The 144,179-nt window shown below is 47.0% G+C and overlaps 2 protein-coding genes across 7 annotated transcripts; one reads left to right on the forward strand and one right to left on the reverse strand.

Annotated features, from left to right (window-relative positions):
• Positions 1-39,141: 39,141 nt before the first annotated feature.
• Positions 39,142-70,252, reverse strand: LOC144095000 (uncharacterized). Of its 6 annotated transcripts, none has more exons than XM_077628837.1 (5): positions 70,189-70,211; positions 65,254-65,319; positions 62,811-62,949; positions 47,588-47,878; positions 39,142-39,260 (listed from the first exon to the last, which is right to left on the reverse strand). In XM_077628837.1, the coding sequence occupies exons 2-5, from the start codon at positions 65,286-65,288 to the stop codon at positions 39,216-39,218; spliced, it is 510 nt and encodes a 169-aa protein (XP_077484963.1). In that variant the 5' UTR covers positions 65,289-65,319; positions 70,189-70,211; the 3' UTR covers positions 39,142-39,215. The 6 variants fall into 6 exon arrangements, 4 of the variants coding, with proteins under 4 accessions (XP_077484963.1, XP_077484965.1, XP_077484964.1 ...); XR_013306651.1 differs by lacking the exon at positions 39,142-39,260 and adding an exon at positions 58,628-58,736; XM_077628839.1 differs by lacking the exon at positions 65,254-65,319 and having other exon boundaries at positions 70,189-70,252.
• Positions 70,253-87,548: 17,296 nt separating this feature from the next.
• Positions 87,549-100,140, forward strand: LOC144095001 (uncharacterized). The gene is made up of 5 exons (XM_077628842.1): positions 87,549-87,820; positions 88,520-88,599; positions 92,783-92,991; positions 97,296-97,521; positions 99,846-100,140. Exons 1-3 carry the CDS (start codon positions 87,631-87,633, stop codon positions 92,816-92,818), a joined length of 306 nt encoding a protein of 101 aa, XP_077484968.1. The 5' UTR covers positions 87,549-87,630; the 3' UTR covers positions 92,819-92,991; positions 97,296-97,521; positions 99,846-100,140.
• The last annotated feature ends 44,039 nt before the right edge of the window (positions 100,141-144,179 follow it).

The following is a 144,179-nucleotide window of genomic DNA, read 5'->3' on the forward strand; positions in this document are numbered from 1 at the left end:
GTTCACCTATCTGACGAGGAACCTTGTACGGGCCGAAATAACGGCGCAAAAGGTTTTCACTCAATCCACGGCGGCGAATGGGCGTCCACACCCAGACTTGGTCTCCTGGCTTGTATTCCGCGTTGCGTCCTCGTGTATTGCAGCGTCTGGCATCGGACCGCTGCTGATTTTTTATCCGTAGAGTCAATTTTTGGGCTAGTTGGTATTAGAGACTTTTGGTATAGCGTGTGAGCGCTTGCGTACGCTATACGCAAGCATTAAGCGGGAGGTAACAGAGGAGGTCGCACGACCACTTTTAGTTTATCGTACGCCAACCTGAACGCAACGATAGCGTAGGTTGCAGTGGCGCCATCTGGAGGTAAATTGTGAAAATATGTTGTGACAGTTTTTTCTATTTAGCCAAGGCATGGCCAAGGTTATCCAAGTCGCATCACGCCGGTTGCATGGCCAAATGGTTCGTGCTCTGCACAGTGGAGGTAGGGCCCCACTTTTTTTAGGTAAACGAACAGAGCGATGTTCCTAATAACGTCATGGTGCGTACTAGCATCCTTTCGGACCGCTACTGCCTAGCGTTTTTAAGCTGGGACGACATCGAAGCCGTGATGATCCGCGAGCGTGAACAGCAATGCAGACTCTGTGCGCTGTAAACACGGTGGCTGCCATCTGAGAAGTACGACCACGATGTCAACGCACACACGTGCTACGAGCACTGCGACGCAGCGCTGCTGCGACGGGCCTAGTGGCTAGCCTAGACGGACCAGCTAACCGCCGAAACGGTTACTTTTGGCAAGGCTGTGACTACATTTCCTTAAGAGTCCAAAGCAAGGCAATCCACAGTCGGTTCTGTCTTGTTAGGGTTAAGAGCTGCGGAATCGTTACACAGAACCGAAAATTGGGCAAGTTTATCCCTCTTTCTTTATGCTGTTGGCGAGGCAAGGCAAAGCGAATATCACTTGTGCCAATTAAAGCACAGAATATACCTAAAAACCCAACAACATTGACGAATTCTCTCCGAAGCGGGGGACGTGGGCGCCGCCATCTTGACAACGCTATTTTTCCTAGCGTACGCAAGAGCACGCACGCTAAATTCGAGAAATAGCGTACTTAACGCGCACGTACGCTAAACCTCGGCTTGGAAAAGCGTTTAGCGCATGCGCAGTACGAAGCACGCTATTTTATAGCGTACGCTATGCCTTTGCGTATGTCTGCGTACGCTATACTAAAAGTCTCTATTCTTGATTCACGTTCATAGTATTCCAGCGCAACGGCACATAGCCAAAGAAAAGAAGAAGTTTTTTTGTTCGTCCTTCTTCTTTCCCGTCTTCTTGTGATCCGTAATCGAGCAAGCCTTCGAGCTTTTTCTGCCTGTTGAAGGTGGGCGGAAACGTCGACGTCCTCTTCTGTAACGTTGAGCAGCATGGCGTATAGCGTGGTCGTGGTCTCCCTGCCATGGACGAGCCTAAAAGGCGTAATCTGGGTGGTCTCCTGCACTGCGGTGTTACAGGCGAAGACAACGTAAGGCAGGATGACATCCCAGGTTTTGCGTTCGGCATCGACATACATGGCGAACATATCGGTGATGGTTTTGTTCAGGCGCTTGGTCAGTCCGTTGGTCTGCGGATGTTGGTCTGCAGTTGTCTTCCGGTGGCTGGTTTGGCTGTAACGCAGGATGGCTTGCGTTAGTTCCGCCGTGAATGCTGCTCCTCTGTCCGTGATTATCACCTCGGGGGCGCCGTGTCGAAGAAGAATGCGCTCCACGAAAAATTTGGCGACTTCTGCTGCTGTTCCGTTCGGTAGCCTTTTCGCCTCGGCATAGCGGGTCAGGTAGTCGGTCGCTATGATGATCCACTTATTCCCAGATGTTGACGTTGGAAAAGGGCCAAGCAAGTCCATGCCGATCTGCTAAAAGCGCCTTGAGGGAGGTTCAATGGGGTTCAGAAATCCTGCTGGTAGTGTGGGAGGAGTCTTTCGTCGATGACAATCTCGGCAGGTTTTCACATAGTGTGAGACATCGGCAGACAGTCGGGGCCAGTAATACTTGTCTTGAATGCGGAGGAGGGTGTGGGTAATCCCGAGATGTCCAGCTGTCGGCTCGTCGTGTGAAGCCTGTAGAACTTCTTCGCGGAGACAAGCAGGTACAACAAGGAGGTAGGCTGTTTTGCTCGCTGCAAAGTTATTTTTCACGAGGATCTCATTCTGAACACAAAAGGAAGACAGTCCTGGCTTGAATGAAGCGAGGAGTGGAGAAACCTTGCCTTCCAGGTACTCGATGAGGCGTTTTATGTCGGGGTCCGAGCGTTGCTGCTGGGCAAAACAGCTGGGGCTGATGGGTCCCAGGAAGGCGTCCTCATCGTTGTCTGGCGGCGGTGTATCTACAGGGGCTCGTTAGAGGCAATCGGCGTCAGAGTGTTTGCGCCCGGACTTGTAAACGACGGTGACGTCAAACTTCTGGAGACGCACACTCCATCGAGCGAGTCGCCCAGAGGGGCCCTTGAAATTTGCAAGCCAGCACAGCGCATGGTGATCGCTGACCACCTTGAACGGTCGTCCGTACAGGTAGGGGCGGAATTTCAACGTAGCCCAGATGATGGCAAGGCACTCATTCTCAGTCGTCGAATAGTTAGCCTCGGCCTTGAAAAGGGAACGGCTACCGTATGCGATGACTTTAAATGGGAAGCGCCGCAAGCAGAAGCAATCAAGGAACTACAGCGTCATTTAGTCCCCACCGATCCTAGCGCATTTTGATGAAAACGCAGATACTAAAGTTCATACCGACGCAAGCAGCCTGGGCCTAGGCGCCGTCCTCGTTCAAAAAAGCGACAGGCAGGAGAGTCTGCCTTCGTCAGTTGGGTCAGGGGCTCGGCGATGCGCGAAAATTTTTTCACAAATCGTCGGTAATATGCGCACAGTCCGAGAAATCTGCGCGCTGCTTTCTTATCGCCCCGCAGTGGAAGCTGTTCAATAGCAGCTGTTTTCTGCAGGTTGGGCATACTCCCTCCTTGCTAACGATGTGGCCTAGAAACAGCAGCTCTTCGTAGGCAAAGTGGCATTTCTCTGGTTTCAACGTTAGGACTTGATAACATCTAGTACTGTTCGAAATCTTTTGAGGTGCTCTTCAAAGTTCAACGCGAAGACAACGACGTCGCCTAAATATACCAGACAAATTTGCCACTTCAGGCATGCCAGCACTGTATCCATTACTCGTTGCAACGTCGCTGGTGTCGAACAGAGACGAAATGGCATCAGTTTGAACTCAAACAGCCCATCCGGAGTGATGAATGCTGTCTTCTCGCGAACTTTTTTGTCGACCTCAATTTGCCAGTAGCCGCTCTTGAGGTCCATCGATGAGAAATATTTGGCGTTGCAGAGGCGGTCCAGTGTGTCGTCGATGCGAGGGAGGGAGTAGTCGTCCTTCTATGTTATGTTGTTCAAGCGGCGGTAATCCACGCAGAATCGAAGTGCGCCGTCTTTCTCACTAGAACAACCGGTGCCGCCCATGGGCTGTTTGAAGGCTGGATAACGTCGTCGCGAAGCACTTCGTCTTGTCCCGGATGGCTTGTCGTTCTCGCGGTGACACATGTTAGGGGCTTTGACGGAGAGGTCGGACGTGTTGGTCCGTTAAAATGCGATGCTTGGCAATTGGCGTTTGTCGCACCATCAGCGATGTCGAAAAACACTCACTGTAGCTTTGAAGCAGGTTGGGGATATGGTCTTGTCTGTTCCGGTGCTGGACTGGGTGGATGCCCAAAATGGGCGAGTTCTCTTGGTCAGGCGAATCTTCTGCGGAGGGGACGGAGAGGGCGAAGGACTCTCGTAAGTCAGATATTTCGTCTAAGAAAGCAATCGTCGTTCCTCTGTTAATGTGCCGGTATTAGGTCGCTGAAATTTGTCAGCAGTACTTCGGCCTGGCCATTGCGATGCCTCTTGCGATGCTGATTCCTCGGTCTAGAAGCAACTGCATTTTGCCCTCGATGATGGCTTGAGCGTCATTGGCTTCCGTGGTGTCTACGGTCACGATAACGCTTTAACGGGGTGGGACGCTCACTTCTTCCTCCAGGACACTCAGGACAACGTGAGGTTCCCGAGTTTTCATAGAAGAGATGGCTTCGTGCGTCGAAAGCGTGATCAGCTTGGATCGCAGGTCGATGATCGACTGGTGCTCATTAAGAAAATACAACCCGGGATCAGTTCTCAGGAGCATTGCGGTAGCATAAAGGCCACAGGATAGGTACGTCCTTTGACATGAAAATCACTCGCGCTGTGCATCGTCCTGAAGGCGTAATGAGGTGGTCCTTCGCGTTGCGAATTTGTGGGCTGTCCCTAGACGTTGTCCTTTTCTCAGCTGCACAGCAAATGTTCCATTCACCACCGAGTAATTGGCTCTTGTGTCGACTAGAGCGGTAACTTTCCGGCCGTCGATAATCACTTCTAACTCGGAGGTCTTGGCTCTTGCATTGCATGCCGCTCTCGGCGTCGGGCCACGGCTTCGTCGCGTATGCGAGTCGCGGGTGGGGCGTGTGGTCGAAGCTCTTCTGGCTGGCGGCGTCCTTTTGAAGGCAGTTTGCGTCGTGGTCGGGTTGTCATTTGTGCGGCGTCGGTTCAGCGAGTGTAGGTTCTTCAGGCGGCGTCGCGGGTGCAGCGTCTTCATGGTGCGTGGTCGGTGGTGGACACTCGGCGTTTCGCTCGTGAGCAACCTCACCTCCAGAGGTTGCTGCCTTTAGTTTTCCCTACTTGGGCTGGGAGACCTTCCTCGTACCGCGGGTGCGTAGCTGCGGCGTGGCGACGCAAAGGGCGAGGTTGACGGCAATGGTGAGCGCGAAAAGCGGTTGGGCGTGTACTCCTCTCGACGCAGGTACTCGTCGATTTCCTGCGGACGTTGTCCGAAGCGTGGTCGTGGGGCGTTAACAGTAAATCCTCGAAGATCGATACGTCGGTACAGGCAGTGACGAAGAATATGACCGGCCTCACCGCAATGGAAGCACAACGGCCGGTTGTCGAAAGTCCTCCAGGTGTCACATTTCCTGGGGCTTGAGCGTCGGTCATAGTCTGGGTGGGCGGGGGCTGGAATGCGGCGTTGTGGAACAAGTGCCTCATCTCGGGGAGGACGTGGGGGTGGTCGTTGGGGCTGAGCAGTCCTTACTGCAGCGGCGTAGGTCATGGCCTGGTGTTCTGTGGCCGTCGGGGTGCCAAGTGCTTGTTGCACTTCTTCCCGTACCACATACATCACAGTCGATGCTTGTGGCTGTGAGGAGGATGGCAGTAATCGGCGTAGCTCCTCTCGGAAGATTTCGCGAATAACTTCCCGCAAGCTGTCGCTGGTGGTGGCCGTCTTGTCCGAACGGATTGCACAGGCAGAGGAAAAGCGATTGTACTGCCGAGCTCTGATGTCGAGGGTCTTCTCAATCGTGCAGGCTTCTTGCATGAATTCCTCGTCTGTTTTGGGGGGCTGGCGGACGAAGCTACCAAAGAGTTGTTCTTTTATGCCGCGCATTGAAAACTGAACTTTCTTTTCCTCGGTCATCTCGGGGTCGGCCCGGCGAAATAGGCGCTTCATCTCATCGAAGTAACCACGGACGGGCTCATTCGGAAGCTGGATCCTGGACTCGTGAAGTCGTTCGGCTCTTTCCTCACGACACTGGTGAATACCTTCAATAGTTCTCTCTTGAATAGCTCCCATGTCGTAAGGGACGACTCGTAGTTTTCGTACCACGTGCGTGCGGATCTATCCAATAAGAAAAACACGTGTCCAATTTTTGCCGCATCATCCCACTTGTTGATTGACGCCACGCTCTCAAATTAGACCGAACATTCTTCAGGGCCTTCGCCTAGGGATCCATTGAAAGTTGGCGGCATCCGCGGCTGCTGCAGTATGATCGGTGTCGACATCTTCAGCGAGGTAGTGGTGCTTGTAGCAGCGTCTTTTCGCTGTCTGGTGCGGTCCGGCCGTTTCCCGAACTCAGGGTCCTCTTCCTGGAGCCGCCGGCTGGCTCGCTGAGCTCCTGGGTCCTCCTCGGGTGCGAAGCGCTGAGGGCTGGCTTCGCGACTTGAAGGGGCCGTCTGGAACATGGAAGGCTACCCAGCACCACCACCAGATGTCACGTAGGGGTGACGGCAGTCGAAGCAGTGATGAAGTCGGACAAAAGGGTCTTCTAAACGAAAACTGTTTATTGGGCTAACTTGCACCGAAAAAGGACTGAATCACTCGGCGGCAGCGAAGCGACAAGCATTCTCGGCGGTCATCGAACAGAATGCCCGCCGCTGTCGACCGTGCTCATTTTAAAGCTGAAAGCGAATTTTCTAGATAAAGCGTGCAAAGTTACTAGAACATTCCGGAACAACGTAGAATCAGCTCTGCCTGGCTGCGATCATTCGAGACAAATCTAGTCGCGTCTTCCGTCGCAATAAAAGCGATAAAGTGGGGTGACGGCAGATTTGAAAAACGAACACTGCAAATTTTTGTGGCAATATCATCCGCCTGTCTGGCTACCTCCTTTTTATGGAGCTCCGGTATGCGATACGCATAGCACTTTTTCAGGCTGTAGCCCTCCCTATTATCATATTGTCACGTGCTGCGCATGGGCTCTGAGGAATAAAGAAGACGTGCGGCGGCTGGAAGTAGAAGAGAAAGTCAAGTATCCTGCCGCCGGCGCACCAGGCTCCTCTCGACCTGCCTTGTAAATATCATTTGTAAATAGAAACTGTAACAGTGTGGTGGAGGTGCTGGGTCGATCACCACGGACCCCTCTCGCAACCGCTGCAGCCGAAGAATCGCCGGATTGCCACCGTTGCCCGTGCAAATGCCCAAGGAAGCCGACGCACGTCCGACCGGCGCCGCAACGCCCGCTTGGCAGCACTACCGTGAGCCGCGGACGTTTTCCGGGAAGGCTGGCGAAGACGTGGATGATTGGCTCACCAATTACAAGCGGGTGAGCAAATACAACGGCTGGGATGCCACTCTTCAGCTGGCCAATGTCGTCTTCTTTCTCGATGGCACCGCGCTAACTTGGTTCGAAAACCATGAGGCATCAATAACACGTTGGGACCGCTTCATGGAAGAGCTCCGCAGCTGCTTCGGGGATACTGTTGCCAAACGAAAATGCGCTGAGCAGTCTTTGCTTCAGAGAGCGCAAGTGCCTGGAGAGACCTGCACGACTTACATAGAAGAGGTCTTGAAGCTGTGCAAAGTCGTTAATCCCAGTATGTCCGACGAAGATCGCGTTGGTCATCTCCTCAAGGGCATCGCAGAGGACGTCTACAGCTTTCTGATTAGTAAAGAAAATTTAGACTCGCCCACGGATATCATCAAGCACTGCCGCACCTTTGAAGCTCTAAAACTGCGTCGAATTACTCCCAAGTTCGGTCGCCTGCCTAACGTCACCACCGTCGCCAGCGTGGATTTCCACGAGCCTGTGAATGCGGCGACTCTCCCTGACGTCATTCGTCAAATCGTGCGTGACGAACTCTCCCGGCATCAAGATCTTGCGCGCCGCAGTGAGGTTCCGTATGGGAGATGTTCTCTGCAGGCGGCTCCCGCCTACCGCTCCTCCCCTTGGAGTTTGTCTGCCCAGGCCCCTACCAGTGCTACTCGCATTGATTACAGCGACGCTCCCCGGATCACCCGCCCCGGCCCCAGGGCGCCAGCTCATCCGCAACGCCACCTGCGGCAGCCGGACTACGATGGTCGTTTCGACACTGGCTACGAGGAGTGTTATCCCGAGTGCCCCCCCGACCCACCCTTTGTTACCGCTGTGGTATGATCGGTCACATCTCTAGATTCTGCCGTCGCCGGGGCCAGTTTTCCCGCTCCCAGCGCCAATGGTCGAACCCTCGCCTGAGTTTCAATGCGCCTGTTCATGACCGTGCCTTCACATCGTCTCAGCGCCCATCCAGTTACGCGCCACCACGGAACGACTCCCCTGCCTCTGACCGAAGTCTGACTCCACCTCCGCACCGCTCTCGCCGCTCGCCTTCCCCCCAACGTCGTTCCCCACCGTCCCCGGGAAAATAGCGTGTGCGGCCGATGGAGGTGCGGTCGCCGGATCATCGATAGTGCCAATTCCTCTGCCCATTGTTATGTTAAGGAACCGCCTTAAAGTTTTAGTGGACGGTATTTGCGTCATGGTCTTAGTGGACACTGGTGCCACGGTGTCAGTGATGAGTTCAACTTTCAAGAACCGTCTGGGTCGTAAAATAATGTTCGCTTTGGATCGTGCTGTTATATTCCGGGGTGTAGGGGAAGAATCATTGGTTCCGAATGGTATTTGTTTTGTGAATGTAGTGATCGCTGGCCACATGTTCCGAACTGAATTCACGGTGCTCCCTCGTTCTACGCATGACATCATCCTCAGTATTGACTTTTTGCACCAGTGCGGCGCTACTCTCGACTTCCGCAGTGGTGGCATATCGTTAAGTCCTGGCCTTCGGTCAGCTCTCATAGAAGACTCGCCAGTGGTTGCCCAAGTGTTTTCTGTCTCTGAAGATACCGTCGTTCCAGCAATGTCTGCCATATTCGTTCCCGTTGTTTTCTCGAGCACGATTTCTGATGCCTTCGATGCTGTGGTGGAACCTTGTTCCCTTAACTGTGCAAAGAAAAGTGTGCTAGTACCCCGCAGCGTCGTCCATGTGACCAAGGGCCATGCCACTCTTTGGACTGTCAATCATTCCAACGAACCTGCAGTATTGCCATGTGGATTAAAACTTGCTGGCTTTGAAGAACGTTTTTCTGTACCAGTTGCCGCGATCACTGACAACGTGTCTCGTCCAACTAGACGCCGCGATCTGAGCGACTCTCAATTCCTAGCCATGGTCAACAAATCCCTACCCACTAGCGACCGCCAGGTACTAGTGGCCGTTATTATGAAGCATGCGGACGTGTTTGACTTTGGTCGCGACCAACCACCGCCGATTCCAGCTTCCCGTACCCATCACATGATCAATACTGGATCTGCACAGCCGATTCGCCAGAAGCCATACCGCGTCTCGCCTGCCGAACGTCAGATAATCGATGAACAAGTCCGTGACATGTTGCACCGCGGCATCATTCAGGAATCTTCAAGCCCGTGGGCTGCTCCAGTGATCCTTGTCAAAAAGAAAGATGGCACTTGGCGATTTTGTGTCGGCTACCGGCGGCTTAACACTGTCACAAAGAAGGATGTTTACCCGCTCCCGCGCGTTGATGATGCCATTGACTGCCTCCACTCAGCCTCCTACTTTTCCTCGGTGGATCTACGGTCCGGGTACTGGCAGATCCCGATGCACCCGCAAGACAAAGAGAAGACAGCATTCGTGACACCTGACGGGTTGTATGAATTTAATGTTATGCCTTTCGGCCTTTGCAACGCTCCTGCCACTTTTGAACGATTTATGGATACGCTTTTACGTGGCCTGAAGTGGCAAGTTTGCATGTGTTATCTGGACGATGTTGTTATTTTTGGTAGGACCTTCGCCGAACATAACAGCCGCTTAGCCATTGTCCTAGACTGCATAGAGAGAGCGGGCCTCGTGCTGAACTCGAAGAAGTGTCGCTTCGGTGAACGCCAAATTACTGTGCTTGGTCATCTCGTTGACAAGGATGGCCTCAGACCCGACCCGCAGAAGGTTGAAGCTGTAAGCAGTGTCAAAGAACCCAAATCAGTGAAAGAGCTCAGGAGTTTCCTAGGACTTTGCTCATATTTTCGGCGTTTCGTTCCGAAGTTTTCTGATTTAGCCTACCCGCTTACAAGTCTCCTGCAGAAAGACACCCCTTTCCACTGGACTCCCGAATGCGACTCCGCGTTTCGGCAGCTCAAGTTGCTCCTCACCTCGCGGCCGATACTGCGTCATTTCTGCCCGACAGCACCGACTGAACTCCACACTGACGCCAGCGGCATCGGCGTGGGTGCTGTGCTTATCCAACGCCATGAGGGCAATCAACACGTTGTCGCTTATGCAAGTCGCACCCTCAGCAAGTCGGAACGCAATTACACTGTAACAGAGCAAGAGTGTCTCGCCGTTGTTTTCGGCGTACAACGGTTTCGTTCGTACCTTTATGGACGTGCTTTTACAGTCGTCACAGACCATCACTCTCTGTGCTGGCTGGTCAATCTACGCGACCCCTGCGGTCGGTTGGCCCGCTGGGCGTTACGCCTCCAAGAGTTTAACTTCAAAGTGTCTTACAAAAGTGGCCGCCAACACGCCGAAGCAGATTGCCTCTCGCGGCTGCCGCTCACGGTTACTACTTCCGATGAGGAAAACTTCGATGATTATCTCGCTGCCGTTTCCCAAGAGTTTCCAGATCTTGGCACTTTCCAGATGGAACAACGCAAGGATCAGCACTTGGCGCCGCTTTTTGCCGAAGGCCGTGACCCGACATCCGCAAGCCCTTTCTGCGTTCGCGACGGTTTACTCTTCAGAACGAATTACTCGCATGGAGGTGCGCGCTTTCTCCTCGTCGTTCCGGCTACTCTGTACTCCTCTGTTCTGCAGGCAATGCACGATGACGTCATGGTTGGGCACTTGGGGTTTGCCAGGACCCTTAACCGCATCAAAGAACGTTTTTACTGGCCAAAAATGCGTCACATGGTTCAGCGCTACGTGGCCACCTGCGTGCAGTGTCGGCGGTTCAAGCTTCCCACGACTTCTCCGCCTGGACGCTTGCATCCTTTGCCACCTCCAAGCACGCCATATGAACAAGTTGGACTCGATCTGCTCGGCCCGTTTCCCCGCTCGTCCAACGGTAACCGCTGGATTATAGTGTGCGTTGATCACCACACCCGTTACTGTGAGACCGCCGCCCTACCTTGCGCCACCGCTGCTGAGGTCTCGCTCTTCCTTCTTCGTGCTGTCATCCTCCGGCATGGACCTCCTCGAGTTGTTATCAGTGACCGCGGTCGCCAGTTTACGGCAGACGTTGTGGAAGAGCTTCTGCGTCTTAGTTCATGCCATTTTCGCCACTCGACGCCGTACCACCCCCAGACTAATGGACTGGTTGAACGTACCAATCGGACACTCACGACCATGCTGGCCATGTATGTCGATTCCCGCCATAAGAACTGGGACGACGTGCTTCCCTTCATTACATACGCCTATAACACGTCGAGGCATTAAATAACTGGTTACAGCCCATTCTTCCTTCTTTATGCCCGTCCGCCTCGAAGCTCCCTCGACAGCATCTTACCTTTCTCTCTCGACACCGAGCCTTCTATTGCCAACACTCTATGTCGCGCTGAAGAAGCCCGTCGGATTGCCCGGATACGCACCTTGGCATCACAGCATCGCTCTAAGCAGCGTTATGACCGCCGGCGCAAGGATGTCTCCTACCTGCCCTGTGACGTTGTATGGTTGTGGACGCCCCTACGCAAGCGTGGCTTATCGGAAAAGCTGCTATCCCACTACACAGGCCCGTTCATCGTTGTTGCTCGCCTCAATGACCTCAACTATGTCATCTCTCCACAATCAACGCAAGGACGCCGCTCAAGGACAGCCCAGGTCGTGCATGTCGCACGGCTGAAGCCATTCCACTCTCGGGACCCCAATTGATTGACTGGCCCAGAGGGCTTCGTCTGCGAACGGGGAAATGTCACGTGCTGCGCATGCGCTCTGAGGAATAAAGAAGACGTGCGGCGGCTGGAAGTAGAAGAGAAAATCAAGTATCCTGCCGCCGGCGCACAAGGCTCCACTCGACCTGCCTTGTAAATATTATTTGTAAATAGAACCTGTAACAATATGTTATCCGATGCGGGCCCTTCGTGGCAGCCTCAGAAACACATCTCTGTATGATACAACCAGCTCGCGTATCTGCAGATCTGGTTGCAGTCAAATGCTGTGTCGCGCTGACCGGCAGACCGCTGCTGAGCTGCTCTTCAGGCCGTGGAGCACACTCAACTTCTCTGAACTCAGTATCCTCACCAAAATAACTCTTGTGTGCCTACTCTTGCATGATAGGGGCGAAGATGGTTGGTATGCACAACATTCCGTTTGCCGCCTTCCATTCTTATTTAGTAGAAATTTTGGCGGGGTTTCGAACTGACCTTATAGGGGCCGCACCATCTCGCGTCGAGCTTTCCATGGCTCTCCGTGCGAAACCTCATCGCCGATGTTGAATGTTATTTGCGCATGGCGGTTGTAGTGCGTGGAATATGCTCCCTGCTTCTTGGTGGCGGTCAGACCCGCTACTTCAGCCGCAGGTTGCAATTGGCCCCTCAGTTTCTCCAAGTACCGGGCTGCCGGTTCTCTAAACGTGTTGGGGTTATCTATCTCCCCAGCCCATGTTTTCGGTAGTATAGACAGGGGTGCGGTCGGGCGTCTACCGCATAGCATTTGGAATGGAGAAACTACCATCGTGTCATGCGGCACATCCCGGTATGCCCAGAGCAGGAAAGGTACGCATTTGTCCCATTTACGCCTGCCCTTGTCGATTACATGACACAGCATGTTTTTGAAAACGCGGTTCCATCTTCCTGTGGAACCGTTGCTCTCAGCATGCTCCACCGTAGAGAACCGCGGCGAGCTGCCGACTTTCTCACAGAACAATTGCGTCATCTGCGCTGCAAAATTATTGCCCTGATCACTGCATATCGTCTCTGCTACGCCAGTGCGTGAGAAAATCTCGAGGAGCGCGTCACACGTTTTGCTTGTTGTAAGCGATCTTCGGCACAGGACCTCTGGCAATCGTGTGTGCAGGTCAGTGACGCAAATGGCATATTTGTGTCCCCTTGCTGATGGGGGACGCAGCAGTCCGACCACATCGACGTTTACCACCTGAATGGGGTAACTAGGCCGCGTGAGCGATGTGATAGGGACTCGGTCTGTTGTTCGGCAGTCGGACCTCATTTGACATTCATGACAGGTCCGACAATGCTCGTTGATATCCGCATTGAGTCCTGACCAGTGGAAGCTCATTTTAATTCTGTTTTCCTCTTCCCGAGGTGCCCTCCCCACGAGTACTGATGCGCCAGAATCATTTCTCCTTTCCCTCGGCAGCTGCTCGTAGAGTATGCCGGCAATTTTGTACGTGTGGTAGAGCAGCCCATCCCGCACGAACATTCCGTGACTGCCCAGATGCCAGGCTTCCGCCAGGCTCTCGTCCTACTGCTCCGCATCATGGAATACCTCATTCTCTTGTTTCCTCGGGGAGCATCTCGCTCGCGGCCACGAGTACCTCCTCCGTTCTATCATCTGTCTCGGCGTTTGCCGAAGACAGGTTCTTCCTGCCCTCAGCTATCTGCGTCACGTGTGTCGACCACCCCTATGCTCTGGTCGGGGAACTCATAAGCGTTGCTTCGCGCCTATTCTAGCATGTGCCAATCCTTGGCGGAGAGCAAGCAGTCGGCTTCTTTGGACGCCTGCTCCTGCATCACGGCGCACAGCAGTGAGGCGCTTTAACATGCCGATCCCGACCTGCAGCTAAGCTGAGTGGCACCCGAGCTCGTCTCGCTACCACTTTAGCACAAAATGCGGCAACAAGCGTGACGTTTCCTACCTCCTCCATCAGGCTGCTAGGTATAGCGCCCTCTATAATCACCGTTATTTCAGCGCCGGTGTCAGCGCCCTCAGAACCACCTAGCCGCACCTCAAGTCGGCGTACTCTAGAAAGGCCAGTCATTCCGTCTTCGGAGGCTATGCACCGGACTGACTCTTCACGGTAGCCCTCTGCCCGGCCGTATCTATACCTACATGTCGCCGTAGCTGTCAGCGGCGTCATGTTTTCCTTGAGCTACCTGTTTACGCTCTTCCTCTGCGTGTTGCCATTTCCCTGGTTTTTAGGGTATGACCGCGTCAAATAGGGGCCATTGCAAATAAAGCATTCCGAGGGCTTCGAAATATGCAGCCTTTCCCGAGAAGCTGGAGCGGCCGTTTGCGAAGGTGCCGGTTGGTGGGCCGCGAAGGGGCTTTTGGCCAAGAAAATTTGCTTTTTTCCCGAGCCTCTTCCCTCACAATCCTCGAACGCCTCCACAAGCTTCGCTATATAGTGAGGCTTTACCGAGAGGTCTCCTTGCTCTCGCTTGACATATTTGTATAACTCGGTGCTCAACGGCTGCTTCATTTGATCTGCCACGTTCAGGGCAACCAGGTCGTCGAGCGTCTTAATTCTCCGCGCCGACGCGCAAAAAGCATGGTAGCTCTGAACTCGCGGCGCGAAGTGTTGCCAGGTCTCGTTTCGCGCTGGCAGGGCACTACGTAACTGCCTGAGGTAGTTACCTGGGGAAAGTCGGAGCTCGGACAGAATGGCCTGTTTGACACCATCGTAGCTGTCGAGCTCTTCGGTAGAGAGCTTCAAGAAAAGGTGGGAAATTCTTCCGCTTATCAGAGGCAAAAGTAAATGGCTTTTAACATTTTCCAGCACCTTATAGCAGTGAAACATGCCCTCGATTCCCTCAAGCTATACCGGCACTTCCGGAGCTGTCGGAATGAGAGTAAGCAAACTCATTAGACGTTTACAGAAATGCGCCAGCGTCTCTTCGCGCGTTTGCCGCCCACCCGCCTGCGAGCCGTGCGGTGAACCGGTTTGCAGTTCCAACTGCCGGGTTCTTTCACACTTGATAAGCAGTGTGGTCTTCCTCAACTCTAACTCCATCTGCAGCCGCCGCATGGCCGCATTGGAATCGGCGGCGTGACCTGCCCCGTTCGCTGCTCCCGTCGCGCTTTCTGTTCCCGTCACTCAATCCACACTCGAATCTGTGCTGTGATTCGCAGTATCGTCTGTAAACATCTTTGCCAAAACTGCCCCGCTACGCAGTATCATGCAAAATACCCGTAACTCAACTTAACGCCTTAGCTCCACGTCAATGGGTTCCGAGGACCAGCAGAACCACTCACCTTGCTACAGGTGTAGCATGCCCTGTCGTCCCCGACACCCGCGTCTGATGCGCTTGGGTCTCGCCCTCAGGCCGATTTAAGGCACTGTCCCCGTCCTTTGCTTTCCGTCGCCGCCACTTGATGTGAGGCTCGGCAAACGCGAAAGCACACCGCTAGTACGTCAGCGGCCGATGTGCCGCTTGTGTCAACTCTGCTCGATCTGTTGAGCTGGAACTCTGCGGCTGCTCTCACGCTAGTGCGTCAGCGCTGACCAGTCGTTCCCTTGGCACACTAACAACCGGTTGTTCCGTCCGTCGACCGCTGCGTTAGGAGTCGACGGCTGCTGCGACGACGGTTGCTCAGCACTGATCTGCCTTTCCGTTGACGCGTTCAGCACTGCTGGCTCGGTCCGTTGGCCGCAATGCTGGTGGACTTATGCTGCTGTCCTCTTCCGGCGGAGACGTTACTCAGGCATGGTCCATCGTCCCGGTCGTCTTCGTTCAGGAAAGGGTTGAAGGTCGCCGAAGTCTGACAGGGAACAGTGGTCCTGTCGCCGGCTGCGCCAGTAAAATTTTTATTGCTCTTCTTCTTCTTCTTCGTCGTCCTCTTAAGGCATTGCTCTTCTTCGCTTTTTTCTCTCTTCTCCTTATTCACTTGTTCTTTCTGATTCTTCTTTCTTCTTCGTAGGCTCTGTTTCCCTGACTCGCCACATAAACCTCAGGAATTTTCCGGAGTAACTGAGAAAACTGATTTAGTTACACACTTCATTGCAACAATAAAAAGTGCAGTGCAGTTAAAATGATGACAGCAGCATAGATACAGATGAACTGAGCTGGGCCGCCCTTGGACTAAGCACAGTCCGTCGTCCTAAGCGAGCATACCGGAAGAAGTTCGTCGCCTACCGAGCTCCGACCTCAACTGCCATCCCGCCCAGAGCTCGCGGCCGTCGCAGGGTTTCTTCCAAAGAAGTAATTATTCTTTCAGCACTCCCACATTCCCAAAGTCACTGTCCCACGATTTCGGGGAATGCATGTATAGCCGACGGGACTGGGATGCCGACGCGTCTGGGCCCCCTGTCCGGCATGCCAGGAAATTCATTCCCGCGGAGAAGCGCATATTTACGACCAGTGGCTCCGAGGTTCGGCAAATAAAAACGCAAACCAGGCCACCTTACCGACGCGCACGGTGTGGTTTGTCGAAGGCGTCCGGAGCCCCGTGCGCTAAATAATGCGCGAATTATGCGCCGTCTATAGAGACAGATGGTGACTCCCATGTCAGTGCGAGAAGACTCGGCACAATCACTAGTACACTCATGCTTACTCCACGCGAAGTCGGAGTTCACCCGCGGAAACAAACACATCAAAAGCCGGGTGATGAACGCGCGGACCGTGCCGCCTAAGGCGTCCGGACATCGCTCCCACCGACAAAAAAAGACAAACTAAAGTACCCCCCACGGAGGCGCGCGCCGTCCCGGCCACGCGGCACGGGGGTGCAACTGTACAGAACGCCACTGCGAACCACAAACAAAAGACAAACAAAAGTTTCCTCCAAAGACGCCTGGTTTCCCGGCGACGCGTCCTCAGAGGCGTAAATGCAAAAAAAGATACAAGCAAAAGAGACCAGAGCAGGGTGCAGCACATGACGACCTTACAAGTGTAAATACGTTTCTGTCATCACAGAGTGCTCGAAAAATTTTGAGCTGCATTACGAGAAGTAGTGGAATATATGTGTATTACCACCATATATTGTGAAGAGGTCGTCAACTTATTCCAAAGTGTGCTCCAAGGGTGAAACAAGTAGAAATTTGCATTAGAGATCAATGCGAGAAAATGTTTGACGAAACGAAATTTCGTCACATGTCGTCACACGTGGTGGCAGAAGTAGAGCCTCAAAAACAAAGCTTCTCAGAATGTAGCGATATTCAAGACTTCAAAATTTTAATCCAAGGGACATTGCGGGACAGACTGTGTGGTTTTTACAACCATGTGACAAGCTTGAGGCACCGAAGGACTTTAGCGCACAAACTTTCGATATCTGAAACAGCTCCCACTCCACAGCCATCACTCGGAGCAGGCATGTTGGCATTATGAAGCGTTATTGCGACATTTACAGGCTCCCCTCAGAAATTTCTTCCCCATGCTAGAAGAAACTAGGAGGATGGTTCGATTCGCAACTGCAGTTAATGGGAAGGTACAAGACGGCGGGAGCTGCTCATGACTTTTCATGGCGAGACGAAAAGGTTCAGTCCTCAAAATCATTTTCCGAATTCAAGGAGATCGCGGTCGTGTACTTCGATACTGAACCCCATCCCATGCGTTTGCAGAAGTTCCGCAAGACCGGACAGCTGGTAGGAGAGGATTTGCGAGCGTTTGCGTCGCGACTTCAGCGCCCAGCATGCGAAACGCTAAGAAACAAAGGAAGGGGACCCGCTAAGAAAGAAATTCGCGGAGGAGCTTTTGAAACAGGAAAGGCCGCCCTATCTCTGAACGCGTTCCGAGACCCTGTTTGTCGGTGCGTGCTGCCGCGCAGGCCAAGCGATGGGGAGCAATATGAGGAGCTAAATTTGAGCACATAGAGAGTATGCGTCGTCCAAGCAACAGAGCAGCAGAATGCCAAGTTTGCTCTCTTGATAGAGTGGCCAGACCAATTATAAGGGGTGCTAGCGCATCAAGTGGAACGCGGGGATTAAACGGGGACTCAACAGTGCCCGTTCTTTCGGAACGGCAGACCGCCACAAAGATTCATCCGCGGCATGAGTCATTTTGAGGAGATCGTTTGCTTCGCTTGCCGGTGTCGAGGACACATTGGGAGGTTCTGCCCAAATGCGCGCTTGAGGCGAGCCTCAAAATGAAGGGCTTGAGACTTGTCCTAGGCAAGACTGTACAGAGGATGCACGTACTGTGTCAGAAAACTATTAAACACAACAGGGGATAATGAAGCGCTGGTGGTTTGTGTTACCGATGAGGCTTCCCATGTTGTGCGCTACAGAATAAATGGTTGCTGCCTAGAATGGCTGATAGACACAGACTGAAAGGTGATCTTGCTTAGCGAAATCAATTTTGACACGGTTCAAAGGGAGTACCTTGCGTGTGTTTGGGCAGTGTACTTCAGGTGCTACACTTACGGCCGGCAGTTCAAGTTAATCACAGCCTGCAATCCTCTGAAATGGGTGATGAGTGTCATAAACTCGCGGCTGAATAGATGAAATCTACAGCTGCGAGAATATTCCTTTGAGGTGAAACATATGTCAGGCACAGCACACATGAACGCTGAAGCGCTGAGCCGGCAAGCCATCGTCGCAGCTGTACGCAATTTTGTCACTGTAATTGACACTGCCGAGTTATGCGATGAGCAGCGGAAATATTCCGACACCAAGCAAATCATCGCAAGCATAGAGGAAAAATCGTCTAACCCTGAGCAATTAGGCTGCTTCATGGGTAAAGACGGAACGCTGTACCGGTGGACGCGGCCAACGAGGAAAGGAAGACCAGAGACAACCACTTGGGAAAGGGTCGTCATACCTAGGTTGTGGACAGAAAGGGTTCTTTGTGTGTTTCACGACGCGCCTTGCGCCGGCTGTTTTGGCGTAGTGAAGGCTCGCGACCGAGTGGAACGGTTCTACTTCTGGAGTGGCTTGCGATGTGACGTTTGGGAATACTGCGCAAAGTGTGATTTCCGTCTAAAGAGAAAAACACCCAAGGGCAGCAGGACAGCATCAATTCAGATGTTCCCTGAGGTTTCGGCTTCCTTGGAGCGGACTAGTATGTACATAGTCGACCAGTTGCTCACAACCACTTCTGGAAACAGGTCATACTAGTATTTGTAGATCACCTTTCAAAATACAGGTAACGGGTGGCAATCCGAGATCAAAAAGCAGACACGGTTTCTCGAACTTTTGTCGCACAGATCGTGCTCTGACATGTACCCCTAGGCAGCGCTTAACAGACCAAGGAACCAACTTCGTGTCGCAACTAATGAGGAGGGTATGAGAGTTGCTTAATAAAAATAAGAAGCAGACAACACCATACCATCCTGCTTGCAACAACACGGTGGAGGGACTAAACGAAACTATTACCGGGTTTCTATCGCGTTTTGTCTCGCGTTACCAGCATGACTTGGACTTGTAGCTTACCTGTGCGATGTTTGCATATAATTCCATAGCGCACGAACGCACGGGTGAAACGTCATTCTTCCTCCTATACGGCAGAGACCCAGATCAGCGCAGTGAATTTCCAGATTCTCACTCTCGCGTCCCATACGCTTAACTGGCCGACTGTAAGGTGTGACTCGAATCGCAATTGCAGGCTGCAAAAAAAATTGCAAGGAAGACATTATTGAAAGCGGCGAAGAGAAGGCAGAGATACACGATGGCGGTGCCAGAGCTGTGCCGTTCCAAGTGGGAGGCACCTTGTACATCAAAAATTGCCAAGTGCAGACAGGGTTAGCTAGAAAGCTCCAGACGAAGTGCAGAGGACCATGTCAGGTTATCGAGAAGCTTTCTCCAGTAACCTTCAAAATCAGAGACGTGAACCAACGCCTGATCACAATGCATGCAAACCACCTGAAGTTGGCACCAGGTTTGTCTTCAACAAATAAGCGAAGTGAAATCTAAGATTTAGACGGGTTGGGCAATCAGACAGAGCGTGCAGATAGTCCGCAGAAAACGTCCTCTCCTGCATTTGTCCGGCAAGCGCCAGCGGTTACGGCAGGAACGCCACGTGATCTATTTCATACATTATTGGAAGATGAAGCGCGCAATGCTTCCGCGCAGGCAACACCTGGGGAAGCCCCTGCCACGAGCACCGCCGAGTTCCAGAAGTCACTAAATAGCACAGACCTAGCCGGTAGAACACGGTTATGCCGATAGCAGCTAAGAAAGCTGAATCAGAGTAATCGCATCTACCAGGCGAAGTTAACAAATGTTTAACTCTGCATTATATTGAAACTAATAACATCCTCATAGTCCTGAGCTACGACACTTGAATTGCCACTTAGGAGGACTTGGTTGTAGAACAGTTGGTAGAACATCGTGAAGAGCAAAACCGCAAAACAGGGTTGGATTGAGGCAGGCGACAACACAGGGCGGTACTGACAACCGAACATTTATTGAAAAAACAACAGAGCTTATATGGATCAGGCGTGCGTGTAATCTGGCAAACAATCGTAAAATGAGGATGAAACATGAGAAAACAGTACAACGCCAACCATGACAAAAACGATCGGTACGTCGAAGGGAAGGGAACCGAGCAAGGATGACACAACTAACCTGCACAAAACAAAACAAAAATAACTTAGTTAAACACTCGCACCAACGCTGATTCTTTATGAAAAATACGCAGAAGACATGCTGACACACTTATCGGGCTCCGATCTAAGGATGGCAATAGACTCGGCAATTTCCCTTTCCAAGTGTACCTTCCTTCTTCCTATGATCTCGGTGCAATTTAGCTTAGGAGTTTTTACAACTGCGACAGCAAACGCGCAGATCATGTCCTCTGGGCCTACTCAAGGAACGCGCATGCTCTTGCATGCTCTCTGGTATTTTATATCCCCCAAACTGGCAGATGTTTAAACATTCGTTTGCAAGAACATGCGCGTTCCTTGAGCAGGCCGGGAGGATCTGCCCTGCCCGTTCGGTGTCGCAGTTGCAAAGATTGCTATAATAAGCTGAATTACACAGAGATCATATGAAGAAGAAGGGGGTGGATGGAATGGCAAATTGTCGAGGCTGTCGCCATCCTGCGATCAGTGCCAGATAAGAGTGTCAGCTCGCTTCCTGTGTCTATTTTTCAGAAATAATTAAAGTTTCTGTAAGTGTTTGACTACGTTGTTTTGTTTGGTTTTCCGCAGGTTAGTTGTGTCAATCCTGCTCGGATTCCTCCCCTTCGACGTACCGATTGTTTTCGTCATGTTTGCCATTGAACTGCTTCCTCATGTTACAATTTCATTTTACGATTGTTTGCCAGATTACACGTGCAACTAATCAGTATAAGCTCTGTTGTTTTTTCAATAAATGTTCAGTTTTCAGTACCGCCCTGCGTTGTCGCCTGCATCATTCACGTCCTGTTTTGCGGTTTGGCTCCTCATGCTGGAGTTGCTAGTTATGTTTTCTTATGTTTCCATAAAGTAGTACCTTTGCAAGAGAGCATGCACTGTTCTTAAGATACTTGGCTTCTTTTCGCTATATCCTCTCCTCCCTTTTTGATCGCGCAGAAAGTCGGAGCTCCTTTGTAAATATGGTAACGTTTTTGTCCTCAGTGTGGACTAAAAGGAGAGGCTTGGTTTCTGGGTTTATCTTTGGGAGTTCAGTGCTGCTCTGTGTTACGCCCGGAAGAGGTCCGGAAGAGGATGTGGGGTCAGGTGGGGAGGGGTTGGGGGGAACTCACAGTGCGCTTACAATATATTTGTTCTCAACGTAGTCCAACGGTGTCTGGCTCTGCGTCCCGTGTGGTTCCGTGCAGTATATGGGGTCGTCACAGCGCGATTGCAAGTGTCCTGCGATTTAGGAAAGTCCCACCTGGGTAACAGTCAAAGTGACCGTGCAAGTCACCGCTCTTGTTCCCCAGAAACGTGCCATTCGCCTGGAGGCCAGTCAGATGCGCGTAAGTGGTTGGTGAATTATTGTGGCCCATTCTGAGGTCGGCCATGTTGACGGGCCTAGTTGCTCGGCCGCCTAGCGCATTACGAAGTGGTTACAATATTCTAGACGCACGCTTTGCTGCCAGGGAAGTGCCGCTCCATCATGGAGGAAGTGAGCATCAATGCTCATCAGCCGCATCACCGAGTGGATGCGACGGAGCACTCTCTAGCCGACAGAGAGCCCTTGCGGTTGCCTTGCTTTGCGTTGGTTGCAGCTATTCTAGGCGGAAAAAGTCAAGGTTCCCTCTAGCCTCCTTCAGTGTGCTGTTCAGGAGGCAAGAATGATCTTGATCCTGAGGGTATCTAGAACACCACGGAGAAGGCAAATCAGTTATGTCAGAGATAGCACGCGCGGTATGGAGCCGACGCTCGCTACCGAGACTCTATACTGCCGCGGTAAACCAGAAATCCGAGTTACCATTATGTTTGTGACGAAGGCCAAAACCTGGATTCCCGCTAAGATTCTCTGTGAAAGCCACCAGCATCGTCTAGAAATTCTTATTAACATCTTTGATGTGATCCTGAGTATTACAGAGTGCCATCTTTTTTCCGCTCGATGCTTAGTCTGTAAGGGCTGGGCAAAAACATGCTCGGCAAATAGGTAGCGTTGTGCTTTGTCTCTGCCATGCGTCTCTTGCAAGCAGTGTAGAAGCTGAAGCAGACCGTCACTGACCGCGGTTTGTTTTAACTCAAAACTCGCCTTTAATGGGGATGATGCAGTACGCGGCAACACTTCTTTCTGAAAGCACTTCGCAAAACGTTGATTGGTTCTAGCAGCCACGCTGTACGTCTCAATGTCGTGACAGTTAGTAGATGCGTGAGCGGAGTGCACTCGAAAATTGCCATTTTCTTTTGATAGTCCACTAATTCATAAAAGAAAGAGGCATTCTTTTTAAGCGCCTCTCAACCATTGACACTAGAAAATTAGCCGCTGTTCACGATCTCAATGCCAGGTGCCTATACCACGGCCAGGAGGCGAGGTTTGAGCAGAGTGCCGGTTAGGTGACACTCCATCCAGTGAAAGTTGCCTTCTCCAAAAATCTATGCGAAGGGAGCTAGCTGAGGAAGCAGGCTTATAAATCTTATGAAATACGAGCAGGCTAAAAAATTGGAAAACTCTTGGCACGTTTCCCGTAATGAAGCCAGGTCTGATGGTGCATGCACGGACAGCTCATCTTTCACTGCTAAATGCGAGTACCGTAACATGATTTTAAAGTTCCTGACATAGTTCAGCATAAAGGAGGCGAACATGAAAGGCCAATAGCAATTCACAACACCAGTGGGGAACACCAGTAAATGAGTTAAAACTCACGTTGGGCAAAAGATCGAAGCCTTACCTAACTGGAGCCGGGATTTGCGAGCCATGGTCTATCCCGATGAGTGAATCACACATAATGAGCCTAAAAAGTCGAGTTATTCTAGGACAAAGAAACGAGTATAAAGAAACGCAACATGGAATGTATCAGCGGAGCAGCACAAGGTGTTTTGGCTCTAAGAAGTGCAATGATATGGCAACAACAAAATGGGCTGCCACTAAGAGAGAAAAACGCGGTGAGACGCGAATGGGATGAAGTGGCACACATAAGGGAGCGTAGCAGAAGAAGAAACCAGGCTCCTCACGTAGGAGCAAGCCTGCTGTACAATCTTCGGAGATAACCATTGTTGCATCTGGGTTGCAAGCCCCAAGGGTAGCGTTGGCCTGGCGGCCTGGGGCAAAGCTGGAAACATCCGAAGGTCCCGGCAAAGGATGAGTCGACTGGCAACAGAACAACTTGTTTATTCTGGCATCGCAAAAGAGCAGCCGGTCAGGGCGACCACGTTACTCGAAGGAAGGAATCGGAGTCTCTCCTCGGCGTCCGGGGCAGCGGCGTTTTATACGCTCGGAGTCGAGGGCAAGAGGGAACGGCTTGGGAAGAGTCATCCGATACGGCGACGCTTGAACATGTCCAGACGTGACGGGCGCGTCCGCCAGGCCGGCGCCGGTCAGACCTCCTCGCCTCCCAGTTGGGGAGCTCCTCTCCCCGGCTGCCGCGCTTTGACAAGCGTGGGCAAAACATGCACACACACACACACACACGCACGCACGACGACACGTGGCACTGAAACCTGCCTGGACACGCTTGGCGGGAGGCGTTGCGGCCGCGATGAACGAAGCCGCGGCGTCCGTTGCATCCGCGCCGGCTATACCGCGCGTTGTAGGCGAGACGTAACAGACCGCCCCGCCGGGAGAAGGAGATCACGATGGTCAGGGGACTGCATCCGCTGTCCAGAGGGATGTCGCTCGATGATGCTCGTAATCGAAACCGATCGTCCCTCGACGTTGCTTGAGCGCAGCGCACAGAGAAGGCCTCGTTCTCGGGTTCAGGATCACATAGGACACTGCAAAGTCACTTCGGGAGAGTTGCCATTTTTGTGCTCGTTCCCAGCAAGCGTTAGAACTACACCGAAACGCAACCGCTCAGTCAGCAAGCACGAGACAACCCTCACTAAGCTCTGCCAGGCTCTTTCCTATTTTATACTACTGCCTAGTTCCTTACAGTAGTCAAGCAGCACTCAGAACGCGTCCACAAATGAGAAAATTGCACTAGAAAGCACATAATCACTTTGAAACACTAAACAAAAGCAATATGTTAAAAATCCTGCCTCAGGAAGAAAACATCACTAACAAACAACTTTGAGGCGGATTCCTACGTTAGGGGCTTCGACTTAAGCCATCGGCGTTACCGTTGAGACTCCCCTTTTTGTAACGCACCTCAAAGGAATATTGTTGCAAAGCGAGGCTCCAGCGCAGGAGGCGGCCATTTTTGGGAGATATGGTCTGCAGCCATTGGAGAGGGCAGTGATCCGTCTCAATGATAAACCTCGAGCCGGCTAGGTAGCATGACAATTTCTGAACGGCCCACACGAGACACGCACACTCTTTCTCGGTGGCGCTGTACGCCTGCTCACGACAGGTCAGCTTACGACTAGCATACAGGACGGGGTGTTCCACTTCTCCATTGTCCCTTTGGCACAGTACAACGCCCATGCCTCGCTCACTAGCATCGCACTGAACAACGAACCCTTTTGTGTAGTCTGGCGATCGTAGCACAGGCTGGCTTGTTAGGGCGCTCTTTAGGGCGCTAAAAGCTCTTTCCTTTGTCTCGCTCCAGACGACTGTTTGGGGCTCTGTTTTTCTTAGAGCATCCATCAGGGGAGCCGCGATATCGGAGTACCAGGGGATGTACCTCTGATAGTAGCCGGCGACACCTAAGAACGACCGAATATCGGTCTTCGTGCGCGGTTGCGGGAAGTCTCGCACAGCGGCCACCTTTATTTCAGAGGGGCGGCGACGACCCTGTCCAATCACGTGACCGAGGTATACAACCTCGGCCTGTGCTAATTGGCACTTGGGAGCCTTGATTGTCAAGCCCGCTTCGCGCAGGCGGGTTAGCACTGCCCGCAAGTGTGCCATATGCTCAGACCAGGATGCGGAGAATATCGCTACGTCGTCTAAATACGGTAAAGCGAATTCTTCCTGTCCTCGCAACACTTTGTCCATGAGGCTTGAAAAACAGTATGGCGCGTTCTTCAAACCAAAACTCAAAACTTTAGGACGGAATGTTCCCATTGGTGAAATGAACGCCGCATACCTACTAGCCTCTTCTGTAAGTGGAACCTGCCAATAACCCCTGACAAGATCTAGGGTGGAAATAAACTGAGCGCTACTAACTTTCTCAAGGCGCTCCTCGATGTTAGGGATCGGATAAATTTGATCCTTAGTAATGGAATTAAGCCTGCGGTAGTCGACGCAAGGACGAGGTTCCTTGCCCGGTACCTCAACTAAAATCAAAGGGGAGGTATAATCACTCTCACCCGCCTCAATAACACCGAGCTGTAGCATTTTCTTTACCTCAGCCTCCATAATATCGCGCTGGCGGGGTGACACCCGGTACGCCTTGGATCGTACTGGCTCTGGGGAGGTAAGTTCTATATCATGAGTAAGGACAGAAGTCCTACCAGGCCTCTCAGAGAACTGACCTAGAAACTCTTGTAAGAGTTGGTGTAGTTCGGTTTTCTGCTCAGGCGACAGCGGTGCTTTACTGAGTAAGTCACTAATGACCTGATCAGTGTCTTCCCTGTTCGTCACTGAGCCTAGTCCCGGAAGCTCGACCGGAAGCTCTTCTAACTTTCCCTTGTCGGGCATTTCCTCTCCAGTACCTGGTGCCTTCAACGCTACAGGCTCAATTTTATCCAGTTCTGACGTGCTCGGAATATCAGCTTGCTGCGCCTCCGACCCTTTCTCATTGTTCGACAACGTCGGCCCCGCAACTACCGCCTTTGCAGCGAGCTCCCGAACTCTCGATCTGGTTAAGGCCTGAACGCTAGCCTCACCAAACAAAAGCCCCTTCTCGCGCAGGAGGTGATCGGACCTGTTCGAAAATAGGTACGGGTACTGGGGGGGCAGCCTAGATGACACTACGGCCTCCGTCTCAAGTGCTCCGAAAGGTCCTTCAATAAGCACTTTTGCTACGGGCAGACACACGCTATGAGCTTCCACGGCTTGCTTGATCCATGCGCACTCGCCCGTGAACATATCGGGTTCTACGTAAGAGGGGTGAACTACATCCATTGTAGCTGCGGAATCACGAAGCACTCGGCACTCTTTCCCGTTCACGAGGAAGTCTCGCATGTAAGGCTCGAGAAGCTTCATGTTCTCGTCAGTGCTACATAATGACAAACACACGACTTCTCTTTTTGTTTCTGGACACTGCGCCGAAAAGTGACCCGGCTTCTGGCACGTATAACACACGCGCGCTTGCCTCGCCTCGAACCGCTTTCTGCGTTCGGCTGCGGCTGCCGCCGTCTCCTTACGTTCGGTCGGACTGCTTTCACTCGCATCCGCACTACGCGTGTCCCCCCTTGCTCTCATGGGTGTGAACTTCGGCCTCTCAGACTTGGAGCCAAATTCACCCTTTTGACCGTCCTTAGCTCCGCGAGCCCGACGCGTCACAAACTCCTCGGCTAGCTCGGCGGCTTTAGCCACTGTACTAATGTCTGGCCTATCCAAGACCCAGTACCGCACGTTCTCAGGTAACCGACTATAAAACTGTTCCAGCCCGAAACACTGCAGAATTTTCTCGTGGTCACCAAACGCTTTCTCTTCTTTGAGCCACTCCTGCATGTTTGACATAAGCCTGTAGGCAAACTCTGTATATGACTCATTTCTGCCTTTTTCATTTTCCCGAAACTTCCGACGGAACGCCTCCGCTGACAGCCTGTACTTTTTTAGCAGACTCGATTTCACTTGGTCGAAATCCTCTGCCTCCTCTCTCTTCAAGCGAGCGACTACGTCGGCCGCCTCGCCGGGTAACAAAGTGAGCAAGCGCTGTGGCCACGTTTCCCGAGAGAACCCCTGCTTCTCGCACGTTCGCTCAAAGTTAACCAGGAACAAACCAATGTCCTCTCCAAGCTTAAACGGCCGCATCAGGTCAGTCATTTTGAACGATACCCGTTCTCCTGCACCGTGTGCCTGACTTCCATTACGAGCGCGTTCCATCTCTACCTCGAGACGCTTCATTTCCAAAGCGTGTTGACGGTCGCGCTCTTCTTTCTCTTTATCTTTTTGCTCTTTACGTTCGCGCTCCTCTTTCTCTTTTTGTTCTTTACGTTCGCGCTCGTTTTTCTCTTTTTCTTTTTGTTCCCTCTCCTCAATCGTCTCAAGGCATTCCGACAGCTCGTCATCCTCAGCCTCCAACTCAAGAATAGCCCTTAGCAGTTCTGGTTTTCTGAGTTTGTCTGAGACATCCAGACCGAACTCTCTTGCAAGCTCCAGCAATTTCGGTTTGCGCAACGACTTCAAATCCATGGCTGCTCCGAATGCTGCTTTCTCTACTGCCTACTATTGTCTTGCCGCAAACTAACCCGGCAGCAACGACAACACAATTACCAGCTCTGTTTCTGACACTAACAAAAGCCTGGCAAAACTCAGAAGAAGAAAGTCCCGCACTCACCAAACCTCGCAGCCAAGAATTCAGCGCAGTCGTTCCGCTGCAGGCAACCAGTCATCACACAGGGCTCGTTGCACTGCTCCCGGATGGTCGTTGTGCTGCTCAGCATACAGTTGAACGCATATCTTCGCTGCTGGCCTCCGTTGTCGGGATCCCACCGCTGCCACCAGTTGTTGCATCTGGGTTGCAAGTCCCAAGGGTAGCGTTGGCCTGGCGGCCTGGGGCAAAGCTGGAAACATCCGAAGGTCCCGGCAAAGGATGAGTCGACTGGCAACAGAACAACTTGTTTATTCTGGCATCGCAAAAGAGCAGCCGGTCAGGGCGACCACGTTACTCGAAGGAAGGAATCGGAGTCTCTCCTCGGCGTCCGGGGCAGCGGCGTTTTATACGCTCGGAGTCGAGGGCAAGAGGGAACGGCTTGGGAAGAGTCATCCGATACGGCGACGCTTGAACATGTCCAGACGTGACGGGCGCGTCCGCCAGGCCGGCGCCGGTCAGACCTCCTCGCCTCCCAGTTGGGGAGCTCCTCTCCCCGGCTGCCGCGCTTTGACAAGCGTGGGCAAAACATGCACACACACACACACACGCACGCACGACGACACGTGGCACTGAAACCTGCCTGGACACGCTTGGCGGGAGGCGTTGCGGCCGCGATGAACGAAGCCGCGGCGTCCGTTGCATCCGCGCCGGCTATACCGCGCGTTGTAGGCGAGACGTAACACCATTTTCGTCTGCTGTCTTCATCCTGGTAAGCCCCCCCCCCCCCCTATCAGCATACAGGGTAATCCACCTTCGGATTGAACCTAGTCACGTGCCGCCAGCGCTCCTCGGAGGGCCTCCCATTGCACAGGGGTGGGGACCGCTGCAGGCGGTTTCTCAAGATTTGTCGTCTCCTAAAGCGCGCAGTGACAGCGTTGAAGTCATATAGCGATATTGTTGAGGCCATCATCAGAAACAACCCGGCAACGTTTCACGCAAGAACATAATCCTGTGAGGCTAGCAAGCAGCATTGTTTGAAGAATTAGCAAGCAATAAAGGGCACGTCATAGAGCTTAGTGAAATTAAGACAGGTAAGGCGTAAGTAGTACAAAATTTCGGGCACATACCGCGCTATCGTGGATTAGTGGATAAAAAATAGGTGTGGGATTTCACGTCATTAAGGATGTAGCTGGAAACGTAGAGGTGTTCCATAACTCATGACACAGCTCATGACTCATGTCATGACTCATGAAAGAAATTAACTCATGACAGAAGCGGTATGACAGGAACTCATAACCAACGCCGTCGTAGAGACATCTTCAACAAGCATTTGAACTTTGTTCTTTAACATGCAGACAGGTGGAGGAATGTCGGGTTGCAGCGCACATTGTCCAGCGACCACACCTCTATAGGGCACGCTAGTTAGTTTTACAGCAAGGGTGGTGGGGAACGACACTGTGGTATTGGGGAATGGTGCACAGGAACCGATGCGGTTGATGTCATAGTGCCAGAGTGAGATCGGAGCGCGGGAGACCGAATGGCGCCAGATGGTGGTATCGCGATGACGGGCGGAGACTGCAGCTTCGGGAAATGTTACTTGCGACGCGCACCGGTAGCACACAGGGAGGGGCCGGTCCAAAGAAGGCGCTTCAATGGACTTTATCATGGTAGGGCGCGATGAATAACCAGATGGTGGATCTAGGAACCGTAGCCCTCAGATGGTCGTCATGATGTATGGTCGGAGTAAAAGCAATGAGCGCTGCGCTGATGGCGTGAAAGCTGTATGAAGGGTGGGTAGTCTTGGATAGGGAATGCCGTGGCCGTCGCGGCAGGTGTATTCGGTGGCATTGGTTGATGAAGTTGTGGAAATCGGGGGCCATGCAGGCACAGGGGCCAGTACAAGATAGCTGTGATGAGCGAAGTCGGAGGGCCGGAAAAGCTATTGTTGAGAGAAAACTGACGCCACCCAATATTTAAACAAGACGTCTTTAAAAGAAAAGGAGGAGATCTAATGTTTGGTGTTGGGAATCCGACTCATAAATTCAATACCTAAATTTTAGTACTAACCACCAGACTAGCCGCAAGGCATCCGTCGTCTCCTCTCTCCTGATGTGAGCAAAGTCAATCTGCTCCCCCAAAGCGGAGAAGCCACTGGTTTTGCGATCTACAGAAGAATGGATACGCACGTAGTTTTACTCAGCGCATTGGTCGCCGTCAGGCTCGGATCAGAGAGAGACCAGACAGTACCAAAGCAACGAAAGGCGCGCCAGTTGTGCTTCCATACGTGAGGGGGAACCAGCGAGACACCTGTGCGCATTCTGAGAAAAAGTGAAATCTGCGTGCCTCAAAAACCTGTTTAGAAAATCAGGCGCTTCTTGCCACGATATAAAGACCGCGTCCTCAGAAAAAACAACCGAACGTCGTTTACAATATCTTACGCTCCAAGTGCTCGACGTCGTACATCGGAGAAAAAAAGAACGTCCACCAAAGAATCAGGCAACGAAAGAATGAGATCCAACTAATGCATTCAAAAGCCAATCCCCTCGCCGAACAATGCGAACGCTCCGACCATGCAATAGCCTTCGAGGAGGTGAGCTCCTTGACCATGGAGCCAAACCTGTTCAAGAAGCGGCATGTCAAGTCATAGCACATCCGGCTGACAAAAGGGGTGATGAATAGACTCCAGGAACGCTCCCCTCCGCGTGGGTTAGCATACTGCGCCTTGTGGTAGCAAAGGAAGAACGAAACCAGCCCTCCGCTGCTACTGGCACATATTTACATATTTTAGTCACCCCTGAACAAGGGACTGGGTTGGTCCCTGAAATGTTGGGCAAACATAAAATATGGCTGGCGACATTTTTCTCTCTACTATTGTTTCAAGAACCCAACCAGGCGGACTTCCAAAGAAGATGTTTTCGTACAAGCCAGGCAAGCTGCTCACGTCGTACCAGCTCGTCCTGAACTGTTTCACGCATTGTATTAAAAGTCTGCGATGGAAACACTTCGATAATAGGCAACGTCGCAATATTGGCTAGGCGTCCAGACTTCGGCGGGATACGGCGAGTTTTGAGTACGTCGATTGTCCGGCAGTGCGGGAAGACATCTGACACCAAATTTTGATGTCCTCGGCGATAAGAAACTGCTAGATATCTTCTGCAATACGCTTGAGGAGATGTCCTATCTTGTTCTGTTGAGACAACCTAGCGTCTAATGTCTCGCACCGTTTCAGAATAGTTCATACTTAAAACAGCTCATCTTTTGCGCTGTTTTAAGCATGAACCTTCACCAGCAAGCCTAGATCGCCACACATGTGTAGTTCATTTCTTACACATCAGACGCTTTTTGTCCCTTGCGCTTTATGCTGTTCGTAATCCTGCATTCTGCACAACACTGCTTGAAAAACAGCGCTTGTTTGGTCTTCTCCTTTCGTCCAGTCTTTCGCGCTGTTTTATATATGAACCTTAACCAACAAGTCTAGTTCACTTCATCTGCTGAGAACAGCCTCGATGTACCTAGTGCAAGTCTCGCCCACAGCTTGAGCCCTCTTGGCAAGGGACTCTTCAGCCTGTTTCTTCTTCGTAGTAGTGCGTCAAAGCTTAGTTTGAGATCATCGGCAAACCTGTCCCTTGTGGACAATGAGTATTCGCGGTTCTCATACCACAGCAGGGCGGTTTGAGTCAAAAAAACCATATATTCGCAATTTTTGCGACCGAATACCAGTGGTTATAGCGGCTCACGCGTTCGTAGTGGGTGGGTCACTCGTCAATGTCTTCACCGGCCTGCCCAGCAAAGGGACAGCGCTCCAGGAACGGATGCGCCGCTGGGATGGTTTGGGGTGGATGGCACATTACCAGTTTGGGAAGGATGGCCCCCAGTTGATGTTCGTGCAGTATCCGCTGTCTGCTACATCGTGAATGGCACGGATTTGAGACCAGCAATACGACGGCTCCGGCGAAGCTCCAGTTGTTCAGGCTGCGTCTTGTGGGAGACGACGAACCCAGCGCCTCCACCAAATTGTTAGGGTCATCAGTTTATTGCCCGAGCATCGACGCGATGCAGTTGAACAGAGCTCATCTGGGCGCAGCTACTGAAGGTGAGATGGCAGTCCCCGAACGTCGTATTTCTTCTCTGCAGCTACCCCCTTAGTTTCATCTACGCACAGTATTCCCGAGAGGATAACAGCTATCATAATTAGGCTAAATAGGTGGTACAAGCGGAGGGTGGTGCCAGCCTACGCTCCTACATCTAGCCTTGATGACCACATCCCTTAAAGCTTCTATCAAGACGTGAAATTTGCAATGAACAAAGTAAAATCGCAAAACACTGTACCGATGGCCGACTTCAACATGAAAGTAGGCAAGAAGCAGGCTGGCAACCAGATGGCAGGCGGCTATGAGATAAGCTCTAGGAATATCAGGGGAGAGTTATTTGCAGAGTTCGCAGAGAGAAATAATTTGCGGAATATTGCAGCGGGAAATAATATATTTACCGCTATGCACACCCGCGAAGTAGCTACAAGAGGCACTCAGAACACAGTCAGAACTTCGTTGCCGTCTTCGACCACCCGTTCATTCACTCAGTCTCGTCGTCGTCGTCCCGCTTCAGGACCCCCGGCTGATGAGACGCCGTCTCGGCGTTAGAGTGGCGACGTATGAACGTCGTGATATTTTAGGCGGCAGACATGGACGACGTCGGTGGAGGGGCCAGAGGATGATGGCGAGCACGCAAGGGGTGCAATTTAATAGTTCCTGTCGGTGACACGGCGCACCACAAGGTAAGGGCCCCGGTAGTGAGAAAGAAGCTTCTTGGAGAGACCGACGCTGCTTGACGGCGTCCAGAGGAGGACGAGTGATCCGGATTCATATTCGACCGCCCGGTGATGGCGGTCGTAGGCGGACTTCTGGGAAGCTTTTGTGGCACGGAGCCGACTACGGGCTATTTGGCGCGCGGTCGAGACCTAGACGATGGCGTCCTGAGCGTAAGAAGAGGTGGCGACTGAAGAAGACGGCATGAGTGTGTCCCAAGGCAAGATGGGGTGCCGACCAAACGAAAGGTAGAAAAGGGAATAGCCGGTTGTGTCATGCCGTAAAGAGTTATATGCAAAAGTCACATAAGGCAAAACAGCGTCTCAATTTCGGTGGTCTGGCGAGACGTACATTGCTAACATGCCGGTGAACGTGCGGTTGAACCATTCCGTAAGCTGGTTGGTTGTGGATGGTGAGCTGTCGCGAGGTGGTGCTGCGTGGCACACGAACGAAGAATGTCATTATTCACTCGGGACAGAAAATAACGACCACGGTCGGTGAGCAGTTGACGAGGGGTGCCATTGTGAAGAATGATGTTTTGGTGAAGAAAATTGGCGACATCTGTAGTGCAGCTGGTAAGCAAAGCACGCGTGATGGCGCATCGAGTCGTATAATCAGTTGCGACAGCGATCCACTTGCTGCCAGAGAGGGACATGGGAAAAGGGGCAAGAAGGTCGAGGCCAACACTGAAAAGGTTCCGTAGGTACGTCGTTGGGTTGTAGGAGACCGGCAGGCAGAGCGGAGGGCCTTTTCCGACGTTGAGACAGGTCGCAAGCGCCAACGTAACGCTTGACGGAACGATACAGGTCAGGCCAAAAGAAGCGGTGCCTCACTCGAGCGCACGTGCGGGACACGCCAAGGTGGCCGGCTGTAGGCAGATCGTGCAATTCTTCAAGGACAGAAGAGCGTAGATGTTGGGGTATGACGAGCAGCAATGGAGGACCATTGTTGCGTAGATTGCAGCGATCTAAAATGCCATTCTGGAGCACATAAAGTTGCAGAGACGGAGATCGATTTGCAGAGCGGAGGCCATCAAAGATAGGGCGTAAAGATGAGTCGTGGTGCTGTTCGTTGGCAATATCGGTGAGAGCAGTGATAGCTAAGAGGCAGGGCAGGGTCTCAGCGTCTTCTAGCTCAGGTGGTGTCACAGGGTACAGGGATAAACAGTCAACGTCCTGGTGGCGACGACCGGACTTGTACACTACACAGTATGAATATTCTTCGAGGCCCAAAGCCAAGCGACCAAGGCGACCGGTGGGATCTTTTAGTGAAGACAGCCAACAGAGAGCGTGGTGATCGGTGACAACAGCGAATGAGCGGCCGAACAGGTACGAGCGGAATTTAGCTACAGCCAAGACAAGGGCGAGACACTCGCGCTCAGTAATGGAGTAATTTTGCTCGGCGGCGGAAAGTAGGTGGCTGGCATAAGCGAAGACGCGATCTTGTGCCTGTTGACGTTGGGCTATCACGGCACCGATCCCATATCCGGAGGCGTCGGTGCGAACCTCTGTGGGACACGACGGGTCAAAATGGGCTAAGATGGGCGGAGAGGTTAGCAATTGAACGAGGGAGGAAAATGAGTGCTCTTGAGCAGGGCCCGAGTTAAAGGGGATGTCGTTCTTCAGAAGGTCGGTGAGGGGGCAAGCGATGTAGGCGAAATCTTTGATAAAACGGCGAAAATAGGAGCACCAGCCGACAACGCTGCGCAGATCTTTCGACGACCTAGGAAGAGGAAAGTCCTTGACGGCTTGAATTTTGACTGGATCTGGGCGGACACCACAAGCATCAACCAGGTGTCCGAGAATAGTGAGTTGGCAGTGACCGAATTTGCATTTCCATTAGTTCAGCTGGAGTCCGGCGTTACGGAACACTGTCAGAATACTAGAGAGGCGTTCGAGGTGCGTGGCAAAAGTAGGCGAGAAAACCACATCATCAAGGTAGCAGAGGCAGGTCGACCACTTAAAGCCGCAAAAAAGGGAGTCCATCATTCGTTCAAAGGTAGCCGGCGCGTTAGAGAATCCGAATGGCATGAATTTAAATTGGTATAAGCCATCAGGCGTCACGAAGGCGGTCTTTTCGCGGTCCTTTTCATCAATGGCAATTTGCCAGTACCCCGATCGAAGATCAATTGAAGAGAATTATTTGGCGCCGTGGAGGCAATCTAATGCATCATCGATCCTCGGGAGTGGATATAGGTCCTTTTTTGTGATGGGGTTTAGGTGCCGGTAATCAACGCAGAAGCGCCAGCTGCCGTCCTTCTTTTTTACCAACACAACTGGTGAAGCCCAAGGGCTTCACGAGGGCTCGATGATGTCTTTTGTGAGCATCTTGTCCACCTCTTGATTGATGACGGTGCGTTCAGCGCTGGACACGCAGTACGGATGTCCGTGGATAGGAGCGGCATCACCAGTGTTTATGCGATGCGTCACTACTGAGGTTCGAGCCTAACCACGGGCATCAAATTCGAAGATGTCGCGAAAAGATGATAAAAGGCAACTAAGATTGTGAGCTTGCATCGGCGGTAGTTCAGAAGAGATCATGTCGCGTAGTCGTTTGTTGGTTTCTCGGTTGATGTATCCGCAGGCAACAGGCCTTGGTGAGTAGAAGATGAGCAGGTGCCCACGGCTGAAATGACACATTTGGCAGCCGGGCAGAGCGTGGGGAGTGAGATGCCCTGCGGGAGCGGTTGGATAGACGAGCCAAAGTTCAGAACCGGAAGGTACGCCCGGTTGGCCGACATTGTACAGACAGTGTGCTCAAGCGCAATACTTCGCGAGAGGGCGGCGTCAAGGTCCGGAGCGACTACGTAGGGACCATCAGGGACAGGAGGAACAGATGAGAAAGAAATGTAAGTGGCGGCTTTAGGCGTTAGACGGACAAAGTCAACAGCACAAAGGCGAGATTCAACTGGGGACAGTGACTCAGCAGAAAGGAGTAGGTCAGGCTGGACAACACTGGTGGCGCAGTTGATTAGGGCTGACTGCTAAGACAGGAAGTCGAGGCCAAGAATGACGTCATGTGGGCACTGGTCCAGAACAGAAAATAGAACGGATGTATGGCGGCCGGAAATGGTCACACGGGTTGTGCATAGTCCAACCACAGGACGCGTTGCGCCGTCGGCAACGCGGAGAACGGTTCTGGGAGCAGGGGTAAGTACTTTTCTGAGGCGGCGGCGGAGGGTTGAATTCATGACGGACACGTGCGCGCCCGTATCGATCAGGGCTCTCACAGGGACTCCATCGACATGAATAGCGAGCAAATTTTGGTGTGCGCGGAGAGCTAAGCGACGATTTTGGGACTGAGGCTGTATTGCAGCATAACCTCCAGACACTGCAGTGTCTAGTTTCCCGCTTGCGAGCGTACGTAGGGGCCAGGAGAGGAGCGACGGAGTAGGGGCGAAAGAGACTGCCGACGCAGGGGGGACGGAAAGCGGCTGGGGCGGGAAAACTGGCCGTTGACTGTAGCAGTCTGCCGGGCTGGAGTGGGCGTGAAGTGGCTAGGCTGTTCGTCGTTGCGGTGACATCTGAGAGGATTGTATGCGCTACGACGGGACCAATAATTGCGACAGTGACGGGAGATGTGGCCAATACGGTGGCAGAGGAAACAAATGAGCCTGTCGTCGGGTTTCAGCCAGTCGTTAGGGTTACGTCGACGTGGAGCGAAATAGGAAGGTTGGTCAGGAGCAATCGCAGTGATGTCGGGTGGGGATGAAGGACGTACGGGGCTTACGGGTTGGAGACCAAGATTTGCAAGCTCTTGACGGACGACGGCTGGTACCATAGAGATGGTGGGCAAGTAGTTGTCGCCATCACGTAGGTGCAGGGAGGCAGGGGACATGGCTTCGAGTTCGCGTCGAATGATGCGGGTCACATTTTCTGGAGGCGCCGGAGTTTGCCGGGGCAGCAGGTCTTCACATGAGGATGTGGCAGCCGTGTTGGGGAGGCGTGTGTACGGCTGGCTAATACGCCTGCTTTTTTCTTGGAAGCGAAATTGATTGCCCCACGGCATCAATGATGGGTGAAGGTGTGACGAAGGATCTAAATGAATAGAAAAAGGTTAGCTGATTTCATGAAGTGCAGTAGAGAACGATGGTATGGTCCCTGCGTCCAGGCAATGTATAAAGGAGGGTTGCTTGGCGAAAGACCTGCTACCATTAGGTGCCGGGTGCTTCTAGGCTTGAGAGCTGGGCAGTCCCACAGTAAGTGATGAATGTCGGCCTCAATTTCCTCGTGTTTACATACCGGACACCCTGGCCGAGGAAACAGTTCTCGGTACTGAGGCCACTTCCGAGTGATTGCTGGTGTGAGGGCAACCCCGACCCGGATCCTCCTAAGCGCAACCTCCTCTGCACGGGTAACACCGCGGGGAGGGTTACCGCATACGGAGGGATGCGAGCACGTGTGCGGCGCCGGAGCAGTTCCTTTCATGATGAAAGGAGGGTAAAATTGTCCAAATGAAGGAGCCGAGGTGGTGATGTGTTTGGAATTGCAAGGCGGGTCGCTAAATCTGCCTGCCTTTGATAGGTCAGCAGATCGCGTGGGATCCACTCAATACGTACTAGCTGCGGGATGCGTGCCGCGAGCCGGTGGATGTCCTAACATCGTTGGATAGCGGCTAACACGTCGTAGCAACCGGACAACTTGAAAGGCGTCAGTGCTGATGACAACGTGGGCCGAAGGGAGCATAGTTAATTCGGCCACAGAGCAGAGTGCTTCTTGAACTGCAACGAGCTCAGCACAAAAGGACGAAGGGGTTTCCGTAAGCTGAAACCAAGAGGTTTGATTCAGGGCAGGTCTGCACGGGCAGTAGTTAGCTGTTTTTGTTTTGCAATCTTGCATGCTTGCGTCTACGCAGACAACAATGGATCCTTCACGCAGGCAAGCATCTTGTTCCTCAAATTTCTGGCAGAGCAGTGATGCCGAATGAGCATATGTTGGCTGGCGATTGTCTTTTGGCTTGTTGTCGCTGAGCTGTACAAACTTCCATGGGGGAAGAACTGGCGAGAGGCTATGAGAACCATTATGTGCCTTCCATGCATCACACTGGTCATAGCTTTACAAGAGAATGCGCAGCTCAATACCATTGATGAGCTGGTGCAGCAGTTCCGTGAAGCGCGCAGCTTTAAGACCACTCTATCGCACTCCACGCATGCACTTAGGACTTATGCAACGACACACTCCATTCTTCAGCCGCCAACGCCTGCTAATAGCTTCCTCGAAGCGGCGACATTCCTTAATAATGTCGTCGACTGTAGTGCAATTCTTGTAGACGAGCAGTTTGAAGGCATCTTCGGCGATCCCCTTCAACACGTGAGCCACTTTGTCAGATTCGGGCATGTTATTATCAACTTAGTTGCAGAGGGCCAACACGTCCTGAATGCACGAAACATAGGATTCCATAGAAGCTTGAGCTCAGGATGCAAGGTCCCTCTTAGCGGCGAGTGTTCGGCCGAGCGTTCGTCCAAACAGGTCGCGAAGGTTCTGCTTGCAGATGTCCCAGCTGGTCAAGTCATCTTCGTGAGTCTCGTACCAGACTAAGGCGGTGTCTTTTAGGTAGAAAATGACATTAGCGAGCATAAGGGTTGGATTCCTGCGGTTGTATATACTCACGCGTTCATGCATCTGGATCAGGTCGTCCACGTCAACGTTGTCGGTGTCAGAAAATGTCCCAGGGTTACGAGGAGCAGAAACAACGAGTGATGGCATGGCCAATAGTGATGTTTGCTGGCAGGCGTCTTGGGTCATGATGAGTGCAGGCAGCTGTCGGCCGCTGCGGAGCTCCGTCGTTGGTAGACGTAGGGGAAAGGCGCACCTCCACCGAATATGTTGCGGGAAAGAATATATTTACAGCAATGTACACCAGCGAAGTAACAGCTACTAGCGGCACACAATTCACAGAACTTCGTTGTCGTCTTCGTCTTCGTCCACCCGTTCAGTCGCTCACTCTCGTCGCCGTCTTCCCGCTTCAATATGAATAACTTCTTCCGCAGACAAGAGAACAGGAAGTGGGCCTGGAAGAGCCCTAATATCGAGGCTACAAATTAGACTTCATAATATCCGCTCACCATGCTATGGCAAAGGATAAGGAGGTCGTTGGAAAGGAGCGTTGTAGCGACCACAGAATGGTGAATGTCTCAAATGAGCCAATCTTTGAAGACGGAACAGAAGAAACTAGTGAAGTGGAAATCCATTAACGAGTTAGCGGCAGAAGCGAGAGTAGACGAATTCAAGATTTCGCTGCAGAACAGACATTCGGCTTTAACTGAGGAAGGTGATATCCATGTTCATACAAGCAACGAAATTCTCACTATTATCTACAAGGAGCGCGCCGTACAAGTAGGCGATAGGTTGGATCGACCGGATGTTAGCAGGCTATCTCAGGAGACAAAAACATCTGATTAAGAAGCACTAAAGCATGACGGCGTCCTACCCTAGACAGAATATAACAAGCAGAGCTATCGAAGTTAATAAATAAGACACAAGGGTAGCCGATAAGGAAGTTTCATATGAAGAGAATAGAGCATGCTGCTAAGGACGCATGCTCTATTCTCCTCAAAGCCTAACAGCAGTGAAGAGGAAACTTGGCATATGTACCTCGTCAACAGACAGTACAGGATTCTAAGACAGAAAATTTCTGTAGCCTGTAGTCTTGTCTTTTATAGTCTGTCTTCTGTAGTGTGTCCTGTCTTGTGTAGTCTGTCTTGATTTCTGTGGAATCTCTTGTCTTCTGTAGTTTGCCTTGTCTTCTGTAGTGTGTCATGTGTAGTGCTCGTACACTGTGTCGCAGTCGTTACTGTGTCAACTGTCAATTAACAGATGATTTGTGTATTCCTGACTAGGAAATGCACAAAAAATGCACAGCTTGTTAATGGTTGCCTGTCAAATAATACAAGCATTGTGCATTCCAGATTATTTCATGCAAAAAACCACTATAATTGCAATGAAAATTATCCATTTCTTGTTACTGTTTTGTGCTTTTTTCGATCTTGCTGAGGCACGCTCTCCAGCGTTTTCCTGGCTGCAGGGTGCTAGGTACATCGCCCATGAGCCAAGAAAAGTGGTCTTTGTTTCTGCTGAGAAAAGAAAAAATAGAGATCACCGCACAAAAAGAATGTGGAAGCGTTGACGCCTCCTCTACACTGGTCACCTTTGAAATTTGGCGCCATGGTTGTTTTCGTGTTCACTTGATTGGTTATCGATTAGCTCTTATTTTACCCTCATTTCATCCCAGCAACCATTTCGAGTTTTCAAATTTTCCGCCATGCATCGTTCCACTCACTAAATAACCGTCCAGTCTAAGTACCCGTTCATTGCCTTTTTCTTCTCCTTAATTACCTAATTTCCTCTAATTTATCATTCGTTTTTCAATCCTCTGGTTACGTATCACTCACTTATCACTGGTCACGAGATTGCCCATTTCGAGTTTTCAAACTTGGTGCAAGTTTTGGCTTTGTCCAGACTTCCAGTTTGTCAAATTTGGCTCTATGCTGTAGCTCCGCCTACTTACAGCGTTTTCAAACTTCGCAGAACTTTTTCTCCGGCCCGGCCTCTTTTTGGACATTTTTGACTGTAATTGTTTATCAGATTATGAAATTTTTTTCTCGCAGCATCCTCACATCATCTTCTTCCAATCACAACCACTCGTATGACGCTATCTCTTCTGAGCTGCCCACAACTGCTGCGGACATGATCCCTGGCAACATAGCCTAGTAAAATTTTCACTTCATTTAAAATGTTGTAATACTGAACAAGGCTTTTGACTGGGCGAGTTGGTACTGACTCACATTAAAACCAGCCAGAAGACACAACACACGACAAGACGAGCTCAAAAGGAGGCTTAAAAAAAGTTTCAGTGATGGAAAGCCGGAAAAGAAGACCCGCGAAGAGGTACGTGCGTACAATACCCCAAAGCAGTGAAATGAAGAAATGCAATCAAAAGTCACTGGCATACTAATGAATCATCTAAAAAAGCAAATTCCTTAGGGTGAAGGTTTATCGACGGCTTAACCGCACGTGTCCTAAGCCTTAGCGTTGTAGGAAGCCTCAATTATCTATCGACAGATTCCTCCCTTCCGTAAACCACTGATGTGCCGTGGAAATTAGGCATGCTAAGAGACAGGTCATCATCAGGTTTGCATTCACAAGACTGAGCGTGCAGTGCCAGATTAGAGTTTGCCTTCCCTCCAAAAGAGTGAAAGTGCTCAGTCAGGTGCAAATTCAGATATCTGCCGGTCGGCCCATGCTAGTTGCAGCCCTAAGGCAGTGTAACGCAATAAATTCCAGTGCTTTTGCAAGTGGTGAACCTTTTTTACGAGACAACTTCTATGCTGTATGATTACCCATAGTTTTATTAAGCCTTGCTTTAATGGCGGCTCAAAGGCCTCCTTTCTTGCACTTCGCTGTTAACACAACAGCCACATTATGCTTTGCCGCGACTTTCTCGAGACTGTGTGAAGTACTGTAGAGGTAAAGTATATCAGCATCATCCCAGTATGTGTTCCTTACCCTCGAGCGAATGAAAGCACGCTCTGACTGGTTGGTGAGATGGGCAAGTGGAAACCCAGCTGCCATTAGCTTGGAAGCCTGCTACAATGCGTCCTCAGCACAGTGATGGCATGACTTATGTAAACCTGATTTCATGGACGCGATTGCACAACCATCAAGTGTTTCCATCTTTAGTGACCATAGCCAGCGACAAGTACCCCTCTTCATCATCCTTCCCCAGCCCACGAGGTGTCCGACTCGTAGTTAAAAAGAGCCTTCCCCGATCTTGGGCCGTAGCCCCGACAAACATGGTCGTCCACAAAGCTCAGGTCTGAATCAAGAACTGCTAGCGGTTCTGCTCAGTGGAAACCTAGCTGCCATTAGCTTGGAAGTCTGCTACAATGCGTCCTCAGCATAATGATGACATGACTTATGTAAAGCTGATGACATGCACGCGATTGCACACCCATCAAGTGTTTCCATCTTTAGTGACCATAGCCAGCGACAAGTACTTCTCTTCATCATCCTTGCCCAGCCCACGAGTTGTCCGACTCGTAGCTAAAAAGAGCCTTCCCCGATCTTGGGCCGTAGCCCCGACAAACATGGTCGTCCACAAAGCTCAGGTATGAATCAAGAACTGCTAGCGGTTCTGCTTAGACAATTCTGATGTAAAAGACAATCCTTGGCCGCACGCCTTAAAGATTTCTAAAACATCTTGTGTCAACATATCTGACCCTCTATGTCCAGAAAAATTAGGTAGTCCTGAACATAACGAAATGCTACTATGCCAATGTCTTCCAAAGAGGGATCTAATGCCTTATATACTTTAGACAAAAAGTGTTGCTGAGCAAAGGTGCGACCTGGATGTAAATACCGCGATGCCAACTGACAAATGCGGATTTGCACTAAAGGACAACAGCCCCATGAAGCTGGCAACCGAAATCACGCAATCGTCTGTACAAGCATGTTCACTGTTCACCCTGATGCAGTCTTGCACGCGCCTCAGAAGTCAATCATGTGACAGTGAATAGTACAGGCTCTTCATGTCGATGCTCCATGCAGAGCGCCTGTCTAGGCTGCTGTCCATAAGAAACTATAACGAGTTGGCAGGGCGGCAATTACATCAGAAATCAGGCATATGCAGAGGGTTCAGGTCGCACCGTTCCTCTGCGACATTTTTCTGTCCAGAGTTAATACCTCAACAAAACCCTGTTCGGAAGACCTCGGCGTACTAGCATTTTGTTATGTTGATAGCTACCTACTTTTTTGCAAAAGGAGGGCTAAGATAAGTTGGCGCAAGACGTTTTAGAAATCTTTCAGACATGTCGTCAAAGCCTATCTTTTACATCTTAATTTCACTAAACAGAACCGTTTGCAGTTTCTTAATTTAGACCTTCGCTTTGCGCACGACCACATATGTTGGCGCCAGAGCCCAAGATCGGGAAAGCCTCTTAGCTATGAGTCGAACCACTCGAGGCTGGCGAAGGACGGGTTGGCAATCGCATGCATCACGACCGCTTTACGGAAGTCATGCCATCATAGTGTTGAGATTGCATTCTCGGAGCAGCTTTCCAAGCCAATGGCACCGGGGTTCCCACTTGCCCATCTCGCGCACCTGTCAGAGTGTGTTTTCATTCGCTCGAGGGAAAGGAACACTACTCGCATAATTTTGACGCAGTTGAGCAGCACAAAAATGCGGCCTCTATACCTTACCTCCACGGCATATCACGCCGTCTCAAAAAAGTCGCAACAAAGTATGATGTTGCTGTTGTCTTGACAGCAAAAAGCGAGGTAGGAGCCCTTTGCGTCGCCCTTCAAACTAGGCTTGATACAACAGCGGCAGATAAAAAATGTTCACCACTTGCAAAAGTAAAATGTTTGTTTTTTTGCGTTCCACTGCCTTGTAGCTGAAAATACTATGGACAGACAGGCAGATGTCTGAATGTGCACCTGGCTGAGAGCACTTTCACTGTAGAGAGAGGAAGGTGAATTCTTACCTGACACTGCACGTTCAATCTCGTGAATGCAATTGGAGGACGACCTGTCTCTTTGCACGCCTGATTTCCGCGGCACATCAGTGGTTTAGGAAAGTGATAAATCTGTCTTGATACAATTGAGGCTTACAAGCCTAAGGACAAGTGCGTGGCTAAACCATCGGTGAACCTTCACTTTAAAGAATTTGTTTTTTTAGATGGTTTACTAGCACGCCAGTGCCTTTCGATTGTTTTTTTCTCTCTCACTGGTTTGGGGTTTTGCGTGCATGCATCTCTTTGCAGGTCTTCTTTTGCTGTTTTCCTTCAATAATATTTCAGTTGTTAGAGCAGCCTCCTCTTGTGCTCATCTCTTCTCCGGTTTTGTGTCTTCCGGCTGGTTTTAAGATATAATACTGAATGCCGGAAGAAAGCCATTTTACAGTCAAGCGCACTTATAATGACAGCAGCTATAGTGAATGTTCAATTATTACAAAAATGAGTGCTTACTTCATTAATTTATTCATGAAATAAATTACACTTCATCACAATAAAGAAGGACCAACTCTTATGGCCAAACTGCATTTACAGCAAACAAGGGGGCACCGTAAACCTGCCCCACTTGGAAAAGCTTGCACTTCCGACCAATGCAGAAATCAGATCAGATTACTTCCCAAACCGCATGACACTGCCACGAAAGGAATGTGACAACCAACAAAAAGCAACAAAAGAGTGAACTGTAGGTAGCAGCCAGTCTCATGCAGACAAGCTACAAGGTGAGGCCAACAATGACGTGGAAGGACAAATTTGGCAGAAGGCCACAACAAGCATATAGTTTATAAGGTTTTCACAACACGCTGAGCCCTTTAAATGGCAAATACTTGCTGCACGGTCCCAGCACTACTGTGTATAGTTCTATGGTTTCAAATGCTTGTTAGCTCTGAGCCCTTGGCCTTGCACTGATTTCTTTATTTATTTTACCCTCAGGACAAAGCATTACAGAGGGGAGTGGGTAATACATAATAACACTGAAAATACAAACAGCAGAGAACAATAAATTATCACAACATAGATAAGTTAGAACAAGTGATCAACACAATATATCATTCAATAGAAGCGGCAACAGCAGACCTAAACAAAACAGGGTCAGGAATTGCGGCAACTGAGGAAGGAAGGTGGTTCCAGTCATATGAAGTGCGAGGAATAAAAGAATCTGAGAATGTTTTAGTTTTGCATATAGAAATGCCTACCTTATGTATGTGATCTGTGCGGCGTGAAATATATGAAGGGAAAGAAGTAACGCGTAGCGAATAGACTCATGATAAATTATTTTGCGAAAAAGGCACAGGCGTGCAATTTTGCGTCGTGATGCAAGTTAAGATAGGCCTAGGGTAGTTTTCACAGCGGTTACGCTGGATGTACGCCGAAAGTCAAGAATATACCGCGCTGATTTGTGTTGTACCATCTCCAGTAGGTCGCTCAAATTCTTAACACCAGGGTCCCAGATTGATGAAGCATATTCTAGTTGTGAACGTACGAGTGTCGTATAGAGTAGAAGTTTAATGTTAGTTGAGGCTGCGTGAAAGTTACGTCTCAGATATTCGAGCATGCGATTAGCTTTGTTAGTGATGTGCTCAATGTGCGCATGCCAGCTAAGGTCAGAGGTAATATGAATTCCGAGGTACTTATATCTTGTAACTGGATCAAGCAACACATCATTAAGAGTATATACGGGCGATTCAGTATTAACGCGAGAAATGAGCATTAGTTTGCACTTTTCAGCATTTAAAGTCATATTCCAAGTTTTACACCATGTTGAGATAGCGATAAGGTCAGACTGAATCATGTGCTTGTCACTATCATTTGTTCTTTCCCGAGAAAGGATGCAGTCATCGGCAAGAAGATGTACAGAAGAAGAAAGGTTACTGGGTAAGTCGTTGATAAATATAAGAAAAAGCAGGGGCCCAAAGACGGTGCCTTGGGGCACACCGGAAAGGACAGGGTGAACGGCGGAATTAACATTGTTAACGGCAACAAATTGCTGACGATGGGTAAGAAAAACTTCGAGCCATTTTAGAATGTTAGTGTCTAATTTCACCATGCGCAGTTTTAGTAACAAAAGATCATGAGAAACCTTCTCAAATGCCTTCCCGAAATCTAGGAAGATGCAGTCGGCGATCGAGCGGTAATCTAAAATTGCGTGGAGTTTGTGCGTGATTAAGAGTAACTTTGTTTCGCATGAATAGGATTTCCTAAAACCGTGCTGAGAAGGATGGAAAAACGAGTTTGATTCAAGGAAAGTGACAATATGTGAAAAGAGTATGTGCTCTAAGATTTTGCATGGGATGCTGGTAATACATATGGGCCGGTAGTTAAAAGGCGAATGTTTATTACCAGATTTATGCACATGAACCACCTTACCTATCTTCCAATCGGCCGGTAGTTCACCGTTTTCCAAAGACTGCTGAAATATTTTAGTTAAGGCATGCGATGAATATATTTTAGTACTTTTCAGGAACTTTGTAGTAATGCAATCAACACCAGCACTGGAGGATATCTTAAGATTATCAATTACTTTAACTATACCGTCAGGATGGATGACGACAGGGTACATTGGGAGGAAGTTATTATGAGACAGTTGAGGGAAATCCGTAGTTTCACCACTTGAAAAAAAGCTCGAAAATACATTATTCAGTACATTTGCACAGGCAGTGTCAGATATAGGTTAGTCGCATGAATTCGTTAGTATTATTCTAGACGTTTCAGAGGGGTTAATGACACTCCAATATTTTCTGGGGTTATTAGCAACATACCCGGTAGAGTGCTATTCCGGTAAATGGCTTTAGCGTTCTTGACCGCAGAATTGTAAGTGTAAGCTGCAGAGCGATAACGGGACCAATTATATTCAGTGCGTGATTCTTTAGCTGAACGGAAAAAGCGTTTCTTACGGTTAGACAAGCGCTTAAGATACGCGTTATACCATGGCGCATGATGCTGATAAGATATTACGCGAGTAGGTATGAAACGGGTGGTGAGATCTAAGATTTTTTTCTTGAATAAGAGCCAGTTTGCGTTCACCGATCGCGAGTCGAATTCGTCGAAAAAAGTGGCCAGGAAAGAACCTAGTTCATTATTAACATTGTTGAAATCAGCGCGATGATACATGCGTATTATTTTAGTGTGACTAGCCGACTTTTGTATGGGAATGATGACAGAAAAATTGAGCAAAGAATGGTCAATTAACTGGGGCGTGTAGGTTATTTCTGAGCACAGTTCTTGGCATGTTGTTAGTACGAGGTCTAATGTACTTGTTGTAAATTCAGTCATTCTTGTAGGCTGAGTAACAATTTGGGTAAGATTAAACAGTGAGCATAAATTAGTGAATTCCTTGCATAGTGTCGAAGAGAATAGTTGCACAGAGGACCATCGATGCCCGGAAAGTTAAAATCACCCAATAGAAAGATCGATGACGAAAGGTAACGCGTTACTATAACGTTAATAGTACCATGAAGCTCTGCAACAAAAGTAGGAGATGCATTATGCGGTCGATAGCATGTGCCTAGAATTATTCTCTGGTATCCGAGTTGAAGAGATACCCATATAATTTCGATGCTTGATGTTATGTGAATAGAACATGACTATTTTTTTACTGAATGCTATTAGTACGCCACCACCTTGCCGATCTTTCCTGTCACAACGATAGAAGCGGAAATGATTTGGTGAATCGAATATTTCAGAATCACGTATGAATTCATGCAGCCAAGTTTCAGTTAGGACGACGATGTCAGCGGAGCACGCACTTATGGCAGAGGAGAGTTCTGTACGTCTTTTGATGACACTTCGGATATTAGTAAATAAAACTGTTGCTTGAGCTGCGCTTACATAACGATCACTGCCCCTCGGTAACCGTTAGGCAGATTTACAAGTGCTAGATGCAGCGGACAGAGACGAAGGCGCGTGCTTGGCTATCGGCTTGGCGCGTTTTGCGGTAATCTGAAATGTTTTATCGTTTACACGGTCATACATGTAGGATCTGTCATTCACGACCAACTTATTGTATTTTAGTTTAAAAGATGGATAGCCGGGCAGTGATTTGGCGAAGCCAATCAGTTTTTTGCGGACTTGGCGTGTAGCATACGAATAATCTTCTGTCACTTGAACGTCTTCTTTTAAGTCTTTTTTACACTTCAGAATTTTTTCTCTGGTTTTGAAGTTGTTGATCTTCACAATCACCGGACGGCATCCAGAATCAGAGTACCGCCCTAATCGATGGGCCCTATCTATGTCATTTGGCGAGAGTTCGGGATCAACATATTTTGAGAGGACGTTTAAAAGTTTTTTTTTCCGTTTCATTCTATGTTTCATGGTCATTCTCATCGGCGATACCATGAAAAACTAGATTACTTCTACGACTCTGGTCTTCTATTTCATGAATTCTTGCCTGCAGCAGTTTATTTTGTTTGCGAATATCAAGAGCATTGCATTCGAAATCCTGTGTTACTTCGTCAATTGCTTGAAGTGAGTGTTCAAATGTCGTAAGCCTGGAATTCATACTGGCGAGGGTTGAATTAATACTTTGCTGTCCGCTCCGTATTTCTTCCATAGTTTTTCCTTATATCTTCGTTACTGGCTGAAAGCGCGATTGACTGTGCCTGCAATTCCTTCAGGATACGAAGTATTTCCATGTTTTGCTCTGATTGTGTTAATACGACATTAGCGGCAGGGTTACTCTCCTCGATCGATGTGTCTGCGCTCCAATCACCGCTGATTATTTTAGTGCGCGTGTGAAAAGGACCTGGATTTTCTTCCACATCTCCCGACAATAGCAAAAGAAGGCAGCTATTGAACCATTCAGTCAACACGCTCAAAAACACCCGTGGGCACGGGAGCAGCAGTAAGCATCGATTGTCACTTTTCTTCGCATATAAATGAATGTAGATACGCACCTGCATGACAAACAAAGGCGGCCTTTTAGCCATTGTCGCTGCAACGCTGCTCTCGTGCCCACTGAAGCGGTCCCACGGACACCAGCGCTTAAATACTGGTGTTGAACTTGCTGTCGATGACCATGGCGCAGCCTTGGAGTGATAAGGACTGCTCGCAATTCTTGAGGGCGCCGCCTGATGAACGAACGGAGGCACATGATAGGAAACAAACTGCGTCACTTGGTGCAGAGAAGCACTGTCACGGGCAGGATAACAGATGTAGATGCTGTGCGCTACAAGTGGAAGCAGCACCTGCATTCCAAACAAAGGCGGCATTTTAGCCATTGTCGCTGCAACGCTGCTCTCGTGCCCACTGAAGCGGTCCCACGGACACCAGCGCTTAAATGTTGGCGTTGAACTTGCTGTCGATGACCGAGCCGCAGCGTTGGAGTGATAAGGACTGATAAGGACTAATGCAAAAAACCTTGGATAGGGCAACCAGAGCGTCGAGCTTTAAGCCATAGGCATTCAGAAGCTCAGTGGTCGTGTGGGAGAACTTTTGGCAGGGTGACACAGTAACAAATGCTGCTTTAGTTACTTTCACTCTATTGCAAAAAAACTCGCACAGCAGAGGCCTGTCCTCCATTTTGCATTGCAGAAACAATCTCTGAAATTCAAAGCACGCATACTAAATGCACACCTACCTTCCAATGCAGCTTCATAATAATGCGTTTAATAATGGCACTGAAGTACCAGTCAGTACATGTAGTTGTCAATTTATCCAAAAAGTATAAGAAAACTATAAAGAAAGAACAAAGAAAAAGATTAAAACGGAAATAAAATTACGAGAATTGTTTAACAAATTTGAGTAGAAATATGTTACATCCAATACACTCCAGCAGCTCTTAGCTTTGTGCACCTTATAACCACATTTTCTTACAGGCACATTTGCAAAGAAATTGGGTTGAACCTGATCTTTAAGAATCTTTTTGGGGTACAACAGTAGGAAGAAACCAGGTTTTATCCAAAAACGAAGGGCCCTACACATTGCATCACAAGCCCAGATGGTGCACTTGAGTCGCCTCTTCCATAAGTCTCCAATTTTCTATTCCTCCACAAGCTGCGTGTTCCCTGTCTGCTACTAGTCAAGTATCAGTATTCTACCTGGCTCAGGGCCTCCCACTGCTTTTTTCACTCTTAGAATCCTGCAGCCCTAGCAGATCATCAGCACTATAATTATTTATTTAAATTTCTGCAGCACCACGAAGGCATAACTGCAGGGGCAATACATACGTACACAATCAATTCTATAGCGTGTGCCAACCTTTTGTACAGGATGGGAAAGAATCTATGGCAGATGATAAAAAAGATCGTCAATAAGCGCATTCACATAAGTCAATTGCTCAGGGAAGGACAAGAAGAGGAAAAACAGAAAAACAGCAGCTGAGCATGCGCGCACATCACAATTCCGATAACAGTGCTCGGAACTTTGCCTCGGACTGACATTAAACGACACTTTTAGGCAGCTTACAACATTGATTGATGGCATGCGGAAAGAAAAACAGTTTGAACACATTAGTACGGCACTTTATCTCAAGTATTTTTCAATCGTGATTGTGCTTTCTGGATACAAAATTAGGTGGTAGCAGATAGGTTTGGGGTTAATAGTAGTGTTCTTGAAATAAATGCGGTAAAAGAATTCTAAATTTATTCGTAAACGGCGCTTCTCCAGAGTCCCAGCTGTGATTCTGCTTGACACTGTTACTTCGGCAATTGAAAATATATCTTTTGGTGACAAACCACGCTGCACAATTTTGAACGCGTTCCAGCATATCACAATAGGATCTGACGAGGGGGTCCTAGACTTCATCGGCATACTTTATAATTGGTCTGATGTTAGTGAAGTATAAAAGTGTCTTAACCTTCTGAGAAGCATCCCAAAAATACCCTTTCAGAAAAGTTAGCATTCTTGATGCCTTTGTCAAAATATATTGTCGGCTTTCTCCACCACTATTCTCGTTTTAGCACTGCACTCTCCACACCAAATCTGCTGGATATTGTACTATCAACACATCGTGTGGCGTGCAAATGGCTTGTATTGTGACGAAATGTTGTTTATATAACCTAGCCAACTTTTCATACCACAACTACAGCGGCAGCCAGAAATCATTTTTTCGAGCAGCACATTGTCCTTCAATTTTGCAGCGGTGAACTGTGGAGCATTTTGTTTCAAACATGCTTGTGAAGGGAAGACTGTTTATGTTGCATGACAAGAAAAGAATGACACGGATGCTGAAGTTTGCAAGAATGCCCTGTTAACACTACAAACACTACCACCCTTGCTTTATCTTTGCCAGCTAAAAAACTTATTTGAGCACAGTGTACTAAGCCAAACTTCAGTACATGAATGTCTCACTATACTAGGCATATCTGATTGCAGTGAAGATCTGCAGTGTATTCCAATGAGTCAGTGCATCACAGCGAAGGCTATGACAACAAATGCAAGTTTATGAGCTTCACAAGCGCATGAGCTTGCCCAATCTATTTATGCATGTAACTTAGAAATTTACCTTTCAAAGATGTTTACCGCTGCAGGTCACAGCACTTCTGTGCCACGTAGCCCATTACAAAAGAAGTCTGCATAGATAGCGTAATATGTAATGTTAGTATAGTTCAATATAAAAATGACTATCCTTGAATATAGAACTTACTATCCAGGCCATAGCTCTTGGATCTAAGCTTCACATATTTCTGCATAATACATCTAACAAAGCAATAGAGCGAGAGGGTTTTTCTAATGGAATGAAAAACCGAATATTTAGCAGGCATTCAAAACCACTGACCTGCTGCTCAGGGAGGAAGGGAATAAGAGAGGCAAAGATGAAGGAAAAGAGGTGCAGAAAATGGTTAATGTTTATAAAATAATTATACATTTACAGAAATATTCAGAAATGAAGTAGCCAATAATTTTGTTTGGTTTTATGAGGTTTAACACCACAAAACGGCGCAGGCTATGTTAGATAATAGGGAATTGAATAAACCTTTAAGTGTGCTAACATCACAGTTCTTGCACCTCTAGTATTTCGTCTACATCAAAATGCGACCACTGCAGCAGGAATTGAACCTGCATCTTTCGGGTCAGCAGCTGAGTACCATAACCAAGGCTCCCATTCGGGGTGACATGCTTAGTTTAGTTTATCTGGGTTTACCATCCCTTAGTGACTCAGTGCATGAGGGATGTTGTAGTGAAGGGGTGAAGTGCAACAAAGTGGTGACTAACAGGCTTTACAAAGTTCACTACACAGAGAGTAAGCATTGATGACATTTTATAGTTTGTATAGTCTACCAATGCCATACATTTGCACAGATCATTCATTACAAGTACATGCGGCCTATGTCAGGCTCAGAGATCTAAAGCACAAAGCAATATGGTCATAAAATGAAGGCAAGAGCAGAGTTTCTTGCTGCCAGCAACCACTCCACTACCCAAAAGGACGGTCGGTTTTTAAAAATGCATGACCTGCCTATGGCTGGCTGTTCACGATTTCAGCTTAGATTTTGTTTTGCATTTATTGCAAACTCACGCAGCTCTCTCCTCCCTATCTTAGTATTAACCTTGTGATTTTTCTTTCAGTGGTTAACTGCGCTGTTCTCAATTTTAAACTTCTTAGTGTACCACTTTTATGCCCGAGAGATTTGTAGCAGCAAGGCAGTTTAAAACTCTTTTTGGACATACTGCAAGGTACTGTTCGTAACTTGTGCGTGCATGCCAAAAGCCTTAAGCCCCAATTTACTCGCAACCATTTTCTGAAATGCTCTGCATTTGTGGACGCTCTGGCTTAGATGTGCGGATGACCAGGCCTAGATGTAGTCTGCTACCACTTCCACTAACTCACCGCCTTTCGTAAAATGTTCTCTTTTCATATTGTTTAGTATTTTAGGTCTCTTCATTTGCGCACTCAGCATTTACATCGTCAGTCATGAACTACAATTCCTCATCACTGACACTACACCAATAACATCACGAAATCAGAAGTAACTAAGCCGTTCTCCACAATTCTGCGTTTCCAAAACCAATCCATTGTTAGACGGAGAAGGTCATCTCATTTTGCATTGTCACATCTCATTCACTCTATGTGTTGTTATACACAGTAAGCAACCATTGATTTCAGGTCACTACTGCCAAAACAACACTTACGGCAATCTTCATACGCTAGGACTTAAGAATTCGCTTTCTACAATCATCATCACACAAACGCACTCACTAGGCTTTTTCGCCACAGAAGGAGGCTGGCGCTGTGCTGTGCTGTTTATTTCTCGTCAGCGTTCATATATGAACACGTTCAAAGCATTTCTCTAATGTTTCCGCTCGACATACTCACAATGACGAGAGAGGATACTCAGTTTGTTGTACCGTTGGTGACAAGTTTTCGCTCGTCAGCTTTCTGCCAAGGCATGGCTTGGCGACTGTCAGGGTCTCGTCGGCATCGCTCGTTATGAAGCCTTTCACACTACTGAACACCTGGCCGTCGTTAGTGCTGCTGTACTCATTCTAGAGTGAGCGCAGAGGTTTTATGTGCGTGATCGACCGGTGCTATGCCAACAAATTCTGCTAGCTAGTCCACAGGACCCCATCAGAATCACTAGCAAGCCGTGACTCTTGAGAGACGATACCAACGACGTTCCAATACTTGAGGCTGCGCCCCTTGTTTTCACTTAACGCGGATGAAAGGTTGAAGTCACTCCTAGGTAGGGCAATATTATGTTGCACTCAGTACTTATGATTGAAACTTGCTAGAATGTGCCTGTTTGCGACCAGTAAAAAATCAATATTATTATTGTTTAAAATTCTGTGACCCTCCCATCTAAACAGCAAGAGCTCAGCTGCTTATGCAAGAAACAGGAAGAGAGATATCTTGAATATTCGAACAAAGAGAAAGTGCAATGCTTGTGCAATGCAGAGAAGATATAAGCAATACAACACTAAACACTGGCAGGGTTCCTAGAGTACGTGATTGCATGAATGGATGGCAATCAGGTGGTCAAATGTTATTAGGAAACTTGAGGAAAATGGTGGTAGCAGGTGGCACAGGATACAGTTACCTAAGATCAACTGGAGAACCATTGTTCTGCACTAATTTTAACTACAGATTCACACGACCGACAAAACCACCAGCTCCAGGAGCGGGCTGCGCATCATGAGACACAATGCCAATCACCATTGCAAATGGCACGAGCACCGCGGACTTCCCATGTGGAAAAGAAGACATATTTTCGCTATCAACTATGAGCGGCAGTCAGCCGTGCTTTTAAGAGCAAAACTCTAAAGTACGGAAACATTGGCACTTTTTGTTTCACTGACATGATGGTCCTCGTTAGAATGCAAGTCCTATGTTTGTTTCGCACCAAATGTATTAATTGCGAGGTATGTTTAACTAAAGAGAGGGCATCTGACAAGGGCTGCAGCCCTCCGCTATGGCAGCTCTTTTTTAATTCTCTTCTATATCTCTCCTTTACATCAAGGTTCAAGAGTCCACCAACATGTGAGACAGTTATTGTTACACTTCCTTCAATTTTCCTTCAACTAATTTTACATTTTCTAAGATGCAGTTTTAAGAAGGTAGAGGTACAAACTGTGCAGTATAACCATATTCCATGGCAATAAACCAGCATTAAATTTGTGCTGACAGCAGCTTTCCCAGTGCATTGCAAGGATTCTATGCCATACAAGGATTGATGTCATCGTGTAATGTTACATTACTGACTGACATTTTGATCTCAGAATCATAAACACCGGTAAACGATTATTGTAGAGCACAATGTTTTTACAGGAATAAGTGAACATATAGGGCCTTTTCGAGGACACATGTACAGAACAGGCAACAGTTGTGCAAAGTCAAAGCACCTAAAGTATGCTCAACTCCTTTATGTTAACAGCAGCTAAGTCAAGAGCTACCTGAGCGACTATTTTTGTACAAGTCTACAGTTCCTGTAAATATAAGCTGAGGTACTGCTGTGAAGTGCATGTAGAGTTTGCATGCATTCCTAAACCTAGCTGTAAGGCTAATTTGAAAATATTTTTCTAAATATGCAGGCAAGATATGCATCACTGAAAAAGAATAACTACCATGAAGAGCTCAGTATGGATCAGAGAGCCGAAAGCAGGAATCACGCATGACCCAATAGATGCTGGGTGCTGGCAACTGCAAATAAATACATCTAGAGCAACAGCTGTCAGTGGCTGTTAGCAATGTCATGAATGACAAGAGGGGAAATTGTCTACTGCTTTAGAAACTAAAATTAGACGTCATATAATTAAATAACAAACCGATGAGCTAGCCGATGACAAAAGAAATGAAAAGATTTTATGTTATGCACCCACATACATTCTTTGAGGAGAGTCAGGTTGACTGTCATAACCGAACAGAAAGATGAGCCAGAAGATATACTGCACAACAATTTGAATATCGGATGCACAGGTTTTCATTATTTCCCATCATGGTGCCTTGTACCAATGTCTAGGTATTAAATTGGACGTTGCGACCACTCTGCCTGGGATAAAAGAGAAGAGAAATAGAAAAACGCATGCCTTCACTAGCAAGAAGCCTGATATCCCATATCACAGCTTAGCATCTTAATAATATTGGTGGCGCATTTAACAAATCTGCATACAATTGAAAACTACACAAATTTGTCGACTGGCAATGCAAGCAAGGGGAAGAGAAACAAAAAATACCAAAGAACACTGGTGAGCGCAGTGTAGGGAGGTCTGTGGGCAGGATCCGGGGCCTGGGAAAAGTTCCGAGCTCAGAGAATTGCCGGCAGCACAGCAGATGGCACGCAACCAAAAATAAATATCAAAGTGGAAATAAGTAACAAAAAACTATCGACAATGGCGAACGACTTGTATGCAGGCCGCACAAACGAGGGATATGGCAGAAAGCTAGAAAACCTAAATAAGTGTGCAGTTGCATCCACGACAGCTCGCAGGGCTCAGAAGGAGAGGAAGCATCGACGCTTACAGCACAGGAGTGAAGAAAGATTTATCTAACGTTGACATAACACTGCCTCAAATCTTGTTCCGTTAGGGAAGCACAGACAAGGATAGTAATGACATGGCGAAGAATATGCACCAGCTGTCCAGATGCGATCACTGTCTCAGGTGCAAGCACTATTCCGATAAGTACCAACCCTGAGCAAAATATTACGCTGTCTGGTCGCAGCTGGCCTTGAGCGAGTGCTCCGTCGTGCAGCAATTCTTGTTGATTGTCTTGTACGCAGTGCAAATCTATGCTTTCGCGCTGAGTGTCGCAGCGCTAGAAAGCGACAGTTTAACTCTGTGTGATATCTGGTCCCATTTTTATTTACGACGGCACAAGAGCCCTAAACGCACATAAAGACAATGAGAACAACACTTGTCTTGCAGGATGTAGGCCCTGCGGCAACCGTATGCACACTGCCTCCACTCACATCCCTATATAGCCACATACAAATATCGCGTGTGAATACCGATCAGTTGCAAAGAAACGCTGAGCAGGACTCACCGGTTATGCGATTCACCCAGGCTTATTAAAACCGCGCAGGGGTCTTCGTTGCCTTTCCAGATGAAAAGACTTCGCAGCACTACCTTTCTTCATGGCTTACCCGTTGAAACCCGCTAATGTTAACAGGGCGTAATTCTTGTCGTTGGCCTCCAAAACACATTCCTGGTCACCTTGCTATTGAATGAGTTCTTCACACGTGTCCGCCGTACAAGCACTCAAGAAATGCTTCAAAGAGGCAAATAATACATAACGAGACGCGTCGCTTGCGCGGTCATGGCGCCGACGGCTGCGCTTTCGCGTCATTGAGAAACTGTAACCCGCCAATAATTTTTTTTTTAAACCACGAATATTTAAATTTTGTTCGCAACAAAGACGCCATATTTTTTGAAATTTATTTCTGCTATATTTATGATTATCAAAGCACTTTCAGTTACTTTTTCTGGCATGTCGTTTGTAGAAGCTGCGATCCTGTGATCCCCTGATGTGTTAACAGACGACGGATGAGCCCAATGTGCTAGGAGACGATGCTGTTGACGGAATGCAATTTCGTTTGTTGCCAGATAAAATTACTAAGTTGCCAAAGCAGAAACCAGGTGGTTCAGTCCAAAGCAGAAACAAGATGGTCTCCCATCAAAATTTAAAATGGAAAGCTGCTCCTGCAGGCACCTTTCCCTCACTGCATGCCATATGTAATGGGTTACAACCCCATATCTATTCGAGTCGATACGCTGTAATGCACTACAGAGTGAGTAGACATTGCTTCGTCCCACCAAAAACAAGTTTTCATCATTAGTAGAGTCAAACATTGTGCGATACATCTCTAAGCACAGTGGTGCAGAAAGTCCAAGATCACTGTTGTCAGGCTTAAAATGTGCTAAATGCATGAAACATTTTTATAGGATACTAACGCCTTCTAGTGTTATAATTTCTAAGATGTACCTGACTGCAGCTAGTCTGTCAGTGAGAGCAGCATGACATCTGGCCGTGGTCGTCAATGGAGATATTCGTACAATTTACGATTACGAGTGCAGCTCGAGGTTGGTGGTTAAAAAGATAAGGCACCTGCTCTTTGGTTGAACAGCGGTGGCGTCACTACACAAACCAAATTATTGGCTTTGTTTATTGGGTCTCAATGTCCAAAAGTGAGGTTGCATAATTTTAAGTTTGGTTTGGTTTGGTTTATGGGGGTTTAACGTCCCAAAGCGACTCAGGCTATGAGAGACGCCGTAGTGAACGGCTCCGGAAATTTCGACCACCAGGGGTTCTTTAACGTGCACTGACATCGCACAGTACACGGGCCTCTAGAATTTCGCCTACATCGAAATTCGACCGCCGCGGCCGGGATCGAACCCGCGTCTTTCGGGCCAGCTGCCGAGCACCATAACCACTCAGCCACCGCGGCGGCTTTGTATAATTTTAAGTAAGCTGCTCCTGTTTGCTTACGTAAAAGCACACAGTACAGATGCAAAACTTCCTTTCCTGAAAGCATGCATACTTTCAGGCTCTTTTCACTAAACTTTCCCAAGAAGAACTGCTTAGTATTTCTTGCATAGGTTACAGCTAAACCTCAATATATAGAACCTGAATATACCGAAGTTCACTGCGCAACAAAGTTTAATTTTAGTTATTAGTTTCCACTGAAATCCATGTATTTTTTCTCTCGATTTAACGAAGCAGTTTTATGCCAAAAAAAAAATTGGGCAAATTTCATCACTTTGTAAACTTAAAAATGTAATTTTTCTTAAAACGTGAAGGTTACTACTGCTACCATCGAAGAAGCATTGGCAGCAGCAGCAACCTACAAGTGCCACAAAATGCGAACACTCCTGAGCTGTCGAGCGCCCTAAACAACGAAGCCTGCCGCGGTGGCTCAGTGGTTAAGACGCTCCACTGCTGGTACCAAGGACATTGCGGCTGCATTTCGGTAGAGCCAAAACAAGGCGCCAATGTACTGTGTGACGTCAGTGCATGTTCAAGAGCCCCCCAGGTGGTGGTAATTTCCACAGCCCTCCGCTACGGCATCTTTCGTATCCGATGTCACTTTGGGACATTAAACCCCTCAAACCAAACAGCACCATCACACCGTCCCATGAAGTGCACACAGTCGATGGTCGCCATATCGCTTCCGTCAGGCGCACACACACAGTCAACTACACTGAGCACAAAGCATGCCAAACGAGCCGCACTCTATTTAATGAACCTCCGGCCAACTCATCCCTCTCATCAGCACGTGAGGGCAGATGATTGGTCGCAAGGTTTCTTGACGCAAGTAATGAACTTTGCAGCGCCGCTAGGTTTCGTATTCAGTGAAGGAACTCGCTGTGTGGCAGTCACTGTAAGAACGCGTGAAGCTCGTGATCAGTTTTTAGTGGCGGCATTTACCTCCACCTATCATTGAAGATATTCGCAATCTGTTGAGAAATTATTTCAAGTTAAATGGTAATATAAATGCACGATGTCATGGGGAGCACCTCGGCACCCCAGAAAATTTAGACTAAACCTATATAGAGAGATATTTGATTAAGAGGGAATGAAGCTTCACTGAACTACTCTCGCCGCTAGTTATGCTAGCGTTTCTTCTAAAATCGCTTGTAATATCTTCAAAAATGCACGTGGCTTATGGTTTATGGAGGTTTAATGTCACAAAGTGACCCAGGTTATGAGGGACGCCGTAGTGAGGGGCTCCAAAAATTTTGACCACCTGGCATTCTTCAACATGCACTGACATCGCACAGAACACGGGCCTCTAGAATTTTGCCTGCACAAAAATTCGACCGCCGCAGCCGGGATCGAACGGACATCTTTCGGGTAAGCAGCCGAGCGCCAGAACCACTGAGCCACCGCAGCGGCTCACGAATGCATGTGGGCAAATAATGCACCACTGAAAGACTAAAACCTTGACGCAATGGAGTTCACGATATAACAGTTTTTTCTGAAAAGATCTATTTTGTTATACCAAGGTTTAACTCTAATTTGTACGGCTGTAACGGCATGGCTTGTAGCATGGTGAGCTCCTCTAAAAATTGGCAGGCAAACTTGACTTGTCAAATCATACGGCTGTAACGGCATGGCTTGTAGCATGGTGAGCTCCTCTAAATATTGGCAGGCAAACGTGACTTGTCAAATCATACCTGCAGCATAGCTGCAAAAGAGGAGATGGTTCATGTGGGACCAAGAAAAGGAAATTACACAACTGAATTGGAACATTTCCCTGTGGACACACTACAAAACATTCCACTCCCTACCTCGTTGCCTGCTTCAAAACCTCGTCACTAGTAATGATTAATAGACAGTTCGATACAAAAACAAATGTTGCATGCCCACTGGAGTCAACCGAACTTTCCTTAAAAAAATTTTCTAAAGGTCCTCTTAAATTGCTCAAGAACGTGTTTACTATATTCGTCGAAAGCAATTGCAGTGCATGCCAGTTCATCAGCCTTGTATTGATGATAATGAAAACAAAAACAAATTACCGTATTTTCACTCACCAGAAAACAGATATTGCACAGATATTTACCGCCGCAGGTCACAGCACTTCTGCGCTAAATACCGCACGACCTTCTTGTGCCGCTTTGAAAGCTCCTTGGCAGAGCACCCTTTCAGGATCAAATGGTACCGGAAAGAATCTGCAAAGTTTGGACAATGAGTAATGTCAGTGTGTTTATAAACAAATAATAAAATATTTTGAAAACAAGCTTTATCATTCTTTTTGTTGCTGGTTCAGCCAGCGAATGGGTAAGATGATTTAAAACACGAGCTCAGGTCATGTGAGGCATACAGAAACTGCAGCAATGTCACTGCTTTCTTCCCTTTATTTCGTGCCACCTCTTACGCAAGCCTACACAAAGCTGAATTGACAAAACAATTAATAAGCAAAGAGATCCGCAGTTTCAGTACACCTCGCTAGATATCTGCTCACCTTCGTCATTAGCTACCTCTGAGCTGCTGAAGACAAAATGAGCCAATTTTCGGACATGCTTGATTATTCAGACTTTTCCGCGGCACCGCGACATGGCCCATAGAGCCAATGTACAAGAGTGCCTGAACTTTCAGACGCACCGCAACTGATTGCTTGATTTTTCGGACCTCATTCGCACTTGCCGCCAATACTGAAGCTGCCATACAATGTGTGGAACCATACAGTGGAACCTCATTAATTCATAACTGCAAGAATGATCGAAAAATTGATCAAACAAAACGAAATTCAAGCTTGAAGGGAGCCTCTTACTTGCGATGCTGAAGTTCTTCGCAAGTCGGCACATTGCACCCGCGTGGTTTCGAATTTGTACTGTTCTCGAATGTCTTCCGCCACAAGGACTTGAACAGTATTCAGAGTTCAAGGAACTCATCTGTGCCGAGTCTTTCGTCTCGAATACGAGAAGAGGTAGCAGCGAAGCGGCGTGGGAGGCGTACGGCTTCCTGGACGGCGAGCGCAGGAGGAAATTGTGGTGAATTTTAAAGCGATGTCAGCGTACCCGCGTCAAAACGCACCACAAACCTGGGTTTCCTATCATAAAACCGTAAACAACTGGCGTTTTGATGACAGGCAAGACGCCACTCATTATACGCAAAACACCGCAGAGAGCATATCGCTGGATACAATGCCGATTTTGGCTCCAGTCGTTAGGCCTAATTACGAGGCCAATGCTGACGGAGCACCTGCTTCGGCTGTTTCTCGATTGTTATTGTTTCGCCATCTTATTGTTATTGTTACACCACGTTCTCGTTTCGGGCCCATCGTATTGCGGGTGCAGCGCAGTTCCCACAGCACCGTGTTTGCTTTGTCGTTTAAGCTTTGTCCCAACCGTGCATTCATCGACGACATGCCGAGGGCAGCAGAGCCAGGCCGAGCACGTGAAAGCGGTCACCGCCGTCGTCTGTGCACGTCACGCGGCGAAATTTAGTCATGAGGAGCTTTATAATGTGTGCAATACAACTGACCCCTTTCTCCGGCTTATTGGTAATAAGTTCATACGTTTTTCAGTAAAATTTCATTGTGCGAACTTCCTTATTTTAAAGTCTTTTAGTGGTCCCTAGAGAGTCCAAAAAATCGGTCGTCAACTGTAACTGGCACCAGCAAATTCTACGCCATGACTCTGAAAAGGTGGCAGCAAGTGGCACAGGCACAGTTGACTAAAGATCAATGAGAGAGGGGGTTTCTGTCCTCTACTAAGTGTAATACCCGATTCACAGGAGTGATTAACTATTCCAGAGGCTGGTTGCGTATCATGCGATTTGATGTCATTGCTCTGTATGAATTATACCTGAACCATGGACAGCGCATGTTGAAAAACATACATTTCTCTAGTTTTAGCAGCAGTCTACACAGCTTTTAAATACAGCAACTTTATCACATTTTCTTGTTACCGGGGTGCTTGTGTGTCAACTTTTCGCTGCATCATTGTTGTTTTGTATGGCGCTGCCATGTTCATTCCGGGACGCGTTAATCTAAAATGGGGCAGCCGACGATACTGATATTTCCTTGTACCGGTTGAACAACACACACCCTTCAGTAACTGCTGTGACAGGAATGCAAACAGAATGCGTTTAGTCCCCCAGTATATTTTTACAGCAGATAGAATCAGTCTAACACAAAATATCTTGCTACCATCATGAGCCAACGCAATATAAACTGCAAGGAACCATACGTCATATCTTTACGACCTCTATTTTGACCTCTCAAACCACCTTCCTCGCAAGAAGCTTGGAAAGCAGCGGCTGCAACAGCTGCCGCCTGATCGCATAGCCCACTGCGCATTTTTCAGCTGCCACTAGACGAGCAGAGCATCACTCAAAAGACTTTCATATACAGTAAAAGCTCGTTAATTCGAACTTCACGGGACCGGGAAAAGAGTTTGTATTATCATATGTTCGAATAACGAATGGCCTCTAAAAAACTGACAAGACTCATTGCATTATGGTAGTAAACGTACCGTATTTACTCGTGTAACGAACTCACTCGCATAACGAACCAACCCACCCTGATTTTTTCCTAAAAATGTGAAAAAAAAACGTCAATCGTTTACACTTCCCTCTGTTTCGCACCGCCATGGTCCACAACGCATTTCTTGGCAATGCGTCAGGATGCTGCGCAGCGATAACATCCCGGTGTGTTTACCTTTTGACATTAGCTCTAGCAAAGGGAAGAAGCGAACTTTGCAGAGTGCCAGCGCTTGTCCGGTTGTGCAAGCCTCATTTTCAATACATTCGCCTTAAGGGTGACCCGTTGAAGCGAACTTGCACTGCGGATTTTGAGCGGCGCGGCGGAACGCCGACGCACCGCCGCCGTGCAGCACCACAAGCGGCGGAAAATGGCCGGCTGCCGCCAGGTTCTAGAAACTGCGTGATTTCATATGCTTAGCAAAAGGATGAAAAGAACAGCGGTGCATTTACAATTAAACTGTTATTTATTCAATGACGACAAAGAGGACGAATTATTCTTATTGTCCCTTTTCTGAACCAAAATAATTAACCTGTTTGAACTTTCTGCGCTTCCTGACATACACCGACGCGTAGTGGCTAAGCCTAGAAGCCTTGAAAATCCAGAAGCATTCTGAAAATCAGGCGCGTTTCATCGGTAAAATTTTGTGCTGTGGACATCTTCAGACAAAGCGGAAGCTTCGTGCGAATTTTGTTTGGCAGAGTGTAGCGGCAACGACGAGTTCGTGGGGAGGTGAGAGGGCGCTTCGGCAGGCGCAGCCATGTTGTAGAAGCGGGCGGAAGCCTGACGCGGTCGCGCCTTGATTGGTCCGCGCTGATAGCCCACGTTGGCCGCTTCCGGCCAGCGGCTGACCGCCGGGCGATGCTAAAAGCTTGCGTCATGATCACGGCTGACCGCGTGATTCCGTTGGCGACTGATGGGTGGAACGATGGACGACACTCGCGGAAGGAAAAAAATGTTTTTCGCAGGTAATCTGCAGCGCCCGTCCGAAGTCATATCCTTTCATGGGCGTTGGCTGAGACTGCGCCGACAGTACTTATCCGTATTTCCGAATTAACAGCGCTCTAATTAAAGAGTATTTAGTGGCGAGTTTCGGAGGCTGCGCAAAAATGAGGGTAGGCCGCCGCCACCGCGACCGTCAACCCCTACCAGTCGGCGCCGCCGGCCGCCGCGCCGGTGATGGCGCCATTTAGGCTTTACCCGCTCTTCCACAGTTTTATCTGGTTCCGTCTTCAGTCCCTGTTTAGGATGTGCGCAGCCTCTAACTATGCGGAGGTGCTTTTTCTTGGCCACGTGCTCTGTGCCAAGCTGCCCAGACGCGGCAGCGCGTAGTTCGAATTTTCCATAGCGAAACCGACTCGATTTCGAATTTGCAGGCTTTTTTTTAATATACAGATCTCTATGCAGCTTGGCCGGACAAAGAAGTGTAGTTCGAATTATCCGAAAATGTAAATTATCGAGGTTTGAATTCACGAGCTTTCACTGTAAAGTCCTTTTTATTGAGTGGATTGGTTCTCATCAGTCTGACAACAATGACAGTAATGCAATTAATTATTTACAAACCCACGGAATCTCAAATGGGCCACATTCTAAAAAGAGGAGGGGGGGGGGGTTGATGGTCATCTGTAAGAGTGACTAAATGCATGCAGCTATGCAACAAGAACGAGTGATTTACTTGACACTGAAGCCACCTTTAGAGGGGAAAGCGGTGGATGTATTTTCGCCATCCCCTTAGAGATGGCATTATTTGACAGCGTACCTGTGAGGCTCCTCTGGGCGAGGATTTCTTTGCCCCACAGGCACACTGCCAACTGTTTGCAGAATGTGGAGTCACTGCCCAATGCCGGCAGGCGATTCCACGCAGCCACTGGCACACAACTCCCATGCCCAACATGGACCTGAAGATGAACACAGAGCACAGATGGTTTTAATACTGTTTTAAATGCAGAACTCACCCGACATGAAATGCCAACATAAACACACTTGCTAGTGATCTGACTTCTGATTGGAGATAAAAGCCACTAAAAAATGTTCAGATTAAGGAACCAGTCTTAGATGCATTTCCTAAGAAGCACTTTCACATTATAATTTCCGCTCAAAGTAGCCAAGACACATTGCAGGGGTGGAGACAACAAATTTTTGGTTTGCATGTATTTTCTATCAAATACTGCACACTAGTTGCTTTCAAAAGTATGATACATGCTGCAGTACTCATATGTGTATGGAAAAAATGGTTTGGTTTGGCGTTACGGGGTTTTAGCGTCCGAAAGCAACTCAGGCTATATGGAACATCGTATTGGAGAGCTTCAGAAATTTCTACTACCTGGGCTTTTTGTATATTCCATAATTACATCAGCACTGCAGAACAACAGCCCGGACTAGTTACATGGGCCCCAACAGTCAAGACACACTGACTGCTACACTGTCTGCACTCATTACGTGCGCTGTACCGGCGCCTTTAAAATATTAACACACATAGCCAGTACTGCAATATTTGATATCAAGCTAGCAAGGGCCAAAAGTGAGCTCTCAGGTCCAAGCGGGCTGCTTTATTAGAAACCTAGGCACCGCACCTCGTGACTTGCAACCCTTTGGCAAAGAAGCCAGTCTCTGAAAGAGGCGTAGAATTATGGCAAGTTAGTCAAGTTGGTATTTATTTGTGGTTAGCGAAGGTCTAAAAATAATATATAGCACAGCACATTCTGTTTTACATATCTGCAGCTGTGTTCCATGCTGTTTACAATACAATGAAAGACTGCAAAAGTTTTCTCCTGCATGCTTGGAATCCTAACTGCTCTACAGGCCTTGTGACCTGCCCAAATCATGCTGTGAAGAACACTGGTAACTCATTGAATGCTCTAATATTTTTATTCAGTTCAATTAAGATTTACACACTACGAAATTACAGGGCTAATTCATGTCTGAAGTTGCCACTGTTGTACAAAATACATATGGCACGTTGTAAGTTATGTGTTTCACCGTGGAAGATTACAGAAGTAAACACCAAACGACGTTGAGTATGAAGAAACACATACAATCAAAACATTGCGTCTGCGCGTGGAATGCCATGAAATAATAAAAACAGTAAACTCAAGAATAACTTGTGGTAAAGTCACACATAATGACAAAGGAAAATTGACTGCAAAGGGGTGACACTACTATCACTTGTTGATCAAAAACAGGTCTCTTTTTCTAGGAGAGCCAGAGTAGGCTCACTTGCACGGGTGTCAAGGCCACGTTTGTGCATGTGTGCAGCTTCTTAAATCTCACGCTCAATTCTATACTTTCCCCTTAACCTTGGGGTAACAACCATTGCATTCCATGCAATGTCTGGGGAGATTAGCGCCAATTTCATCCTTCAGAGAGCGCAAATGCGGTCGCGGTCTATGATTGATACATTGGCCAGTTTGGCGAACGTAAACTCTGCCACACTGCAGTGGAATCTGGTACACCACCTCAGTGGTGCAAGCGGCGCTGCACGGACCGTCCGCCACACGCCTGCAAAGTTGAGACAACTTGCAGGGGGCGGAGAACACAAGACGGATTCCCTGCTAAGCAGCCACCTTCTTCAGGTTATGTGTTATCCATGTTATCATGTTATCCACATAGGGCAAAACCTCTAGCTGGTCTTTGTGAAGGGGGGCTGCTTGCTTCCGCCGGTGTCTTGTCCCGCAGCTTCCACATCAGTTATTCAGCCACTGCCTGGAGGAGGGGTGGTGGAAAACTGTGGGATAAGATGCGCGGGCGGAAGCGAGCGGCCAGTGCAACTGCTCGACACATGCTTTTGAGGATTTCTCGAAGTTTAATTTCAGATTTCATGACCGCACACAACGCCATACACTCGTGTCGTCGTAGCCATATGTGCGCGAAACACGATCAGCTGTTTGCTCTACAGCCTGCAGCCTCCCAATAACTTCACGTCGTTTCTTCTGCTTCCAAGGAGCCATTATCTACTGTACATGTGCAAGCAACGATTCGCAGTAGCCCGCAAAGCAAGTGTGCTTCCGTGATCCGTGGCCTCCATCCCTTACGAATATGACGAACCTTCCTGTGTAGACTTTTCTAGCGGCCAGCAAGCTGCCCGAGCATGGTAAACAGAAGAGGTCCAGATTCCACGGCTATTATGAAGTCTTAAGAAATGCTTATTTCTCATCTCTGACTAACACAGTTAGTAAACAAAAAACTAGCGAAATACCACGCACATCTCCAGCTTCATTCGTGGTCCCCACTGTGTCATCCACTTGTTCTGTGTGCCCTACAGGTGCAAACTAAGACGGAAAACAAGAAAGACAGGTGGATAAAATAAACAGCAGCCTACAACACAAGGTTACTGTTTCGATTTTAACATGTCAAAGTTCCACCCAGTAGCATATGCGGATCAAAAAAATAATCAACCCAAATTTGAAGTTCTGGTTGCATAACAATTTTGCACTACACTGCAGTTGGAGCACTTCTCTCCCACAGGATCAAACGTATAAATCACCCTAGCAGGTTCAAGTATCTCAAACTAAGGCAGAAACGAACTACTAGCAACTAGAGAAAGAGGCTGTGACGTTAGTATTTGGTTTCAGTTTTGGGGTTGTCTGTTTGGAAACCTGTTTATCTTAGTCACTACCGCAAACATTTAGGACTATTTTGTCTACACAAAACTATTCCCCACCTTGCCCACACTGAATGATTGGCCTTGATGCTATGAAGTTATCAGGGTAAGTTAGAATACCAACAATGCTTTGAAAGCACCAACGCACATGCCCTCAGTCGCCTGCCTTGGCAAAGAAAAGAATTGGAATGAATTTTAATGGCACAAGGGCATCTGTGACCAAAGAGCGCCATGGCACAAGGTTGTGTCTTCTAGTCAAGTTGGGGTCAAAGACCCATTTCCCAAGCATTTGACCCTAAAGACGAGCACCAGGCAGGGGAAAGCAGCTTGTATTCATTGCATCACTGGTGGGTAACCAGCGGCACTGGGATTGGAACCCACACCACCTGCATGCGAGGCGAGGCAGATGCTCAAACGACTAGGTCACCGCTGAGGTCAAAAAGAATGGGTAAAGAGCCTGTGGGAGTCTTCAGATTACCATATATACTCGCGCAGTGAACCAACTTTTTTTCCAGGAAAGTTGACATCAGTTTGGGGAAAGGGTTAATTATGCGGGAAAAAAAGATTTTAAGCAATGTTCTTGGAAGAGTAGAGATTTCACGTACCTCCGTCCGTCCTACCATCATCAACAAATGCACGTGGTCAGGAGCATTTGTGCCCCTGGTGTTTAGCGTCACTCACTTTGACGCGATCCGACAATTTTGTCGTAGCCGGCGCCACCGGCCAACTGCAGTGAGATAACGCGAACATGCTGAACACCGACCCTGAAGGTCAGGCACGCATTTTTTATGCGAGGTTAAAAAAACACACAGGATGGTGACGAGTGTCTAATGCAAATGTTTAAGCCAGCTTAAAGGGGCCATGCCACGATTTTTCTTCAATTGACGTCTTGTGCTTCAGTAATTAATGCAAGAGCTTATGATTCAATTTCCGAAATTTGGCTGCCCTGGACGCGCTGTATGTTCCAAAAAATGCGATATAAATTGAGACCGGAAGACTCTTCCCTTCGGCAGCGACCGCCATATTGAATGCGGTCGTGACGTCACCAGGGCATGCACGGAGCAACATCGCCTGCTCTCGTTGCTGCAATACGCGTAGCGAGGTCTCATTCCGCTCTGTTCTTTCGCGGGCGATCGAAGTAGCAGTCGTCCCTCACATATGAGTGACTGGTGCCGCAAAATCGATAATAACAGTAACGCAGTTTTTCTTCGGTATAGGTAGGGTGCGGTCCCACTATAGGCCGATGCGACGGCGATCGACGGTCGGTTGGCTGGTCGGTATGCAAATGCCGTCGCTGACAGAGTGGTCTCTCACGCTTGACCGATGACGACTCCAGCACGATCAACTACTGCATATCGTAGCAATGTTAAGAGTCAGCTTAGTGGGAACTGGCAGAGTGTGGTGGGGGACTAGCTGGTATAACATTCTATAAACTTCAGAATTTTAAACCTTATTGGACCTCATGCTAGCCTCGGCGACATACGCGATGTGCGTGACCAGCGAAGGTGTGCTTTCAGTCGGTGCCTGCGCATAGAACCTATCGGCGAGGAAAGCGACACGGGCAGAAAATGCCGCAAGACGGTGCTGCTCGCCGCCGTCGCCTAGGCGTGTGCGGCCGAGCGAAAGCTACGCCCGGTGAGGCGAAGGCCAGAAAAACTGCGTTTGTGTACATTATCTGTATCAAAAAAAGCGATACGAGCGGCTACATATCATATCTTCACACTTTCTTACTATTTATTGAGGAACGGTAGCCATATTCTTGAATTTCGATCGACGTACCACTGGCCCCTTTTGTTACGAGGCCTAGCGAGTACGCAGGATTCGTGTGTGGGATTTCGGCGATTGCGGAGAGCAAATTCGCAAGTTTTAGCGCCTCCAAATAGCTGTCGAGCGTAGTTCTGGCTACAGTTCCCTCAAAGCGACGGCTGCCTACATCGCAGGATGCGAGTGCAATTAGGAGGAAGTGCCGATATATGACCCGGTCTGCATAGCATGTGCATAAGGCAGCCGTCGGCGCAAAGTGTGGACCACAAATCTGTTGTTTTCATTAATTCAAGTAATGCCCGACCGTATTTTTAGCTAAAGCGATCTAAAATTAAATTTTGGTTACATAAGAGAAATCGGATACAATTATCGGGAAGCGCCGGTATCCTACGCGAAGCGTTTCCCAAGCAAGCGATATAGCATCATCGGCGCTTATGGCAGTGTTATCATGGTGTGTAAATGAGTAAAACTGCGATTTGTGAGCAAGAGTACGTAATATTTAAGATAAAAAAAACCCACCTAGCGTTTTATGCCACGCAAAGGAGCAGTACTGTTTGCGCACAGCCATGCAAATAACCTCAGCGCGGGGCTGCAGTTGTAATCGTCGCACTCCTGGGGCAAAATGCGCACGCACAGCAAAATGCTAAATGGTGTACTATTATTTTCAAGCACTCATATAGACGGAGGCGACTATTCATCGGTGCGGGCAGTGAAAGCATTAGAGTCGCGTAGGGTTTTGCAAGCGGTTTGGTTCCTGCAAAAGAATTCTACGAGTCGAAGGAAATGTATTTTCGACTTACAAATGCGTACATGAAGCGTAAAAGTTGTTGCAATAGGCACTTTTCTCTGCTCCTTTCGTGCCTCAAGGTTACTCTAGTGCCATCTTTTTGTAATTTGAGTTTATTTATGGAGCCTATGAATAGCGGACAAGAACTTGGTAGCTAGCTGCAAAACTCCGCGGTTTTCACAGCGCACCGCGGCATAGCCATGCACGGCACGTGCCGCTTTTCACATACGGGAGCACTTGACTGCTCAAACGAGACCACACCCATAAGATACGAATAGCATGCTTCTAAGCATAAATAATAAAGCGGCGGTGCTTCCATTTCTGTTTTTTCAGCAATCGGGAAAACGGGTGACACGAGCAAGTCCGCTTTCCCAAGGATCACTCAGCTCGCGTACTAAGTTGAAGGCTTCCCAAAAGAACACAGAAAATGCATTTTATTTCGCTAAGCTAAAATAAAAAACTTTTCGAGTGACCGCTGTCTGCGGTGTGCATGCAAGCACCTCAACAGCTCGGAGCAGACAATGCGGGGCATGTATGTGCTCGTGACGTCAGCGATCACAGGTTGCCAGACTAGCAAGCGGTTCCCAAAGGAAACGAAAAAAAATCGTTTTAAACATATTTACCGCACAGAATCAATTGAAAATTTGGGGAATTGTAATTTGCCTTCTGGGGAATTAAAGGCGATAAGCAGGGAATGCATAAAAGTAAGCCGTCATGGCCCCTTTAAAGCACACAGCGTCTTGGCGCTCTGCGAAGTTCCCCTAGCGCTCCGCGCCCCCGCTTCCCCATCTTCTCTGGCAGGAGCTTCCCTCAAAACACAAACAAGTGGGGCGGCAGGCAGCATCTTGGCGCACTGCCATGGTCTGTGCTGTGCAAGGTCTGTGCTGCGGGTCGCACAATCGCACAACATGGGGCACAAGGTGGCTGTGCCAGGAACAGCCACCTCCCACTGCACTGGAGAGGTGCATCGCTTGACCGCTGTACCACTGTGCCAGTAGTACTGCAAGAACTTTCTGCCATCTATGAAATTTAGGTAAAAAATGACAAATTCTGCATGTATGAACATTAGCCGACACAGCTTTCACATTCATAGCATGTAAGGAATTAAGTACCCTGGGTAGTTTCTTTTTCATTGATTTTTTTTTCATTTTCATTGATTTTGAGTTTTTTCGCATTGATTTGAGGTTATGCAGCAGGCAGATACATTTTCGCACAGAGTAATAGATACTTAGCACCCAGTTTTGTTTTATTCTTTCACCTCACACAATTTCTGACCTTTGCTATTGGTTGAAACGTCATCTGCGCTTAGAAACATAGCAGGCAGTTTTACCTTTGAAGCCTAGAGCAACAACAAAATTGAAACAAAGATAACGCCTTTCGTGGAGTCGAGGAAGTTTCAGCATTGCATGAATTCCATGAGCATATGCTAACAAGTCACAAGTGCTTTAAACAACAGACGCATGCTGCTTTCCATATCTTGGATTGTGAAAAGGCTGACTTCTGAAAAATCCCGACACCATAGTTCTCCAGTGGAGCAAGGCACTATTCCTGAAGGCTATGGAGTAAAATCATGTTTCTTGATGTAAATATGCGCGAACAAAAACCAGAAGCATGGCTTCACTAATACAAGGGCACAGTATTGAGATGGCCGCATGTAATGCAGCTGACAGGCACTGCAACTGCAGAGGAGGCCAACCTACAAGGCGAAAAGTGGGGTGATACAGACCGCCTTAAGACAATTTTTTTCACAAGTGAGCTTGCCAACTGGCAGCCCAGCCGACTGCCCAAGCTGGGTCAATCAGATTACATTCGGCATAATAAAATAAACCTGGGTTTTCACTTGCAAGGCATTGATAATGATGAAGTCAGTATTCAGCGCAGTAAAATAAAAAAGTTCCATGCCGGGAACACAATAAAGAATTGCTATTCGCGCAATGAAGCGCCCCCTTGTCAAGTTTTCTTCAGCTTGTGACAGCATAAACATACCTTTTGGCAGCCTTGCTTCGTCTGCTAGGTTCAAGTCAGGAAATGGTGCAGGGTCCACTATTAACGTAATAAAAACGACCTTTTTGTGTCTTGCGTCAAACATTCCTGCGCAGAAAAATTTTTGAAAAAGGAACATAACATACCATTCTCAACAACAGTGTTTCCCTTTTTATTGCCGCAAAATACCCTGAAATTACTTTATTTTTCCTTACTGCAGGCAAGGATCAGCCACAAAATCGACCAGGCGGCTGCTTGACAAGCTGGCTACCCCTTGACAGGAAATATTCAGTGCCTTACATGCGAATAATGGCACCACAAAAATGGTGTCACTATGAACACTAGTAAAAATTTCTATCAACGTAGGCAGCACTTCTATATATAAAGTACTATCGCAATGGCAAGAAATGTTAACAACACGGAACATATGCGCTCCGCTGTTCAAATTTCTTTTGATCGCGCGTTTACCAAGTTGGTAAGAAAAAGATGTTAATGTAATTCATGAATGCATTAGAGACGACTCCAGTGTCCACTGAAGTGAAAGTAAGATGAAAAAAATGCGAACAGTGGAGCACCCAGGCTCCCCTGTTCGCATTTCTATTCATGTGCTTTTACCCAGGCTCCGCTCTGTTCGCATTTCTGTCCATCGCTCCTGCACATGCTACAATTGTAATCGCAATACCAGCTCCAGGTATAATTTATGCTTACTTTTTATGTATGAGGGCAGTCCTCCCTTCAAAATGTCATTAGCCCATTGTCACAGCGCCTCGGATAGAACAAACTGCAGCCATGCCTCAGTCAGACGAGACGAGGAGACACTGCAATTCACCCTTTAGTTGAAGCACTTGCGCGTCCAGAAGCACCCTGACACCGAAATACATCCCAGTCGCCTTCTTTCGAGGGGAGAAGCCGCCGCGGTGGCTGAGTGGTTACGGCGCTCGGCTGCCGGCCCGAAAGATGCGGGTTCTATCCCGGCCGCGGCGGTCGAATTTCGATGGAGGCGAAATTCTAGAGGCCCGTGTGCTGTGAGATGTCAGTGCACGTTAAAGAACCCCAGGTGGTCGAATTTTCCGGAGACCTTCACTACGGCGTCTCTCATAGCCTGAGTCGCTTTGGGACGTTAAACCTCCATAAACTAAACTAAACTCTTTCGAGGGGAGGTGCCTTCAAAACAAGGTGCTGCCTCAAGAAAAACTACAAAGAAGACTGCACTGAAAGTGTAACAGCATGCCAAACATTTACAAAGTCACATAGTGTGTACCATTGCAGGGAAAAGTAACAGACCACATATCTAAGTTCTGGTCCTTGCCACTGTGCATGGAACCGCCACCTGACGAAACACTTCTGGTGTAAAAACCGGCGCAGAGGGCACGTTTCGACACCAGAAGTGCTTTTTCAGGTGACGCCCCTACGCACAGTGGCACGAGTTTAAACTTGCAGGAGGGGAGGGGTCTGTTACTTTTTCCCCCAATGATCCATATGTCCTACACGGGCAAACCGTCCATAATAGAATCCTAGGGCTAGGGGTGCGATAAGTGGGCATCAGAGCAAGTGAAACCACTGCACACAGTCAGTGATCCACAGCGGCCAGCAAACTGAAAATTTCAATATAGTATGCCTCACCGGCTGAAGCTCCCAGTTGAAAAATACATTAGGATGGCTTGGTGTTTTCTGGTGTTTCTTGGTGTGAACACCAGACTGGGCTGCTGTGCTGTAGTGTGCACACCAGACCGGGCTGGTGTGTTGTAATGTGCACACCAGACCGGGTTGGTGTGTTGTAGTGTGCACACCAGACCGGGTTGGTGTGTTGTAGCGCGCACACCAGACCGGGTTGGTGTGTTGCAGCGTGCACACCAGACTGGGCTGGTGTGTTGTAGTGTACACACCAGACTGGGTTGGTGTGTTGTAGTGTGCACACCAGACTGGGTTGGTGTGTTGCAGCGTGCACACAAGACCGGGTTGGTGAGTTGTACTCTGCACACCACACTGGGTTAGTGTCTTGGATGCACAACAGATTGGGCTGGCGTATTTTGGTGTCCACACCATGCAGTGTTATTGTGTTGTACTGCATGTGTTGTGGTGCTGTACACTGTTTTGGTCGTCAGTCGCACTTAAGAACGGGTTGGTGAATTTTTGCATGCAGAACACTGTCAATATATAGGCATTAAATTTCGGACACCAATCAACTACATTCTGACTGGCACACACAAGAAGTTATTGTGCCGTTGTGCGCACGTCAAACATCTACGGCTACACTGCAAAACCTGTAGTTTAGTTCCGATTTGAGGGCATACACAGCACAGATAGGTATTGGTAGAGTGCATCCATCCTAATGTGGACTTCTTGTCTAACACGTGTGTTGCATTGATCCGAAGGTGCAGTATAGAACTATATACCAACCCTTTTTTCACGTAAAACGAAGGGCAGCAGTGTTTAACGCTTAAGCATGTCTTAAGCTTTGCTTCACTGGATGTTATGTGCTGATGCTAAGCCTCAACATACTACTTAAAACCGGCAGCAGAAATGAACCAGACACAAGGAAGAAACACAGACGTGTACGAAGCAGTTTCGTCCACGTCTGTGTGTTTCTTCTTAGTGTCTGGTTCATCTCTGCTGCCGGTTTTAAGTAATAATGCACCAACTAGATCAAGTTTACCTTATCAACATACTAATTCAAGCCGGACATATGCAGCAGAAAGTCACCCTTCCACGTCTGTAAAACAGTAGAGTACAATATGCATTCGTGTGATAAAGAATGTAACCTGATCCTAATATGTTCTCATAAACGTGCATAAATATTAGATATCAAACACCATAATTCTTTATTTATGCACACTTTAAATGAAGCACTTTTTATACAAGTTATCAGATTGTACTTGGATAACCAACCAACACACATACATTTCAGCCTTAGGCCCAATGGGGCACGTGAAAATTGTGATTACAAGCCGCAATCAACTTTAGTAATTACAAATAGGACTACACACTTGACATAAGGCAGAACACTTGTTATGGTTTGGTTGGTGAGGGTTTAACGTCCCAAAGTGACTCACGCTATGAGGGACGCCGTAGTGAAGGGCTCCAGAAATTTCGACCTCTTGGGGTTCTTTAACGTGCACTTCCAACGCACAGTACACGGGCCTCTAGAATTTCAGCTCCATCTAAATTCGACCGCCGCGGCCGGGGTCGAACCCACATCTTTCGGGTTAGCAGCCGAGCGCCATGACCACTGAGGCACCGCGGCAGCTAGAACACTTGTTCTGTATACAATGACCTATATCAGTGCAACAGAGATACACAGGTGTTTCACAGTAATTCAGAACAGTATAATGAAATAAACATAAAATGACAAATGCATCGAACGGTTGCACAGCTTGCACAGAACTTAGGAAGATGTGAATTTCCATTTCTATGATTAAAACCTATTGGCCATCTGATGACAAACTAGTTGGATTATCAGGTGTACACATTTCCCTAAAATTATAGAAACTAGCGACTTTTTACTTCTGCTTCACAGGACTTCGAAATTTTGAAATGTTGTACATAACATCACAAACTGTTCCACATACATCACACCTGCGGCAATATAGTTAGTACCTAGGAAAGTATGGTACTGGGCATTAGGTACCTTTTTCACTTTTGTATGTTATGCAATACTTCACAAAAAATGCAGAAATACTACATTTTTAAGTTTGTGTCCGTGATTACCACAAGCACAAAAACTACACAGAAACCAGACAGAAACTAAATATACCTAACATGTTATTTTATGCACTTGAGTCGGGTACAACTGAAATATGCAGTGAAGCTCACCCACACTTAAGACCGGTGCACAGAATTCCGCCACGACAAAAAAGCGCTCCCTTGTTAAAACTTCTCCGATCATTTCTTTGGTGTAGAGTTCCTGGACCTCCTTGAGCTGTTGGCTCCACTCCCCCACAGATACAATGTCGCCTCCTTGCATCTGTCTACAGTGGGCCCTGAAGGCGTCCCAGTCGACGAGACGGGTCTTGCCTATTTTTCGTTTTGTGTCTTCGGCTGTGATGCTGGTTTTCAGTATATAGTGGTCGCTTCCTAGGTTTTCGAGTAGGTTTTCCCACTCGACCTGTCTGGCGCCCCTCACAAAAGTCAGGTCGGGGCAAGTGTCTGGGCTGACGCTGTTACCCTGTCTGGTTGGTTGGGTTTCGTCAGTTAGGAGATCGCAATCCGTTTGCTCTGCAGCGTCGCTGATTGTTCTTCCTTTTTTATCGTCTTTGCTGTAACCCCATTTTGGGTGCTTGGCGTTGAAATCGCCTGCTATTATTAGGGTGTTGTTGCCCGCTAGTTTTCTAGCCTCTGTAAAAAGCCTGCTAAAGTCCCCATCCTTCTGCTTAGGCGGGCTGTATAGGTTGATAATAAAGGTGCTCTTGGATTGTGCTTTCTTTTTAGGTATAATCTCTGTGATCGTGTGGTCGATCCGAGTGTCCGTTATTTCGTCGTGTGCTGTGGCTACCAATTTCTTGCTTACGAGGGTCGCCGTACGGCGAGCTTCCTGACACGTATAGCCCCTCAGCGAAGGTGTGCAGTTGGTTTCCTGTAATATAATTACGTCTGGCGGGGTTCCTTTGGCATAAATGTACTGCTGCAGGAGGCCTTGTTTTTGCCTGTACCCCCTGCAGTTCCATTGCCATATCTCTAATTGTTGGAGGCGTTCTGCCATGATGGTGTACTAGGGTTGGAGTTGAGGGTTTCTGCGCCGAACCTGCGTTCGTTATATAGGCGTTCTCTAGCGTCGTTAGTCGTTCTCTGCGCGTTCTGATTCTTAAAGTGTGTTCTAACGTTTTGCTCTAGAAGGGCAAATTTCTGCTGCATAAATTGCATCTGCTCTTGCGTCTGTTTCTGCATGTTCATTATGAGAGCCTCGAGCTGCCCATCTTGTGGCTGTGTTGCTTCCACCATTGGGGGTGGTGGGGTCTGAGGTTTGGGCTGTGTCTGCCCTGTCCTGATTTCGCGGAGTTCTTTAAGGACCTCGCTCAGCTGCTTTCTGAGTTGGCCTAGTTCCTGTCTGAGGGCTTTGTTCTCTTCCATTAACTGTTTCTCGCGAGTGGATTGTGTGTTGGTGTTTGAGTGCGGAGCAAAGAGCATTTTGGGAGGGCCGTCTCCCCAGCTCACCTTGACACCGCCGGTCTTCTTTTTCTTCTGTTGCTCTTGTCCTTGCTTCTGCTCCTGTTGCTGTTGTCCCAGGGGCGGGAAGGACTCGTCCCGCTCGGATCCTCGACTCCGGCTCCGGTTGCGGCTGCGTCCGCGGCTGCCGCTGCGCCCGGATTCCTGGCTCTCGTCTCGGAACCACCGCGGCCTTCTCAACGCGACTCCTCAAGCTATGGGAGGCGAGACGCGGACTCACCGCACGGTGGAAAAGACAAAAGCTGAACAGGAAGCTCAAGACCAAGATAGCTGAAATCACCAAGCAGGCGGAGGAGTACGCGACGCAGCTGGCCAGACAAGGATGGCAGCAGTTTAGCAACGCGCTGAACGGCACCCTGAGCACGGCCAGAACGTGGCAGATCCTCAAGTCCCTCATGGACCCAAGCAAAAACAAGTCGGAGAGCGGCAAAGCAATACGAAGGCTGGTGCACCAATACACCGGTACAGATAAACAACTACTGGAGGAGGTCCGGGTCAAATGCTACGGCAACGACCAGGTCGAGTGTTACAAAGAGGAATATCAAGGCGAAGAGAACCCCGTCATGGACAGGCCCATAACCAGGGAAGAGGTGGTCGATGCGATCAGGTCGGCAACAAGAAACACGGCAGCAGGAGCAGACAGAATCCGCAATTCACTGATCAGAAACTTAAGCGACGGAGCTATTGACCAGCTCACCGCGTACCTCAATAAACTATGGCAGGAAGGAACAGTACCCGCCGAATGGAAACACGCGGTCGTGGTGATGATTCCGAAGCCCGGTAAAAAACTACAAGTGGAAAACCTCAGGCCGATATCCCTCACATCGTGCCTAGGCAAGATGTACGAACGAATAATAACGAAGAGAATTCAGTCACACCTGGAGAGAAACCAACTCTACCCTGATAGCATGTACGGGTTTCGAGCCCACCTGTCCACGCAAGACGTACTCCTCCAGCTAAAGGAGGAAGTACTTGAAAAAATGCCGAGAAGCGGAGAAAACGTTGTCATGGCCCTCGACATCAAAGGAGCCTTTGACAACGTAAGCCACGCCGCCATCATGGAAGGCATAAACGACACGAACTGCGGAAGGAGAGCCCATAACTACATCAGGGCTTTCCTAAGCAACCGAACAGCGACCGTAGGGCTAGCCGAGCTGCGAAGTGACGTCTTCGCCACACCCTGCAAAGGAACACCCCAAGGCTCAGTCATATCGCCGGTGCTCTTCAACATGTCAATGCTAAGACTGGCAAGAAAGCTCAAAGAGATCCCGGGTATCAAACACGCCATGTACGCCGACGACATAACCGTGTGGATCACCCAAGGATCGCTAGGAGAAAAACAAGACCGACTACAGGAAGCCGCCACCTGCGTAGAAGACTACGTGAAGGAGAGGGGCCTGAAATGCTCGACCGAAAAATCGGAGCTCATCAGAATAGGGAGACACCCTACCCAAGCCCCACTGGACGTCGTCCTCGAGGGACAACCGATCCCGGAGAAAAACATAATCCGCATTCTGGGCATGTGGCTACAGAGTAGCCGCAAATGCAGCCACACCATCACCCTGCTCAGGAAAGCCACGGAACAAGTAGGAAGAATGATCAGCCGAGTATCCCAAAGAAGATACGGAATGAAGGAAGACGACACCCTAAGACTCGTAAACAGCCTAATCGTCAGCAGGGTCACATACTCGCTGCCCTACCACGCAACAACAAAAGCGGAAAGAGAGCAAGCCGACTGTATACTAAGGAAGGCCTACAAGATCGCTCTGCACCTACCCAGGAACACGTCAAATGAAAAATTACTCCAGCTCGGAGTCAGCAACACCTTTGACGAGCTAGCAGAGGCTCAAATGGGTGCGCAATTGACGAGGCTCAGGGGCTCCCCCACAGGAAGGGCGCTCCTAAAAAGGCTAGGTCGGAACGCAAGTGGTCTGGCTGACAGATACACAGAAGTTCCAGACGACCTCAGAAGAACTTTCAACGTGGGACCCTTACCTAAAAATATGGATCCCAACCTACACGAAGAAAGGCGGAGAGCCAGGGCCGAACAGATAAACAGAAGGCTAGGCCAATCCGAAAGCACACTATACACAGACGCTTCTATGTACGCAAGAGCAGAGAAACGCACAGCCGCGGTAGCGGTGGTCAACGGTACAGGGGAAACTATCACCTGCGCTTCAGTAGGGGTGTCAGGGATAGCAGAGGCCGAAGAAATTGCCGTCGCGCTAGCGATAGCCGAAGGCTACAGAAAAGGTCGCTCCCTAAATATCCTAACGGACTCGAAAGAAACATGCAGAAACTATACGAAGGGCAATATCAGCGGCACTGCCCTCAGAATAATCAGCGAGGCGGCAGCCTCAGCTGAAAGAATACCCATACAACATATAATCTGGGTGCCAGCCCACGCAGGCGTAGCAGGAAACGAAAGGGCGGACAGTCTAGCTCGAGGGCTCACTTACCGAGCAGGCTTATCGATCGTCTCGGAGTCACGGCTACTCATATGCGAGGGGGGCTACACAGAGACCCTACAACTATATAGGGGAATCAGAAAGAGATATCCATCACCACACAAAGCACTAAATAGGGAAGAGGCTGTAGGATGGCGTAGGCTACAGACGAACACCTTCCCTAACCTACACACATACAACAAGATATCACCAACGCAATTCAGACCAGACTGCCCCTGGTGCGGCAGTACGCCCACACTCTATCACATCACCTGGGAATGCAAGAGAAACATAGCATTCCACAATCAACAAACACCGAGTGCGGAGCAATGGGAGAGCTGTCTCTTCAGCAGCGAGCTTGTGGTCCAGAGGGCCTTGGTAAAGCACGCAACTGAAGCGGCACAACTCAGTGGAGCCCTGGACTGAGGGCCCACTCTTGCTTGAAGACTCAAGTCGCCAGCACCCAAGCAAGACGACCAGGAAGTCTTCATCCCCGCGAACCTCTTGGAAAGAAATAAAAGTTTTCTCTCTCTCTCTCTCTCCGATCATCACCTAAACAAGAGGCTAATCAAGAAAAAAGTACTAAGCTCTAGAACTTTGATACCTGGCTGGTTTATTAAAGTCAAACATTAAACAATAATATTAATAAAAAATTGGTTTTTGGGGTAGGAAAATATGCATAGTAATTGTCTCACATATCTTGGTGGACACCCAAACCGCATCATAAGGGAAGCGGGAAAGGTGCGACTGAAAGAAGAAAGATGCTGTAGTGGAGGGCTCCATTTAGAGTCCCTGAGGTTCTTTATTGTTCACTGACATGACACGCAGACGGGCGCTTTTGCATTTCGCTTCCATCCAAAAGCAGCGCAGTCGGGATCGAACAGCTGATTTCGTTTACATTTGTGACTGGCTAGCGAAGTAATACGGTACACCGCGGATTGTGGCCCAGTGTTAACAACTGTTGTTTTTTTAAGTTGTATCCAGCTTTAGCAATAAGCTAGCCTGCAGAGGTGTTTATGCAAAAAATTGCCAGCAAAAAAAGGTGAATACAGTTACACATGAACAGTCACAGGCATAGCATACAACCTGCTATGAAGCAGATAAAGATAGCATATCTGTCTCACTGGAGAGCCTCAAATTTCATGCAGCTGTCCTCTGATATCAGCAATAAAGTGTTGTGAGAGCAATTACTCACTACAAATGCAGAGGCAGAATATAAAGAATATTACCAATCAGTGAAAATCACTTCCTTTAAAGGGACTCTGAGGGCAACAGGTTCCTATAATTAAAAAACAGTTTCCCATTTAGATAAACCAATCTAAATTGGCTTAAAGGTCCTTAAGTGTAACGTAGTTGATCCCAAGAGAAAGCAAGTGTAGCAGGGTGCGGCAGAAGGTTAGGTGGGTGGATGAGATTAAGAAGTTTGCAGGCATCGGGTTGGTAGGGACAGGGTTAATTGGAGAGACATGGGAGCGGCCTTTGCCTTGCAGTGGCTGCCGTCATTCTGCTGATGATGAAATTTGTCCCTGGCATCTGTTAGGCAGTTAAGCACTTTCGTACAGATTCGGTACTTTCACAACTTGCCTGATTGTTCTGTTGCACGAGAACACAAGGTGATATAACTTTCTCTTCACTAATCAGGCACAAACCAACATCAGTCGGAGGATGTTCGGCAGTGAACATGAAAGGCATAAAGGTTTCCTCTGTAAGCAATTCCTGGCAGAACAAGAAAATATGATTTTCCACCAAAACGATTTTGATTACTCTCATGAACTTGCCACCACTTGATTCAATGTACTCCGAGCATGTTTTCTCTTTCCTCTTGTAATTGGCGCTGTGTACAGTGAATCCTCTGATACGTGCTCTGAGGTGTTCACTCAGACTGGACACAGTACCAATGGTTTGGGTAACCATATCGACCAAATAACTTTCAAGTCTGGCAGGGTGTAATGGGGCACCCATTACACTAGACTGGTGCTTATTTTCTTGCCTTCCCGAGATCAGCTTTCGCTGCTTGTTCAGGAAGGGTGGCAACAGTACAAGACGGTTCAGGGACTTTTCAACCTCTCGCATGATGAAGCGTTCTGCGACTTGATGTGGCACACCTTTGGCCGCGGAAACAAGTTTCAGGATGTCACCATTCCCCCTTTCAAATGGAAAGGTAGAGGTGGCCCACAGCGGCCAAGTCATGCGCACAGATTTTGCAAGGTGCACAAGTTGACGCACATTGAACGTTAAAGTATGTTCACCATACGGAAGTGGCATTTGATCAACAAATTGCATCAGAAGCCTATCAGCACAAAAGATGTCTCCCTCCTTAACACTTGCTCTTAACTGTAAAAACAAACTCTTTGCGCGAAGGCAGAAATGGGTGAAATATCTCTGTGGCAGTACATTGAAAGGCAAGGCGCACTGTAATAGAGAAGCCAATATTTCCACTCGGTAACCTTGCAAAATGAGCGCTCAGTGGCTGGCCTTGGCAATCTCGTGAAAGAAATTGGCGGCCGAATTTGTAATAGGCGGTCATTTAACACTATGATACGGTTTCCAATATACCATCACTTCCTGGTGAACACAGCCAAAGTTCTATTAGCTGTGATGTGACGCCTTCTAGTATGCAGTGCATATAATCTGGTGGAAAGCCCCACACGAGGTCCAATGTGCTGAGGGTTGCAACCGCTGACATTCCCTTCAAGCCATCCACAGGACGGTCTCGCTTGGCTGCAAGCTTCATTGCACTCAGTACCGTGTCATGGCATTGCTCCACCATATCCTGCCCTTCCATGACATACTTTAGTGTTCCTGTAAAAAGAAATGACAAGTTTGTCATAGTACTATGGGTAATAAACGAAGAAATACATGCGAAAGAACAGACAGGAGGGTATCACAGACATGTGCTGGCTATGAAACGCTACAATAATTTAAACTGCATGTAATGACACCATATTTACCTTTAGTCAGGCGCAAGCCCACTTTACAAAATTAGGCCTTTCGTGTTACAGAGGATATATGTACAAAGGCAGTAGGCCAACATATAGAGCTTTCATAGGTTATTTTTCGTTGCAGAGCCTAACTTCCTAGAGGTATACGTAGGCTATGGGAGATGCTAATGAAAAGCTCTGGATTATTTTAATCACCAGGGAATCTTAACTGCATAGTCAATTTTTCTGACCTTTAATATACATAAAACTGAAAAGCAGGCTTCTGCGAGAAGAGGTACACAAGTTTACATGAGTGCTTATGTAAGACAGAATTTCCAAGTGACATTTTTTCCCTTCCTGAATACATACATGTGCAACACAGGTGACTGAACTGTTTTGATTCCAGTCTTCACAGCCTTTAAGTCTTGGATCATCAGACAATAAAAATACCACAAGATTTTAAACAGACAGCACCGACAATTTGCTCACATAAATAACAGCACTGTTTCCTCATTGCTAGAAAGAAGTGCCCTGCGCATATCTGTACTCAATTTCTCATGGTAAATACGAAGTTAAATGCGACTGCTCACCAAAGTGCAAAATGTCCTTCCTTTGTTATTATGCCTGCTAAAAAGTACACCATACATCCCAGAACAGCCTTTTGTTTCACATAAGTTATGAGGAGTGTTAGAAGGCCCGTGATCTGTATGGACGAAAACTGATATACCCTGGCAGTTATCACGCATCGTCTCTGGAACAAGTGAAGGGAAAGATGTCTTTAAAGGACTCAGCAGCACAGTTACAGCTGTCATAATAAAGCAACTTCGCCATGCTTTTCACTGCCATACGATCGTCAAGTCTCTCTCTCCCCCCATCTGGGCAACAATCCTTCACAAGCGAAATTTATTTCACTGCTTTTAGGCAGGAGCACAGACTGTTACATGTCATCGTCATGGCCCTACATCACCAGGTATTTTTTTTGTGAAAGGTTTATTTCCTAGCTTATTTACGCTGGCGCTTCTGTGCCCCTCTTGACATGAACCTGTCAGGAGAGAGCGCCGTGGGGTGCATCATATTATGGGTGGTGTAGGAGGGTGGATGCTTGGAAACGCGACCAGGTTTCTGCCAAAATGTTGCGTCATGTGCATGAAAAAATGGCGAGAAATGAAAAAGGGCGAACAAAAAATGATCTGCACAGGCCCAAACTAGACAGATTTAAACGGCCTGGCCCAAGTAATTCGAATATATTTTATTATATGTACCGAAATAAACAGTGCAAAATACAAAGCAGAATGACCAGCAGACGATGAGACATCTGCTGTTCACTGGTGAATCGGAATGATGGACCATTAAAATGCGGGTTTTCTATGCCATCACAGAGCAACTTTGAGTAGCAGAGAAGTCGACGAAGAAAACGACTGTCCAAAAAAAGACCACAAATGACCTTTGATTAGAATTTTTGCTACCTTTCAAGGTGTATATAGTTCTAACATTTCGCAGGCAAGCTATAATGACCCTATTTATGCAATGGGCTTGTTATTTGGTATGTCTAAGCTTGGTTAGGGAACCATCAAGGTTAGGTCTGGTAATGTGCAAGAAATGAATGAAACTTAAGCTGCCACGGTAAACTGTTCTTATAACAATACAAGACAACCTAGTTCAAACTGATATGAACCAGTACTTTTATACCTGATAAAAATTGATACCAACCGCCTTGAATAGCAGTAGACAAACCTTCCACATGTGAATGCATTTAAGCAATGAAAGAAACTGTGTTTTGTACAGCTGCACAGTAGTATGCAGAAGAGGCAAAGCTTATAATTTGACTGAAACTAGTCTTACCGTCAAAAAGCGTTCCTATTTAAGGGCACCAAAAACAGCCGTAGTACCCATTGTATTGCTTAGCATTCAGCAGTGAAGCACGAGCTGGCGAGTCAACACAGAAGCACACAACATTCACTGCTGACGGCACAACTTTGTCGGCAAAGGACCATGTTAAGCTGCCCATAGTGTGGAACTTGTCGACAAAAGTCTTCAAGTAGAGGTGAGTAGGTGGGTGATCTTAGGCAAACCAAATGGCACCGATTAGGATGTTCTTCCAACGATATAGAAGAGGGAGCTCATTAAGCACCACTTGAATAGGCCAGATTGATCCTTTACTGGACTTAAATACTGGCGATCCATCGCTGTTAGCGGCAAAAGACAGGTCACTCCACTTCAAGTTCCTTTCACGGCGGACCTTTCTGTACAGTTGCCCATCTGTGATGTCCCTGTAGGCTCCCCGATCAGTTTCAGCTGTCAGTTTCTGGAGGTTGGTGCCAACTACATCCCCAAAGTTTTTTTAAGACACACTGTAGCTGATGCTTCAGATGAACAGTGATAAAGAAGCTTCCTTTTTTCACCAGCTGTGCCACAGTCATTGTAGCTGCACAAGTAGTGCAGCGCTGAAGATCCAGCCCGCAGCTTGATGTCAGGGACTGGCATGTTGGACCGTATGTGTGAACTTCGACCATTCTTGACTTGTGAAGATCCCATAATTTCCTGAAGCCATATTTTGTAGATGGGAAGATGTTCTGGCCTAGTACCGCATTCAACAGCTTCAACAAGCTGTCCACTTGAGTCCAAGGAAGGCCAGCAGCAACAACAAATGTCAATACCAGCAGCATCGCCTGCAGGAGGGTAGTGTCTTGGTGTGGAAGGTCTGACTCTGAGTTTACCCTTATAAATTCCGACAAGCCTTCATCAGGGTCCTCCAGCGCATGGTTATCAAGCCCATCGGTATCCTCATGGAGTCTTGGCAGTTGTTCATCAGACATGGTGCCATCAAGATGCTGGCTTGAAGGTTCATCCAAGTTGGGATGACTTGTAGAAGCGTTGTCATGCACCTCATCTTCAGCTTGCTGCAAAAATCATTGAAAAAGCTTCATCAGCAACCGAAGAAAAAAATATCAGTATTCAAGTGAATGTCTGCAATCTGTTCATGTATACGCTGAGTTAGTATCATTCCGCACGAACATCATTCCAATTCCCTCCACATTCAGTTGCCACATTTCAATTCCCTCCACATTCAGTCGCCCCATTCACTTGCCCATGCATGGGACAAGCATTAGCACAACTGAGTGTGCAAGAAACATAGGCAAATAAAATAGAACTTTTTATCGTAATACTGCATTTCCATGGTTCAAAAGCAGCTAAAATTAAACTATCAAAAATGACTCACAAGAAACCAAACATGCAATTTCGGGTTCAGCTGCCAAGCACCTAACAACTTAGCCACCACAGCAAGTCTAAGTGAACATATCTATGTGGCTTCGCTTGAATGCAAGAATCGCCTCTGAACACATCGTTCGCTTCGCTGCGGGCACTCCGAGAGCGCTCTAATTAAGCTCACTCGCCTCTGTACATCAATATATACTTTTTCCCCGCAGGAGGCCAAAGTAAATATTTGTATCCGGGGGGATCGGGGGGGGGGGGGGGGGGGCGCTGTGCATGCAGAACACGAACGCTGTTAAAAGAACTGGGAAGGTGTACAAAGTGAAATTGGGGGATGCCGGGCCCCTTTGGATACGTGCCAAGCACAACGGCTCACCTCTGAAGCTTCACCATTCGATATCTTTGCCGCTGGCTCCACGTGGGTTTTCGCGCAACTTTCGCAGACGACGTACCAGGCTCAAAATAAGCAAGGTACCGTTTTTTAGGAGGCATGCTGCGATAAAGTACGCGACCTGCTGGTAAAAGAAAGCCTTTGGACCCAGTACCGCAGCTAACAGTAACTAAAAGCGCTGGCGCAAGTACACGTCCACAAAGGCGGCACAGATGAACAGCAGCACTCAACGGAGCCGAGACATCACAGAAAAAGACTGCGGCGACTGCGGTATTGGCTCTCGGAGGTGCGGTCTCGGCCTCCACAGTTACGTAACCACCACGCCGCCACTTTGCACAACTGGACTCTCAATATCATAATATTTTTCATTAATACAGGCATAAATGACAGTTCTTCGCAGTAGATGTAAATCTGTGCGCAGGACAGTTTTTATGAGTCACTAATGAACATGCATCCTTATAAAAAGGGGCGCGAATACAGAGAGAGGTCAGGGAGAAGGGGCAGACGGTCTCATTTGCGCTTAACAAAACACGTGCGAACCCATTGCACCATGCATGGAGGACAGACAAATGTCTGCCTCCATGGAATGATACATTGCTAGGACTTAATTTTCCCGTCGAAAAATGGGATCCTGCACGGTTGTCGCATGTGAAATTCCAATAAGCCCTGCATTTCGTGCCACGCCGTATTCGGATACCTGCAACATTTCCACTTCGCTTCGTTCGCAATCCCTTTCATACGCCTTTCGATATCGCTGATATTGCACGCGCCTTTCGATATCGCTGATATTTGATATGCCTTTCAATGTCACTCGATATTATGCTCCACATGTGCTGTCAGCAACAAATGAAGTGCGTACAAGACAAATCAAAATACGAACAGCAAAATGCGATCTGCCAAGGAATTAAGCTCGCTGTGCAGCTAAGTTAATGTAATTACTTCGAAAGCGCGTAGACAGTCTTATATATATAGTTCTCCAAGAGCTAATATGTGTGTTTTTGCGTTGGAGCTTCTGTCCTGTCGTCAGCGTTTCATTTGTTGTGCTTGGAAAGTACACCCCGCCAACTGTTAGATCGCCCCCTCCGCGAGTGGAGATGAAGATATGTTCTCCCTACCCTTACATTTTCAGCCATTAATTGAATATAAATTGTGTGGGGTTTAACGTCCCAAATCTACACGTATTGACTATTATGGACGTTGTCGCGAAGGGCTTAGGGTTAATATCGACCGTGCGCGCTGGCATCGCACAAACGTGCGACATTTGATCGAAACGTGCGGCAGCCGCGGCCGCAGTGCCGGCCGAGGGTTGAACAACAAATAGAGGAGGGTATGGTGGAACCTTCGAGCGCCTTAAAGAGTACAGACACCTTATTTTCGTGGCATGTTTTTCTTTTTAATAATGATTCGGAGAATTCGCAAGAGCCGGATGGTCGGGGCCCCTAGTTCAGGGGTCCACTGGCGGCAGCTGCGGAGGAATGATGCGGAGGATAGTACTATGCATGAATCCCTACGTGGAATTCGCCTACGACCACTAAATAATTAATAATAAATTTTTGTCATGCTGTTTCGGTTTCAACAGCCCACGGATGATTGTGTTGTCAAAGTGTTTGCTTATAGGTCACGCGAGGCATAAACAAAACTACAATATAATCACTGCTTCTACATTTGTTGTCATTCCGACTGTTGAGGCATACTGCATTTAGCATTGTAGTGAAGCAAAACGACGAATCAGCGATTATATCGCTAATTTGTGATACACATGAACTGTAATGCGCAGTGCAGACAACTGATACAGAAAATACACACAGAACGGGAACAGTACCACTATCAGTTAGCGCAATATCTGCACTATGAAGGATCAACTATACAGGCCCCGCTCTTATTGGCTGCATGCACACACGGCGTCACACTCATCGCTATAGCTGGGCTGTTGAAACCAAAATTAACAGCAAGAGAAAGAAATTCGATGACAAGTTTAGTGATCGTGGGAGAACATCATGTAGTAATCCATGTAAATATAGTAATGTCTTACGCATCATTCTAACGAAGAAAGCACACACCCAAAATTTAACCAGCCACAACGGCTTTTAATTAATTGCATATATATCAGCGATCTTCATGCATGTCTTTTGCTTCTGCGACTTATCTGTATTTATTTCGGTTTTCTTTACACATATACTTGTTTTCTTTACTGTTAATTGGCAAAAGTAAGAAATATCTTACACAGCAGAGCTAAGTTAAGCGACCACAGAAAGATACACCATTTCAAGGGCCTGTAGTTTATGGACAATCTTAGATGGAAGGGGTGGGCGAGGGCTCATTTGGTGTGTGCGTGTCTTGTGCATTTTCTGTTGAAAACATGGGGTCCGGCATTCTCTTACTATATGTAACTTTATTGTTGGGGGAGGTGAGAGTGCGCCCTAAATTTCTATTAAAATCCATCCTCGTGTTTCTTGGTTTATTTTACGAAAAGCCTATAGGAAGCGCCTACTTATAGCTTTTCGTATAAAATGAACGCAGATTTTTTTGTTTTCCCAGATAAGCTCTTCTAAATGTAAATATCGACCAAAATTTGAGTTGGGGCATCACGCGTGCAGTTCCTCTATAGGTTAGAATATGGCAACGTGAAATATGTGATCTATATATTCTGGTTGATTGTAGGCGATGCTGATATATATTTACTCAATGGTGTGAAGCTGGCAGTGAATTGTTTGCAGTGCCCTACATAGCGGCCTGTATGTAGATATAGGCTGGGCGTGGCACTTTGGGCTGTCTGCAATTAATATTTCATTACCAGCTGGATTACCGAACTAGAAATCATGCCCATCCACCTGGAAACAGTTCGATTCGAACAGAAATCGCATATCTGTGTACAGAAATCCCTAAAAAAACGTCCGATAGATTAAATGGCTTATTTTGCGGTTTGTTTCGCCTGAAAACGTGGCGCGGACTGCCAATATCTTGCTTTTGCATACGTGGAGTTGGCATACACGCGCGTCTCAAGACGACCGGTCTTTTTAGACCTTTATTCTTGACAACGAAGAAAAATGATAATATCTTACCGTACCTGTTAACTTGAGATCTCAGGAAGAATTAGACTGAACAAATCGTAATATGCTCTTTTATGTGTAAATCTGACAAGATTACAGCGCCACTCCTAGGAGCCTAAAATATAAGCTAGGCAGCAAGCCTAGGCGGCGTGTGCGCACTGAGGTTACGCAACTTTTTCACACGTGGTACTTCCAATACTTCATGATTTGTTTTTGTGGCATTGGTCTCCAGTGTGTAGAGCCAGCGTGTACTTACAGCCATGGAGTACTACGTGTACGTAAAACTCTTAGAGGACGACGTGAAAAAAATCGCAAAGTCGCGCAACGTAAAAGGGTTCCGGCTGGCCGATGTGGACGATTTTAGAGCGGGGGAAATCTACATCGTTTACTGGGAAGGCGACAAAAAAACTAGCGGAGGCTATTACGACGCCAAAATACTCCACATGTCAGGTAAGTGAACTTTCCTGAAGACCATGATGAAAGTTTTTTCCTCCCTGTGCCGTGAACTATTGCCGCACAACTACTTCTGCTCACGTGGGTTCGCTCGGGGCACACGATTCAACACAAAGGGCGCTCCTTCTTCATGTACCGTGTCAACGCTGTTTTTCCTTTCATGATGTCGAATCTGCACCGACTAGCCCAACCACACGTTGTGAGCGTTGTTTCTTGAATATTTTTCCTCCTCTTCTGCTTTCTTTTCACCGCCTGTGTGCTGGAAGTGTAATGCATGTTTGGTGTTCGATGTACCGTAATCTATGGCGATTTGTTTTTTTGGGGAGAGGGCAGGATGGTTAGAACTATTTTATTTTTAGTTCCGTGCGTTTACATACACTGTAAAGCTGTGCAGCATTTGCCTCTTTGGTGTTGTAGTATTACGATGTAAACTGCATAATATCAGCGACTCCTATACGGCATTCTGTGCACTCATGTTGTCTTCTCATCCTTTTCACACTTTTAAAAATGCTACCTGATCATTGCGAACAGGCTGAACATTAATTATGTGGTCACTTGAAAATACAAGCATACGAGTGTTAGACGTAGCATCATGAGTGTTGTTGTGGCCTGGTCATTACTACAACATCGGTTGATTTTCTAAAGGTGTAACTTCATCAGTATAGAAACAACATTGTTCATTCAAATTTGTTTCAGAGTCCAAAGAAGAAATGGACGCATTTATTGCAGATAAAGCGCAGCATGCAAAGTTGAAGCGCCAGGGACCACCAGAAAATGTGTGTATGGACAGTAGGTTGCTCCCTTCAGTACTTTCATGTTGGCAGTATGTATAGGAGGTGTTCACATGGCGTCATCCGCAATAGGAGCAAGTGGCCGCCGCGGCGTTCGCCATGTTTGGGGCCGCGCGTGCGGTCACCGCACCGAGCCGCAGCATTTAACTCGCTGGTGATGTGATATGTGCTTGTATTGGCGTCTTGCCAGAGATAATTTCTGTCCGACTGGTAACACCATGTGACTCAGTGGGTACTTCGTGAACTGTGCGTAACAGAAAGGAGCGGGCACGCTAAAAAGTTTCTACGCTGTGAAAACGTCGACCCGTAGGAATGCGGAGGTGCTGGCGTGCCGTGCGACGTATAGGACTGTTGCTGCGCAATGAATTCACTGACATCGAGGCCTACCTTGTGCACGGCTTAAGTTTACCGACAGGTCAAAGCATTAAAGCATACAAATCTAGAGGATGCAATTGCTTAGCAAGTGGGCGAGCTCAAGAGCCGTGCAGAGGGAGCCGACGGCTGTAGTGCGGCTTTTGGAGAGGAGAGTAATAATGACGTCTGTTTGTTTAGCTACGCTAACTTGTCCCTATCTGCCGAAAGTGATGCGTTACTACAAAATGTAACAGAATCGCTGCACATCGCATTGATGCGAACCTGCCTAGATTCCAGGTCTTGTGCACTCGAAGCAGTGCTACGCTGCTACATTCAAAACTGCAAAACCTTCTCGTTAGGTCTGCCGCTCGTGTTGCAAGCGCATGACAGCATTTTCTCGACCGTTCTGATGCGTAAATAAAGCAGCTGTGACGCTTTGCCTTTATGCTGAAACACCGTCTGTGAAGCTTCCGTAGCTCGCGCACTGCAGCCGCTGGAAAGATGAGTTTCTGAGGCGCCAGTTTCGGAATCTGGGTAATTAATAATTTGTTGTTCATCCACAATGTGACCTGCATGAGTAGGTGACAGTTATCAACTGATATTAAAAGGTGCAAGTCATGTAAATTCTTGCGTCCAGTGCAGATGGCCAGTTTTGCTGCCGAGTTGTGGCAGGGGCAGCTTGGTTATATCGTGGCACAGAAGAATTCTGCTGCAGTCTTCAAGCACAATATGTGTTCCACAAAGAAAAATGAACGTTGACGCATTTAACAACGTGCAGAGGGGTTATGGATCACTAACAATTCAGGCCGGGTACCTCACGGCGTACCGCGACACAGCGCGAACTGGCGTGAAACGACCGCAAACATGACGCGCTTACCATGACGACGCTCGTGCCGTTTGGTAGCGCGGCCTCAGTGAATACCTCCTATACATAGGTTTCATGCGATGTCTTGGGCGCCACAATGGAGCCCAAGGCTGAGCTGCAATGGAGATTGGGCAGGTAATGAAAAATGGATTATAAAAATGTGCAGGTTTATGATATCCATCTAATCTCAAATATGGCGGTAGCTATGACCTCTGTGCAACCCAGGTATATGCAATTTTTATTGATGCCACTGCTGGGCCCTTTGCTGTGCCCCTGGCCGTTCTGAGTATGTTTACTTTTTTGTCTATTTTGCGGGGATGTTAGCTAGTGTTGAATTATTGAAACATGTGCAAGTCTTTGAGCAAGCTGCATGTAGCGATGAAGGTGCATGTATGATCACAGCGTAATAAAAAGGTGATGCAGTTGTAGGAAAAGCTTATCTGAGTGATGTAATCCATTTTTCTGGGATTTGATTGGTTCGTGCATCTAAACTCCGAAATGCATGTGGCAAAGTATTGTATGACATAGCTGTTTGTTTTTACGGACCACTTAAATTGCTACTGTAAAGAGCAACCAAGTAAGAAGCAGCTTTAGCTTACATTCGTGAAGGACTTCACATTGATTATACCAGCTTTACAGTCGCATCAAAGGCATATTAATTGCAGTCCTGTCTACAGTCATGTGCACTCCTTGTGGCGTTGCTATACCTAACCTGTATCATGAGCATGAACTGCCAGACGCAAAAGTTTGCAGGATCTGCAAAACTATTCCTGTACCATCTGCCGTAGAGGTGTGGTGTCGAGGTTCATGTGAGCCTCAACACCATGCTCTGTGATGGCAGATCACGCAGCAATGCAGTTTTGCTTCGCTTGGCCACGCATCTTAGATCCCCCAAACTTCTGCGGCTAACAGTACGATGCTATGGATGAGTAAAATCCTAATGTACTTGTGGCAAGTGGATGAAACAAATTGAGGAGGCAGTGGTCAAAGTGGTCAGAAAAAAACAAGTATCTTGATTATATACGAAGTGTAATGACTTGTCCACGATATACATTTGCTGGATTTATATTGGTTATATCCATGCTCCAATTCCAGTCAAGAAAAAAGTTCAAGGAAATAAGACTGGCTGCCAAAAAACGCGCAAATGAAGAAATTTTGGCAGTACAAGAGAAAAGAGAGCTGAAAGAAGAACTTGATACCGTAAAAAAAAAGAAAATTTAGAGTTCCGGCATTTAAACATGAAGCTGCAGGAACAACTTTTGAAATGTCTTTCAGCTCCAGGTTAGTCTTGTATGGCAGTGTGCACCCTTCGTAAACTAGATACCACTTCTTGCGGCCTACAAGTGATTACTTTTACCTCGTAAGCTACATTGTTCTAAATATACACCAGTGCATTATAAAAACCCACGTCTTTTTGGGAAAGCTAGTGTTAAAAATTTTTCATGTTTATTACTTTGCTCATTGATTGTAGAAATGCAGTTTTAGACTACATGTTTTTAACGATTGTAATGTCTGCTTCGCAGTGGATATGTGAACTTTGGCTACATATGTACCTCATGTTCTTAGTGGAGCTTAGATAAATGACCTGATGAGAAAGTATGACGAAAGAAGAAATGATAAACTTGCTGGGCAGGAAGTCTAAAACCATTAACGTTTTTGTCAACAGCTGCTCAAGTGAGCAACGAGGCAAGCATTGCCATCCTTCATAATGCCGCTGAAGGCAGGCCACCGAGGGCGGTCACACCTGTGCCCTCACTGCATTCAGCTGTAGCGCAGAATGCGTGGTCATCAGCTGAGGAAGGTATGGAAAGTCACCAGGAGCACTCTGGAATCATGTCTAATATCTTTAATTTCAGTAACACTGTTGCAGAGTCCTTAACCTACAACCATGCGCATTTTCTTCAGTGCACAGCAAGTCTATGGCCTGTTTTCCAAGCTGCAAGAATAACCTGACAGAATGATCAGGGAAGGGTAGAAATGAGGAGCTGATTACAACATACAGAGTAAGAAAGCGAACATTCATTGAAATCAAGGAAAGCATACGGGAATGCTTTTAAATTATTATTAATGTTGTTAATGAGACATTCATAGCGTTGTAATTTTTTCACCTGACAGCTGAATGACTAGGAAGTAGAAGAAACGATAACCACATGCTGCCTGTGTGATACGAGCCTATGGTCTTCGCGTGTCGCTTTCAGAGCCCTGCCAACTTGGCTACTGTGGCCACTGTGTCAATTGTCCTTGTGTTGCATGTGGCTTAAACTTGAGAGTGTTCAGCAGTGCGACTCCCAGCTGTAGCAGTGGATGTGCAACGTCCTGTAGGTGTAACGTTAAGAGACAGAGAGTAGTGTGGATCGGGAACAAACGCGACTATGGTGTTCTAGTTAAAATGATGAAGAATTGAGCAATACTTATTGTGTGGACGACAGATGATGAGTGGTACATTGCTACTTATAAAATAGATTCCAAGTAAAGATAAACATTGCAGATGAAACCAGCAAATATTTGGGAGAGGATGGATGCAGCTGGTAGTACTAAATTGGAGGTCAGTGGGCAGTGCCTTTAACCTGCTTTGAACATAAGCAGGATGATGAAGTTGACCGCTAGAAATAACAGAATTTCACTTCTCTTTGTTGAATATTACACACAAGCACTAATTGGTAGCTAGCTATCTTGCCATAAATGCTCCTCCCGCTGTGCTGTGCGTCTTGGGTTGCTGTTCCTCATTTCAAGAGGCCTGTGTCAGTTTGGCAATGGATAAAATTGTCTATATTGCATGTCTCTGTAACAAAAGAATAATCTAATTATTCATTTGGCATTCTTCAAGGCTGAGGGCAATAATTGCAGCATAAATTGTATTAAATGCAGCTGCTACTGTACTAGACTAACTTGTGTTTTAATCCCTACTAGGTGAACAGCAACCTTGTGTGTTGCCGTCCTTGCATGCAGATATGCAGGCTTTTCAAGGAGCCGCGACATCGGTGATTTCATCACAAGAAGCGGACTTTGCACCAGTGCCTGCTGGAATGCCTGCAACAGGACCACTGCCGTTCTTGTGTGTGGACATGCCGGCGGCTTTTCAAGGAGCAGTGCCTGCTGGAACATTAGCAGGACCACAATCAGCCCAGGGTGTTTGCACGGTGACAGAGAGTGGAAAGGTGAAAGCACCTAAATTTGCTGTCTTGTGAAATGTGGCTTTGAGAACTGCTTGCTGTTTCATCTGTGGGAGTAGTATAGTCACCAGTGTTCAATGTTTACCAAGTTGATACTGGTCCATACTGACTATAGCAGCACAAATAAGACTGCGTGACTTAAAAGCAGCAGATGGCACCAGCATTCACTTGCACGCAGAAATCTTTATTCAAGGAACAAAGGTTATAAAAGAAAGTAAAACAAACAGGAAAAAGGTCACAAGCCAAACTGAGCAGCATTTGTCCTGCTGCAAGAATTCACTGGGTGCTCATAAAGGAAGTTTCTAGTCCACAGGTAATTGCTCAAAGAAACAAAATCTAAAATGAAACAAACTAAAGAACCAAGCGGTGTCTTTGGGGGTGAGGGCAGCGCTTGCGGTAGGGCAGAGAGTTTGAGGAACTCTGGCATAAGGAGAGAGTAGGTGGTTTTTGAGGAGGTGGGAGTTCATGTGCCGGTCCACCACATCGGGTACTGCTGACATTTTGATGCCTCTAAAAACACTATGGGATGCTGGATAACAGTCGTTGTGGTGGATCAGTGGCTTTGGCATTCAGCTGCTGGTCTCAAAGATGCAGGTTGAATCCCAGCCACATCAGATTTATTTTGATGGAGCCGAAATACAAAAATACCTGCGTGCTGTGCGATATCAGTGCACATTAATGTGAACTAGTTCATGGCAGTGCAAAAAAAACTACCGTAGTCGTGCAGGGAGAGCTCAGCAGTGCAGGAGCGGTGCAGTACTGCTTCCAAACAAATGAAATCCAAAGTGCAGAGTTCATGCAAAATATTGCCTCTGGCTTGCTGTCATGGTTTCTAAGGTATTTCAATTCTCTGTATACAGTTTTGTTCGCTGCTTTATTGAAAAAAAAGATGAGAACTGCAGCTTACTGGCAACGACCATAGAGGAATTTTGATTGCAAGTGTCTTTTCCGTCTCTTGCATGGCATCCACACTCTTGTCGGTGCCTTTGAAATGTTGTTTTTCCCACATGTCTTGTCGTTACCTGCTACCACATGTCATTATCTACTGCCTTTGGGGCCCAGTGCAGAGCATTTGGTGGCTTACTGCTTTGGTGTGTCGGTTTCGTTCATGCGTACTTGCACTCAGTGAGTCTGTCATCTGTTGCCATGATAGTTTTGCTGAACTGGGTCTGTGCGGCATTTGCACTTGCTTGAAAAGAACGGTACGTTGCCAAGGTCGATGTGGCAAAAGGCGACTTGAAACAACAAGGGAACTAGTTCAAACAGTGCGGGTGAATCGAACGGACGTTATATCTGGCGCCTAGATGCCTATATGTTGGCTACACAAGTGCGGCCCTTACTCGCATATGTACAGTATTGGATACTCTTTCACGGGTATTGAATGGCTTCTTAAGTACACATTTTCTTCGATTTCACTTGAAATTCTTTGCAAGTGGGTGTCTGATATTTCTGTGTCTGCTTTTCAGCTGTGCACCCTTCCACAGCATCGTCATGCATAAACAGTATAGATGCTTCACAATTTTTTTTCAAATTAGGCTAGTTGGTATAGCGCACATAATTTTGACTGCACAGGTAAGGACAGAGAAGTGGAAGTGCTTTTCCTATTCACTTCTGTACTTTGTCTTTACCGGTGCTCTTAAAATTCAGTAAGCTATATGCTTTTTAATTTCGTGGTTTAATGACAGGTATATGGGACTAGTTTTGGCTAGGCTTAAAGGGAGAAGCCGGTATTAGAAAAAAAATGTTTTGTTAATGAAGTCACAATAACGAATTCTTCTAGAGAGATGTATTTTTGTGAGCTGATTTCAAATATGTCATTTAATTTCATGTAAAACAATTCCTTCAGTGCGTATATAATTTTTATGCATGTATTTTGTTATCAGCTTACAAAAAATTTTGATGCGGGAAATTTCTGATATGTGCCATTGGATTCTCTTGTTAACAAGGACTGCAATAAAGGAAAAAAACTTTCCTGCCTACCATAGAACATAAGTTATAGGGTATTTAAGCTACCGTTTCAGAAACGCGAAGTAAAATGTGTCCTACCGTTTCTGAAGTGGCAGATTCAGTATCCTATAACTCAAGTTCTATGATAGCCAGGATGACAATTTTAACCTTATTGCATTCCCTGGTGCCAAGAGAACCCAGTGGCATACATTTCAGTGAGTGTCCCACAGCAAATTTTCTTCAAAGCACTTTGCAAAATACTTGCATAAAAGTTACATAAGTTCTCATGAAATTGTTTTACATAAAATTAAATGACATATTTAGAATCAGCGTGCAAAAATACATTTTCCATAAAGATTTAATAATTATGACTACATTATTAAAATTTTGTTTTCAAGACCGTGCTCTCCACTTAAACATTTGCCTGTTGTAATTTGTTGCCTCTCATGCAGTTACTTTAGAGGTTCAATTTGGTCTGCAAAGGTACCCCATATAATATTATTGATCACTAAAATTTTTCCATGTGAAATTTACATATTCTTAGTACTGCTTTCAAAAGATGCACTGGTAGCTAGAACATCACTGACATGTTAGGTGTCAGTGCAGGTTGTGCAGCAGCAGTGCCTGTGTTGTAGCCACGTGCCCCATAATGATAGCAACAGGAGAGGCATGTGCATAAACCACGCGAGGCCAGCTCAGTATTAGACAGAAACTAGTCTTTGAGGGTGGTCTTCCACCGTGAAGGGCATCTGGTTGCTTTGGAAGCACATATTTTGTGGCCGTTAAACTCTTACAAGGGGCGCATATCGTGTGAAATAAGCACAAACAACAGTGCTTTTTTCATGTGCTATTCTTATTTTTAAGCATTTGTTATTGCACGCACATAAAATTCTCCTAAGCCCAGTAAGGTAGAGCCATTTTCTGAAATTATTTGCCGATAGCATTCTAAACATCAAATTAGATAAACCAGTTACAAGCACTCCATGCAGTTATTCTAAACCTTTAAATTATTCTGACCTTGGTGCTGTGGCAAGTGCTAACACTTAATCTCAGGCACGGAGGAAGACCATTTATGAGGTGAAACACCCGTCAGTGCAAGCGAGCGCAGGCGACCAATAAGGTCACAATTGTATGCGCCGACGGGGCCGTATGCAGTGGCGGCGCCATGTGGCGAGTTGAAGCCGCAGCGAAAAAAAATGCAGCGCCCGGGCAGGCGGCTCCGGCGCGCTCTTCGGCGGCGCCCGCTCAAAGCAGACGACACGGGTGTTTGCTTCAGCGGGCACGCCGTGACGTATTTCTGCGCCCTTAAGTCAAACAGCAACAGTTTCGTTTCGTTTTTTTTGTGGTTTAACGTCCCAAAGCGACTCAGGCTATGAGAGACGCCGTAGTGAAGGGCTCCGGAAATTTCGACCACCTGGGGTTCTTTAACGTGCATTGACATCGCAGAGTACACATTTTTCTAGAATTTCGCCTCCATCGAATTTCGAATGCCGCGGCCGGGATCGAACCCGCGTCTTTCGGGCCAGCCGCCGAGCGCCATAACCACTCAGCCACCGCGGCGGCTGACTGTCGGTGTATGTTCGAGGGCCATAATACTAACAGTGCTGCTACGTGCAGTGCAGCCTCCTTTGGAATTTGCTAGACTAAGATGGGACGCAGGTGTTTTGTTCGAAATTGCAAAAGCGGTTACAAGTGTTGCAGGGAGAAGGTGAGTGAGGTAAGAAATTGTTGCCGCTTGTTGCCTTCTCGGCTGACGTGTAGTCATAAATGCTGCGCCGTACGACGCCTGCGTTCTCCTCTAGCAGATGAAACTTAGTGTGGTCGCATACTTGACGAACGTGAAGGCATGTTTGCCTTCGACGATTGCCAGCAGCGCTTATACCCATCCAATGAAAGTCATCGCGCGGGTGTCAAACGAAGGCTTGCGTACAACCAGAAGCTAGGGATCATCTTATAGCGGTCATAGAAAAGGACGCGTTGTATTTTTACTGTGCTCAAATGGTTGAAGCGTAGCACCTGTTGCTCTTCGGGCTACCAGCGGTAAAGAAGCGCACGAGAGTGCTCTAAAAGTAGTCAGGCGCACGCGGCCGAACAGGAGCAACACGCTCGACCTGTTGCCTTGACAACCGAAATGGCGGTAATTTCTTTCCAAGCCGCCAGCATGATAGTGGCTCTGCGGGCTTTTGACCTTTTCTGGTCGCCGCAAACAGCGGAGTTTCCACTCCTAAAGGTTTCTTGCACTGTGGTTTCAGGTCACAATGCACTGAGTGAACAGTGATAATTTGTGCTTTATTGTGTGTCCCTTTCAGTTTTTCATGGCATTTGTTTTCTTTTCCCTGCAGGTGCACCTGGCCAATGTATTTGAGATTTCAAAGGAAGCAAACGACACTTTGATGGCGCTGCAAAAAGATTCGCTGTTTGTAAAAAGAGCGGCAGCCACTTTGTGGTCTACCGAAGTGCTTGCGCAGCGCAGCTGCACAGGAACACTGTCCTACAGATTCCTGGCAGAGGGTGGTGACAAGGCCCCACAATAGCTGCTGACACCGCTGAAGGTGGACACAATAAGGGGTAATTACTGAAATCTACTGTATTCTACGAGGGTTAGCGCATGTGCATATTGTCATATTGCATTAACATATTAAAGGGGACCATCTTGGCCTTGGCAATAGCTCTCGTGAAGGTAGTAGGTATCAAAAAGTATTTGACACATATTTAAATGGATCGGTTCATCGGATAGCTTAAAGCTGAGTGGTTATGGCGCTCGGCTGCTGGCCCAAAAGACGCGGGTTCGATCCCGGCCGCGTCGGTAGAATTTCGTTGGAGGCGAAATTCTAGAGGTCCATGTGCTGTGCGATGTCAGCGCTCGTTAAAGATCCCCAGGTGGTCGAAATTTCTGTATCCCTTCACTAAGGCGTCACTCAGAGCCTGAGTCTCTTTGGGACGTTAAACCCCCATAAACCAAACCACTGCATAGCTTCTGGTTGTGCACGAGAATTCATGTGCATTCGACTACTTGACAGGCACAAACAGAAGCATTTGGTAGAGATTAGAACTACCTACATAGCTCGGCTCCAAGATGAGTGCATGATATAAACACCCCACATCTGTCGCAACAACCAAAGAATGTAATCTTGTTTTCTGATTCTAAAATAGGCTGTCGTCACATGACAATGTTAGCTGGAAAGCTAGGTTTTTCAGATCAGTGCATTTCTGAAAACCCTTCATGCAGCTGCTGCTGGTATCATCGTTATGCTTCTTCCTGTCCTGTTATTGTTTTATATAGTTGCAGTAGCTAAGGCACTACAGTTGCCGACCGATTTCTCGGACTCGAAGGGACACCAAAAATGGTCCGAATAATCGAACAGCCCGAAAAATCCGTGGAGTACAAAATAATCGCCTCATTGAAATGAAATCGGCTTAAAAAAGTCACTGATTTTACATGCGGAAAATTTCTCTGGCTGATGACGATTTACGCCTGCATTTTAGCCAAAGTTGTACTTTCACTGTACACGCTAGGCAGCAAGGTCGCGCCGTTTAGTTGAATACTTCCCACGCTTCTTTGACGGACCGGGCGGCACCATGCTGTCCACAACCCGAGTGTGCACCACACCGCTCATCAAACACACGCAAAGACAATGAACTTTACGTTCAAATCGGTGGAACCGCCGGACGCAATCACAAAACGGTGAATAGATGTAACTTCGTGAAAACTCGCCACTCGGTCGACGCGGTGGGATTAACCTAAGTGAGAAAACAGCGAAAGGCGAACGTACGAGGCCTGCCGTGGTGGCTCAGTGATTAGTGTGCTCGGCTAGGGAATCGGAGTATTCGGGTTTGAACCCGACCGCGGCGGCCGCGTTTCGATGGAGACAAAACACAAAGGTGCCTGTGTGCTGTGCTATGTAAGTGCACGTTAAGATCCTCAGCTGGTCAAAATTTTTTCGGAGCCCTCCACTACGGCTGCTCTTTCTTCCTTTCTTCTTTCAGTCCCTCCTTTATCTTTTCTCCTAATGCGCGGTTCAGGTGTCCGCCGATATTGCGAGATAGATACTGCGCCATTTCCTTTCTCCAACAACCAATTTTAAATTTACAAAGTATGAGACAAGCGATAACTGCCCGCGACAAAAGCAAGTTGACGGCGATGACAATCCGATTGCTACCTCGAAGTCTCAAAGATCGCAAGGACTTCTAGTGGTAAAAATGAGGTACAGAAATTATGTCAAGCCAATCCAACTGCAGAGTAAATCCACCTGAATCCAAGATACGCCTTTTGTGCCGGCGAAAAGCCAATAAAATGACACATCCTGGCCCACAGGCGACTGAAATTAGTCAGAAAATCAAACTTTCGGACTTTTGAAGTCCGAAATACACGTCGCGAATATGTATGCGCTTCTATGGGGTGACTGATGGTGCCTCATCGAGGTCCGAAATATCCTACAAGTCCGAATTATTGGAGTCTCAATTACCCGTCGGCTACTGTGATTATGGGATGGTTTAGCAGAAATATGTTCTTGGGAAATGTATGCAGTTTGACCTGATGTTCACTAGCCGCATTCATAGTAATGCAGCTGATGCCCTTACTTGGTGTGCTTTGGCTTTGTGCACAGGACCACAACACGTATGCATCTTCTAGGCACTGTGCGCTGCCTGCGTTGTTACAATTGACGAGCACTTTCATTTGATCACCTTTGTCATTTGTCTGCTTTACACTTGTCTTGAGCATTAAGGTGATATCCTCATTTTGATGGTGTAGGCAGTGCAAAGTGTCACAGCAGCTGCCGCACTTGCAGCATGGCCACTCATGGTATTTGCACGTGCACAGGCTTTGGCAGGTGCAAGAATAGTAACATAGCTTGTGCTGTTTCTCACACTTATGCATAATTTCCTTGCAGTGTTCTTCAGGCATTATGCCCGCAGCCGGGGCTGGAGCGATGAGGCAGCCACAAAAGTGGAGAAAAACATCAGGCTGTGGCTGTCGCAGAAGACATGCGAACTTCGCCGCAAGATGCCTGCTGCTTCAAATTAAAGCTAAGGAAAATGGGAACAAATTGTTTCTTTTGTTACGCTCTTTGAGTTTCTTTTGGCAAGCACACAAATTTACAGCTGACGTATGCACACTGTTATATGTATCCAAATGCACTGCATCGATATCAAAGCTCATTCAGTTTACGTTTTTACATGGCCACTCTGCGTACATATAAGTCTCTTCTTCGAGCTCTAGTGATTGTTTATATTAGCAACAGTACTGAGGGACAGTTTGGGGCAGCTGTCAAGGTCACACTTCCCACTTCACATGTGCAGTTGGCGTCTTGTGGAACTGCACCTTGCCTGCATCACCCACAAGCGGTTCTTTTCAACCTGTTTTCTCAGTACCAGGTGAATTCTCACATGCTCCATAGAGGGTGGCACATATCGTGAAAGAAGAAAATTGTTCCCAAAGGCGATATATCCACAGCGCCGGCTCGTGTACAGTTGAGCACAGTATACAGCAGCTGTGTAAAGAAACCTTAAACCCAGTCAGTGCGACACCCGCTTGAATCGCACTGAAAACTCCAGACCGGGCCACACCAAAAGCACCAGACCAGGATCACACCAAAAGCACTAGACCGGGTCACTCCACAACCGGTGTCTGAATTTCTGGCGTGGTGTAAACACTAGACACGGTCACTCCATAAAACACTACACCGGCACACACCAGATCCCGTGTCTGAATTTCCTGCGTGGTGTAAACACCAGACACGGACACACCAGAAAACACTACACCGGGACACACCAGAAAACACTACACCGGAACACACCAGAAAACACTACACCGGGACACACCAGAACCCGTGTCTTACAATCCGGTGTGGTGTAAACACCAGAAACGGTCTGGTATTTTTTTTTCAACTGGGCTGCCATGTGCCTTGCACTGGATTCCCAACCAGCTCACCAGATTTTGCGCTGTTACCGTGTCTATTGCATGAAGACAGCAGAGAATTCATGAAATGCTTCATGGCATATGTGCTATGGCAACTTTGCCATTGCATCGCTACAACTTCTTTGACAACTGGAGGCTGGTCTGCTGCATGCTGCATGCATCTAAGAAATCCTCTCTCATTCAATGGTCGACTGCATGCAAAATTCAACTTTGCAAAAACTCTTGACACTTCTTTGACTACCGTTCTTGTCTAAATCAATAAAAAGATAAGCATTTCTGCCACTGCATGTTACCAGTAAGCTCTATCAACTAGACTTGGCATATTGTTCATAACAAGAAGCCTAATCGGCAGTGCTGTGGCGATTTCCTCCTCATATGTAGTCATATTCATAAAGTGAGCTGAACTGTATAGTAGCAGTATGTCACGAGAACTTAACGCTTTTGGGAATAGGTGTTCGGCTTTGATTAATTCGATCATTACAGTGTCGCGAATGAAATATCGTGCAAGCTACTCTACATAGAACAGCCCTGCTAACAGTGCGGGCTCCGAATTTTTGGGCCAGTTGAAAGGCAGCAGTTGGTGCTAATTTTGCACTAAGATGATAACATGGGAGCGTTTCAAGAGTGTTAAAAGTTGGTACCAGCCAGCTGCAGCAAAGGCGACGAGGGCTTAGCCTGTGAAGCACTGCTGCCATGGGCACTCTGACTTGAAACCCAAGAAGCATGGCCGGACTGTAATTCAAGTAAGCAGAATTATTGTCAAAAACATCCTATTCATACAGATACCAGTATAATACACTATAAACAAATTAAGCACACAGAACAGCATTTACCATGTGCACTTAAAAAAGAATACATTAAAAAATAGCTGAAATTTTGGAAGAGCATGAATTATGCACGAAAATATTTCGAAAAAATTTGCAACAAAAACAAAAAATTTGGGGATTCTTCATCTTCGTTGACTTCAAGGGCATGATATAGCAGTGTTTAATGGCTCCCATGAGACTCTCCATGCAGATCCTCATTCGTGTTCATGCACTTTGCTATTCTCGTAACCTCTAATTCTTTATCTTGCGCCACTATATCTCGCACATTCATAAGAATACAATCGAGCCTGTCACGTTATTTGCAGATTACCCGTCGATATAGAGCCTCGCTTTAACCAAGCCGTATGAATGTGCATGCATGGCCAAGGGGCAGAGTCTCTGAGTCTGGATCCAAGAGTCCCGGATTCAATTTCCATCTCGCACCCTCATGTCAAAGAAGTTGCTCGAGTTGGCAGCTCCTGCAAACTCAGTTATATCACGTGGTCTCGCGACGACACACAACCTGCTGACCAATCAGTGCCCTGCCATGCTACTTGTCAACCACCATGCTCATGATTTTTATGCTGACTTTACCGCTGCCACATTAATATAGACAGGTAAACTAGATAGTTCATTCAATATGACACACCATTAAAATGAAATGAAGCGCACCATTAAGCACAGTTGCTTGTTCGACGTCACAGATTACTTTTAACGTGGAAGCTGGTCTTAGAAATTTATAATAATGCAGTCAAATTTTGACATCAGGGAATATGTATGTGTGTGCTGGTTTATATTATACAATTCAATTTTGATGCGAAAGCAGTCCTTGAGTACCTATATATTTTGTAATTTTTACAGAGCTTTCATAAAATTTTGCTGCAGGGAACTTGCTGAATACATGCCACTAACTTCTCTTGATATCAACCTATGCAATAAGGGTAAATTATCCTACCTATCATAAAAGTTTAGTCGCAGGGTTTTCAAGTTGCCAGTTCACAAATGCGAAGATTTGTTGTTATTCCATTACTGCGACTTCATTAATAATTTTTTCTAAGACCCTATTCCCATTATAGTTGCCCATAATAATGTCAGAAGTGGGCACAACAAGGATTTCCTCTCAATTTACATAATGCAGTGCGAAGCGTAACCGCCATATGAGATACTATAATCTTTTGAACGGCAGACTGACGGTGGAAATCATTTGTGATAAGGCAAGGTTTCCATGAGCTTTCAGATTCCTCGCGAAACATTCTTAGAGGCCGTTCATCCCATAGGCCAGGCCAAAAAATTGCGACATTAGAGAGATATTTTTATGTACTGCGTACTTCTTTCTGGTGTACAAAAAAAGACTGCCAGCTTGCAACCACTTTCATGATAAGCTCCTACAATAAAAGAAGTGCGTTTAATGCACGAGGGTTAAAAAAATAGTTTTCTGGCAGCCAGAGCAGAAGGGGCATCTTGTAAGCCTTTATCTAAAGCATGTAAACAACACCATACATGAGACCAAACCAATAAATTAGGTCAGTCAAGCGTTCAACTAGAAACAAAAAAATTGCAGGCTAAGAGCCCTATTTATAGAACCGCCGGAGCCCATAGGACAAAGAAGCCACAAACAAACAAGACAAACATAGCCAAAGCAAAATGCCATGAATCTGAGGCAGTCTTCATGGGCCCATCAGAAACCTAGATCCAACATAACAAAAAAATACAGTCAGTGACGAAACAAAACAGTGAAGGACGAGGAAGGCTAAAAGCAGCAGTAGCAGCAGGAAGTCCACGAGAAGGTGTAGCGGCGCTGGTATCGCCAGCGGCGCTTATGAAGACGAAGCTCAGAGCGCGACCTGGCTCAGGCAGTACAGAACGCTTTCAGTAACATACCTGCCCAGCAACTTCAACAGCCCGCTCCGCCGGCTCACCAGCCGTGGCTACCGGGACTCCAAGTAAATGTGGATCACCTACCACAAAGGCATGTGTGGCAGATGGCAGCAGAAAGCCGGGTGATTGAGATTAGGAAGTTTGCAAGATACGTTTACCACAGCTGGCACAGGATAGGGTTAATACAAAATAACACTGGTGGCCTTTCTCCTAAAGCAACGTAGTTAGGCAGATGGTGTACCTTTGTGTAAATTGTTGGCATTGCAGTTCAAATTGTTGTCTTTTACTAACAACTGCTTTTTCTTTGGTGTTCGATTATGCTCTTGCCATTAACTTCAGTCTTTCTTTTCCGGACTCTTTTCACCATCTCTCGCACTCATTCTTTCCGGCTGCGGTGGAATCAGACAATGGTTTGCTCACAGCGATCATGTTTTAGGGGTACTCCAAGAAGACATTTTGCTTCGGCCATTTTTGTTGTTGTTTTTTTACACAGTTGGTCATGTGGGCACTGGCCAATGTAAAAGGCACTGTAATCTAGATTCACTAGCAAATGCTAAAACACCTGCTGACTCGCTATGCCATTCTGCGTTGCAAAAGAGGTTTACGAACAAGCTGCTCTAGGTGGTCCTGGATGCGCACGATGAGAACTTGGCTGCCCATGGCCACATTCCAATACACAGGAGTCTAAAGAGAACTCACAAAGGGACGCATCAAATTACAGAACAGACATGCCAGGTTAAGAACACTGAAGAGGTGATAACTTTTGAGTGTAGAAATTGTACATAAATTCTCCCTATTTTCGCATACCTACAAATTACAATGGTAGAATCTAGTGATAGTTCACAGCTGTCTTGACGCAACCTAAACACTGTGCATGTGGTTTTCACATGGCATTCTTGTACTGTGTGAATCGTACTAATAGTGAGCACCTGCTGCAGTAAGGCAGCCCACTTTCACTGTTACCCAAGCATATAGCTTCGCAAAAGCTGTCACTTTATGACCAAAGGTGAAAGCCTACGTGAACTAGGAGAAAGAGGGCACCCTTTAAAGCGTGGTGTAAAAAGCGAACTCGCTATAACAAGCAAACATTTGGAGTCCAAATTATTCACGTACTCATATTAAAAATTTTCGCACAAAGGGCCTTCTGCAGCTTGTTGTTAAAGCTCTCGAGCTGCTTCACACGTGCCTCCAAGTCTGCAACCTTGGATTGAAGGCTTACAGCTTTTCTTGTGCCCTCAGTCCCCTCCATCTCACTTGTTTGTTTCATTAGCTCGTCCTAAGCACTTCTTTTTGCCAGGACTCTAGCCCGGAAGCTCAGCTTGGACTGAAAAATAAAGAAGAGCTTAGTCAAATCCTTGGCCCTTTTCTAAATGAAGTGGATGTAAACTCTTCGCCAGCGCGATGAAATACTGATCCATAAAAAGAATGGCTTAGGCTTTATGGGGTTTAACGTCCCAAAGCGAGTCCTCTATCATCTCGTCTCCATCGAAATGCGATCGCAGCCACCGGGATCAAACCCGCGTCGTTCAGGTCAGCAGCCGAGCACTATAACCACTGGTCCTAAACCTTTTCCCAAGCATTCCAGTCCACGGAAAGCCAACTACCAGGTCAAGGGACAGCTTTTTCCCGAGAAAACTGGCACAAAAATTAGACCAACAAAAACTTGTCTCTTAAGACATCACTTTAAAAAGTGAATTGCAACCATAAAAATTAAAAGGATAAGTCATTTCCCCTCCTGTACAGAAGCCTTGCGCACAACGAAGTGATTAAAGCGGCTTAAATTTAAAAGAAGAGGGTCAGGAAGCATATGTACACTGGGGTTGACTTTAGTCGCTACTATTTATGGTGTGGTACAGGGTGGGTACAGTTTAGGGTGGGTACAGTTCTGTTTCAGGCTAAGATGAGGGAATAACTTTTTTTAGCTGGCAGTGTGCGCACCCCCTCCCTCCACTCATCAAAAGCCTTAGGCATATGACACAGTGTTTAGCAAAACTACTAAAACGCACCGTTTTGTTTTCAAAGCCATTGTGCTCTTTTCGGCTCATCGTAACATTTCCACCTCGCTAATGCAAACACAGCCGATTGAGCAGAAAACGAGAGGGCAGACGGGCTCGTAGTGACATAGAAATGAAGGCTATGTCGTCAGCGCCATTTTAGTTGCATGCACGCATCAAGCCAAAACCAACAGGAGGCGAGAGGGCACGGTGTAGGTAGCTAGATATAGACATTGGGCGGCCGATAGAGCAGCAGTTGAATAGCACAGGGTAACAACTCGCGTTTCACTGTTCACTTTGCTCGAGCGTTCCTTCCTGTCGGTCTTGCCGTACGTTTACTCTACTGATCTCGAAGCTCACAGAGCTCTACCTCATGGCTCCTATGTCGACTTCCCGAATCTCTGCTGACTCCCGCTATTCTCATTAGTCAACACTTTATGTTACGAAGCTGCTTTTGCAGGCAATTCCAAGGCTCGCCAATGGGTGCCCCTATTTCTGACTCTCGCAAACCTTGGTAGACAAAGTAAATCCTTCCCCTTAGCTTCCAGCATGGCAGCAAAAATCCCTAGTGCACTGTCAACGAGAAAAAAGTCCTCCAAGCAAGAAATCTACTGAGCAAAGCGGAGTTTTGGGCCAGCTGGCAAGTCATGATTTGCAGGTGGGCTTAGCGTGAGACAAACGAGGACAGCAGAGAGACACAGACGACCGCTAACTTGCAGCTGAAACAGAACCAGAATTATGAGCTCAAGGAACTGATTGCGCATGACGGGGCTGGATAAAGGCAAACTGATCCAAGATAATCTGGGACTGAATGACGACAACAATGGCACAGGAAGAAACTGGAAGCACCTCTTCCACCTTCAAGCAGCAATACCCAAGAAATTACTCGCCATTTAGAAACAGATTGCTTTCGCAACGTGACAATAGACGCGTCACTCACGCACTTCTCACTTCCTAGCTCATGAATAAATGGCGCCTGGAGAAGCTCCCCTGCTAGTTGACCTTTAGAACGACCAAGAACTTTTCTTTTTACAAACAGTGGATGACATTTGCATCTCAAATAATGCTTAGACAGGTTGTTAGATTGAGACAATTTAAAAGAAGTGGCATGTTCTCTTAGGCGTTCACTGAGGCAGCGACCGGTCTGCCCTGTTTAGACACGGCCACAGCTCAGAGGGACCTCGTAAACAACACCAACTTTACACGCAACTAACTTGCATGGTTACAAGCCTGATTCGGCAAGCCAGTTTGTGATGGCTTTGGCTCACCAGTGCACAGAGACTTGATAGTTTTCGAGGGGCCTTGAAAACAACATCCGCACCAAACTTGCTTGTATCCTCAGTGGATAGCTGGGCGTGCATTAAGATCCTCCAGCTAGTAATTCTGCTTCTGTTTCTTTCAGTAGCAAGTTAGCGCTAGTCCTTTGTCTATGTATTGTCTCACGCTAAGCCCAACTGGAAAAGAATAAATGTACTGGAACGACATTTTTACTGCTGTCGTGTAACCGACAACACCTGAAAGCCATGCGGCGGGAAAAACGTGGAACCCGTGCGTTAATCTCCTAGACAGATCAGTAATCCAAAAAAAGCAACATTATCATGAACATGGACACATTACACATGTGCGTAAGTTCCTGGTTCAAAGATAATTGCGGTTAATGTGAACTAAGCGCATAACGTTCAGCTAGCACAGGAAAGCCAGTTGGATGCACCTCCTTCCGCGGCGGACCTTCCTTTGAGGAACACTTGCGCCAGGCCATAATTTTGTTTTGGCGCCATGTTCTTATTTCTTCTTCATTCTCTGCTATTTTTACCGCTTTATTTAAGAATTGAATGCCAAAATCGTGTTCGGCAATGCCGGAGAGGTTCCTAACTCTTACCTGTCATATGGACAATGGTGGCCTTGTAAAATCCGCCCCTGGTCGTGGTGCTGCCCTCCCTAAACACATCATAAGGCTTCCCCTCTCAAAGTCGTCGATATCATGCGGTGCAAAATTTCGAACGTCGGCGTCCGATACGACGTAACGTTTCTCTTCGCTTTCGTACTGGACAAGAACGAACATTCTCTTGCCCCAGCAGAGTCAGCTACGCGAGCACTCCAGAGCACACCTTCACACTGCGCTAAGACTAAACAACTGCCGCGGATTCTCCGAAACGGTATGGATACGCCTAGTCGTGGCCGGAAACCAATTGTCTTCGTATTTGTCGGAAACCAAACCGCACCACTTTCCCTTGTAAACAAGCATTTTTCTGTCATGTTGATTTCCGTTTAATGCTGGCAGCAGCGGCGACGGCGTACGGACTGGACCAACCAGCTTCCTGTAATTTTTCAGGTTAAGGCTCGTGCTGCGCAAGTGAGCTGCAAGTTACCAAGACCGTGTTGTTCCCTGCTTGAGGATCGGTCGTCTATCAACAACGCATTGCACACTTGCCTTCTGCATGATGGTTTCACCGTGACTGATTCGACACGCCTGCCATCTACGCAAGTTTAAAGCAATCAGCGGACCGTTATCGCTTCCTCGGGGGGCGTTGTATTCGTAGAAGCATTTTGGTCATTCTAGAAGCAGCGGCGGCGGCGTCAAGGCGGATTTATAGTGGTGGCGAAGGCTGGGCCGAAAAGTGGTTTAGCGCGACTGCAGCACAACCAGAGGATGGGGGGGGCAAAACACTCATATAAATAAATGATAAAACTACAAAATTGGAATGTAATCTGCCAATAGAAAAGAAAAAATATATTAGCACCTTGTTTTATGAAAGAGGTAAGTCATTTTATTAAAACCTGGCAAATTTTGTATTTTTGCAACACTCTTGACCTGCCCCCTATTCATGAGTGTGCGGTGCATTACAGCGCGTCTTTGCAGGCCTTGTTTCGATACCCGGCTAACCCGGCCACAGTGGCAATTTCTTATGGCCAGCTGCCTGCGATGGCGCGCCTGGTAAAACGTATAAATTTAGCTCGCCGGTCTCAAAATGCTCCTTTTGCGAAGTTTTCGTCGTCCTTGCACGTCGCTTCTTTGTCACCGTTCGGTAAGATTTGCACCCCGCTGGACCGCTGCGGCAGTTTTCTCGGTTTTGTCGTTTCCTTCGGCGTGCGGCCAGTGCGAAGTCTTTTTCCGTCTTTGCACGCTTCGCGCTCTTCTTTTGAAGCGCTTAGCGCTTCATTTCAAGATGAGCTTGCGGCATGTGAAGAAGCGATGCTCCGTGGTACACCAAGGCGGTACACTGCGACAGCGTGGATAGTACCATTGGTGTCACGCTACACCGATTCCCGCTTGACTTCGATATGGTTTCGCCGGGCTGCTCGTGTTTCATAGCTGTAACCCGTTCGTGCGTACTTGGCTTCATGTCTTTTTCAATGTATGGTATTTGCTCCTACGTTGAGCACGTTTGAGGGTGCTAAAGCTGGCTTTAACATTGCCTTGCAGATGTAAACGCACCTGCTATATTCTTTCAGCTGAAGAAATTAAATGTGAAGAATAATCCCAGTGTGCTCTATGGTCTGTGTTGATGCGCCTACTTATGTCATGTTATGTTTGCTTCAATTGAAGCTGTCGTAGCATTGTTTTCTATACTTTTCAATTTCCTAACTGACAACGTTCGTGGCACTTCAGGGCTTTTTCCTTCTGCACTGTGACTATTGAGATGATTAGCCAACTTAAACAATACTGCTTGTGCTGCCTGTGACATGTATTTTTTGTTTGTGTGCCAAGGGTGTGCTTTGTGACTGTATTTGTTTGGTTGCTGCAATAAACAATGAATATGAAACTATGAAAACCATACTTGCCGTACACTCTATTGCCAACTGTGCACTTGAGCCAGTGCTTTGTGCATCATACCTTGCATCATACCTTGCTGTACTCAAAAGCTCTCAAAAGTACTAGCACCAGTATTTGCACTACGAATCATGCATGCTTCGCCAGTGTCTGGAAGTGTTGCTGCCTTTCTATGCTGCCCCTCCTTTACCAGTCACTTTCATTGCGTTCCCAATTGCACATTAACAAGGCCATAACTACCAGGACCTCGAGCACATTTGACTGGCAAAGGTTGGGGCGCGCTGAAAGGCAGCAACCTTCGAGGGGTACGGGCTCGAAAACGCAGATTCTACAGAAAGACCGCTTTATAATTCGCACCAAAAGCATACGTATGCGTGACGTCATTCTATGTCACGTTTGCGTAGTTTGCCCCCCAAAATCCAGGGGGCGCTGGAGCGTCCATGAGCCGCCATTTTTTGGACCAATGGGCGTCTATGGAGCCTTCGCTACCAGTATACATCTACCTTGACGGCGTACGGACTGGACCTAACCAGCTTCCTGCAATTTTTTCAGGTTGGTCGAAATCTTTCTTATAAAGTGTCCTAGACACAATGCTGATAGTTTCGTCGCTGCTCCTGCCACAGGTGTTCAGTTTGATGTCGTAGAAATTTCTTCGCTGTGCATTTTTAGCTATTGGCTTTCGCCATTCGGAAATGTCGGGAACTGAGCAGGGTACCCTAGGGGATGTTGCAAAAGCTCTCTTAAAGCAACCTAGCACAATCAACGAAGTTGTGAAGACTTACCGAACTCGTAGTCAAGCTAGATGCATTCGCCACAGAAATACGAAAAGATGTAGCCAAGGTTGACGCTTCAAGTACTGAAATCCACACTGAACTTGGTGGCATTCGTAGCTCTATTGGGTTTATGAATGATGATTTTGAAGAATTTAAGATGGATATTGAGCGCTACAGGGGGGAACTTGCTGAAGTGAAGGCTGAAGCTGCGCAATGCCGCGCGACGAACGAAGAGTTGAAGGAGGAGGTTAAACAGGCAAGGAAGGAGATAATACGGCTGAAACAGTATAGTTAAAGCATGAACATTGAAATTCAAGGACTTCCGGTTGCAGCTAATGAGGACCTCGCCAATGCTGTTGCGGACATTGCAAAATGTCTGGGCACAAGTGTTACTGACGGTCACATTGAAGTAGTGCATCGTGTGCTTTTGAAGGATAAGGAGGGACCTAATGTTGTGGTAAAGTTCGTCTCAAGAACTGCTCGTGAAAAGTTGTTGTCAGCTGCTCGGAAGAACACTCTGAAAGCAGATAGGCTGAGATTTGACGCAAGCGACGTCGTGTACATAAATGAGCATTTGTGTGTCGAGAACCAGATGCTGCTGGGTAAAGCACTAAAGCTCAAAAAGGAGAAAAATTGGAAGTACGTGTCGGTGTCACAAGGAAAGATTTTAATGCGCAAAAGTAAGAACTCTTCAATCCTTCATGTTACCTGTGAGGCTGACCTGGCGAAAGTCGCTTCAACGTTTTTGTTATCAGCACATTGACCGCCAAATAGAATGTTACTTGACAAGTATAATAACTGGAAACATATCAATATGACTTCTCTTGTTTGTGTTCTTCGTTATAAAGATTTTCACACTGACATTTAAAACAGCTCCTTACTGCTTCATCTCCACCCTTGGTTCTGCCAGCGATGCTAGACTAACCAATAATGAGGTGCGTAAATACCTCTGTGATGGCTGTACTGGGAGGGCCTGTACTGCCTGTGTCCTCAATGTAGATTTAAAATTTAGTGACTTTTATGCCGTGCGCCATAAAGTGTACAAGTTGTGCACAGACATGGTCAAAAAAAACAGTTTCTGTGCCATGCTATAAGTATGCGCACTGCAGTTTACATTTGAAGAATTTCAAAGTTTCGTTTTTTGAACTCTTTTGGGATTTTCTTATGGATATCGTTATTAGATTGCAACATACCTTATCTCCGAGATCATGGCATCAGTGGCGTCAGTGATTTTTTTACAGCTTACGAGCTGAGCCCCCGTTATCAGCCAAAAAGCGGTGACATTTCGTTTCTGCATCTGAATGCTCGATGAGCGCGAAACAAAAGCGATGATATATGTGCTTTTCTTTCCAGCTTTATCTTTACATTTGACGTTGTCATGATCTCTGAGGCACGGTACGAAAGCCACTCGGCTGTTCTTAATCGACCTGACTGCTCCACATTTTTCCTTAACCGGAGCTCTAAGAGAGGTGGGGGGATGGCGATGCAGTCTAACACGTTTCTAAAATGCGAATTACTTGACAATTTCTGTGTTGTAACCGATGACTACGAGGTACTTACCCTAAAATCTAATTCCTTGCTTTTTACTGTCACATACCACCCACACAAAGGAAGCAGTAACAAATTCCTCCATTTTATAGACGAGTACTTCAGCTGGGTAAATGATCATAAATATACACTTATATTAGGCTTGGACTTGAAATTAAACTTGGTTGAAAATTCAGCACTACATCAAGAGTTCTACACTAAACTAGAGGCCAACGCATTTTTCAATATCATAAATCAACCAACAAGTATTACGCCCGAAATATCAACGTTACTAGACACTTTCGTTACTAATGCATGTGATGAATTGCCAGTATACGGTGCACTGGAAGTTGATCTCAGTGATCACCTGCCAATTTATTTAAATACAAATCTCACAGTCCCCCTAACAAAGCTGCAAAAAGGTTTGCTATGCGTGTTCAAGACATAACTCTGACTACTTTACGAACGTTTTATGATAAACTGTCGCAAGTAAACTGAAGCAGCGTCTATGAGGAAACCAATGTTGATGACGCTTATGGTATTTTCATTTCCACCCACAAGCAGCTGTATTGTGAGTCTCTTCTATACAAAACAAGAGTCCGAGCTTCGAAGGCGCGTAAGCCGTGGATAACTAAGGAATACCTAAAGGCGATAAGAATTAAAAACATACTTTTAAGTGCTTTCTTAAAACAAAAAAAAATTGGCGACCTGAAGAAGTTTACGGCTGCGAGAAATAAAACTAACAGTATCAATCGGCAAGCCAAAAGAAACTATATGAGTAACCAATCAAACGACAAAGTAATGAAGCACTAAGATATTGTTTGGGGGAGGCTCAATAACTTGCTGAACCTAAAAGAGAAGACTGTAGTAGATGAAATAGTCACACATGGCAATCACTTGTCCGGTTCTCAACTAGCAGATGCTTTCAATGATTTCTTCGTGTCCATTGCAGAGGGCGCGCAGCCGAACCAATACCTCAACAGCATTAGTCAAAAGGTTAGCGAAACCGCGTTTTTAACCCCTGTTAAAACTAACGAAGTTCTGTTGGTCCTAAAGTTGCTGGAAAATAGCAAAAGTAACTACATTGACGACCTCCAAATATTGCCAGCGAAGTACACACCCCACATACTTGCACCGATACTAGATTACATAATAAATTTGGCATTTTCCTCAGGAACTTTTCCCAAAAAGCTGCACATTGCTAAGATTACCATAATTTTTAAAGGAGGAGAAGAAATTAATATTATTCCTTAAAATTGAGCACTATGAATTTCGTGGCACATAACTTCAGCTTTTAATAACATATTTAGAGCACGGCCAGCAAAAAGTTTTAATTAACAATTCTTCATCCCACTTAATATTCATTCATTTCGGCGTGCCGCAAGGCAGTATTCTTGGACCTACATTGTTTAACATCTATATTAACGACATTGTGAACATTGACAATAGCGCTAAATTTATAATGTAAGCAGATGACGTAAGTGTGTTTTTTAGGGCTAAAACAGTTAATGAGTTCACATTAAACGCTAATGAAACTCTGCGCAAATTGGTCGAATGAAGCGCTGAATCTTTATTGAAAATAAACGCTACCGAAACTAAAGCTGTACATTTTAGACCTAAGAACAAACCAATATAACATTTACCTACACTAAAGCTTGGTTCTCAAAGCATTGAAATAGCGGCGTCAGTAAAGTGCCTAGGTGTGACACTGCAGTGCAATCTTTCCTGGGACATACACATCGACAATCTGGCTAAAAAACTCGCAAAATGCGTAGGCATATTATACATAGTACGCTCTTTACTACCTCTGAGTGTTAGACTTCTATTTTATAATGCAATATTTCTATCTAACCTTTCATATTGTAACCTGGTGTGGGGTACAACAGCATGATCAAATATATATAGGTTACAGAAAATACAGGAAAAGGTCATTCGTATCATTGCAAATGTCCCGTTTACGGCTCGCACTGAACCACTTTTTGCATCATTAAAAGTAACCCAAATTAATTACCTATAAAATTTATTGCTAAGAAAGCGATATGAAAGAAAACAGAAAAATCATGACGCATTCTTTGATGGCACAGCTAACTTACGGCCAAAACCTAATTACTACCCAATACGTAACAACGACGTCTGGTATGTGCCATCCTTTCGTACTAATTACGATCGTCAAATGCTCCAACATATAATTCCAACATTTATTAATCGGCGCATTGAGTCCTGAGGAACTGATAATACGGTCTTTTTTTCTTGCTGCTAATTTTCTCATCCTTTCTTCATTTTTCTTTTTGTTATTCTTCGTTTTGCATTCCTCAGCGTTCCTGAGCGCTTCTTGTTAATTCTGCCGACTTCACTTATTTATTATTTCAAGAGGATGTTCACTATTTTTTTATTGAATATGGTGTTTACCTATGAACTGTAGTCTTTTTTATTGTCCTGTCCGTGTTCTGTTGCTGCCGGTTTTTGTGTACGGGGGTGCACCCCTCTGCCAAGCCAGTCAGAGGCCTGATGTTAAAATAAAGGTATTTCAATATTTGAATTTATTTTTTATTTAAAATGTCCGCGACAAGAGGCATGTGAAAATAAAATATAGCCTAATACTCATGTGCATATACACGTTAATATGTACTGAAGAAATAAAAAATAAGGGGTCAGATACTTCATACCGAGTACTGGTAGGTTCAAAGAGCTCGAGAGTGGCTCTTAAGGAAAGAGAAGTATTAAATGCAAACTTGCAATTGAAGTACAAAGTACGCAGAAGATATATTCAGGTGCCCTGTATATTCGTGTCTATAATAGGCCAATAGTTTTTTTTAATCACAAGATAAAGAACTCTTAGGTCGGCTTAGATTCCACGGAACCAGTAAAACGCACGCGCAAACTCCGACAGGCCGTTTTAAACACGCATCCCGGAAATCCTGGTGGAGAACTCGTTTCAAAAGAGCAGCACTACCAACCACTTAATTGACTGCACAGAAGATTAGAAACTGTACAATGAGGAGAGCGATAAGGAGGCCAGTGATGGCAAGGACAAATGAGCGGGAGTAGGTTCACATGAAAGAAATGCCATTTTCGTGCTGTCCCTGCTGAACGATTCGATCTATTCGACCCTTAACTTTCAAGCGTCAATCGGCTTAAATTCTTGGGCGCAGCCTAGATTCGAATAAATGTACTGTATAGCTAACTCGATCAGGCAAATGGTACTGCACATATTCGCATGATTTTGTGCATGCTGTAAAGGGCAGAAAAAAGTTGATGCCCCGAATAGTGTTCAGGCGTATTAATGGTGTCAATCGCAAAAAAAGAGAGACAAAAACAGAATTAGGTCACCAGCTGATCGACGGGATGCAGTCTAGCAAATTCTATTCTAATAGCTAGAGTGTACGCGTACACTAGCTAGTGTACGCGTACACTAGCTATATAATAGTTGGTTATTCATAACACAAGTGTTGTGGCATAAAAAGGGGTGACACAAATAAATACGTTGACGCTGCGTCTTCCGTGTTTATTTTTGTGTGTTATACGTAATTGCATCGTTATGCACATACTACAACGATTTTTTGCTCAATTTGTAGCACGTACTATTGCGATCGAAAGAAACACGAACAACGCGGCGCCTACGCGCTCCGATGTTCATATTTCTTTTGATCGCGTTTTTACATGACGTTCGTCCTAGAATGCATCACGGACGACTCTATAGCGCCTTTTTTGCTACCACCGAAGTAAAAGCGTAATGAAAAGAAATGCGACCATTTAAGCGCGTACGCTCCTCGTTGTTCTCCTTCCTTTCGATCACGATAGTACGCGTTTGTATACTCAAATGTGCGACGGCGCAAATTACCTCCGAAATGCGAATTGCATGCAACGCGCATTTAAACCACACTGTCTGCTTTTGATATGCAGTCCAGCGTATTAACTGTGAGTACATATATTCTCCGCCATGCAGCTCGCAATGAATGTCGGTTCGACGTTCATACACAATTCACACGTCAGGCACTTAATTCGACCACCCCTCTTTTTTGTCAAGAAAGCAGAACGTACAGCTAAGGCGGCACACGCAGAGCCTTCAGAAGCTCTGATGAGTTCAAATTCTAGATATATGCGATGCGTACATGGGTATAACGAGCCATACAACATAGCACGCGAAGTTTTGAGCTCTGAACTTTTGACCCAAGGCGGACGATCCTCCGGTTGTGATAATACCGCCTTCAAGGTATATCGGTGAGTGCTATCAAAATACGGAAAGGGACGAACACACAGGACGATTCCGTATTTCGCCGTATTTGATAGCGCTCTCCAATACCTTCAATGATGCATTTCCAACTTGTCCCACTAGTCGCTCTTTTGATTATACCGGCCTCCCAAATGCGAAACTAGGTTACGCATTGAAGGACCCCAGTTGGGGTTCCTCTTTCGAGTGACGGTCGGTGAACAGGCTGTGCGGAAAGTGAACAAAAAGCCACCAGTATAGACTGTTGACACAATATATCATCTGAGCCCCCGGCCAACTTTTTTTTCACAGAGAAAAAATCAGAACTTTGTTTTTGAGGAAAGAAATGGCCTCACATCTCAGTGCACAGATACCCGAACAGCGCCGTAAGGGAAGGAATGAAGGGGGAATTGCAGGAATAAAGGAAGAGGGAAGTGCTGCAGTGGAGAGCTCCGGAATAATTTAGACCCTGGGGATTTTTAATATGCACTACAATCGCATAGCATACGGGCGCCGTTTGCGCATAGCATACGGGGGCCTTTTGCGCATCGCCTCCATCGAAACGCGGCCGCCGCGGATGGCTTCGAACCCGGGCAGCATTTAGTAAGCTCCGCCAGGGTACGTGGCTTAATAGTTCAAATCAAACGACACCTGAGGTGGCGGTTCACTGCGCTCGATCCTGAGAGGAGGACTGAGAACTCGTGTTCGATTCCAGCCACGGTGGACTAGAGCTCGTTTAGAAGGTTCAACACAAAGCCAACGAGTGAGCCCTCCACAATCCAACCCAATCTAATTCGTTTATATTTAGGCTACGGTCGCGTTCACTTTCCTTTCTTCCTGGTGCGCAGTCGCATCTACCCAACGTGAGGCCGGCAGCACCGGCAAAACGTTTGCCCATCTAACGTAAATCGATAAGTACTCCTCGTCGCAAGCGGTACCGTCAGTACTTCGAGCCCGGGCAGCCGTGGGATGTGCCGAGGTAGACGGCGTACAAAGATGAGCTGAAGAGAGCTCGACACGCTTACGCTAGCAACGTGGATAGTGTGACACAAGGCGACGAGTCCGACTATGCGCACGGAAGCCGAAGTTCAGACAATTCCAGCCACTCAGGAGACGATACTAGCTGTGTTGATGGCTATGAAGCGCCCGACGATCTTTTTTATTGCCACGAAGAGGCAATCGGCGATGTTGATCACCCTGTCGGATCAAAACCAGTGGACATGTGCAGCAACGGCCGCCCTGCGAACGAATACGAGTCGACATCGCTCACTGACGTCGGCGAGCGTAGCGAAGGCGGCACTCCCAACACAGATGAATGGGCATCTTTCAGTGAGGCGGGCGAGAGAGGCGATGGGGGCCTCCCGAACGAAGAAGAGCCAGCGTCATTAAGTGAATGTGATAAAAACTTCAGACGCTATTTCGGAGAATACGCAAAAAAATCCCTGCCCAACCAGGCCATCAACAAAGCACAGGCTATCCATCTAATTTTGACGTAGGTTCTGCACGCAGGCGTCTCTTGGACCCAAGGAGAGGGGCTGTTGAAGCTCATCAACACGCTTTGTGGCAGTGACGTGTAGCCTGACACCACACACATGTTTAGGAGGATGTGGGAGACAGAAGTGGACTCCTTTCGGGTCCACTTCTTTTGCCAGGTTTGCTTTCGCTACTTTGGAAGCAATCGGAGGACAGAAACAACACACACATTCACATTCACGCTTTGCAACACCACGCAGACGTTGCGGCGGCTGATAGCAAGAGTCGATTTCTTTATAATTTTCAACCTGAAGGAGCAAATCTACGACATCGTTTCACAGTACTCTGGGTTACTGTTTCAGCGATTGAAGCAAATGGCCTCGACTGTACCTTCCATGTATGCAGATATCCCAGATGGGCGGCTCTATCGAAGCACAAGAAGCCAACTGAAGGCAAAATAGAGCTACCTGACAGTCACTATGAACACAGATCGATCACCAGTTTTTAAATCCAGTAAGGCTAGTGTATGGCCTGTTCAGCTACTCATAAATGAGCTGCCTTTCAACATTCGCTTCCATAATGTAATTGCGGTGGCGCTGTGGTTTCCAGAGACCTATCCTCCTCAGCATTAATTTATGAAGGCTTTTGTCAGGGCGTTTAATGACATTGGCACCATAGTGTGGAAGCATGCCTCTGAAACTGTGCTGCCTAGACTGACTGTGGCATGCTGCTGTGTCGACTCGCCAGCCAGGACATCTTTGCTTAGCATGAAGCAGTTCAATGCATATTTCGGGTGCTCGTGGTGCCTGCAGAAGGGAACTCCTGTCGATGGTAAGGAATTTATTTTCGGGAATCGAGCTTGTATTCATATTAGCTTGCATTGTGGTCTGCCAAAAGCTTTTAAACTAAGGAACCTTTGGTTTTTACGCTGAGCGTCAAAGCTTGTTTAGCCTATATATCAGTAATTGCTATATTTAAAATCTAGTAATTTTATTCTTTTAGAACTGTTTTTTCTTCGCACAGATACGTGTAATGTGTGCGAGGCGGCCACCTGCATGAACGGCATTGGCAACATAATGTTTGGTATGCACAGTGCCTGACATCGTGGCATCTGCTCTTGTACACTTCTCTTCACACTTACTTGCAGAAATATGAGGCTCAGAAACAAAGTGCATGTCATACGAAAAACTTTTACTGTTTAAGTTACTATTCTTTGCAGCCTGTGAGCATAAATGACTGTTGTGGTACACTTTCCGCAGCCTATATCTGGGCGTATAGTTAGTTAAGCCCGACACCATTTTGCTTGGTAAAGACTGTTAAGTGACATGAACTATTGGTGTGATCAGTATGGCAAAAACAAAAACAGGACATGTAGAGGCCATACGGAGGAGATTTTGGTTCTGCTGAGCAGGCTGCAGAGTATATGAAAAAATCGATTAGTTTATTTTATGTTGTCATGTCTTATAAATTTGAAAATACCATGTATTGAAAATGCTTATTAATGCAAGTTGACATTCATCCTGTTATTGCTTCTTGAATATTAAGTTTTCATCATTATAGGGTGTTCAATTTACTGCTTGTGTATAGTCTGACATTCAAGATCCAGATACAACATCCTTTGACATAATGCAGGACACAAAATACTTGCCATGATCGCAGTCTTGCATTGCTAGCATTGCTTTTATGTTTAAGGCATCTCAAAACTTCGTATAGTACACATGGCCCTGATGAATGGTATTAAAACCTCACAAACAGGCTGGTGCCAAATTTAGTGCTGTGATGTAGCAGTGCAGATATTTAGAGGAGCTCTAATGAAGTTGCGTTATGCCTGGGATGTTAAAGCACGCTGCTTCACGAATATTGTCCACCAAGAATATTTTTAATGCGGTTTGTAGAACCTGAGTTATCTGTAGTTGAAATTTAAAATTTCCGCGTCTTCGCACATTTTCTTTTCCTCTCGTTTCTTTTTGCACGCTGGAAAGTCGCCGCTCCTCCACAGACCCCAATTCTGAGAGCGGAGCTTCCTGACCTGCCGGAGCAGCGCGGCTTAGTGGCCGTGGTCACGGTAGCGGCCTTACGTCTGAAAGAATATAATAAATAGTCAGCTCTCAACTTTTGTACGCAGGTGCAGACGATGGAGGAGGATGCGAACGTGAAAAAGTCGGAGGGAAGGTCTCGTAAATTTTATGCTGCGTGTAGAAGTGTATTTTTGGGTCAGGTTTTCGTGAAAACCCAGTGCACTGATTGAGCGAGTTGATGCACTCTCCTCGGTAGGTGCTTCAGAGCCCCTTTATAAAAGTGGCTGCAGTGCACTGCATGAGAGAGAATTTTGTTACTCTATTGATTGTGAGTCAATGTTGTAGCACGGACAATCGTGTATTTATATTTACTGAAGTTTTATTTCACCTGAGCAGCTGCTGGGATTTTATTGATAATGATAGCCTGGTTGTCTGTACTCACATGGAAGGCACAGCAGAGAATGAACAAAGGCAGATTGGAAGGAAAGCAGACAACTGCGTTCGCTTTTTTGCAGTCATCTGTTCTGTTTTTGCACCATGACGCTGAAATTTTTTAAATGCTTAATTCCTGTGCCTGTCTCTTGCAGGCACGATTCGGTATATCCAAGGAGATGAGCCAGCAGCACCACGCACGCACAATAACATGCGTCAAGACATGCAGTCTGCCAACAGACCGCACCAGACCACGCGTGGGGTGAAAGGACTCTCTCTGCTTGTGAGCCTCCAAGGCTTCAATCTTTCTGGGGTCTGCCACCCGATTATTTCCACTGTGTTCTGGAGAGGGTAACGAATCAAGTACCCGAGATATGGCTGACTGCTGTTTGTAAATTTTTTTATATTGGCAGGCATGTTCATTAAATTGCACATCGCATTCAGCAACTCTAGCCTCCGGTTAACTTCTGCCGATTGCCTAGACCAATTTTAGAGCGTAAAAATTGGAAGGCCACTCAGTGGATGTTCTAGCTACTGTATTATGCTCTCCCTTGCTTAAAGGATGTGATCCCTGAAAGGCACCTAAATAATTTTTCATTGTTGTGTCAACATCTTTTTTCTGCTGATTCAGACCTCTATGAGTAGTGTCTACCTCACTGAAGCAGAGCAACTGCTGTCGTCATTTGTGAACAGGTTTTCCTTCCTGTACGGATAAAACAAAACCTCATTTAATGTGTATCAGTTGCTGCATCTTGTTAGTGTGGAAACGTTTGGGCTTCTGTGGGGAACCTCCGCATTTCCATTTGAAAATGGCAATGGACAACTGTTAAGACATGTTACAGCCGCAAAAGATGTGCCATTGCAGGTGGCGGAGCGTTGCATGGAAATGTGGCTCAAGAATGCAAATAGGTTTGTGGGCCTGTCATCAACTCTTGCAGAGAAAAAACAAAATGTTAACGGTTTGTGACATGCAAACAACTGGTACACATGTGCTAGGAGCACCACTGCGATCGATTCACCTGGAGGACGCCGTCACCGGAATGTTCATTACTCAGTATGGAGAAGTGTCGGTCATGTCACATTATGCTCGAGTAGAGATAAATGGCATCACCATTCACAGTACTCAATAAATAGGTCTCAAAAGACTTGTTCTTACTGTGTGATGATTAATGACATTGATTGCCTTATGATAGATATCTACTCTTTCAAAATAAATGCCCTAAATGTCGCACTCGTGTGCCAAGAGTTGGTAATCTGCCAGTCAGTCTTCCGAAATTTCACTTACATGCACTCCTGTAAGCATGCTCCTGCGAGTCGAAATCTCTGTCTGTACTCATCTGATGATGTTGCTGCCCAGTGTGTGTTGCTTGAAATGAAGAATTTTTCTGATGTTTGCGATATTGCAAACAATTACAACATAGATTGAATGAAAGAAGGATTTCAGTACCTCGGTACTGCCAGCTTTAAATGAAGAATAGAGGCCTGAAAAATTCTATTACTGGAGTCACAATTTTGAAGTCATAAAAGAACATGTATTTTGAATCATAATTACAAATATGCTGTTTATATAGCAACAACTTTAAAAACTTTAGAGTTCAATTTGTATTATGCAGCATTAATTTTACTCTTGCTGCATTCCATGTTGTCAGGGGAAGCCATTGCCATGCATTTTATAAAAATCCTTGTAGCAAAATTTCTTTAAAGATTGTGACAAAAAGTTTACATAACATATGCGTTCACTAGTACTTGGTTTACATGAGGTTAAATGGCCTATTAGAAATCGGCACGCACAAATACATGCTTGTGAAGGGTTAATAATTATGACTTCAATAATATTTTTCCTGGACCTTTTTCTTCATTTAAATAGGTTTCTGCGGTTTGGTTCTGTCTGTTTAATGTTCCGAAGCGACTTAGGCTAGAAAGGACGCCACTGCGGAGGGCTCTTGAAATTTCGAACATTTAGGGTTCATTAGCGTGCACATAGATATAACTGTACACTGACCTGAAGCAATTTTCCTCCATCGAAATGCAACCGCTGTGGCTCGGATGAAATCCATGTCTTTGGGGTCAGCAGCCGAGGATCATAACCACTGAGCCATCGTGGAAGCCAATTTAAATTAGCAAATAAGAGTGCTTTTGTTTAAGAAAATGTGCTCGACTGGAGCTCTTTGTTATGATGACGATGATGTTTTTCTATAGCGCAAGGGCGTCTTGGCCAAAGGGTGATATAGCGTAAGGTGGTGTCGAAGATTCATTTTCTGAGCATTTCGCCCCTAAAGAGCAGATCACCAGACCAGATGTAGACCCATTGCTTTTCCATCAGCAGTCAGCTTATACTTATGTGTACTCATTGCCAGTAGGGATTGAGCTGCACACCTAGCTCTTGCATATAAGGCAGATGTTTAAACCACTTTTCCACTGCTGTGGTATAGGTGCCTGCTGTGGTATAGGTGCCTGTACGTACTGAACCCCATAGGGGATCGAACCATGCACTCGTCACGTTCAAGATGGATACTGAAACCATTTTTCTACTGCTGTGGCCTTGGTACCCAGCATAGGTTGCCAAATACTTTGCATAATATGCCTGATATGATCCACTGCAAGAGATTGCACCTGCCAGAGTAGTGTTTCCGTTTCATGCTGTAGCTCAGTGCAAGCCCGTCACAGAGACATGACATTGCTTCCGCACACAGCTGTACAGTCAGTCTTTGCTGGTGTAGAATAGCAGAACACTGGTGAGCCATGGGGCCAGATATGGGCTAAAGACCTTGATGTCGTAAGCTAGACCATTCACAAGCACTATCGTTGTGCATGAGGTGCCTGATCAGCGAGGGTAATTAATAGGCAATTTCCAGGCATAGAAGTAACCCACCTAAAGTGATATGTAACAGAGTCAAAACCTACTTTTAGTAATACTCTTAACCACAAAATAAGCCACTAAAATATGGCTGTGCTGTTCTTGGTGACGCAGAACTCAGGATTGCCTATGCTTTTCATTTTCTGCTTCATTTTTGTCTTTGTCATTCATGCAGAGATATGATTGCACTGGTCAAGGATAGCTTCAAACCGGCTACTGCACCGTCTACAAGCCAGCTGTTTTTAGTGTGTATGCATTGCTCTTTTGCTCAGAGGTCTCATTTACATGAAGTACCTTATTTCAAGGATCCCTGTGATTCTTCCTTTTGTGGCCCTGTATCCTGCCTGTTGGCCCCCTGCACTTTTGTGTAGACTCCTTAGAAAATATTGCTGGCTCCAACAAGCTCTTAGCAAGGACATGCTGTCATCAATTTTTATTCTTTGATAACTGATAATGTGCTTAGTTTACCTCACATGTAGTTCCCGCACATGTAACCAGCATTTTGTATTGTTCCTGTACAATTAGTTTGTGTTCCTGAAATATGTTTACTTCTTCGGCAGTGCATACATATTGTCATATGCATATGGCATTTTGCCGCATGCATAATTTGTTGATTAAAGTTGTGGTTTTGAAAAGTTTTGATTATACCGCAACAATTGTGGTGTAATGTTCTGCACTTTGACTAACCCTGTACAGAAATGCATGAGTGCTCCACTGTACATATATTTTTGCCATGTGTAATCACCAAGCATTGTAGGTAAGTTCACCACTGTTTCCTTGTTTTTCTGTGACTATTTCGTGCCATCACTTAGGACAGCAATTAAATCTGATAGGTGAAGTATAACTATAACAAACACAGTTTTTGTTTTTCACAGGTTCATTGGGCAAATATGTAGTCAGCGCCGCTGGTGCCTATGGTGGTTGGTTGGATAAAGTTGTTGACTGTATAATGCTGAGAACTTCACCTAAGAGCAGTTGTGACAACAGCGTTTTGTTTGGTGTTCATATTGAACTTTCTGCATATGACGAGGGTTGTGTTCACTGTGACCTTTATTAAGGTTTGGATGTTCTGTGTTGTTGGAAGGCCTGACAATAAATGATTTCTGTGCCTATTTACTGTCCCAACAATAATATTATGGTGCTAGAATGCACAACTGCAAGGTGGCCTGCAGTGAGCAGTCATGCCTGGCTATGCAACTCACTTGGGTAATACTGGAAACCTTCCCTGGAGATGTAATAGTCATGCAGCTCCAACAACAGTATCTCAGTGCCCCTTAGTGCAGAGCGTTGCGTGTCAAATTATGAGCACTATTTGGAGGGCATTGATTTTGCAGTGAGTGAACCAGTTACCAATTCGATGCTGTAGAGAGTATCAGTTGCAAAATGGCGTGAGAATGACAGTCCCACTGCTCATAAGTGATGCGTTTGCAAGGAACATCATGATTTTCAAGGGTGCCAGTTTTTTGGCAGCCATAACGAATGGGCAAAAGAATATAAAATTGACAATTACAGGCCCATTGCGTACTTAAACCCAGCCATTGAATGCAGCACTTTGCGAATCCTATGTAAAACCTAGATCATATAGCGGATCGATTCACCGAATTATTACATTGAATCACTATAGTCCTGATAGTAATATGTTGTTGAGTATATGTTTGCTTCAGGACGAAGGCCTCTCCCATATATCTGTCCACTTAACCCCATCCTGTGCCAGCTACAGCCATCTTTCTGCGCACGGTTCTTAATATAATCCACACACTGAACTTTCTGCCCAATACACATGCCTTCTCTTATAACAGAATCCGTTACCCTTAATGATCATTTGTCATCTTGCCTTCGCATCACATTCCTCAAGCCTATTCTACATTTCCACTAGGGTGTCAATTATCCACATTTGTTCTCTGATTCACTCTGTTGTCTTCCTGTCCTTTGTCAGTGTACACATATTACTTTTCTTTCCATTAAGCTCGCTTTATTGTTCTGAATTTAGGTTAGACCCTTTTGATTAGCCTTCATGTTTCTGCCTACAGGTGATCACCGGTAGCAACGTACAGCTAGCTATAGGAAATTTCTCGTGAGAGATATTGTTATAAACAAGCCATATTTATCTGACTATACCTGTCACACATGCCCCATTTTCATTTATTTTTAATTCACATTCATATATGATCCAGATATGCACTTATACCAGATCAAAGTAGACTTATTCCCTTACCACTTCCAGTGTCTAACAACCAATTTTAAACTGCTGTTTCTTCAAAGACTGACTTAGCAGCATGTCAATTTTTAGACCCATTTACATATATGCATTTTTTAGGCGATTTATTTCTCTAGTACAAAACTTTTTGAAACATGTCATCATTGATAATTTTGAGCTCTCAATCCTCAGTGATAGCATGGTGACAAATCTGCAGCAAAGCTGTACAGTCCTTCCACAGGAATCTGTCGTGCCGCGAAAGAATCCGCGGCAGTAATCTGTCGCACGACAGAACTGGCGGCGACACTTCGGTCGCATATATTGCCAACAAAACTCTTTTCACAGAAACTCCACAGCACTCAAGCGGCACCCCATCCCCCCAAAAAAGCGATGCATAGCCGAAGCATGCTAAGTTTCGTATTGAACGCGTGTGCAAAAGTACAGTCAGAGAAGCTTAGAGGTCAATTAGGCTAAAAAGTTGCATGGAAACCTCTAGCTGGCAGCTAATTTCACTTTCTGTAGTCTCCTGCACACTACCCATGTGTTATAAAAAAGTGTAACACCAACCGTACGGAGTGTGTTCATGTGGTTTGCTTTGTAAGATGGACATTTAGTCAGATGGTACAAAATACATTGTAGAAATGTGTCCACAAACACGACAATGTACAAAGCATTACCTATCAACCGCGTCCAACAAATTCTAAATTATCAAATCTACATAATAATTGACGTTAGAAATGTTTCAAGCTCACACAGGAAAAGAGATGAATTATCATGTTCTGTGAAATGTACTAGTACCTATGGCACTAGTCCTCAACAGCTCTGTCGAGGCGCGAACTCTGGGTCGTTCGGCACGACTCTCTCTGTCGCACGACAGTACCTGCGACAGATCTCTGTCGCGCGACAAAGCCTGCGACAGAAATCTTTGTCGCACGATACGCGGCAGCAGAAATGTCTGCCGTGCGACACACCGCACTAGAGACGTTTTTGTCGCGCTACAGAAGCCACACCACGATCCTTTGTCGCACGACACAAAGAACGACAAGAAAGCTTGTCTTGCGAAATTAAATTTTGTCGCGCGACAGATGCGCGACAGGAAATTCTGTCGTGTGTTTTGATCGGGCATGCATGAAGAAATAGGACTGCTTACCATTCGAGGCAGGTGCGTGGTAGTGCTGAGCTGCTCTACGTCTCCACATCACGGCAACGCTCGTTCTTTTCACAAACGCCGACTTCAGGACAACTATTGCTACATTGCAAATACATCCTGGCCCAAGAACACGCGCACAAAATAACTTCGCCTGTGATTTCTGACTTCGAATCTTTAAAATGGGAGCGAGCGCTACCCTCTCTGCCAATCTAGAACAAAAAACACATTCGGCAGAGTACCTACTTCTGTCGTGATACGTCATATACGACACTTGGACAGCAGTGAACGGACCTATGCACTTTTTCAGTCATATGTGAACACTAAACACGCTTCAGTTCACTACGGTACCTCAAAAAACACAGTTCAAAACGTGTTCTTGTGATCCGCTGAGGTATGCACACCACGACGCCATGACCAAAAGGCTGAAAAAAAAGTCAACAAAGCCCCGACGGTGCCGGTGGCCGTTGTCACATATATTAGGAGCCTAAATTAAATTTTAAAGGAAAAAGGTGTGAAGAAAACGACGTGAATTAACCGAAGAAAAAAGAAGATGAAGAAGAAGAACTCGGTGAGGTTGTGACAGAAGATTTGTGGAGAAGAATTCGTTGAGGTGGAGGGAGATGATTGGTGGAGAAGAGAAGAAGGCGACGACATTGCTTACGTATACTAACGCCAAGGCTATAAAAGGGCGAGGGAGAGCGGGGCACGGGGGGCAACAGCAGAGAAGCGGAGGCTACTGCGGGCTAGGGGCACATTGGTTGGAAGAGAGCGACGCTGGCTACTGCTCCGGTGAGCTCGCGTTCTACGGCTTCGCATCGTGGACTTGCGGCCGTGCCTGAGCCCGTTCCGGCGATTCAACGGAGGACGCTGCCACCTGCTACGGCCAGGGGTGTCTCCAGCGCTGTTGCCACCCATCCGGGTGGTGGCTCCAACGCCAACAACACCCGCATCACCTCAACGGGCACTTGGACCGGGAGCTTATACGACGCAGCGCGCGACGCCATCAGCGACGCCAGCCCAAGCATGTCGAACGCCGCCTCGACGCCGGCTACTGGATCCATACAACGCCGCAGCCGCACCGAACCAACCGTGAGCACGAACGCCGATCAGTAATTGTAGAACGCTTGTAGTAGTAGTAGACGCTGGTAGCAGTGGGCCCGGGTCGTGTGTTTTTATAGTCTGTGTTTTGTGTTAGTTTTGTTAGTTTTTTGTTCAAGTGTGTGTCACGTAAGGTGTATTAAATGTGTGTCTATGTGTGTATACCTGTCCCCTAGTCTATTCTATCGGTCCGAGTGTTCACCGGGGAGATCCGTGACAAAGATAAGTGGCGGGCCTGCCAGGATTCATTTCCTTTTTTCTTTTTGGTTTAGCTCGGATTTTTCCGATCTGTCGACGGCAGAAAGTATGGACTTGGAAAAAACGTTCCAGCTGGCGCTCAAGCTAGGGTTAAGCAAGGAAGAGGCGATGCGTCTCTGTGATGAGGAGAAAGAAGAGGCAAAAAGGCAGAGAGAGGAAAGGGCGCAAGCACGCGCAGACGCTCGCGAAGCAGAAGAGCGCGAGGCGAAAAGAGCTCGCGATGCAGAAGAGCGAGAAAAGAGCTCGCGAGGCCGAAGAGAGAGAAGAGAAAAGAGCTCGCGAGGCAGAAGAGCGAGAAACTGGAAGAGCTCGCAAGGCAGAACACGAGAAAATAACGATAGAACGGGAGGAGTTTCTTTTATGGAAATAGGCGCGTGTCGCGTCAGGATATGAGGAGATAACCGACAATGACCAGCGTTCCATAGCGGGTACAAAATCTCCTAGACCGGCCAGAGTTTGCCCAAGAAAGCTGAAGGCTCCTTTCGATGACAAAAGAGATGATTTGCACGCATATCTGCAACGATTCGAGTGGATAGCTTTGGGGCAAGGCTGGGAGCGCAGTGAATGGGTCACGGCATTGAGCATGTGTTTAGTGGGAGAGGCGCTGAATATGTTTGGAAGGCCCCTGCTGCTGATTGCATGGACTACGAGAAAGTTAAAAAGGCGCTCCTCCAAAGATTCAGGCTTACGGCAGAGGGTTTTCGTGAGATTTCGCGCCGCGAAACCTGAGGAATCGAAAACCGCTAAGCAGTTTTCCTGCAGGCTAACAAACTATTTTGATAGGTGGTTTGATATGTAAAACACAGAAAAGTGTTTTGCAGTGGTGCGTGACAAGCTGGTCACATAGAAATTTTCAGCATGTTGCAGCTAAAAGCTAGAGCTATTCCTGAATGAAAGTTGTGTTCATTGGAACAGTTCGCCGACACTTCAGACCAATTCCTGGAGGCTCAAGGGCAAAGAAATTTGAGTAAGGCAAAGGAGGAAACCCAGAAGGTCGTAGAGACGGATGCGGCAAAACCAAGAGCATATGGCGTTGCATCTAAGGCGCCAGTAAGGTGTTTTCTCTGCGCCAAGTTGGGACACCGTGCAGCTGACTGTCGAACTAGTAGTGCTGCCCAAAAAACACAGGTTGTGTTTTAAGGTTGTAAGAGGAAGTTTCATACTCTGGATGATTGCCAATACAAAACGGAGGACCGAGCTGCATGCGTTGTCGACGCTAGGGTAGAACTTGTCAGGCCACCGGAAGTTCCACAGCTGAAAGAAGAGCAAACGCCGCTGGAAAATGAGGCAGCGAGTGGAACACCCAAGTCGAAAGCAGCAATGCCGGTGGTGGTTGGGCAAATAGGGGACCGTCCTATAATGGTGCTTAGAGACAGTTGAGCCAACACAGTTTTGGTTCGGAGAAGCCTGGTGAAGGACGAGGATATTACAGGGGAAGCGTCGGCCGTCACTGTTGTAGATAGTACAGTAAGGTACCTTCCTGAGGCCAGGATTGTAGTGTCCACGCCATATTATGCTGGGCTGGTATTGGCAAAATGCGTAGACGAACCCATCTACGACCTCATCTTGTGGAACATTAGTGCAAGAAGTGCCGAAGACCCCGATCCCGAGTGGAAGATGCTCGACGTTGAACATCCAAAGGAGGAAAGGCACACGACAGCTCAGACGGGTGCGGTCAGTTTCTCGTCGGCAGTGGAGACGCTCTTGTAAAGAGCTCAAGCGACAGCCCGAGCAACGCAGCGTCCGCTTTCTACTCCTGTTACGTTGTGCCTGAGCGTAACACCGGGCGAAATTGCCATTAGGCAAAAAGAAGACCCGAGCTTGAAGGCCTGCTTCGAAAGAGTCGGGGAAGAAGTGAAAAGAAAGAAGAGTCGTACGTCATTTGAATACCAATTGGTAAATGGCCTTCTGCACAGAGAACACATATTTACTTCAGGAAAGCGGGTCCAATAGTTGGTGTTACCAAGAGATATGCGAGAGACTGTGCTACACTTAGGACATGACGCCATTATGGCCGGACACCAGGGTGTTCAAAAAACGGTGTCTAGGATTACCGAGGAGTTCTTTTGGCCGAGTGTTCGGAGTGACGTTATGCGCTTTGTTCGCTCATGTGACGTGTGCCAGCGCACAGTTCTGAAGGGAAGAGTTGGTCCCGTACGTCTTGGCAAGATGCCAGCCATCGATCTACCGTTTCAGCGAGTGGCTCTTGACATTGTGGGGCCAATCTCCAGTATCCGTCAAAGGCAATAGATATGTGCTTATTCTGGTTGACGTGGCCACTCGTTATCCTGACGCTATTCCACTGAGAACTGTTGACAGTGTCCAAGTGGCGGAGGGTCTTGTGGAAATGTTTTTGCGTTATGGGTTACCGAGGGAAGTTTTGAGTGACCGTGGCTCGAACTTCACATCGGTACTAATGAAGGATGTTAACCGGCTTTTCTCAGTAAGGCAGTTACTGACAACGCCTTACCATCCCATGTGTAATGAGCTTGTAGAGCGGTTCAACGGCACCCTCAAAAATATGATCATAAAAATGTATCAGGAGAGTCCTACTGATTGGGATAGATATCTCCCAGCTCATTTGTTCGCTTACCGCGAAGTACCGCAAATTAGCTTTGGGATCTCGCCCTTCGAGATGTTGTATGGGAGAACCGTTAGTTTCGCTTTCATTTTTCATTCAGAATGTGTACGCGAGCTCGAATGTATTTGCAGCACCGGAGCAACACAGTGATTGCTAAGTTGCCAGTTATGAAAAATAAGAAGTGATTAAACATGATATATTTCTTAGGATTACAAAGTTACCATGAATTCGCCCCTTGCCAATTTTTTTTTGCTTTCACTCGAGCGCCTTCATTTCGATTGTGGCAAAATATAAAAAAATTGTAGCCTATGTCGTCGTCGAAAGAGGAGGGGAGCATGAAATGTATAGTAGGCAAAGCAGAGCAAATTCTTCGACGGCTCCCTCCCGAACAGATATCCCGGAATGCTACGTACGAATTTGGGACGTTGCCTTCGTGTGGGGTTCCTTCACTAGTTCAAGGTATTCGGTGGCAGTGACGTTGGCACGGGACAGGTGTACTGCGGTCGTACGGCAGCGTTGATGCGAATACGCGTAACACGGATCTGTGGCATGGATTCAATGGCGGTGTTAGGTACTCATTAAGGGATGCGTCAAGCCTGTTTGCTGTTTACCGCAATCCAGGGCGCGGCGCCTTCCAGCCTCCCTTCTGCACGCGCGTCGTCCTGGCGCCGCGACGTTCGAGCGAAGAGGCCGCTCGGCTTACGCGCTGCGCTTGAAACCCGAGCAACCTTCCGAAGCACGCACAGGAACGGTGGCAGGGCATTTGTGGTGAGGTGGATCAGAGAGGTGGGAGAGGGTCTGGAGGGTGCCGTGTTTATGTTGGATGGGCACAATGTCGCTAGGCCTGTAGCATTGCTCTTCATAAAATTAAATTAATCAACAAAACAGAGCGGCGATTGAGAGCAACATATACCGATGAGAAAGGCAGAGTGCGGACTCCAGGGTCGTATCTAAGCAATCGAAGCGCTCAACAGATGTTTCTGCGGTCCAGTAGACCTTTGGCTCCCTTTGGCGCACTCACGGCCCACACAGCGTGCTTCCACTCGCAGCTGGCCGTTTGCAAATTAAGCGGGGGGGGGGGGGAGGCAAAAATGTTCGCTTCAGGTTCTAGCAGCTGTAGGTCATGTTCTCTGCCCGGTGCGCTGTGGTGTATAGACGATGTTCACGAGTTTAACCAGAACGGGAGCTGAAAGCACTAAATGCCTAAACCGCCTGCGTGTTGTGCAATGCAAGTGCACGTTAAGGACGCCGGATTCCCGAACATAGTATAAAGCTTCCCACAACAGCGTCTCCGATATCCCGGGTTTAGCTTTCGGACACGAAACGCCCCATACCAGGGAATTTACTTTTTATGGAATGCAAATGCCCCTCTTGCTACTCGTTAGGCCTTAGTGAGCTAGGTACATCGATGCAAAATAAAAATTTTTGTTTTCCCCACTTTGCACTTATGAGTTTCTCAAGCTCTTCTGGGGACCTAATTAACTTCAGGTCTCCACAGTTGCCTTCCTTTCAGTTGACAAAGTAATTGCTTCAAAAAATAGCTAATTTTGGTTCTATTGCTTGTGCGTGATTTGGTGTGTAAAGCAGAACTATTTGGCGCAGACATTACTCCGATTGAAACATAACGTCGCAGGACGTCAGCGTAATGATATCTCTATTCATTACGATGCAGTCGTAACTGCTTTGCCTTGATATGGATTCAGCAAAAGAGCATGTTATTATCAAAACAACCAATGAGCCCACACATTCATAGCATAGGTAATATTCCAACAATTTTATTGGCATTTGTAATGAAATCAGTCACACGTCTTTTTTCTTTTTAGGCTGCAAGTGAACCAAATTTTTCTTGCCGCTGCAAGTATGTTCTCGGCTGCGAAAGTATGTCCTCGGCTGCGAAAGCGCGTTTGTACTTGTCTCATAATTAAGTTTGATCGTCATGTGGAATGTTGGTTAACAATCTTGTCGATGCATTAGTAAAACGGGGATAAAGGCTACTGCTTCACATGTGCATGCGATGTTGTCACAGGAACAACGCTAACATATTTCCTTCCTTAAAGCACATGAGCTAGGGCTATATTGTCTTTTTTTTTCATTTCTTCTTCTTCATTTAGTCAAACATGCAGCCCTGAGGTCAAACCAGCTTTACATTTTTTGAAAAGAACATCCTTGCACCTCGACGATACTACAAGGAGTATTAGGGTTCCATGCACCCGTTCATGCAAATTTTTTAAGTTCTTTGGAGCAGGATGGAAGCATGTGTAACAGAAACTCCTAATTTGTCAGGTGTAAGAGTGTGCATGGAATTATATTCCCTTTAAAGGTGCGAATTTTTTTTAGTGTGGAGAGTAGCTGCGCTGCATTAATTTGCGCGACGCTGGCACGCTCACCGGAGATAATGAAACTTAACAGCTTAATCTGTGACCAGTACAAGCGGATTGCTTTTATACCAACTGAGTTACGAAACTACGTCGATACTAGCGTAACACTTTAGCAACAGCGACTCGCACTCGCCGCATCCTGATCGCATGTTGTTTCTCAAGCAAGAACCCACTAGTGCATCGAAACATCCGTGTTTTCGAATTGATATCATTCCGATAAATACGAGCTGCTTTGGCATGTACCGCAATAGAAGTTCTCAGCCTGTGCGTCACTAACGGTGACGATGGCGTCGTGGTCGATCTTAATTAAGACTTGCCGCAACGCAGCCGATACCCCAAGCATATGGTCATTAAAAGTTGTTTACCAGTACAGCAAACGTGGGCATAAAGTATCGTTCACTCGCAGGCCAGTCGCTCGCTGCTCGATTTTCCAGCTTTCCGAGTGCCAGTCGGAAGTTGCTAAGCCAATCAGTGAGCGAACGGCAGCGAGCGAGCCGAGCTTTCGGCAACGACGCTGCTAAGCCTAGCCGGTTTCACATCGTGGCGGCAGCCCAGTGCACTTCAGAACTGGCTAGTGCAGGGGTGGTGCTCTCGCCATCGTTTTACAGCGAACCTCGTCCCAAAGTAAAATAAAGATATGCTTGGTTTCCGCGACACCTTCAGGAGCGGAGCCAGCTGAGGCCAGGAGAGCCAAAATTGAGCAACAGCAATTAAAGGCATATGCGAAGACATTTATTTGTATTCCTCTTATCGCTTCTACCAACAACTCGATATTGGCCAACGATACTCCATCCCACGGCTTAGTATGGATTTTAACAAACATTACTATCGCATTTTTATGATGCTGGCGGCCGGCATCCAGGCTGGCATGCCGGCCCCGAGATCGAAGGGCTCCCTTTGTTTATCATGACGCTTAATTATATGGCCGTGGTGCACATCAAAACCGCCAGATATCCTCCTGTTCGCTTAGGTTGTCGTACAACCAGTCACACTGGGGACCAGCGCACTTTAGAGGGCAGAGCGCGGGGGCGCAGGAGCTAGCTTGGTCAAAACAGACGAAACTCTCGAAAGCGTGCGATAGACGTCAGTCCCAAGACTGAATTCTCATTTCAACTGAGAACCAAACCAGGAGGAGGCCCGCAGGTCGCCCTTGCAGGTGTGAGCAATTTATTATTTAATTGTCCCTCAATGGCCCACGAGGGACAATACAGGGGGTTGGGCTGAGGAGACAATTAGCAAGGATACAGATGATGTTCGATAGCGGTTTTGAATCTGCTGTAGTCGATGATGGTTGCCACTTCGGATGGAAGGTCATTCAAGTCTCGGGATGTTTTCATTTTCAGGAAAAAAGACGTGTGATATGTTTTGGCGAGAGCTTTCACACGGTAGACAGCATTAGGGTGACAATTACGGGAAATACGTTGAGCGCGTGCGTTAGGGATAACGTCTTGATTAAAAGTATGGAAAAGTTCAGGATATAAGGAATTTATGATATTCCCGCTGCCACCTGTCTACCCAGCCGGTTAATCGAATGGGAACAGGCGGACCCCCGGCCTAGTACTTGGCTCTCCAGGGGTGCACCTCGTGGGAAAGAGAGCCTGCGCCTAAAAATTCCCGTCAAATGTGGGCAATAATGTGCGTTGTTGAGCTGCTGCCTGATCGCAAGCGACTGCTGGTCGCATGCCCTTTGCGGCTTGCAGGGCTGAATGGGCACTAAAGGTGCGTTCACGGTTGCGAGTCCCATAGTTCGCGCAAGTTAAGCCCATTGGACAAGGGGGAGTGGCGGAGGCGGGAGCCCCGAACAAGTGCACCCTTTTATGGAAGTCGCTTGTGAAATCATTTCACATAACTCCTCAACGAATCTGTAGAGTCCGGGGGTATAACGCCACAACACCTGACCGATATCCGGGTACTTGTTCCGCCGGGAAATTCAAGCGAAGGTGCAAAGCAGCACCCCATGCGCGCGAGTTTTCTGGCCGTCCATGTTCAAATCGGCTCAAGCACGCCGGCCGCCGCATTTCACCTTCGGCTTCATACGCTGTTTTTTATATTTAGCGAGATTTTTTGTCACCATCATGAAATTTTCAGCGAAGGCAATGAACGACGTCGTAAAGTAGTTTTTTGCTATTTTATGATAAGCAGCACGTCACTGCCGCTCAAAACATTCTCTGCCAACACTGGATTGGTGTTGCACTAAAGAGCGTTAGCTATGGGGGCTTCAAGTGTTTCAATAGCGGTGCTCAGAAAACGTGGAAAAGACAGAATACAAACACCTGAGTGTGTTTCGTTTCGGACACTTTCTTTCTAAGATACAAGCAGCACCATCTACTTTGAAGATTTTACGATACTATTGCGATTTACAGCCATCTTCGTTATATCCGGTATGTTTCCTCATATATCAGGTAATGAATTCCATAAACGCGTGCATAACAACAAGACGAATCGTTCGACCGCATTCGGAACCCTCTGCGACAAACGGTTACGCCGTAATGTCCATCTAGAATTCCCCGAAATGCATGGTTTCAGGGCGGAAAGGTCGTCGTCGATGCGAATACCACACATATTTCGGGGTTCATCTTAATATTTATTTTATCCTCAGTAACATGACAAGTCATTCGACACCACTTACAACATTCTGCATCAATCGGGCGGCCCCCAAATTTCATACAAATGGGGTCCCCAGGGTTCCACTTCGATAGCTGCTGTACTGGCATATGTAAAACAGATTGAAGGTATGGGTGACAACTGAGGCTTTAAGCGCCCGCTGTTGCTATGTGATGTAGTGTGGTAACTGCCTTGGCCAATTGACCTTCCCTGCAGACAGACGTGCCCCTGACAAACGTAAGTTGTAAGAGCTGACGCTCTTAAATCTGAAACGCGGAAAAATGATATCGGGATTGATTTGAACATTTGTGTTGTGTTGTGTTGGGTTTTATGGCGCATAGGCAACTAAAGCCATCATGCGCCAAGCTGGAGGTATAGGAGAAATCTCTGGATGATTTTATGGAAATGTGAAAATCGTCGCTGGTGCAGAGTGCTTAAATAGTTAAAATTACCTCATGATGATGAAGGAAAAAGCTGCTAGAAATGGGTACTATTAAAAACGTTTAAAGGGGGTCGGGTCACCTCAGCAGCCATCCTTACTAGGGTAAGGATCTCGAGGCTTCCAACCAATCAAATACAGACCTCACCCTTTTTCTCAGGATTGAGGAATGGCCGAGGTGTGTCAGGCGAAGTACTTGGTCATGATTTAAATATTTTTAAGAAAACCAGCTTCTGTTAAAAATCTAAAAACACAGGACATGTCCACAATTGCGTTATCACTCAAGAGCAGTGCTGGATGAAAAGGGATGCACTGGTTATAAAACGGAGAAAAACACATTTTCCGTAGCCTTTCCAGTTTAGAGCATGAAATTAAAATGTGAGTCACTGTACGTTCATCTCCGCATGTAGAAACTGGTATGTCTTCTTTCCTTAGCAGAAAGTTGTGTGTGAAGTGTGTGTGACCTATCCGGAGTCGGCAGATAATGACCTCTTTGAAACGTTTCTGGTGCACACATGACTTCCGTTCACCTAGGACTGGTTTTATTAACCGTAGTTTGTTATTTAGTTCGTTGTTCCAGGTGGACTGCCATTTTTTTCTTGCATTAATATGTATTAAGTTCATGCAATCTCTATAGGGCACATTTATGTTTTTAATTTGCTTTTCACAAGCTTGAGCAGCGCACAAATCTGCTCTTTCATTGCCCTTTATGCCAACATGACTTGGTACCCAGCAGAGTCTTATGTTTTGTCCTTGAGCTATGGCTGTTGTAATGTTGTGTATGAGGTCGCCAAGCAGCGGGGTTATTGCATTTCTAGGATGAAGGGCTGTGAGCACACTTAGTGAGTCTGTGTAAATAATACTGTTGGGTAGGTTCTCGTTTAGTATTTTTTCTATGGCTACACAAATGGCGTAACATTCCGCAGTGAAGATGGAAGCGCACTGTGGAAGTCTTAATATTTTATTCCAATTTCTCTGTACAACTGCACTTCCAACGTATGCATCTGTTTTGCAACCGTCGGTATAAAATGCTGTGAAAGTAGTATACTTTTCCTCGAGTGTGAGGAATTCTTGTATTATATGTTGTTGCGGAATTTGTTTCTTACGGAACTGTGTTAGAGTGAAATCACAGATTTCAGGGAAATTGTGCCATGGCGGCAGTGGACCTCGCCTTCGGGCAATGTTTGGCAATACGTCTAATATGCTAAGGTTCCGGCACATGTCTTCAAATCGCAAGAGGAGAGGCCGAGTAGCTTGCGGCTTGCTGTTGAAGAGTGTTCTAGAAAGGCACTTTGTGGCGATAGGGTAACTTAGATGTTTATGCAGTGAACGAATTTTTAGAATGTATGAGCATGTGAGTATGGCTCTTCTATCTGTAAGCGATGGTTCATTGGTCTCTACATGTAGACTGTTTATGGGTGATGTCCTATATGCACCAGTGGAGAGATGTAAACCTAAATTATGCACCGGATCTAGCCGTTTGAGGTACGATGGTCTCGCTGATCCATACTCTACACATCCGTAATCCAGGGTAGAGCGTACTACAGAGCGGTATATTTGTAACAGACATGTCCTATCGGCTCCCCAGTGTTTTCTCGACAGTACTTTGAGTATGTTCAGGGATCGAGAAGCCTTCTTTTTCAGCGCATTTATGTGAGGCATAAAGGTGAGCTTTCTGTCGAATGTTACACCTAGAAATTAATGTTCTTTTTTCACGGCTAAGTCTATTTCGTTCAGGTGTAGGGTGGGATCTATCTGCTTGCCTCGTCTGAGTGAAAAAAGAATGGCCACCGATTTCTGTGGAGAAAAACGGAAGCCATTTTGGTCTGCCCATATTGCCAGTTTATTTATTGTTAGCTGTATCTGTCGTTAACATGTTGATGTATTCGAGGATGTCTAGGCTATCTGGAGATCATCTACATAGACAGAATACATTACGGACCTCGGGATTATTTTCCTGATAGAATTCATTTTTACAATAAAGAGTGTTGTGCTCAAAATACATCCTTGAGGTACTCCGTTTTCTTGGATAAACTTCTTTGAAAGGGTTAAGCCTAGGCGGACGTGAAATGTACGGTTAGACAAAAAGTCTTTAAGGCAGTTCAACATCCTGCCGCGGATGCCCAGTTCAGCCAGGTCCTGAATAATCCCAAATCTCCACGTTGTGTCATACGCCTTCTCTAAATCGAAGAAGACAGCGAGACAATGCTGTCTGTGTACAAAAGCCTCACGAACAGTGTTTTCAAGACGAACCAGGTGGTCGGTGGTGGAGCAAGCCTTTTTAAAACCGCATTGATGGACATCCGGAAGCTCCCGGTCTTCTAACACGAATGATAGTCTGATGTTCAATACACTTTCAAAAGATTTCGCTAGGCAGCTAGTCAGAGCTATGGGCCTATAGCTGCTAGGAAGGGTAGAGGGCTTTCCGGGTTTTAATAGAGGAATAATAACGGCCATCTTCCAGGCTTCAGGAAGTTTCCCCGATACCCAAACTTTGTTAAAAAAATTTAAAAGCGCCTCCACAGCCGGTTCAGAGAGATGAGCCAGCATTTGATAATGTATTTCATCTGGGCCAGGTGCAGTTTGCTTACCAGCGGACAGCACTCTATTAATTTCTTGGATTGTAAGTAGGTTATTATAGGGCTCATTTGAACTGCCACTTGTCGGCAGTCTTTGTTTTTCAGCTTCGTTTTTGTATTTCAGGAATGATTCTCTGTAGTGAGATTAACTGGAAACTTCAGAAAAATATTCACCCAAAATATCTGCCTGCTCTTCTAAATTTGTCTGTATGCCAGGGGTTGATAGAAACGGAACTGTGAATGGGGAGTAGCTGCCATTTATCTTTTTTACCATCTCCCACATTTGTTTTGACGTAATTGAGCTGTTTATTGAGGACACCTAACCTTGCCTTGAAGTTTTTTCTCCATTACGGCGAATATATCGAGCTTTTGCTCTTGCCTTTTTAAAGCTTATTAAGTTCTCGTGCGTTGGGTACCTACGAAAAATTCCCCAAGCTTTGTTTTGTTTCTTTTTTGCATCTCTGCATTCTTGTGTAAACCAAATTTTGTGATTCTGCTTTACTACTCCAGATGACCGAGGAATTGCTAGGCGTGCAGCTGTTAAAATGCAGTTCGTGATAGCTTCATTCAGTTGGTCTATGCTGAGGTCATCTGAAAATATTTTATCTAAGCTAGCCCTTTCTCTAAAAAGTTCCCAGTCGGCTAATTGTAACTTCCACCGTCGTGGTTTCGTTGGGGTGAGTAGTGGTGGGGATGTTAGGCTTATTGATACAGGGAGGTGATCGCTGCCGTATGGGTTATCAATGACATCCCATTTAAAATCACAAAAGATAGAAGGTGAAGTAAAAGACAAATCTATGCAACTCATTTTTCCCGTGCTCGGAGAGCAGTATGTATCTTTGCCGGTGTTAAGAAGGCAAACATTATTACTTAGAATAAAATCTTCTAAACTACGACCTCTTGCATCAGTGTGTGCACTGCCCCAAAAACCGGAGTGGGCATTAAAATCACCAACTAGCAGATATGGCTCCGGTAGCTGTTCTAAAAGGGATTCTAAATCATGAAGTGTTACTGTTAGGTGTGGTTCAAGATATATGGTGCATATTGTGAGTGTTTTAAAATGAAGAATGGTGACTGCGACGGCTTCGTATTTGGTTTTAAGTTTGATCTCGCGGGTTGCCACACCATTCTGGATGACAATGGCAACACCTCCAGACAGTTTGCTTGCTTGCTCTCGGTCACACCGAAAGATATTGTACTTGTTTAAAATATTTTTTTGTTTTGGACCTAAGTTGGTCTCCTGTAAGCACAAAGCCACCGGGGACATTGTGTTTAAAAGCTCTTTTATGTCAGAGTAGTTATTTATTAGTCCTCGGCAGTTCCACTGTATAAGGAACGCCATATTTGACTAGTGTAGTTAAAACTTAGGGTACCGGTTTTGGGGGTGCCAATACCGGGGTCTTTTTTCTTTTTCGCTCCAGGGAGCTGTGCCTCTGCTGCAGCAAAGGCGAATTCTGAGTTGTGTCCATCGCCTCATTAGAGGCTCTGGACTTCCGCGGTGAACCCGCAGGTGTACGGTTTGTGGGCTTCTCCCGACTGGGGGAAGCCTTACGGGCGGCCGACTGAGGGGCCGGCGGGCCCTTGCTCAGAGGTGGCAGGGCAGCCTTCGCTGCATCTGCCGGGGGCGGGGGTGGCCCTGCCTCAGGCATTTCCTGGGCAGTGGCCGAAGCCTGGTGTGGTGTGCCGCCCCTGCGCACCACATCGGCGAAATTTGTTTTTGCCGTGAACTGGAAAGCTGATGGGAGTCTTTTCCGAGCTTCTTGGTATGTTATGTTTTCCTTTGTCTTTATTGTTATTATTTCCTTCTCTCTCTTCCAGGTAGGACATGACCTCGAGTACGCGGGGTGATCCCCTTCGCAGTTCGCGCACAGTGGTGAAGCACTGCAGTCCACAGATTCATGATTTTTTGACGAACATTTGGCGCATGTTTGGCGGCCACGACAGCTCTGTGAGCCATGGCCAAATCTTTGACATTTGAAGCAGCGTCTGGGGTTTGGGATGTACGGTCTTACATTTATTTTGAGATATCCTACTTCTATGGTTTCGGGAGGAGGCTGGAGGCAAAGGTCAGGACTATGTGTTTTGTTGCTATTTCCTTGTCATCTTTTCGGATTTTAATACTATGTACTTCGGTGACGCTCTGGTCTTTCAGACCCTCCAACATCTCTTCTTCAGAAAGGTTCAGGAAATCGTGTTCAGATATTACTCCTTTCACTGTGTTTAGTGATCGATGTGCAGTAATGGATACAGGAATGTCTCCAAAGGACACTATGGATGGGAGTTTGGGAAATTGCACTTTGTCTCGGATTTGGAGGAGTAGGTCGCCACTGGCTAGCTTCGTCACCTTGTAGCCAAGGCCCAGGGCGTCGGTAAGAGATTTAGAAACAATGAATGGGGACATTTTCCTAGCTGGTTGATCTAGATTTTCACTATGTACGACATGGTACCTAGGGAAAACTTCTTTTGTTTTTTGCAGGAACTGCGTAGTGGCATCGGTCCGCCCTCGTTTATGAGGGCGATCATTTGTTGAAGGAAAGGGATCCATAAAAAAAAGTTGTTTTTCGGCTGCGGTGGCAGCCACCCACCACGGAGCCCAACATGGGGACGGGAGAGAAGGTTGCAAGCAAGGCCTGCCCGCGTCAGCTGTACACCGCAACTATAACCGAATATGACGCAACTCAGGGTAGGTCGTCACACAAGGTTAACCCTCGCCGCCAGGAAAAAGGAGAAACCAAGAAGTGAGTAGGGGATAGGAGAGTTGTGAGACAGAGATAGGAAAGTGAAAGATGGAGGGGAGGATAGGAAAAGGCGACTGCCGATTCCCCCCGGTCGGGTCAGGCCGGAGGTGCCGTCTGCAGGAAGCTGGGGCCAAAGTGGTGTGTTGCCTCCGCCAAGGGGCCTTAAGGGTCCAAACGCTCGGCATCGGCTCAACCACCAGGAACCCCTTTTCCCCGGACACGGCGACGCCACGCACGGCGAAGCGTGGGTGCTCGGGTCCGTGGTGATGCACAGTTCACCATCATCCCCTTGCGGGGATGTCACTGCGGATGCTCGGGAACCCGCGGTGTCGCCACTCACCGTCGCGACGCCTGCAAGCTGCAGGCGCCCCCCTGCGGGGATTTGAACATTTATACAAAGAACTGCGTGCATGTACATACATGCCGCCTTTGTGATAGCCGGATGAATATGGCGAGAATTTTTCTCTGATTGACAAATAACGATTCTCTTCCGCGATGCGCGTATATGTGTCCTTCGCCTTCTCTGGGCAGGAAGTATTAGCGGTACAGTATGTTACATGCCTTGACGAACACGTCACAGCAGCCAGGAGGACACTGACTTTCAGCTGCGCTATTCGACTTGCGCACATCGATTGGTGTGCAGGCGCTGTCGTGGCTGGCTACATGACGCCACCCCAAGAACGTGAGGATGCGCAGGCACCGCTGGCTTCGTCGCTTGTGCACTACAGCTTTCTGGGCTTTCAAAGCCGCATTCCCTTGAGCATGCACCACTTTCTTCACACTGTCATGTGGGAACAGAAGGGAATTAAGTGGGTGCTCGAGCAGTGCCTCTCCTGTACGCCAATTCTCGTTCGGAGAGAGAGCCAGGTCGCCGGAAGCGAGTTGAAAACTCGACTCGCTATTGTCAATTAGCACTTTATTTCGCTCGGTGCCCGTCACGAACAAACCAGAGCACCTCGCAGCCTCTTCGCGACTCGCCACAGTGATCGTGCTTTAACGCACCTTTGGTCAATTTTATCCTACCGCTGTCACACGGCGGCACATCGGTCGTGCGACACACCCCACAACTGGTATCTGCCGCGCAGCACATTCCACGACAGGCATCTTTCGCGCAGCACATCCCACGACATGCTGTTCTGTCGCGCGACAGGACCACGACAGGCACTTTTGTCGCATGAAATTAGGCGTTATAAAACTCTGTCGCGCCACTGAATCCACGATATGCAACTCTGTGGAGGCACGCAGTCTCTGTCGCGCGGCGCGACTCCCACTGCCGCATGATAGTACCTGCGACAGGAATCTGTCGCGCGACAAATGCTGCGACAGGGACCTTCTTCGCACGACAAAATACAGTAAAGATGTCTGTCGTGCGGCATATTGCGGCATATTGCGAGGCATGAATTAGGAACAGTTGGGGATAAGACCTAATAGGAAAAATTTAAATATACAACATTATGCTCAAGATACTGCCGTGCTGAGTCACTCCGGAGATGAACTGTAAAGCATGATCGGTGAGTTAGACAGGCAGAGCAGAATGGTAGGTCCTAAAATTAACATGAAGAAAACCAAAGTCATGCCGAACTGACTAGCAAGGGAGCACCAGTTCACAATTGGAAGTGAGGTGCTGAAGGCGCCCGTGTACTGTGCAATGCCAGTACACGTTAAAGATCCCCAGGTGGTCGAAATTATTCCGGAGTCTTCCACTACGGCACATCTTCCTTTCTTCTTTCACTCCCTCCTTTATTCCTTCCCTTACGGCGCGGTTCAGGTGTCCAACGGTATATGAGATGCTACGCCATTTCCTTTCCCCCCCAAAAAACCAATTAAACCAATTAAAGTAAGGTGCTGGAAGTAGTAAAGAAATACTAGGGCAGATAGTGGCCGCTGATTGGAATTGTAAGAGGGAAATAACTAGAAGAATAAGATTGGGCTGGAGCGCATATAGGAGGTTCTCTGAGATCATGAATGGCTTTTTACCGATATCCCTCAACAGGAAATTATACAACAGCCGTATCTTACCGGCACTCACCTATGGGGCATAAACGTGCATGCTAACGAAAAAGATTCAGCTTAAGTTAAGAAAAACGCAGCAAGTTATGAAAAAATTGATAGATGTAGTGTTAAGGAACCGGAAGCAAGCAGAGAGGGCGAGGGAACGAACGAGAATTATGTCTTTGACGAAATGAAGGTAAAGCAATGGGCTTGGGAAGGGTGTGTAATGCGAAAGCAAGATACTCGCCGGTCCTTAAAGGCAAAGGAGTAGATTTCAAGAGAAGCCAAACTCAGCAGGGGGAGGCAGAAAGTTAGGTGGGACGATCAGAATAAGAAGTTTGCGGGCATACGTTGGGCGCTTTTGGCAAAGAACAGGGTTAATTGAAGAAATAAGAGAGAGGCCTTTGCCCCTTACTGGCCGTAGTCACGCTGATGATTATGATAATAAAACTCTTCAAAATGACCTGAACATGCTCAGCAATAATTTGGCGAACTTACAAGGTTGTGTTGAACTACCTCCCAGTATTAAAACCATTGTACTTCAGAGCGCACAGATGTGAGCTGTTTGAAGTATGCCCAACAAGGAGGCGGTGTTTGCACACCCCCATTGTCCACATCCTCTAGTACATTCAAGTTCTTCGACTAGCTATCATATCAAAATTTGTGTTTGATTTTGGAGCATGCGGGTCTGATGAGAGCAACTGTGTTTCGGGCTGCCCTTAAAGTACTCACCTTGATTTTCTTTGGGGAACATGTGGGTAAGTTCAAATTGGTTTGCCCCTATTCGACAGGCATCAGTCCGATATCCCTACCGGAGTGGCTAATGAGATCAAACGCAAATTTTTCTCCTTAGAGGCTGCCCACATCAGTCCAAAGTGCGACCGCTGGTGAGCCAGGTGCGCTGCCAGCCTTGCGCAATGCAGCCTAAATGACGGCAGCCCCCACATGGGCTGCCAATTTTAGACCCACGTAGGCCCAGTTCCATAACGCGCATTAGGCCCACAGGTGCCGCATATATTGCCCACGTCGAACCTACAGGAGTACCCTATTTATCGCCTACTTTGTGCTGCTGGGGCTTGTACAAAATTTTTTTCATTAAAGGGAAGCTTTCCCAGGTCTTGTGCTCTAACCCAATGCACGGCCCTGTCGGGCCAATATCTCCCCCAAATAAATCTGCCGATTCAGTAAATTGTATTAGGACAAGAGCAAAATAATCAGTCACTTTATTGTGAAAACGAAGCAGTTTCATTGCTTTCGGGGATTTCCGTAATGTTGAGTATAATTGTAATAAACGTGACTAGTAATTGGCGTCCACGCAAGCGCAGCCATATGGTGAAGCTATGCTGTTGCAGAAACATCGTACTTGGAGAAAAATTCTCTAGCCAGACGTTCGATCCCGGGACTACCACCTTGCTGGCGCAATCGTCCGCTTAACATAGTTAGCCAGGAAAACTAGCATGTCAAAGAGCGAGGGTGAATCCATCATTAACGAGCAGCGCGAATGCTGTTGGCGCACTGTTCCAGGGCGAACCCGCAAGGTGGAGTATATTTG

The sequence above is a fragment of the Amblyomma americanum genome, chromosome 6, assembly GCF_052857255.1.
Source record: "Amblyomma americanum isolate KBUSLIRL-KWMA chromosome 6, ASM5285725v1, whole genome shotgun sequence".
NCBI lineage: Eukaryota > Metazoa > Arthropoda > Arachnida > Ixodida > Ixodidae > Amblyomma > Amblyomma americanum.

What these genes read in the sequence shown, in the direction of transcription:
- LOC144095001 (XM_077628842.1), top strand. Translation starts at nt 87,631, where the DNA reads ATGGAGTACTACGTGTACGTAAAACTCTTAGAGGACGACGTGAAAAAA. An exon ending in CAAAATACTCCACATGTCAG is followed by an intron (nt 87,821 to 88,519) that starts GTAAGTGAACTT and finishes AATTTGTTTCAG; the next exon opens with AGTCCAAAGAAGAAATGGAC. An exon ending in GCCAGGGACCACCAGAAAAT is followed by an intron (nt 88,600 to 92,782) that starts GTGTGTATGGAC and finishes CCTTGCATGCAG; the next exon opens with ATATGCAGGCTTTTCAAGGA.
- LOC144095000 (XM_077628837.1), bottom strand. Translation starts at nt 65,288, where the DNA reads ATGACACAGTGGGGACCACGAATGAAGCTGGAGAT. An exon ending in CCACGAATGAAGCTGGAGAT is followed by an intron (nt 62,950 to 65,253) that starts GTGCGTGGTATT and finishes GTTCATCTTCAG; the next exon opens with GTCCATGTTGGGCATGGGAG. An exon ending in CGCCTTTGTTTGTCATGCAG is followed by an intron (nt 39,261 to 47,587) that starts GTGCGTATCTAC and finishes TTCTTTTCTCAG; the next exon opens with CAGAAACAAAGACCACTTTT.